Source organism: Cydia strobilella, chromosome 5 (genome assembly GCF_947568885.1).
Source record: "Cydia strobilella chromosome 5, ilCydStro3.1, whole genome shotgun sequence".
NCBI classification, from domain to species: domain Eukaryota; kingdom Metazoa; phylum Arthropoda; class Insecta; order Lepidoptera; family Tortricidae; genus Cydia; species Cydia strobilella.
This window is the reverse complement of record NC_086045.1, coordinates 19,030,925-19,175,103: the sequence shown is the minus strand read 5'-3', so window position 1 is coordinate 19,175,103 and position 144,179 is coordinate 19,030,925. Positions and strand designations below refer to the sequence as shown.

The window sequence follows — 144,179 nt, the reverse complement described above, 5'->3', positions numbered from 1 at the left end:
CAATAATTATTTGTTTTAATTAAAGTTGCTGTTTAACCTCTCGTTGATATCCGAGCAAGAATTCTTTTGCTTCCTAAATTGAAAGATTCTTAAATTCGTAAAATGGAATCGAATCTTGACCGTTGCGACGGTTTTTAAAGCACGAGGGTTAAACAACTTTTGCCACCGAGTGAAACACAAAACTTTTCACTACATCAACACAAGGAAAATACAAACTGTAAACCTTGCTACTTTGTTGGAAGTAGCACGTAGAAAAATCATTAGCTAGATAGCTCCATATATAGTTGCAAACCTAGTCAGACTGAAATAAAACTGTCAATCACGCAAGCTTGCTTTTATAATGCACCTCGCTGAACTACCGCCAAGTCATTATCCAGCGACACTATTTTCATCCAATCCAATTTCGTATAGTGCCATTAGTATTACGTACCTACTAAAAATAGTAGAAATTCAGGCGAAAGGGGCTTTCGAGGCTAAACTACTACTGCCCTGAGAAAATAACGTTATTCACTGACTCAATAATGTAATGAAAATAGAGATTGAAAAGGATGAAACGGGGAATATATCTACGTAATCTATTATTTCGTATTTAAGTAGGTACATTAGCAGTAGCTATGGTAGGTACATTAACGATCTTGTGAACAATTACTGAAGTAACTAGTGCCTTGGCTAGCATTCCTCGATTTGAATTTGATATGTAAGTATTGTACGAGGGTTAAGCCGGCAGAAAAGTGCGCGTCGGATTCTCGTTTCTTGCGTTCCGTATACATCACACATTTTTTTCTTTTTTCCGACGTGTTTTTTAGGGTTTTTAGGGTAAAAACCAGACCCTATTGCTAAGACTCCGCTGTCCGTCTGTCACCAAGCTGTATCTCATGAACCGTGATAGCTAGACAGTTACAATTTTCACAGATGATGTATTTCTGTTATAACCAAAAATACCAAAATGTACGGAACCCTCGGTGGGCGAGTCCGACTCGCCATTGGCCGGTTTTTTTTTGTAATAAGTACCTATTATATTTTTGTTTCTGTTATCGTACCGAGGTTGTTATGTTTAACCATCATAGTATAAAAAAAAAACAAAAAACAAATTTAGTAATTATTTTTATTTTGTTCTACATAATTATAGGTTTTACCTAAAAATACATACTTTTTGTAACTTTCAAATATTGCTTACAGTTCTCGAGTACTATGTAAGTATTGCTTACAGTTCTCGAGTTGCAGCCCTCTGACAAATAGACAGACAGACAGCGGAGGCTTAGAAATAGCAGAAGATGGGCACCCAAGTATTACGAGGGTACGAATCCTGTCATTCTAAAAAAGGTATTTATTTACAACCTAATATTAATATGTTCGATGTCATTTAGCGGACGGGATGTTTTCTTTGTGACTTTCTTTCCAAATTATAAGTATAGTTATATTTTGAGTAAACTCAAAACTGGCTTATGGACAGACAGACTTACGAACGGCAATGACAAAACTGTAAGGGTTACATTATCGCCATTTTGGATTATTAGAAACCCTAAAAATAACGGCTCTTTAAAGTTTCCTGAGCGCAGTTTAAATCTGGCGTTGGCTTTTGGCCCACTCAGAAGATTCCCCGCTCAAAACATTAAGTAAAGAATAATAGATAGAACGAGAAAGCTTTCTAATGTACTGAAAACACTTTTCTTACGTAACACAATTTTTATTTTCTTATGCTAGTCGAGGACCTAGGTAGGACCTATCTACCTAGTTCAGTGTTCAGTCAGGCGTCTCTCACTCCGCGATTTCGTCGCGTCGCTACAAGTACCTGCCGCCGCCTCAATTTTGAGGTTTTGCCATAGTAATTGCCGCACACCGCTATGGAACGGACGCCTGCACGCTGCGCTTGCGCCGCCTTGCGCGTAGTAGTCGCGTTTTGTTAGGGAGTGAATCTTCTGTACCTAGTACTATTATATATTCTTTGGTTCAGTGTGATTTAGTTACATTAGGTAGGTTTCTGAGTAGATATAGTAAGCGCAAGTATCTTTTTGAATAGTCTCACGATTAAGTGTCTGCATAGTAAATTTAGTAGCAGGTACATATATATATATATATATACATATTTATTTATATTTATTGATATTTATATATTTATTGTTTTATATATTTATTTTATCTACATATTACATTTATATTTGTGTCTATTAAAGCATTTAGTTTTAGTGTTCTTTACATACCCCGCACCAACTATGTTTCCCTGTTTGGCCTAAAGGTTGACTGGTAGAGAATGCCGTGTAGCATTAAGTCCGCCTTTTGTTACTGTATATTCTTACTGTGCAATAAAGTTTAAAATAAATAAATAAATAAAAATATAGTATTTAAGTAGGAACTGATTTAATAATAAATTAAAATCATGTTTTCCGATAAAGCTTATTGCTGGCAATAAAACCGGGATATGAATTCAATGAACCAGAGTCGTTCACTTTTATTGTACTCTCCATAGAAGTGACCAGTCAATTACGAAGTTAGACTTTAAATAGAAAACATTCACAATTTAAATCTCATTCTCTGTCTTCCGTAAAAAAATAACGTATGTTGCCTCAAGGGTGAATTGCAAAATATATATATAGCTGAAATATTGTGTTTTTCGTAACCAATACAAGTGTACCGACAATTTTAAAAGGGATTTATAAATTTGTCATCATGCCAATTGAACCACTCTTCCACACTATTTAATTCCCTATCATTACGTAACCATGGGCGATGGGCCTTTGAGACACATTTTATTTAAAAACTAAATAATCAACCTTTAATATATGCGCATACCCTTCTAACTGTAAAAATAAAATAGTTACAGGCGGTTAAAAGTAAAGTGTTTCAATTGTCCCCAGTCTACCCCACGACTGCTACTTTTATTAAACAAAATGCATCCATTTTTTTTAATCTGTCAAATATTTGAAAGGAACGCTAACCTTAAATAAAATAAATTTTACAGGATAGTATAATAACATAATAGTTTGTCAAGTTCAAGTTTTTATTGCAGGATTTCTCGAAATTTCCGTTTTATTTAATGACTCTGTTTTCACCATCATAATCTAACAATGACAACGATTAATTTAATATGTATATTGCAGTATGTATACATTCAATTTGACGAGGGGGGCTTTGCGCTCAAGAAAATCGACGATCTTAAGAAATTAATAAAATAAAAGTATAGTCCTTTACAGGGTCAGTATTTTTAAATTAGTTAAGTATTAACATCGATAAAAATCTCGAAACGTGTACATCACTAGTGTTTGTTCAATTTCATATAAAATATGGAGGGGTAATTTCAACCACCAAATAGTCGAAATTAGTCTGCCATCTCAATTTTAGCGGGATTATTTAAGCTATGCCCAAATTACTATTAAAACATAAAATACATTAGATTTAGTGACATACAAACATAGAATAGGCTATAATATGGGACTCACCTTTGAAAAACTTGTAGACCAGAAGATATATATATGGCACCTCTAGTTAATAATGCAAAACATGGAAGATATTTTGATTAGTTGAAATTTCCCGCAGTCGAAATTGCCCCCCCTGCACCTTACGTAACTATTAGTTAAGTGAAGGAATGACTGAAGAACCTGTAATTAATCTTAAGTTACTTGATTCCATTGTGTTACCAGAATTAACCATGTAAGCTGTATTGTATAGTATTTATTAAATTTAAATTATGCAAATAAAAATTAACAGCATACGCCAGCAAACTTTCATGCAAAATTGAAAGTGATTAATTGTTGTAACAGAACGGAATCAATTGACTTTAGGCTAATTACAGGTCATTTATTACACACAGTCTTTTATGGAGATTCACCTTCAATGATTTCGTTGATATAGACAATAATTGTACCTGTTGTACCTATTACTTTTGTCGGACGCTTTCGGCTGAAATGAACAGCGAAAGATTATTTATCTATCCCTCTCAGCAGAAAGATGGAAGAAAGTGTTGGAATGATATCAAAAAGGTTGTATATTAGATACTATGTTCAATTCAATTCAATATATTCTTTATTCAAATAGGCCTAGCAACAAGCACATGGAGACTATATAAAGGAGCCAAATCTCTATGTATGAAAAGTGTCCGTCAAAAAACAGTAATTAGGCGACGCCACCATACACCGAAATACTATCAAAAACAACCTACGTAATTTGGTCGGGTTATTTGTTGGTTTATGTTATACTCATGTCCCAGAGCTTAACTAGCGCCAACTGAAAGCGGTCACTTTTGCAACAATTCTGCCTTAAGAGATTGGCATCCTTTCTATACCATCCATAAACAAGCACTTTTAAATTGTCAAGTTTTAAGTATTACCTTAATCTAAATATCAGAGCAATTTATTGATGCAGTTATTATTATTCTTAAAAACATTGAATTATTATAGATATGTCAAACTTAATGAATTAATTTTGTTAGACCTCTATGTTAGCTGACTGTCTATAATGTTGTCAAGTTTATAAAAAGAAATATATCTGTCGTAGCCATGTCGTATCCCGTCATCCGTGTTGTTTATTATTATTTCATCTGAAAGTGTCCGACAACAGACGGATAATAAACTGACTGACTAGTACAAAAAAGTGATGATCGCTTAATACGAGATATGATATTCAAGTCCCTTCTCAAGTAAATCGCATTTCCAACTAGGTGCCTCTATAAAGCATAAACTAACATAAATAACTTCAATTGTTTGCTGCCTTATTGTTAACTTTAATTACATTTTGAATTAATTTTGTAATTAAAACGGAAGCTAGAGCGCTCCGCGTGAAGTTTAAGTGGCTGGAAACGGATCGACCCTGGCAGTGGGGAAGGGGGAAGGACAGTGGGGCTTTTCGCGGCGTCTAGATGCAATCTCTGAGTGGATTAATTAATTCTGAGGTGCCGCTTATCTCCTGTTATCATTTAATAAAGTTGTGTAAGGATGTAGAAATTTGGCTATACTGTGCTATGATTCTCAGGGCTTTAATTAAAGCTTCCATGATTAACTGGATAATGACTTATTAACTCCAAGATTGTACAGAACATTGTGACTTCTGCGTGAGCATTTAAATGTTGACGTAGTCCTCAAGCGATATTCAGATTTAAACAATCCCTAACTTGTGAGATTCGTATCATATCAACAATAAATCAAGTTGCGTCTTTTTAAATTTGAATAGTCCGCCTCCAGTACGAGTGAGCGGAACTTTAGGAAAGCGACTCGTCAGAATAACGACATTAATGCACTCTCAAAGATACAAACGGAAGTATTGATGCGGCGTCCATTAAGCGCTTCCTTATCGGAACGGACACTGGATTATAGTTATAACTGACGCTCCAATTTAGTAGATGCTGGTCGAATTCCTATACCTATAGGCCTAAGAATGTCTAGAACGATACCGACCGACGGCTAGTTATTTTTACCTACAAGACTTTTCTTTCTGGTATTTTATCTCGTCTTAGCCAAACCTAACCAAACCTAACTTATTAACTTATTAGGTATTAACCAAATCAAAAAATAATAATGCAAATATTTAATTGAATTGGTTCAATCGTCGGAGGGTCTGGGACCTGGGACAAAAAAAAGGCTTCGATTTGGCACAGAATGATAGGTAAATAGCGATCAGATGCGCCGGCGAGCCAACCACGACCGGATAGGCAGTACACTAGTTTGGATATAGTCGGCGTAGGTTGTGGAGGACGGTGGTTAGCGTCTGTCGGATCGTCTGTTACTCTTCGGGCCGGAGGCGCCCGCGCTCTCAGCGATGCATCGCATCGATACGTCGTTAAATGTTTCATGAGTCGGCCGGGACATCACCTGGTGTGACGAAAATAACAAATTCAGAACGCTCTTGAAAACAACACTCAGCCTGCGCTACATTATGCATGAACCACTCCATTTGCCGATCCGCTCAGGAGGACGCTCGCGGCTCGTTAAGCGCTTACATTAGCTACAAACTCATATTGATTTGGATAAGACTGATGTAATTTGTAAAGGTGTTGTTCGTAAAGTCGTGATAAGACAGGTATCTACATTGTAACCCGACGCCAATGCGCAATCTAATCGCGAGCACAATAAAGCCTTTAAAATACTGCCACATAAATATAAAAAATATACGTTGCAATCGAAATTAGCTTAAGAATCTGTTTCACTAACTAATGAAGCACTACGATCGCCCACGCGAGTGCCGATGCATAGACCATTAGCTTTATGCTTCTCGCAACCTGCCGGACCAACGTTCGTTTAAGAGGGGAGGAATCGAGGAGTTTCCGGAAAGAGGGGAGTTAGAAATGCAATATTAATGCAGTGCCGAGTAGCGGCCTGAGTGCATTTACTTAATGGATCGTAGGCAAAATGTTTACACTGTCGTCGAACATGAAAAATATAACCGAGAAGCCGGATAGAGCGTGCTCTTTGGTAGGATTATTGCCAGCCACCGGGGACGTGCCGACTGGCACAAATAAAAAGTCACCCACCTCTTACTTCATCCACTCTGATAAAAAAAACTTATTCGACACCTCCACTACAGACGCGGGGAAGACTGGATACATTACCGGAGTGGAAAAGTTAAAAAGCTTAAATGTATCTCTGGCGTGGCTAAAAGTGTCTGACAAAAGTTCGACTTCCATTTTAAAAAGCTCCATTACAAAACATCGAGATTCGCTTCTGCCACGCCGCCGCGAGCGCGAACTGGGCTGGAGATGGAATTAAACTCGAAAACTTTTCAATTTATTTTATATGAAATCGAGCATGGTCGGGTTCGTGATGTAGGGAAAGCGGATGTGATGTCGGCCCGATGTGTCGTGTCGGTGGCGCTCGCCGGCCGCGGCGCGGCGCGGGCAGCCGCGCGGGATGCCGCAGTCCGTTGCTGCAGGGACGGAAAGCTTAGCTTCAAGTCGCAGCCATTTGCGACACTAAACTTGAGTTTGTTACACATGTCTTGTACGCTTTGACTGTCTTGATACACGCGGATTTGTTTCTGAAATGTGGGTTGTGATCTTGAATACTCTGCTTTTCAGTAGAGTATAAAATGATTATCATCATCATCAGATTCATCACCATCAGTGGCCTTTTCGTCTATTACATACGTGTAACACTGGAGAGATACCGTTGATTATACAGATTTCTTAATCATAAATCAAATGTGTATTTGTATCTGTACATATTTAAATATATTTATTAAACAAAATGTAGGTAACTACATTAATTATGTGCTAATTAAGTAATTGCTTTCATAAGATTGTTGTTGCAGATTGTGGGTTGAGGAACTTGTGAAACAAGTCACGTAAAAATCACACTAATAAGTATCAAGATGATTCGGGCGGCGGCGATAAGAATATCCATGCGGGCATTTCCACAGAGCAAAGTAAGTTGAATTTGAGAAGACTTGTAAGGCTTTGGCTCTGAGATAGTGCTTTTAGGCCCTAACCCCGGGGGTGATGCAGCGGGTCCGTGGAGCTTCTTAAAATGTTTTCACTTATGTATATGTGGGAATACATTATCCTGCCTCCTTGGCACACACTTACTTTTAACATAAAATTGAAGTGACGTTAAAGTAAAGCTTCACTCAACTCGCGTGAATCCCTTACTTAAATTGAATTCTACGTATTGTAAATCTTCAAATAAAAAAGAGTAATGTGAAACATCTGAAATGCATTTTCAAACATGTTTTATTTATTAAGTGGTTTTTAATACATTAGCGAGCTTTGTGAAACTATTTAGATGAAGTACTGCTTTATTTACGTTCTGCGTCAAGTGAACTTAGTAATAATTAGTGTTATTATAGCTTTTAATTCTATTTCTATTTAATACGCGCATTTCGTACCAGAAGAGAGTAGCATCTCTCACACGAGAAACGTAACAACTCTAGGGATGTCTCTAGTATTTGGCGCGTTTTTCTACGCGCCTAACTAACCTCTTGCGCTCATTACTAACAATCACTTAGCTTAATTGCGGCCGTTAATTACCGCCGATCCGACGGTTCAAATTACGTACTCTAAAACGCATTAGCGGCTGACAGCTGGAGATTATCCATCTAAGTGTCCGCGGCGATGCTGTTATGAAATTTAATGAGCCTTAATTGTTGACGACTTAATGCGGGGACTGTATCTCTGAGTGCCGCCGTGTGCTAAAACAAACAAGAATTGCGGTCCTGTTTTAATAGTGCTCGTCTTTTTATGAGTGCGATTTCAATTACTCGTGCCCTTACAGGGTTCATAGTTAGTTGATCGTTATTCGTATTCGTTATGTGCACGATGACAGTCGCGCCACCTAGCAAGCGAAAATCCAGGGGAATATATTAAAAATAATGACAATATTTTGCAACTTTCACGCTCAGATTTTCATAAGGTGGTGCACTAACAACAAATGTGGTGCCTGCGGCTGTAGTGCATGTAAATACCTCATTTGCAAAATTACACTTAACCCCCACGTTGCACAATGTACTATTAACACTCAAATCACTACCATTTTACAAACACAAATATTATCACGCGTTACAATTGTAAAAAAAATACAGCACTCAGAAAAACCAATACATATATCTCTCTTATTTTAGAAGAGGCGAAGTAACAAATCAATATTTGGAGTGAGTGCTTTTTCGTGCAATGGAGAACCTTTTATCTGGACATGGCCGGATGGCAGCACAAACATCCAAGGAACAGAGACATTCACTTAGACTTTAACAAAACGCAAGCCTTACCCACCTCACTCCCACATTATCTATTTAGGGCAAAATTTACTTGTTTGCGTTTGCCCTCTTCACTAATAAAAACCTTTAAGAATTGTTTGCTTTTAAAATAAGAGCCAAGTTTGGAAGTGAGCGCGGAAATCCGACTCGTCGTTATAACTGGGCAAACAATTTGTTACCCCGGGAATATTATCTAAGTTCGTTAGATGTAGTGTACATGAAATAAGTGTTATAATTACTTATATAAAATTAAAATTGACTTTAAAGTTTTTTTTTTTAATTGAAAGAAAGAATACATGAGGTTCTAAATCAGTCACGTTAATGTGGCAGAATTATGAAGTCAATAACTAATTAGAAATAATGGGAATATAATAACATAATAATAGCATATAATGGGAACTTTTGGGCCAAGCTTGGTGCAGGGTGGGGATGGGCGTTAGTTTATGGTTATTTTTGACGAAGCTTGTTGCAGAAATTATGATTTGTATTAGTGTTAATGTAGAATAAGGTTAGGACGATGCTTGTGCGGATTACGTTTGTGTTTTGATGAAGCATGTGGCGGATTACCTTTTTGTATCATTTGATTATGTTTGAATAAAATAAAATAATTTTACTATTAGAAATTATCGTGCTTACTGGAGTTTAATTACTTTATAAAGCGCCCAATAAACATTCCTATATTTGCTTCTGCAGAGTTCATCCTACATCCTAATGCTAAGAAAGTCGGATAGGTAACGTATGAAAACCATAATATTGTCTTCGATTAAAATCGCGTAGGTAGGTATAATGAATGGCTGGCGACCAAGTGGGAAACAATGGGCATTGACGTCGGCGAAAAAAGGTTGACAATCCTGCGTTTCGTCGACGACATTGTCAAATTTCTCCCACACTGAACCCCATCTAGAGAAAATACTACAAGACCTTAGCACGGCAAGTCTTGAAGTCGGACTCGAAATGAACAGGACAAAAACCCAGTTAATGACCAATGGCGCGAAACGTGGGTCACGGTAGATGGGCACTATGCGCAGGATATACAATATGTTTACGAACACACCTATCTGGGCCAGATAACATCCTTCGATAACAGGCAGTCCAAGGAAATCGATCGACGCATCAAAAACGCCTGAAAGAGCTTCTTTCTGGTCCATGAAGGCGTTAATGAAGGGCAACCTTCCACTGGCACTAAAACGCAAAGTCCATATGTGTATCCTGCCTATCCTAACCTACGGCGGCGCCCCTACTTGGTCATTAACAGAAGCCCAAAAGTCCCGACTCAAGATTTGCCAGCGAGCAATAGAGCGCAGCATACTCGGAGTCCATAGAACCGATCGGATAAGGAACAGAGCTGTGCTATAAAACATCGCAGATGTGGGTGTGAAGGCCGCCAAGCTCAAGTGGGATTGAGCGGGACACGCCTGTCGCATGTAACCGGAATGGGCACCACAGATCATCCGAGGCAGCGGCAGGCCTAAAAGGAGATGGAGAGACGACCTGCCTGCGCAGCATGGTTCCCCTATCACTAAGTCCGTCACTTTCGCACTCACATACTTGTTAGAACGTGACAGGCATGATGATAAGCGTACCGTGCTACGACGCCTGGACTCTTTTTGTGGCGACTGGCGGGAGCATGCACAAAGCCGTGACGAGTGGCGGAAGACAGTGGAGGCCTTTGCTCAGCAGTGGGACACAATATAGGCTATTAAAAAAAAATTAAAAACACCTCGTGACGTTTTGAGTCTTATATAATCCGTCCGTCTCAATATATCCGTCTTGGTATTTTTCTAACGCAAACCAGTATATGCATGCCACGATCGACCTGTCACCGGAGAAACCTTTAATTAACTCCGTCGATTGAATAGTGAGGATCAACCAACACGGACTAAGTGGAACTTTACCGCAAGCGTTAATTATTATCTGCGAGAACGAGAAGTGCTCTTTGTTTAGTTGCCAACTCTAAATTAGTTTTCGAAATGGATCATTCGCACCCCGGTCTCCCCCCTGGAACGTAATTGGAACGTTCCGAGATGACACCACTCAGAGCTCTAATCAGTTAACAAGAAATCCACTGTACGCCATTGTGATTCGCGAACACGCCACATTTCAATTGCGACCTACATGCGAGGGTAGTTCGGAGATTAATTTAAGTTTCGCCTTTCAACAGTAATTAGATACGTTTATGGTAGAAAATAGCGTTGTAACTCGGGCGTAAACTTTATTCATTTATGTCGTGAAATGGATAGGTATTTAGGTACCGTTGTATGAAGAACATTTAGAATATTTAGATAAAGTCAGTGCCATTGTCCGAAATTATCACGTATAAATAGTTAGGTAGGTACGTCTTTATATACCTACTGTGTGTAACATTTTCAGCATGTGTGAGTGTTCAGATTTACGCGCAAATACTTAAAATGATCTGCACACGCAGCTGTACACTCAAAGAATTTAATTTCCGACCCATTTCGTACCTTGTCACAGTGACAATCAATATGAAAGCCGCTAGATACCCCATACTATTGTCAATGTGACAAAGTACAAAATGGGTAGGAAAGTAAATTCATTTTGACTGTACTTACTTACGTACTTACACCGTTGGCGTAGCGCTTCGTGAAGTGGCCTCCGATACGAGTTGGCGCCAACGCGCCCTACCTTGTGCAATTCCCTCATTTCCCTCCCAGTTAGGCCAGTTATCTGCTTTTTGGGTGAGTAGGTCTCTGTCAACCTGGTCCCTCCAGCAGTACTTGTGTCGACCGGATGGTCGTCGACCTTATAGGGCGTCCGATATAACCGCATGTAACTGATATTGAAAGTCGCACGCTTTTACCACTAGGCTACCAGCGCTCTATATTTAATTAAAAATCAAATCAGAAATCTAAATCTAAAATAAACCATGGTTACGGGTTCTCCAGGGTCCTATAAATGCTTAATGTTCATCTATAGGGATTTCATGAAAATTTGTTATTTTGTCCGGCCAAAACGTGCCTATTGTATACGATCTCAGATCAAGCCTTGCTCGACGGATAGGGTTTACGAAGCCGCTTAAAGGATGACTCGCGCTAGCCCGGGCCGGAGCTTCTGGTGCTTCTATTTCCATGGAAAGCACACGATCACCAATCAGCCGTCATAGAAAATGACATGTCGGACGCCTCGGCCCGGGCCCGGCCCGGTCTAGTGTGAGTCATCCTTAAAGCCACAACGCGTCAAAAATCCGAACAGCAAAATCGATTTTAGAAAATAATCGTAAGACGGGTACATAAGGGCACATAATGGCGTTCATCATTATATCGAATTGTGCATTGCTGGAGCGACGATCAATTTCTTTATTTATGGAAGACGGGCTCTTCATCAATTGAATACTAATTGCAGGGTAGGTTACCGCGGGGAGGGCCAGAGGGCCTACCGCGAACCACGTTCGACGTCTTGCCTCCCTGTCACACTTACGTACGAATTTACAAGTGTGACAGAGAGGCAACACGTTAAACGTGGTTCGCGGTAGGCCCTCAGGGACGGACTCAGAAACCAACCCTTCATACGTAAATCAATATTCTGGATATGGGATTTGAAGACAGTAGTAGGCCAGCCGGGCTAGCACATGATTAATTAACATGCCGCGAGATTCTGTCGCACCAATCATGTGCTAGGCCTTCAGCCCCTGCAAAAGAGGAACAACGCTTCGCTTCGCGGTTCACAAAGAACACATACATGTATATGTAATCGATGATTTCTCCGAAATCATTCATTTAGCTGAACACAAATCGGTAGGTCTAAAGGTATTCTATTATTGGCCTTCGTTTGTTCCATAATGAATGCGACGTCATATTCCATTCCACGAAATTTTCTACGTAACGGTAATTTTCTACCATTTTTCCGTATAACCGCGAACAAATGATCAGACAATTGCACAGTAAAAAAACCGGCCAAGTGCGAGTCGGACTCACGCACGAAGGGTTCCGTACCATTACACAAAAAACGGCAATAAAATCACGTTTATTGTACGGGAGGCGCACTTAAATATTTATTTTATTCTGTTTTTAGTACCTATTTGTTGTTATAGCGGCAACAGAAATAAATCATCTGTGAAAATTTCAAGTCTAGCTATCACGGTTCATGAGATACAGCCTGGTGACAGACGGACAGACAAACAGACAGACAGACAGACAGACAGACAGACAGACAGACAGACAGACAGATAGACAGACAGACAGACAGACAGACAGACAGACAGACAGACAGACGGACGGACGGACGGACGGACAGCGGAGTCTTAGTAATAGGGTGCCGTTTTTACCCTTTGGGTACGGAACCCTAATAAATTGTAAAGCTGAAAAAAAAAACTAATACATGAAACAAAAAAATAGTTTCTACGGCACACCCCGTGGAATGCTCCAATAACATACAAAGACATAACCCTTCGCTTTTAGTTTCGCCGCGTCGCAGCAAGAAGCGCTCTAAGGCGGGGCAGGCCCGAGTGCGGCCCTGCGAGGCAATTACCGTATTACTTATTAACTTTCAGCCGCCCTTAATGGTTTCCGTATTACGGCTTAAGCTGATTGCTGCTTTGGAAATTTGCACTTCTTTATAATTACTTCGGTTCTTGTGGGTAGACCCTATACTGCGAAAGTTGCCAAGTGAGGGAATGTTAATTAATACCAAAATATTACTTTGCTAATGCTAATCCGCAAAAAAATAACGTGCTAGTCAATCAGTGCTAACTTGTATATTTTTTACATGCAATTAATATTCCCACCCTCCTACCGCAAAGACAAATACGCAAATAAATATAACGAACCACCACCGAAAAAACAATAAAAATAAAATAAATAAAATAAAAATGTGTTTCGCTTCTCTAGGAGGCATCCTCAGCAGATGTTGACGGTCTGACGCCCCGCAACGAAGGTTTTTTCGTTCGAACTGATTAGCACTGATTGACTATGTTTTCGCAGATTAGCAAAGTAATATTTTGGTATTACTTAATTAAGATGAATTTCCGCAAAGTAACGCCTGATTATATTCATTATTTGAGGGAATGTTACTTAATCAATTCTTTATTTTGTACTTACAACACTTTACCCTCCATAAAAAGTGTTAAGTTTTGTTATTTAAGTGTCGTATATGTTCAAATACACCAAATATCGAGTCTCTTCGATCTCTATCTATCGAGTCTATCGAGTAATTAGACCAATTATGATGTATGGGTGTGAAGCTTGGACTGTGACTCAGAAAGAAGAGAACAACTTGTAGTGGCAGGAGGCAGGAGGTACACGAGGCGGAAGATTCTGAGAAGTTGGAGGCATAATAGAAAGAATAGGGAGCTAAAGGAGGTGATTGCTGCGGTGCCCAATATACCTAAATGGCGAGGTCAGTCACACGAGTTAAGTATTACTTAATTAATTAGTCTTAAGATTTAAGATTCCCCGGCAAGCTCAGTTCTCCATACAAACGTAGTTACCTAGTTACCCTCTCATTTTAAAACGACTAGCTAGATTGCTCTGAAACTTTGTACAGTCGCCATCAGATATATCGGAGCGCCCGAGGTGCTCACAAATATCTGAACACGCCTCTATTGTCTAGGCGATAGAGTGCGTGTACAGATATTTTGAGCACCTCGGGCGCTCTGATATATCTGATGGCGACTGTACTTACAATAGGATAAGGTATAGGTACACCTCATGTCATTGTATGTGCAAAGTTTCATTACAATCCAACACGTAGTTTTAAAATTATAACGAAACTTTGTATGGATTTGCATAATCATGCAGGTACATAACAATACATAGGTGTAAATTCGGCCGAGCTTGCCGGGGACTATTAATTGTGTTACGAAAATTAACCATAAAATATTATATTGTATTGTATTGTACTATTTGTACTGTATTTTATTGTACTTATTTTATACACATCATAAGTTTATAGCATACGCCTATATTTCTGAAACAATGGAATCAATTAACTTAAGTCTTATTATAGGTTTTTACTGCGTAGGTACAGTTTTTTGCCATGCAACCTTTTCTGTTCTCGCTGAACCGTGCTAACCTAACCTTTAACTTGATCCAAGAAGTCGAATCAGGAACAGTGAAAATTGGTCACTTATGAATCATCTGTCATTTACCTTCGTTTGATGCGAACTGAAGGCGACACCAAAAAGCAGTGGAAACAGGTCAATTTGTACGAAATTTTCTGTATTTACATACATTATTGTAATTGGGAAGTAAATAAAGGGTAGCAGTAAATCAGCGCTGCAGGGACGCGAGCGCAGCTCGGCGGTGCCTCGTTACGAGAGACCGCTTATTTATAACAAGTCCGCAGTTAGGGGCGCGCTCGGAGCTCCATTGACTCACGTCATTTTTTTTTATTCCTCATGCTCTGAAAGTAGGTAATTGTTTAATTATCTATGAAGCGGGTTAAATAATAAGATAAGATAAAGGCCCAGTCGGACGCCTCGGCCCGGACCCGTACCGTTCTAGTATGTCCTTAAAAGGTGTCACGTTTCGAGCCTAGGGAGTTTTACTTATAGACTTATACCTACCAAGTAAAGTACATATCACATCAAAAACATTACTTGTAAAAAGATGCAATGTGATGTAATGTAATGTGAAACCAAGTGGGTTATTTTCTATTCTATTCAATCAGGTAAATACACATAATATACAACTTAATTACAAAAGTACCGTTAAACCAGTAAGGTTTGTCTCGGTACACCATCCGCAGTAGATTTGATACAATAATAATATATAACAACAACATAGGAAAGTTCATAACATGCTCAATTTAAGTAATCTATTATTTAAATTACAACAATCCGACACCGATTTTAGTCAGTGCAAGGGATTGTTAAAACCGCATCAATATTACCAGGGCCGGATCTAGGATAGAGCGAGTGGAGCGGCCGCTCAAGGCGCTGGATGGCAAGGGGGGCGCCAAAATGGCAAATTAGAAAAAAAATAGTTTTAAAAGACGCGAGTGTGACGCGGGCTTAAAATACGGTTCGTTTTGCTTTTGGGTAAAAAGCTTCAACGAAGGGCGCAAAAACCCGATTTCGCTCTACCCTGATCAAGGACTCGGGCCGACACTGATTACTTTCAACCCTTGGTTAACAATCTACTATTTTTATTCTTATTTACTGACAATTTGGTTTGACCAACTATAGCATGCATCAAACCATGCACCTAACAGCATGAATAAATCTCTTAATTTGTGGCCTAGACGATCGTTAAAGTGAAATAAGGTGCAGAGTAAAAAAAATTAAGAAAGTGATTATCTAGAAAACTGAAAATTTTACTAAAGCTATAAGTGTGGTTAGAAGCATGTCCATTATTTACAGGAAACTGTGTACATATGTGTACACACAGCCTCATGCATGGCCACTTTACTAATGAGTTCATTTATAATGAGTACATGCAATTTCGCAGCTTGCTGTACAGTGATGGCACCGTGAAGTGAGGAAAGCGTGTTAGAAAATTTTTCAATGATTGTGTCGTACCGAGCCAGTGGAAACGCGCACTAACTCTTGTCCCACAACTCGTTAACGCCCTAACTATTATACCTACCAGCCCCTATTTCAGAGAAAACGTATAGTAAAGCACTCATAGTGTGGAAATAATAGTCTCATTAACATTAACCAAATTGGACTTACAGCGTAGCCCTCAGACGCAGGCCAGGGCAAGTGGGAAGGAAAAGCTTTCGTTATTATCTTTCCTTGCAGGAAAATCTCTTTATTTATAAATATTCTATAGCATAAATTAAGTAGCTACCGAATATCACTTGGTATGCGGGAAGGGAATAGGCTTACTACCTTCGACCGAGAGAGCGCGAATGGCGAGTTAAGCGTCTCTGTGTCAGCATCGAATAATGCTTTCCAATGTCTGGCTGTTCTCCTCTAAACTACAGGTCGCATTTATCAAACTAGCTAAATATTTACATACGCCCATGTATTTTTACCCTACTTCCGACTTAATAATAATAAATAATCTTTATTTCGGATCCAAGTACAATCCATAGCATGTTAGTAAGACTTAAGCTACTTATGTAAGTTTACACACTAAGTTCTAATCCTAAAATAAATGCTAAACTAGTTAAATTACAAATTGTGCTATACCCATGTTCCGCCCAAAACATAAAAAGTGGCAGTCATACCTTCCCGCAATCCTCGCTCTGACCCGACCCATGAAGTACACTTAGTTTACTACAATTTGTTTAGTTTATTTACTTTTCCATATAAATAAATATTCGGTTCTCGGTTTTGGTTTTTGTAAATCCCCACCCTTCTGACCTTAATCTGCGCTTTTTTATTATCAACACACCTTTGACTCAATCGCAACCATTTTAAATAAACGTAAAAAATATTCAGCGTCGGCATAATATAAGTACATCCATTACTCAAAACAAAACTTTAATAAAAAAACTTTCCGCTAAAATGGTAAGCTGTACAAGTCGTTGGTGCAACTCCTAAGTGGCTACAATAAAGCGTTCGCTACATTAAGCTCCTACGCTGTTAGCCAGATAACGAGACCCAGTGCCCGGCGCACATAATTTATACCGTCGGTGCTCGTTAAAAACTTATAAAGACGCACATTGTTAGCGGCCAATATTCGCGGGATATACGACTCGACTCGCCTAACGACCTCTTCCGAATGGACGCAAACGATCCCTCTTCACTCTAACAAACATTGAAACATACATGGTTTTAATGAGATTGGTTTCTTACGCCTCATGGACTTGTCTCTTAATAGGTTCTTTACTTGTAAAAGCTACCTATTTAGGTACAATCGAGATAAAACGAGGGTCTTTTAGATGTTAACCTCTCGAATGCCGAAACACGGATCCACGTTAGTAGGTATTTAACTCTAATTATAAATTGATTAGAATTCAATACTTACTGCCGATCCTCGTTTCGGCATTCGATAGGTTAAAGTAGGAGAAAATAGATGTGTATTGGGTAGTCAATGCAAATAACTAGCCTTATGAACCGATTTTGCATGTACAGCCAGCCTTAAAGTTGTAGTCTATGATGGTTCATTATTTTTAGTATGTGGGTATTTTTGCACTTTGTAGTTTTTCCTCAGTCACACGTTGACCACGAACGCGGTAAAGGGTTCGAAACGTCGGGATGTATTATAAATTCAATATGTACGCGATATAATCCGTTTTCATAGTTTTATTTCATAATATCTGATGATTTACCATGAACTAACAAATTCTTTTCTGGTTTTTATTTCTGACGTCATTTCTCGTTGTAATTAACATTTATTCCAAATAAAACTATGAAACTATGAAACTATTTCATGAGTAACTATCGCGGTAACCGAAGACAATATTTATTCCAAAAATAAAATCTTGCCTCATACAAATTAATATACTTATTCCTACTTTTTTGCACCATATTTTTGTTTATTTTGTGGACAAAAAAATTTGACCTATAACCATAGGCAATGTTAACCTTTTCGACGCCGTGTCAAACACAAAAGCCACGTCACCGAAGTGTAAACTCAAATTGAACTTTATGCATATGCATGTAGGTCTATGTTGCTCTGTGGCCTATGACCGATTAATTGGTCTTTGGCGTTGAACCTACGGTGCGTATATATCGGTCATTGGCGTCCAAAAGGTTCATGTGTCCACTAAGCTACCTCGTCACGCATTACAGTAAAGAACTGTAATGGAAAATCCGTGTGCTGATTCTATCTTCCTGGAACCTTTTAGGCCGCTGACTACGGCTTCGTTTTCAGGTAGTCGTTATACGCGCAATTAGTGGCCTAGATATGCACTGGTAGATAGAGAGCTAGCCCTGGAAAATGGTATATGAAGGGTACACGGAAAGAACATGTCTAGTCACTTTGACAACATTTTGAGTTATCGCGGTTTGAAAGGAACGATGTGGGTAATTAACCATATTATTTTCGTGTATAGGTGTTTTTAAAGTGAGACAAAAACGAGTTATATTTATAATTGCAGCGGTAACAGAAGTTGTAACTAATAGTTCATTAAGGGCTCTACATTTTGAGATTAAAATCTCATTTTCCAAAAAAAGTGACTAGACATGTTCTTTCCGTGTACCTTTCATATGATAATGAGAGCAACAAAAGTACATTATTGTCGAGGCTCGGAAGTAGCTACTTGCTGGCTGAGGATTCGTTTTAAACGGACGACCTTGGGAGTCCGTTTAATTGAATCCGAAGCCAGCAAGTAGCCTTCCAGCCGAGTCATATATAGTGCTTTTCTCAAAAATGGCGCAATAAACACAAATATAATAGAAATATTTTACAGAAGCGACGTTATTATGTATATATTTTCACAGAAAAAAGTAAAAAGATTTGCTTTGCCGCCTTTTTATTTTTTTAATTAAAAATAGAAGTGTATTTTTCTGCTGAAAATACGCCAACCTATTTGAGACACCAAAATAGTCGCGGTACCAACATTGTAATAATAAGTACTGATCATCTGTTTGGCTGTTTAATGGACCAATGCCTTCATTTGATATGGCCACTTCTCACACTCGACAAATAATGGAATTTGTATGCAACATTGCAGTCCCGAAATCGAGACTGCAATGTTTTTTACTTTTTAATTTTTTGACTGACCATAAACTACGCACTTCGCGACCTACTTTTTAACCGGCAACGTCGACTTTGCCGTCCATTTTTGAGAAAAACTATTTCTCGCGCCGAATGATGGCCCCTTAAGTCTCTTTTGGTTTGGCTTTTTTTTTGTTTTAAAGAAATACCGTATTTGTATAACAAAACGTTTCTAAATACCTATAAATGTATGTGCTAACAGCTAAACTCCCTAATAAGATCTAAGGTCAGGTGGGGTAAGAAAAACAAAAATTATTTTGTTTGGGCTGTTGAAACATAGTTTACAGTACATATGGTGCTACTTTCTGCACTTTTTGCGCATATGTCTAAAGTTTAAAGGACCATATGTACTGTAAAACGTTGTTCGATACACGTGCGAATAGGTAATTCGCAACTCGTGTCGATTTAAAACACTCCCTGCGGTCGTGTTTTAATTTATCGCCACTCGTTTCGAATTTCCTCTTTTCCGCACTTGTATCGAAAATAACTATTTTTTTTATTGGGCTTGGACTGCACTCTGTTCAATTGTGATAAGTACATACGCGGGAATCTGTTCGTTTAAGGAGGCATATATACTATATTGCGATGCCCTTTTTCGGAGCTAACTCTTGGTCTATGGCAGTAGGCTTTCAACTAATTTACCGGCGCAAGGTATTGTACGTAAAATTTGTGGAATGTTTAAAAAAGGGCGTTTTAAAAAGTGTGTGTTTGAGTATCGTATTATGTAAACAGTCAGCTACTATTACACAAGAAAATGTATAAGACTAAATAGAAGAATGTTGATGACAAGTCGATTTCTAAGATATTGTGTAACATATTAAATTTGAGTTTTATGTAATGTGACCTTTGAACAAGATTCTGTTATTGATTAGGTACTCAACAACGTGTTTTAGTACTTCATGTCATTGTCATAAGGGTTCATCCATTAATTACGTCACACGAATTTCGTGGTTGTTATTACCCCTCCCCCCTGGTGTGACGTCACATATTTTCAATGAAATCGGCAAATCGAATTAAGTATTATCAATATTTTATCAAAATATTTTTGACAAAAGAAATATTAGTAATTTTATAACCCAAAACACATTAGGAAAGACAATTAAACGATTAAAAACGTTTATCGTTCCAAAAACTTGTTATTTAACTGTACAGCGAATAAAATAATTTAAATAAGTTAATGTGACGTCACAGTTTGTGAATCCCCCCTCTCCCTTGTCACAACATGTCACATTTTCTTGACCCCCTCGCCCCCTAAACGTGTGATGTAAAAGATGTGATTAATAGATGACCCCTCATTGGCGAAGCAGAATTTGAAAATAGCTGTCAAAACACATGTTTCCCTACACAAGTTAAAGTAGAGCTCTAAAGATAAATCAAATTTATTTATTATTTTAAACCGGGTCACTCACGTATTATTAAGTCGATTAGCTCGACATGTGTGCAATTTAATATGTTTGTGTCTCACGGAAGTTTTATACTTAAAAACATAAATTAAAATGTAAAGTAATGTAGTGTCCACAACACGAGATACAGTTGTTGTAAAGGCGCACTCACACAGCCGTCGCGGTCCGGATCATGGACTCGGCTAAACACAAATCAACACCGATTCTCCATTTGTTAGACACGGGAATGTAATTACGGCCGGAACACTTGCCAGGGAGGGACGCCTCGCCTCCGCGTCATTCAGGCTTTTAGTTTGAACCTCGACAACGATTGTTACTTTGGATTCATAACGTATATTGACTCTAATCGGTGATAAAAATAAACGTCTGAAGCAGCTCTAATGGAAGCCGGAGATAATTAATGACACATAAATATTGATTAGGTAAAGTTAGCGTTAAGTGGTTCTTAATTATAGTACTTATAGCAGATTTCTCCTATTGGACGTTCCTATTAGGTATGAATGAATTGAGTTGACTTAATTTTAATATATCTTCGTTAAATATTAAGAATTAATGCAAGTCTAACGACGCATTAATAAAATTTATAGTCTGTGCGGAAAGAGAAGTCGTGAAATGTATAGTACAGCGGCCAGATGCCCTAAAACACCATTCGATGTGACTGGGCAGTATATAACCGACAAGTGGTATCGTTGTGTTCGGTAGACTTTACTGAGTACGAAATAACAACTTGTCACTTTTTAAGAGTGTGGGGCGGATAACTGTGACGTCACAAAATCGGCAGTGCAAAGTTTTTAACTTTTTTCTTTTAAACAAACATACCATGTGGGGTACCAAATGAAAGGGCATTGTGAGTAGATTACAAATATATAACACAGTCTAACATTTTTACTACTTGGTCTAACAAATTATTAGAAAACGCTCAAAAATTTCACAATCCTGAGTTGATTTTGAACTGCTCTAAATTGAAAATGGCTTAATGGATTAGTCCAAAATTTATATAAGTACAATGACTGTGAATATCCTGTATATTATATCTAAAAATAATTAAACAGGTATATCCAAAAATAAGAAAAGTACATGAAGTTGAATATCAGTATAATTTTCTGGTCTAATGTATGTATTTATTTTGGTATAGTATAACAGAAAATTATAGCGTTATTCAACTTGATGTACTTTTCTTATTTTTGGATATATCTGGTTAATTATGTTTAGACATGATATAAAGGACACATATCATATAAAGGACACAGTCATATTGTATAATATTTGGACTCTGAATTGTGAAAATTTTGATCATTTTCTAATAATTTGTTAGACAACTAGTGAAAATGTTAGACTATGTTATAAATTTGTAATCTACTCACAATTCCCTTTCATTTGGTACCCCACATGGTATGTTTAAAAGAAAAAAGTTAAAAAAATTGTACTGGCGATTTTGTGACGTCACAGTTATCCCCCTCACACTCTTAGAAAGTGACAAGTTCTTATTTCGTACTCAGTTGAGTCTACCGAACACAACGATACCACTTGTCGGCAGTATACTGTCCAGTCACATTCGAATGGTGTTTTAGGCCATCTGGCCGCTGTACTAGTATGTGATTCAATACATTTCACGACTCTTTTCTTTCCGCACAAACTATAAATTTTATTAATGCGTCGGACTTGTATTAATTCTTAATATTTAAGATATATTAAACTGCAGTCTAACTCAATTCATTTATATTCATTAAGAAAAGTACGATTGTAGTCTCTAAAATTTCTAATATGGTCCTGAACAAGGGTCATGTGATGATTAACAATTAGCAAGTTCGGTAATTACTACCTACAATAGATTACGATTTACGATTACGATTACGATTACGATTTCCTAATCTGTTTTAGATTATAAAATTACTAATATATCTTTTTAATATATCTTTAAAAATATTTTGATAAAATATTCATAATACCTAATTCGATTTGGCGATTTGAAAAAATGTGACGTCACACCAGGGTTTGCCAAATGTGACCAAGTGTGACAAGGAGGGGTCAAAAAACCTCGAAATTCGCGTATATAATGGATGAACCCTAAGTAGGCAGTAGTAGAGTTCTTTATCTTTCAGATTATAAGTAGTAGAGATGCTTCGAATATTGGTTTGGCCGAATACAGAATACCGAATATTCGGTCCCTCTGTCGTCCGAAGCGCCTATATAATATTATGAAAACGTTTTTCTAAGATATATTTTTGGTTGAACAGAATTAATGAATGTAGTTAGAGTCAATCAAATCAGACCCATGATGAATGAATGAATGAATGAATATTCTTTAATTCAGACCATGTCCATATACAATTAAATTACATGTAAAATTTATATTAAATTATATAATAAATTTCATTTGTTAGTAGCAGTATTAAGCCTTACAGCATTCTATTTTATTTTTTTACATACAGTAAATTGGCTTGCCTGTCAGCACATGATAAAACTAAAGTATTTTGTAATCAACAAATGCTTAAAAAGGGATCTTCGTAATAAATAATTTTCCAAGAATACATTTTACATATTAAATATACCTAGTTTTTGGTTATTTTTATTGTGTAATTTTTCTTTTTAGGTAGGTGCAACAGGTATTCCGTATTCGGGGGAATAGTAGGCAACATTCGGCCAAATACTGAATATTCGGCAAAGTGGCCGAATAGGCCGAATAGGCCGAATACCGAATAGTTGCCGAATATTCGTGGCATCTCTAGTAAGTAAGTAGTGCTAGCTATATCCTAAATAACATGCAGCTTGCTTGGGCGAAGTCTGGGCGGAGTCGTGACACGCGTTAAGCTAAATTAATAAACTTGCTGCATTCCGGCGTTTATTAAAAAACACTCATTAAAGCAGAGGAAAGTAGGTGAAGTCGCCGGTGGGGACAGCGCCGCTAATTGCGCCGCCTTTATTGCTTAAATAAAGTTTTAGTGGGGGAACAAGTTTTAATTAAAAATGTGAGAATAGTTTTTAATAAAGGACTGGCTCGGTGCGCGTATATTGCGAAACTTTGAGCAATACGCTTACAGGAAGTACTGCGTCGCCGCCCGGCGTCGCCTGGGCAGGGCAGGAGGTTACAAGGATTGCTAGGCTGAGCGCACAAGATGGTGACTGCCGGCGTTGAACATTGTAGCACTCTCAAGCACACTTGCACCATCCCACTAACCCGGGGTTAAGCGGTAAAACCGTTAACCCAGTGTTAAATTGTACTGGCAAGTGGGCCTTATTGTGCTATAAATAAGATCGTGTCAGTTTCTTTGCGGCCTTTGTTGTGTAATTGTAAATTTAAGTGGAATTAATTATAATAATAAAATAAATTAAATTATATTACATTAGACCAACAATTAATTTACTTTTAAACGTGAAATATACGAATACCTATGTATGTGGAAGTGGCAGTGGTCAATATAAATAGTAATAAATAATTAGACAAATTCCTTTTTGGTAAATCAATACATTGTGACAAACGACGTAGGCAACAGAAGAAACTAATAATGGTACTGATTTACGCCCGCCCTGGTTATTACGACTCGTGTGAAATGTAATTTCGGCATTGCGCGTAGTCGCACACATGGACGGGGCGAGTGTGCACTACGTTTAATAAAGGAGGGACGAGAGTAAATCCTTCAATTTCGCCGGCACACAGCGGCGTATTCTCGTTAACCGTGGCAATAAGTTAAACGGGCGGGCCGCCCGGGCCCGCTGCCCGCGCCGCGCCGGCCGCTTCAGGAAATTAAAAAGGTTGCTCGTTCTTCACCACGGCGCGGCGTTCCTCGCGCGACTGACGAACTCGCCACCTCACCTCACTAATCATTATTTAACAAGTCACTAAAGTATTATCAAATTCACATATATATATATATATATATATATATATATTATATACTTACGGTCAGCTGCAATAGCATTCGACAAGACTAGCATTCGAAGTTTAGAGCTTGTACAAGTAGCATTTTGTTTGACAGTTTTGATTCAGGCTACATAGATAGGGCCGTGAAAATATTTTTCTGGTTGTTTCTTTGTAAGTAGTAAGTTAAACAAATATTCGCCTATTTGGTGAAAAATGATTGAAATGCCAGCGTAAGTTGCAGTCACCACACATGACTGCCATTGTGCCATTATATGTAGTTACATATTTGTAATAGGTAACATAGTTTAAAGTGGCACTGCAAGCGGTCGATTTTAATCAAAGTTCCTTCATTTCAAACTTAGCTCCGGCAGTGCGCGGTGTAATATGGGGCGAATGTAACTCGAACAAAGAATACATCTCACGTTTCCGCTTTGGCTGTACTCCTAATTAGATGTTCGATGAAAGTGTAATCAGACGGCGGTTGGATCCGGGACGTAATTAAACGGCGCAGGCGAAGAGTGATTTATTAATAGAAAAGCTCGAGCCGTAATGAAATACTGGGCGGACAATGGTGAGGGCGGCCGCTCGGTGGAAATTAAATTCTCAGCGCTGATGCACGGAGCTGGACCGGTCGCCGCACCGGCCGGTCGGCTGCGACTTCTTCGCCACCGCTGACCGACACTTGCTTAATAATTCACGCAGCGGCAGCGGTGACCACCGCGCCCGGCCGACTCCTATTACCGAGAACGTATGGAGGAGAATAAATTTGTCGGCGAGGGAATGTAAAGAAGATTGGTTTCCTAGTGGAGCGGGTGCGGAGAAAAGGGGTGGAATTGAATTTAGGCCCGAATCCACTAGCAGAGTGATATTACTTAACTATGTATGTAGTGTTGCGGGACGTGACGCTTTTACATCCGATCACGCACTCACATTTGATTGCGGCAAAAAGCGGTCGTCGAATCCACAAATTTCACAATGCATACATCATACATTTTAAAACGTTGTTTAATGGATAAATGAGCGCGATAAGTGGGTTGTCTGTGATCATTGATGTAGCCCTGCTGCAACGATTGTTAAGCTGTGTTGTCAGAGTATACTTTTTCAATTAGAGTATTGAAGCGTTCCGACTCCGTCATTATATTTGTGTTGTTCCATCCACCCCGTGCCCGACGCCCGCCCTCGGCGCCGCTCGCCGCCGGCCCGCGGCTCACTCCGCCGCGAACCCTCCTCGAGAGTACACGCGCCTGATCGCGGCCTCTGCTCCGTAAACTTTACACGAGACGCTCGCCGGTATCAACAACCTCCTATCAATCCTATCCCAAATATTAATACATCGCGCCCCATCGATCTCTGTGCGTCGGACATACAACTCCTTTATTCCATTAAGGATTTTCCGAGTTTCATTAGACCGGTATCAATAAATCTTATTGAAAGTGCCAACTGGAGTGGACAAATACAAATAAGTGCTCCATTATCGTGACTGTGAAATTGTTTGTTGTGGATTGTTGAAGCCAGTTCGGAGAGGACCGTTTACTAAAAGTGCTTCACTTATTTCCTTCTCAACGTAATTATAGGAAAAAGCCGTTTTTTAAGGTAAGACGTCAAATCTCCTGAATTTCAGGATGTTACAGCTTGTGGATTAATAATTTATGAAATATTTTTTTACATATTGTTTTATAAGTTTGTATTAAGTAGAACCCAACTGTGGAATTTTTTATAACAACTAGAAGCGCCTTATAATGATTTGGTACAGAACATATTATGGGAGTTTTAATTAAACGTGGCATACAATTTTAGGTATCGGTATTTACTTGTTCGACGTTAAATCATTAATTGTACAACCATGTTCAATTACAATTATAAAGGAAATACATCATTTCGCTTTTTAGATTATTCCCAAGATTTGTTGATTGTGAAAATTTTTCTCGTAACAAGCAAATTTATTTACTATTACCTACTTGGTTATTTACTTGTACCTAATGGTGTAGCTTGGAAATCACACAATAATTAACTCGTAAGACAGGTTTTAAAATAAGGAAAATAATTGGTTGCAATAGAAACCAATAATGGGGTGGGAAAATAAAGTAAACTTTTCCGAAATGGCGCGCGAAAATGAACACGCATGCACACCCGCACTCCGCAGGGCGAGTAACTGGTCTTTGTTGTCAGTCGTTAACTGTCAATTTAGTTATTAAACTAATTAGCGAGAGGAAACTGGGACAACGTGTCACCTCTCGACTTGTGAAAACGATAACAGGGTTCATCACTAGGACAAGAACATTATTAGGTGCATTCCTCCTTAGATATTTATATATTATTGTCACCAACAAGGAGTCTATTGCAGTTAAGTACCTAGTATTTAAATTTATATAGTAGGTAAAATGTAGGTTTAAAACAAGTAATTTAATAGTACGTCGGTACATAAACGGAAAACGTTACGTCTCTTAGGTACTACGTAAATGCCATAGAAGTTAATTAGTAGTTTCCTTCAAGTCCGCAATTAATTTTGTATAATGTTCATGTTCATATTCATACATCTGTTTTTGTGACGTAGGAAATTTATGCAAATGTTATGTGATAATTCAGATAGTATCTAGTTTTGTTTATTGATCCTTTAATCAAAGTAGATATATAAGTACTAGGTTATAAAAGTAAGTAAGTTATATAGTTACTTTCATTAGTAGGTAATAATAAAGTAATAGCTATTACCTGACTTAAATTAGAAGTTATACTTTGATAAAGTTTTGATATGCTGTTTTGATATTATGTAAAATTACCTTACTGGTTACTCCATAAAAAAATGTGAACTTTAAAATATGGGTAAGTACCTACATGTAAATAGTACTTAAATGATAAGCTGTCAGGGATCGAAGCAAAAATGTATGCATCGAATCAATCGCACTTCAATCAGGATCAGGATTGTCAATAACGTTTATCGTAGGTTCTTACGTCTGATAACAATCGCGATTGACCGCGTCGAGGATGTCTTATACCATAACCTTGCTCAACATTGCCTGCTTTGCCAAACATTGCCTGGTTTGGCATTTGGTAGAGAATCCCACTTGTTAAAGCCAATGTTTGGTTATGGTAGGCAATATCGAGGTACTTTATGGTTCTTTTATTTATGTAGAAGTTAAGATGTGTTTAATGCAAACAATGCAAAATGAGGCTGCCGATGTCTTCTTAGTATAGGTACGTACCTACTCCCTGGCTCTGGGAAAGTGGTAAAGTAGCGCACTTGTTTCCCAGACTACGCAACAAAAAGAGAACCGTATTAGATTAGCTCCTCAACACTCTCTTGCTTGATATTAGGCGGCATTGTCAACGCTTGGTGACTATAATGAGAGCTAAATAGATAATGTTCTTATCTGTAACCCCCAAGTAACAACACCTGTAACAAAGTAACTAATTACTGAATCTTGACACCTATTGTTAGAATTACTTGCTTTCGAGTTCAATATTGAATTAATTATTAATTAATATTTTTTATACGAACTTTTAATACAAAACATTGTGTTTTTTGCGCTAAAATTAATTAAGATCAAGGAAGCCACATGTTATACGCAATTACGCATGTGTAGCGCTGATGCCAGTAATTAAAGCAGCGAGATAATATAATTTGCTTTTTAAACAGATGTTTTTAATGAAGTTATCTCATTAACTTTTGATGATGGTACATGTAATTAGTTTTATTATCCAGCGATAATTCTACACAGCGTGGTGCCATACCGTGGTCATTCATAGATACAAATTTAAGTAAACAACTACTTAATTACTACTTACATATTTATGTGTGACTGTAACAGGGAAACCACTTAATATTAATTGTAGGTATACTGCGAAAGAAAACTTGCTTTAAGTACCGATTATATTTATCTACTTATTAACTAATGTTCTTACTTATTATATTTTATTTTATTTACTTAAGCCTTACTTTTGCGACAGAAAATAATTTTCAATTTAAACAGTTTAATAAGTGCACCCTCTTCGAGCGTCTTTTTAATTGAATATATATTTTAAGCGGCTGCATAATGAGGTCTCGTTAATTCTTGGAGTTGTGTTGTCCCGCCATATCATGTTATTCATGTTAATACAAGGGCTTGAGGTTTACGGCAGGGCTAGCACGAGGCGCGACACGTAATGACGGCCGGTTGGATTAGTCGCGCGTATGCAACCCCACGCCCGCTTGTTATTTTAATTATTGTGTCTTAATTAAAGTTGGCTCGGGCACGTTTACCGCGCGACACAATGGGCTAGTTAGTGTGGCGTGATTCGGTAGTTGCGCGAATACCTATTACGAGATTTACATCGGAGCTGGGATGTTTATTAAATTTAACGCATTTTTGACGATGTTGTATGTAGTAATAGTAGTAGTAGTAATCACATCACAGGTTTACATAAAATTTACAGAAAAAGAGGTACAAAGGCGAACTTATCCCTGTAAGGGATAGTCTCTTCCATCTAACCTTCGAGTAGATGAGGGGAGAATCCAAATTAGATAGACTAGACAAATTAGTGTTGTCCTGTGATTGCTTAAAAAGATTTTTGTTGTTATTTCTTTGTAGATTATTTTTATATTTTTAAATAGCAGCTGGCTATTACAATGTCGTTGACATATTTTCTTATATACACCGTGGGCTGGTAAAACCCGACAGATTTTAAAGGTGTATTCTTGACCGCATTTCAGATTAAATGTATACACAGTTTTCTGAAATCGGTCTTAGTTTAGAGATAAATGAGTGACAAATTCTTGTGAAAATTTGTTTCTGTAATAACTTAGTAAAAAACGCCTTTTTGGCTGCGACGTGTGACTTGGTTTAGATATAACCTACTGACATACATTAAAGGAAACTTGCAATATTTATCTGTAAATAAAATAATAACTTTACTTATTCGTTGTAATGTTTTTTTTTTCGCCAAGATGTAAAAAGAAATAACGTGTCGTGTAAAGAAATTTTGAAAAAGCCGAATTTGACCAAAACTCATATACATTTTTTTGCTCCTTATGGCCTCAGGAATACGTGGTTAAAATCTGTCGGGTTTCACCAGCCGGTGTATCTACGAGTATACAAGATTGAACCAGAAACAACAACAATAACAAGCATCGCAATCAAAGTAGCAAATTTAATTGTTGTTATCATGTAAATAACCATCTGCTCTATCATTATCACGCAAAAGAAAACTTAAAGTACCTGCTTATTAAACACAATTATAACTAGAACGAATATTAAATTATTCATAATACCTAGTAAATATGCAATGAAAAATTCAATCAATGCATTAGTTTTTGCTACATGCCATTAAAGATGGAACAGTTGCGATTTGCGATATCTACTCAACAAAAACTGAAACATGATGTGTATTGTTCTTATGTGGAAACTAATAAATAAGCTATTTATTAATTACTGAATTATGATTCAATGAGTAATCGGACTCGAACAATACTGCTATAAATAATTCGGTTTCATTAGCTTATTTATTTTCACATGTTCGCTTGTAGTTGCGCTTTTACAAAATATATGCATTTCTAACCATTCAAATGACAATAACCGTATCATCAAAAATGACGATTCAAAATTTATGCAAGGATTTGTATAAAATTAAATTATAATTTCAATGACAGGTTTAACTTCTCTATATCGTTATCAATTTATGAATTATTATTATTATGGTCATATTTTAATTTGGTAACTTGGGTTTGGGTTATACCAGATAAACCAAATTCTCTGGATATGATGTAAATAGTGGACTTATTAAGTATAAAAACTGTTTATTGCATAGCTCTTATACTTTAGATTTTATTCATATCTAAAAAAAAACCGATTTCGTGACTGGCCCACTCACTGATGATCATCAAAACCTCTAGGGTACTTCCTGAAGACCTAGGAAGCTGACATTTGGTATGTAAGATAGTATAGTACACAAACAATAAAAAAATTCAAAAACTTCAAATGTTTTGCCGCTAAGGGCACCCCCTTAGCGGCAAAACATTTCAAGTTTCAGAAGGGGGGTGGAACTTTGTATGGGATATCAATAACCGCTGAACCGATTTGGTATCTATGTAGATAGTTTTTGTTATGGGGAAGGATATACCTATAGAATAGTTTTCAACCCCAAATGCATCCCGTAAGGGTGAAAAGGGGGTGGAAAAGGGCGTTAGGGGGGAAAAGGGGGTTGAAGTTCATATGGGAAAATCAGTAAAAAGCAGATACAAATTTCAGGATTTTGAATACGTATTTCAGGATTTTTAATAAGTAGTAAATTACCCCCAACCCTTTAAATTAGGAGATGGAAGATTGTCATAACATAGGAACTTACAAAAAGAGGTGAATTCCCACCAAAAACATTTTCATGTAAAATGTTGCCAAAACGAAACCATAAGGCTCGCACTGTCAAAAAGTTATCAGATCTCTTGTAAAGCCAAGCTTTTAACTCTACAAGCCCTCACTTCACAAACTCTACACCTTAGTCAAAATATGTGGCTTGGCCGTTTCGTTAATACAAGAACTATTTTATAATAAAAAATAATGAATAGTGAATACATTTTTCACCTTACGCCCATGTGACAGTGCGAGCCTTATGGTTTCGTCGTGGCAACATTTTACATGAAAACGTTTTTGGTGGGGTGATTAGTTCTTTAAATAATAACTTGTAGGTACATATTAGCTTTCTGGTGCAGCATCTGCATCTGCATGCTGGTGGTGCATATCGGAGCGGCTAAGGCCCTCACAAATATCTGAACACGCCTCTATTGTCTGGGCGTTAAAGTGCGTGTTCAGATATTGTGAACACCTTGGGCGCTCCGATATATCTGATGGCGGCTGTACACTAATTCCTCACCAGTGCACTGGCTTAAATGAGCGCCATGTTCGATTATGTAGGTGGGTAACTGTGTACTTGTCGGGCCCGCGCCCGTGTAGGTACGGCACCCAATTAGTGTAACAACAATAAATTAATTAAGGCATTGTAAAATGATTGTCGGAATGCAAACAGACTTCACATCGTGTCTCAATTATAATTGATTCCATTAACAAAAGCTTCGCCCATAATTGAAAGTAGACAGTTTCAGTAAAAGGGAGGGTAAGGTAATTACAAGATCCAATTTAGAATTGCCAACTCTACACTTTGCTGTTAGTTTCAAACAAAAGCTTAATTAATTAAGTCGAGAACAATTAAGCTCACTGCCGTAATATTCTCAGCAATTACGTGGAATTCGACGTATTTTGTAGCCGTCGGTAATTGCCAACGAGACTCGAATCTGATTCTATCTGACGCTAATACCGCACACACCCATTAATTATCCGCGAATACTTAATTGGAAAATTTACGACCAATAGCTAATACTATTTAGGTAGGTAAGGAGATACTTAACCGCCTAATTAAATATGCCTTTGAAAAGAAATATCATACGTCCTCTGTATCTGTAGGTATTACCTGTACCTACTTTAACTGGAAATTATAAGTAACAACTTTTTTCAATAGCGCTCCATGTCCGTTGCATATGAGTAATTATGTCGCATAGCATGATAGTATTGCTAGTTACGTCCAGTGAGTAGTGTGACTATCACGTTTGATCGGAGGGTGATAATGAGAGTTGTTAGTCGTCGGGCGCGTGTACTCCTAGTTTAGGTTTCGGCTGTCAATTTCGATGTATGGGGTCTAATAAATCAGCGGCGTCGTTAGGCGCGCGGGCCGCTAACTGGCAGGTAGGCGCATGTAACGAGACACATTTCCCAGCGTATCCTTTCAATTAGAGGCGAGCGGGCGCGGAGGCGGGTGCGGGAGCGAGCGCGGAGGCGGGCGCGGGCGTCCCGCCGGCTGGACACCGCCAGACTTGCTCGTTACGCGCCCGCCTCGTTAGGGGAATTGTTTGTTCGAGTATGTAAAAATGTGTTTATTTGCACATACGCTCTGGGGTAAAAATATATGAAAAGACCCTTTTAAGACTTTTAATGATTTCCCGGCAAAGGGAAATTGGGTTAGTTATTTTCCCCGGGGTTGCCCCTCGTTAAGTTTTAATGGGGTAGCTACGACGTAATCAAATGTACTTATTTAAGTTTACGACGTTTACTCCCTAAACGTTCGTGTACTTTGTCGTCAATAGAACTTATTAAACGGGGAGTGGTAGGCGAGTGTGGTCATGTGGTTTCTTTGTTCTTCTCGCATTAAAAGCCGGACTAATTAAGGAGCACGATGTTGTTAAATGACGTACGAGCTATTAGTTAATTAGGAATATGCGTATTTAATGTGTACTTTCTAAGGAACACGGTAACATAACGAGTGAGTGGGCTTCCGGCTCGCCCGGGGCGCAGCGCAGTCGCCGTATACCTGTTAGAACGCCTAATTAATCTCTAGTAAAATGTCGACGTCTCGTTTGTTTTTGCCAGGAACTCGGCTCATTAGACCGACGAGGCATGTTGATTACATTTTGCAGCGCTTATTAGTGCAAACTCTCATTAGGGGCCACTATTGTTGTAATTAAACAAGAAGCAACATCGACGACGGCTAAGCCGGAGCGCGATCGAATGTCGCCCCTGCGTCGTTGCGATAAGCGCGCGAGCGCATCGCACGCTGGCTGGTTATACGTATTGTGTGAATTTAATTAACGACTCAATAGTTACACAGTCGAAGAATGGAGCGAAGGGGGAGTTCTTATGGCGTCTGACACGAATCCATTGTTAGCGCGCAAAAACCGGAGGTTTGTTTAGAAGTGGTTTACGCAATTACGGAGGTGCTCTGTTTCGGTCGGTGTAAGGCGAGCCCGGGCGTCGGGCGTCGGGCGTCAGTTTAATTGGACAGCCGCGAGCGGCGCGGGCCTGCAGCGGCGGGTGCTCCAGCCTAACCCTTATAATTGGCTCGCCGCGTATGTGAGCTTTTGTCTGGAACACCTCGTCGTCGCTACTTGTGCCTCTATGACTTATTACTGCACTGTAAGGCTACCACTCCTAACTACTCAAACTCGCTACTAAAATACCTACAAGTAAATCATCATAAACTAACATGTCGGTAGGTAGTATAGGTACCTACGCACATTCTCAATGATAAACATTGACAGGGTAATCTAACAATATAGTATAAGGCAACTATATTTACTGGCACGAAAAGGAAACCATCGAATTTCGGCCCACTTAGTACTGATTGCGTAGGTACCTTACAGTTCATACTGTTTTAAAAAATAAATACGCATTTTATTACGCAAAATAGACAAAATATATTTTTAAAAGAAACGGAAATTGTAAATACAAAATAGCAAGAATGTTTCCGTCTTCCTCGCAATTCATCAAGATTTTAATTGGCATATGGCGGTAAACAAGGTCAAGAACCCCAATGATACGCTCAACAACACCTTCTAGGCTTTGAACAACAACTATTGTAATAACTAAGAGGGACAGAGATGGAGGACGGAGAAACAGATTGATTTGACAAATGCAATAAAGCTAAAAGTTTGTGACACATTCAATGACTTGGTTACCAGTGTTACGTAAGAGCACATTAGAATGACGCTAACGCTTACATTCTAGACCTGTGCATTGACAGAGGTTGTTAGATTGACAATTACTTGCGCTCTCTGTGTCTCTTTGCCAGAGATTTTAATTGTTTTAGTGATAACTTAAATCACACACAATATAACAACCCAGAGTTCATATTTCATTCCCAAAATCCATTTCTCGCTGATGTATGCCAGAGAGCTTCGGTGAATGTTATCTATTGAGTAGTAGATACACATATGTTTTTTTATTGTTCTCCATTCCCAGACATACTAATTGGTTGCTGTAAAAACAAACCTACGCAATTACTATTCCCTATTGCAGAAGTTTACTCAAACATTGATATTCCACAGCTCATTTAAATGATCATATCGATCATGGTTGTGAATGTTATGATTCGTTGTTTCTGTAGGTTGTTTAAGTTATGTATGTAGGAAGCATTATTAGGGATAATTTAAGGAACAAACAAATTTAATTGCAGATTTAAAAATATAAGTCCTCAGGAAATAATTTATAATTAATAGTAAGTATAGCCATATCAACCGATCACTCATTATAAATAACGTGTATGCTTGTTATGTGGCTAAATATGTGTTCAATGTGTTGTTTCTTGAAACTTGCTATATGTAGATACATATACTAGAAACATTCTAATACGAAAAAGTGGCAAAAATGTGAACAAATTTTCGTACTATTTGACATCTATCGAAACTGTCGAAAATGTGTGTGTCCCATTGACACCAGGCGGGCAAGAATGGTATATACTGTCCGTGCGCGAATTCCGTACACGGCTGAGGAATGTTAGGAATGTTGGGCGTCATGACAGAGTGGTGTCATTTTGTACGTACGGGTGCGGCGCACACCCCCCACTTCCTCGACCTCCGAATGCACGGAATTGGCGCGCGGACAGTATGCATGTAGGTAGGTACAAATCTAATATCCCTATTCAGTGCCTACCCAAAAATACTAAAAAAATACCAACTCCCTGAGGTAACTGGCCCATTAAAGTATTTTTATGTTAATTGATCGTTAAAATGTTTAAGTTATATGGCTGTAAGGTAATAGTGGGCTAATGAGAGTAGGTACACGAACGCTGAATAACATCACGAACGTGAGGCGTTTCCTTGTATTGTGCCTTGTTTTTTACAAGCTACACTGCGGGCAAACCCTGGATTATTAACGAAAAGAGTATTTAAGTCAGTGTTCACACTGGTTCTAATTCCGAATGCGGCGCCAATGTAATAATCGCCTACGATACGATACATCATCGGAATGTCGCTAATTAACGCTACCCTTTTAATACTAACTTCAAAATGCTTCAAGATTCAATTTGCATACACGCGACCCACGTCTTTGGTGAAATACTTCGGCCCTTTCCCCAGAATTGGGATCAAGGAATTGGTGTAATAGTACTGCTGACTAATGGCGAGGTTGCGCCCCACTCCTCATCTCACCTCCAGCTGTCATATCAGGAAATTCAGGAGTCGTGCGGCCGTAGCCAAGATGACATCGACAAAAGCCAATCGAATGTATCGGGACGACAGATGCGACGAAAGGTAAACTCATTATTTCCATACACTATTTTCGTTTGGCATTTTCTATTGGGACCGTGCACGATGGCAGCGCCGCCTAGCGTTCGCAACGCAACGTTGCACAGACGTAGATATGACCGATTTAGGCGGCCAAAAGTCGACAGAAAAAAATACCACGTGGAGGTAGTCTATAGACCCAGGCATATTATATGACCCTCCCCACTCCTTATCATCAAACCTGAACCGCATAACAGGCAGTCGAACTCTGACTATCGCTCAGCGCGCAAGTTTCTGTTCTCGACGCTCCAAAATATTGCAAGTTTTCCCAAGTGTTTAATTGGTTTTTCTGACGTTTTCATAAAGTTTTTTTGATGGATTCCAGTTATTCAGGTAAGAATTTATATATCTCAATAATTTTATACTACTTTTTTGACACATCAAATATTTTGAGCTCGTTAAATATGACCCTTCACAAAATGTTGTTTTTTCATAGATTTTGATTTTCAATGGTATTTTTGTTATACTTTAGGGTGCGTCCCTGTCTTGTATTGTATATGCCTGAACAGATTACTTAGTCGTCTTTATGGTGTCTCAGAAATTAGCCGCCACTAGCCGCCCCTATGTGGTCTTAGAGGCTTTCAAAGATAACCTGAAAGAAGCATTGAAAGTGAAGTGAGTGATGTATAAAGTGAAGTGATATTTAGTTATTTTTATTGTAGTGTAGATTTGTGTGTATTTTAATTTTGTATTAAATAAATTAAAAATATTTTTTTCATAATTTTTTTATATATTTTTTTGTTTTTAATTGACAGAATACAATTGATTTTAGTATAAAACAACGTTTTTACATTTTTTTATCCCATTTTGTACCGAATTATACCCTAAAATAATTTTGGCCGCCTAAATCGGTCATATCTACGTCTGTGCGTTGTAGGCGCTGTCAAATAATGAGCGCAACAAAATAAAGATATTTACTATTTCCTACAAAATATTTACTATGAATGCACTTAACAATGTACGGAATCTTTTAATTTTTTAGGGTTCCGTAGCCAAATGGCAAAAAACGGAACCCTTAAGGATTCGTCATGTCTGTCTGTCCGTCTGTATGTCACAGCCACTTTTTTCCGAAACTATAAGAACTATATAAGTACCTATAGATGTATTCTGTAAACCGCATTAAAATTTTCACAAATGAATAGAAAAAAAAACAATAAATTTTGGGGGTTTCCCATACTTAACCCTACATCAAAAAAAAATTTATCAAACCCATACGTGTTGGATACATCTATGGATAGGTCTTCAAAAATGATATTGAGGTTTCTAATATCATTTTTTTTAAACTGAATATTTTGCGCGAAAGACACTTCCAGTGGTAAAATGTGTGTCCCCCCTGTAACTTCTAAAATAAGAGAATGATAAAACTAAAAAAAATATATGATATACATTACCATGCAAACTTCCACCAAAAATTGGTTTGAACGAGATCTAGTAAGTAGTTTTTTTTAATACGTCATAAATCGTAAACCGCAATTTACCTTTCATTCAATCAACTCGAATATTTAAAAAAAAGTACGGAATCCTCGGTGCGCGAGTCTGACTCGCACTTGGTTTGTTAAATACACTTGATTTTTGCTTTATAAGAATTATCTGTCTATTTTATATTATTCGGTCAATTTTCTTCGTTGTTGTTTCGTTACAAATTCAATGAAAAAATGTATGTTTGATTATGTTCTGATGGCCCACTTTGTGATCCTCTTCCTAGGGATACGTATGATGCTTGCAAGTATAAAGACTAATTTTTGTTTTGTAAGAATTATCTGTCTATTTTATATTATTCGGTCAATTTTCTTCGTTGTTGTTTCGTTACAAATTCAATGAAAAAATGTATGTTTGAATATGTTCTGGCCCACTTTGTGATCCTCTTCCTAGGGATACGTATGATGCTTGCTAGTATAAAAACTGTGCCCTTTTTGCACAGGTTTTAATCAACACGTTTTATGTTTAATTATACGAATTTAATACCGCGATTTAATTTCATTGTTTTTACCTTAAATTCCGACGTTTCAGCTGAATTGCACCAGCTGTGGTCACGGAAAGACTGACGTCCCAGCGAAATGTCAACAGAGATCTAAGTAAAGAACACTAAACTACCCGATATTAGTTTTTTCACATCACCTATTCGAAAAGGGAACTTTTCTTCCCTGCTAGGAGGGATCAAAGTGGCACTTTTCTGTTCAAGGACATTTTGTTGCCAGTATGAAATATTGACACAAAGACATATGAAATTAGTATGCATATAATCGATTACAATTTCTTTATAATCGATTACGTGCATACACTTTTTCTAACTTAAATAATATTTTGTTGTAATTGTAAATAATAAATGTAATTAACGTATTTTAAATTAATTAATAGCATATTTAAATTAAGTAAATTAATTAATTAGCCTAATATTTACAAAGAAACGTAAAAAAACTTGTTTAATAATTTAATTATTATTTTGACATTTTAGGTCTCCTTAAACGCAGCCATACTTGTCTATGCAATTTAAAAAGTTTATATTTAAAAAGTTTTGTACAAATATTTCACAAAGCATTATGCGGGTCTGTATTCTGTATAAATTTGTAAATACTTAGTTTAAATCAATAATAATAGGCCTTTTCATCTGTCAGATGTTTTTAGCAGCATCCCGGTAACGACACTAATAATAATAAGTATAAGTGATATCAGTCTTCATAGTGTTCTTCCGAAGATTTGGTTCAAAGGGGTAAGAGCTAATTTGTTATCAGAAAAATCTACAAAAATAATGTACTTGATTTTCATTGTTAATGTACTTGATTTTTAGTTGTTTGCTGCTGTTTTTGAAAAGATATTAGGTACATAATTATGAGCTGTAGGTACTTTTAATTTGTCAGTACAGTCACGTCTGAAAATATCGATACGGACAAAGTGCCAGAAGTATGTACCTATACTCTACTAAGGTCGTGTACACATATTTTTGGCACTTTGTCCGAATCGATCTTTGCTTAAAATAATAATGTTTTGAAACCTAATATATGTATGTAATTTCCTCATAGGTGATGTGAAAAGCAGTATGTGTCACATGGTAGCAAAATTATTTTCACCTTGGGCGTTAACACTTGAATCCCTCACTACGCTCAGGATTCTATGTTAGAATCCCTCGCTACGCTCAGGATTCTATTATAGAATCCTTCGCTTCGTTTAGGATTCAATTGTACGCCCTCGCCGTAAATATGTCATTTTGCTCCCTTGTGACACAATCTACTAATAAATATGTTCGGGGTAGACACGGAAATTGCCACTAACTACCCGTTAAAGTTTAATGTTTTATTATTAATAAATCGGGGTAGACCCGTTCGAATAATTAAATATGTGTTCATATCGGTAGAGTTTAAAGTGTTATAAACTTTATGTTAAAAATTATGTTCTCCCGCTTAACACAATGACTGTTGTGACACTTGTGACAGAGTAGACGACAGACAATCCTACGTGCCAAAAGTATGCTTTTGACGGGCTTTCAATGACTGTCATTATAACTTATATTACAATCACCTAATGTTGGTACACTGTATTAGCTATACTATTGTATTAACATTCAATCAAAGATCCAAAAATCTTTGTTGACAGACTAGATTAAATGTTTAGCCGTTACGTTGTTAAGCCTGGAATAATACTATATCGTCAATACTGTTTCGTCAAGTATTATTGTAGTTTAACACAAAATAGCTATCGTGACCCATTTTTATCGTATGATTTTAAAGCTAAAAACGTAAACAATATAACTGAGAAGTAGGGGAATTGACAGAAACACTGCTACAAAACTTGGAATTTTTGGGAAACTTGCACGAAGAAATGATAGTCACTTGGCTAGGCAATGTTTCGTAAGACAGTGAGAATCTATTTAATCTATCGTACGCGTATAACCCTAGTCGACACATCGACAATCTATTTGTTACCGTTTCATTTTACTGGATCAAAACAAAATCATCCATTTATAACCCATCTTCGCACCAAATTGATTTTTCTACCTGAAGCACTTTTTGACGAAATCGCTTGCGACAGGCAGCCGAATGCCGTAGCGATCTTGGAGATTTTGTTTCATATTTCAAGTTTATTTATGGTACAAAACGGGAGAAATACACAAGGCAGGGGGAGACCGCGGGGAGACTACTTAGATGGGAGACTTGATGCATTTTGTAAAAAAATAGTGCACATGCATGCCAAAAATAAATAAGTATTAAAATTGGTTAAAGCCTCGCTCCCAGCCAAAGTCTCTTCTCTACTAAAAGCGGAGCGTGCATGTTACTCGATGCCCGCTACTTATCTTACTTAATAAAATTGAGCACCTGCAAGTATTAAATCTGTAAGATACTTGGCCCCAAACGATGCCCGGATGGAAGCTGGATAGTCCTAAGGAACAGCGAAATTGAAGCCCTAGTGGCTGAACCTAACATCATGGGGGAGACTAAAGCTCACAGACTCTGTTGGTTACGCCATCTTGAGAGAATGGATGAAGCGATGAGAGCGTACCTGGGCCGCCTAGCAGGAGGACGTCCTGTTGGACGCCCCAGATATCGCTGGAGCGACATGGAGGTGGCGGACCTGCGTGAGCTTCGAGTCAACAATTGGCGAGAAAAGTGTCTTGTGTCGGAGGTCAAGTCTCATTTTTGGTCATTGAACCAACGAGTAAGTACTTAAGTAAGTACATGTATGTATCAATGAAATAATCATCAATAGAAAAAAAAACCGACTTCTCAAAACAGTTTGAAATGCCATATAAATTATTGGTTGGTATTTAATTGATCACCAGATATAGTATAATTATAATCCATTTCGTCACGGTTTTCTAGTAGCATTTTGTTTCTATAAGGGTCACAGTTCTAACCTAACCCACTTCTCTGATAGCAGTTCGGTTCTGTGAGGACCGCAGTTCAAACCTAACCTAACCCACTTACGTAGTAGCATATCGTTTCTGTAAGAGTCGCAGTTATAACTCCGGGTCCGAACCGGGTCCAGGTCCAAGTCCGGGTCCGTGTCCGGGTCCTAGTCCAAGTCGAAATCGCCAAACGTTGTACTTTGATGCGTCGTTGAAGAGTTCCGTTCTGATCATCATTAGCAGTTCCACTTAATCGAATGCGACAGTTTTTAATGTAAATGCTTCATTTTCTGATGAAAATACAAAAATATCTATCCGTTATGCCTTTAATATTTGAAGACTTTCGTCGATTCCTCATGGATCCCATCATCAGAACTCGAGCTTGAACATGTGTCTTAAAAACTTGCTTAACTTAACATAACGAAGAGGACACATCGCCAAACGTGAACTATTTATGCGGCGTTGAAGAGTTCCATTCTGATCATCATCAGCACCAGCAGTTCCACTTTATCAAATGTCACTTTTTTAAATCTAAATGCTTGATGTGTTGATGAAAATATTCTCATGGATCCCATCCTCAGAACTGCGTTTTGACAAGAACGGGACCAATCTGATATACTTACAATCAAAAAAAATAATTTTCAAAATCTGTCCAAAAATGACGGAGATATGGAGTAACAAACATTAAAAAAAAACAACCGAATTGATAACCTCCTTTTGAGATTTGGAAGTCGGTAAAATTAGCTTCGGCTTGACCAGTAAATATGTGTGTATACCACTGTAGTACATATTTGTATGCCGAGAATTTAAGTTAATAACTGCTGACTGTAGGTACTTAAATTTAATATACCTAATGTGTATAATACTCGTATACCTATTACTTTAATTGACTAAACTTTGCGTAATGCACAGATAACATTATCAAAATTAATGTTTGTATTGCAGCTAATTATGTCACTCAGTAATTGGACTAATTAAGAATTTTAATTAAATTAATTATGTTGACAGTAATTGCGATCATTCATCAATTGTAATTGTGCCCCGTTCCTGTTTGAGTTGAAAGCAGATGCTGAAATTCACACTTTGTGGTTGTGTAAAGTAATAAGTTTTTCATTAATTATTATATTGCGGAATCAGGTTGTGAAAGAACGTCCCGTGTCAATATTTATTAAAAACATTAATTGACAGACTTACAGGTGACGCAAACACAACTGACAATGGCATGCGATATAGCACGCGCTCAGACTCAATGGCACACAATGGCCGACCGCTCGCATAAAATGAACAATGGCTTTTGTTTAACAGATTGCCGTCTTAGGCGTAAACATCATTTGAGAAGATGCAGACTATAACTACGTCCGCCACGAGAGAGAATTTTCTGAATTATCAAAGCAAGAAATGAAAATTTGAAACACGTGGCCTATTTTTCTTTTATAGTTCCACGTACTGAGAACTTAATATCCAAAAATTACATCCTGGAAAACTTCGATGATTGTATCTAGAAAAAAAAAAACATTGAGTTATTTCGTAGAACCTCTACGCTTGAGCACTACACTAGCGTAGAGGCTACACAAAAAAAAACTTGCCAAAATCGGCAGTTTATTTTAATTTCATCAAAAGTATTATAGAGAATGACAATTATTTTTCTGTAAGTCTTAATGCTTGGTCTAGGCCCCTTCAATTTGCAGGTCTACGTAGTATTCAATGAAATAGCGAGAATTAAAAACCTATAGCGTAGAGGGCACCAAAGATAGATATAACTCCGTAATAGATGGATACAGTCTAAGGAAAAAACGTGCCTCGAAAATCATGAAAATTTGATTCTCGATCAGATGGCGCCACTAGTTTTGGCCTACTCTCGTATAGAGGGCGTTGACTGTTTCGTTTGTTATTTATAATTTTAACGCATACCAGTGAAAGAACATGGATTAAAATCATATAAAAATAATTAACGCAAATAAAAAAAACATTTATCATTTTAGTTTTAAAGTATGTCGATAGATGGCAGTGAATTTAAAGTGGTTACAAAATTTACTATGACAGTACCGCTCTATCTTATTATATCCTCATTGAGGTCACACAGTTTAAAACTCGATGACAGGTTAAGATGCCACTCTTTTGAGAATCACTCATACAGAAAAAGATGAAACATGCCTTTTTCTTGTATATTCATGTCACTTCAATAGTTAAATAATACACGGATTCCAGAAAAATCACACGCGCAGGCTATTTATCGGTCAAGTCACTAAATGTATTAAAATGATGACTTGCAGGGTCAAAAACAAAGTGAAAATAAAAACAAATAAATGAAAATTATATATGTTTAGAATTATCTGTTTATCTGTCTTTCAAAAACTGTGATTAGTTATCGTGTATGGAATATTTGCTTTTAGGGGCCTTATGGCCTATGGCGGTCCCACCGTGTCTTCCTGTTTGGAATAACACCTTTTATGAATGCATCTCGTACAAGTCAATATCAGATCAGATCAGGTTGGGATTTTTAGACTGAGACTATTAGTACAGCACGAGCAAAGCTTCTGCATTTCAGCTTGGGCAAAATTTCAATTTCAATCTTTATTTGCAACCAAGTAGATACAGTTTACATAAATACACATGCAACTCAATGCTAGGTAGGTACATACATAACTACTAGGACCCTAATACTAGGAATTACTTTTATATTCAACTGTTCTCTTTTACAGGTCGCATTTCTCAACAAATTCTCATTATTTAGCTCATTTTATTAGCTGATTCTACAAGGATTTTTCACCTCAGCAGCTCGAACAAGCCTTCTTTCGTCACTCCCTGGAGTGAGGAAAGTGCGACTTTCCTCACTCCAGGGAGTGAAGAAAGTGCGATTTTTCTCACTCCAGGGAGTGAAACAAAGTAGCTTTTTAATTTAGTGAAGGCCATGAACAGCCAATTCATACTTTTATTAAAAAAAAATGTTTTTGTATTATTCTGTGTAATTCGAAATACATTTTAACCTTTAATATGTTCTCACTACTGAGGTGAAAAATTATGTGTGCAACACGAGAGTAAAGTTATTTTACGTCTCGTGTTTTTGCGTCCCTCGCTATGATCAAGATTCTAACTTGGAATCACTCGCTTCGCTTGTGATTCAATTATAGAGTCTTTCGCTTTCTCGGGACTCAAAATAAACACTCGCAAGGAAAACCAACTTTCCTCACTTGTTGCACAAATAAATATTTTCCGATTAAGTTTTTTAGTTTCTTTTTTCAAAATGGCGTATTTGGAGTCGCGAGTTTTACAGGAGCTACTAGAATAGTTCGAGTGCGGTTCTTCCCTAGGTGAAAAAGTAATTATTGAGTAATTTAAACCGTTGTTTAGTTACTTTGTGTCACGTTTGCGCCGCGTGCGCAGCGCACAATGCATTTCAAGTCGTCCGGAAACAATAGCCGTTTAACCGCTTATTAAGGCAACCTAATTAAAATCCCTTTTGTTGAGTGTAGTATCAATATACTAAGGAAACATACACAATTGCACGGTTGTGGCGTAATTATTTGTAAAATATGTGTTTTTAACGTAAATATATCCTTAAATCACATTTAAAGCATCTTTATCAATAAAAACTTACAAAATGCTGCATAATATGAACTCGTATAGCATAACGTGATAAAACGCTCGAATATTAACAAGGTAAAAAAAAAACGGAGCTATTAGCATAACAACAGAAGATTGTTACCAAGGGATGATGCTTGGTGCCTTTCACCCGCGTTAAACAATCTACTTTTCATATCGAATACGAGGAAAACAAAAAGACAAGGCAAATTTGCATAATCAGTACTTAGGTAATTAAAGTAATAGACGTATGGCCATGATTTTTTCCTTAGAACTTGCTTTCAATCGAAGACTTATCCACAGCGAAAAATATTAAATTGCAATATTTATGAAAAAACACATACCTATTTTAGGAAACCGCAGTAATTTTAAAATCAGCGGGATTGCCTGGGTGCCGGGATAACGCGAGGAAGATGATGAATTGTTTTTTTCTAAATATTATAGTCCAACTACCTCTACACATTTGTGGTATTTTCTATAAATAGGGACCTTATTGTCGATGGCGCTTACGCCATTATAAACGATGCTCCGATATAAATACAATGCCGCGCGACGCTGTGCGGCGTAAGCGCCATCGACAATAAGGTCCCTTTTCCTAGAAAATGCCCCATTTATGCGAAGTGAAGCGAATAGGGAGCGCGAATGTGTGAATGCCGAAAACCGTCTTTTCGTTCCGTCGTAACTACACGTGCCCGTTTATCAAAAGCTTGTAGCAACAAGCAACAAGTACACAACACAACAACAAGACAAGTGGAAGTCCCTTTTTGACAGCTCTTGTTAGAAAGGGACTTCTGCTTGTATTACAAGCTACAAGCTCTTGATAAACGGGCCCCACGCCTACTATATAATCTGTGCTACAGGTTTGGGTGGAATGGTTGTACATTGTCAATGTGATACTGCAAGTTGAGTTGTGCATTTCAGAAAACTTTGTAAAGAATACAACACCACAAGAATACTCAAAGACCCGAGTTCCCGGAAGCGGAGGCTGGTCTCTTCGACACACTTCTTACCGAGCGGATATGAGAGGCTATTTAATTTCCGCGGGTTCAGTGATCATTCTGTATTCAAATAAATACCTACCGATTCTACCGATTTTTACACGACTGCCCAAAAAAAAGAGTGTAATGTTTTACCATGATTGGTATACGGAGTTGAAACATTAAATATAAACATGTGTAAATGAGTCGTTAATGTTACAAGCAGTTTAGTACCTACCGTATGTAACTGTCCGTGTGAATGTGCCCACCATTATTTGCAAATCTAAATTATGCTAGTTGTAATTTTTATTTTGCTTATGCGTTGCTATTAAACGAAGGAAATTACGTCGTGTAGGTACTTTGTACATGGATTTTTTATTTCCATGGCAAAAGAAGATGTTCGAAATTAAATTATCGTAAGACATTTATCAAAATATACACGGCACAATAAATATAAATGATATTAATATAAATAACATTAGTATAAATGTGCACGGAGTACAGCCGCCGCGGACACTCGTGCCTGAGGGAGGACTCCCGAAGAGTCCGAAACATGTCGCCAAAAGCGACTAAAAATAATAGTGAGTGAAACCGTAGTGATCTAAATATTTTGAAAGATATTGTTAAATAATAATTAATTATGTATTCCATTGGATTAAAAAAGTTTGATATATCAATATATATATAATTGAACCAACTAGGAACAAAAACTTTTTGAAATATTTTTTAATTCTTTAGTGTATGATATCTATTTCAGTTTATTAGTATAATTAAATTATAAAAGATTAAAAATTATACACTTAGGTACTATGTACTTATGAGCATTAGGGACCAATTACACGAGCTTGTAACTTGTAAAATATGTGGAAAACCCTTTCTTATAAAAGGAAACTTCGCTTATTCTAGTATTTACTATAGGAGTTACCACATCTCAGGTCGTTGGTAAAGAAGTTGCGCAGTCATTTTCTAGTAGATGTAGTAGCTGAGTTTTGGGACTAAAACTAGTTTACATGTATTACATTTTTAATTACTTACTTACTTAATACATTGCTTAATACAATACAAATCCGTAGCTGACCATAATAACTTCTTACTCAAGTTTCGCGGTACGAGCCTAGTAAACTGATTCGCTACCTACTGAGCTTTATTCGGCAAATATTTTGGCATTCGGGTTTACCGGCGCCACGTTTACCGCTGTATCAATTACGACGGACGAGGGAGCGGAGCTAATCATGGATGCGGCATTTTGACTATGAATTGTGAAACAGTCTAAACTTTATAACTAAGGATGACTCACGTGAGAAACTGAGAACAGCCCAGGTCCGGGCTAAGGCATCCGACACTTCGTTTTCTATAAACAGCATCACGTGATCACCGGTCACCTGTCATAGCCTCCTGAGACCCAGAAGCATTTGTTTTGTTTTTGAATTTGGAACCCTTAGTTACTCAACAAAAGTTTAAAATAGATTTTGGAATATGTACAAAAATTTGTACGCGGGGTCTTAGGAGGATAGCAAATGAAGTGTCGGTTGCTCCGGCCCGGACCCAGGCTGTTCTCACGTGAGTTATCCTTTATTCCTTAGTTATAAAGTTCCTTAAGTAATTATTTTTAATAAAATATTTTGATTTTATTTAGAGTAGTCACACTACTATAATCAGGTGTGTGTCACTTCGCGTTGCAAGGCCGTCACCAGATCTGGTGTCGCATACAAAGCAACTAAACACTGCATCGCAGCTGGTTGCAGGAGCAATGACAAAAATGCTGACTACACATAAGTATATGCAGTGTGGAAAGAATGAATGGGCCCTGTAGGGTAAGTACCTCAAAACCTTAAATTAGCTCATCCAAAATAAACAAAACTGCATTCAAAGATTTTTCTTTTTATTTTTAATTTTGCTTGTCTAGAAATATTCTTGAATACCAAATATCCGATTTTATGGATATTTTGTACGACAGACGAGGGTAAGGCTTAATGTTTCAGTAACATTAAATGTATCAAATAGTAGAATAATATAGCGTGTTTTTTTTAGTCGGTTCGATTCCCGGGTGAAACAAGCTAATTTCAAAAAATCTTTGAATGCAGTTTTGTTTCTTTTTAAAAATAAAAGAATGTTTTCTTTAAGGGTACATCCATTAATTACGTCACACTAATTTCGAGGTTTTTCGACCCCTCCCGCCCTCCTTGTCACACTTGGTCACATTTAGCAAACCCCTACCCTGGTGTGAGGTCACCTTTTTTAAATGAAATCGGCAAATCGAATTAAGTATTATTAATATTTTATCAAAATATTTTTGACAAAAGCAATATTAGTAATTTTATAACCCAAAACATTAGGATAGGATAGAGAATTAAACGATTATAAACGATTTGTGACTCCCCCTCCCCCTTGTCACAACAAGTCATATTTTCTTGACCCCCTCCCCCCCTAAACGGGTGATGCAATTAATGGATGACCCCTAAGCAAAATGAGCTAACTTAAGGTTTTAAGGCACTTTTCCTCCAGGACCCATTCATTCTTTCCTCACTGTATAATATGTCCAATCGGCAACGTTTAAGCCCGTTTGCTATACCTAAACAGGGGTTTTGTTATACAGTGAGCCTTCTGTATGTAGTACTAATATTTCATTAAATCGTGCAGGACAATGCCGTGTGAACGAAGTCTAACGATGCAGTAATAATAACGCTGCTGCAGCGTCAATCCGGATATAACCTTAACAGTTAACCTAAGAGAAAAGTGAAAAGATTTACTTATACCTAGTAGGTGATCGCACCCGTAGTAGGAATAAGTAGTGTGAATATTATATGCCTTATCCGTGTGATTAGTTCACCTCCGTGGCAGCGTGGCGCTTGTGCTGACTTTAAGCGGTAGCTATAATATAAGTTCATAGCGCTGTCTCGCTCACACACCGGAGCGGCAAGCGGATCCGCTTCAGTGTAAGTAGGTAACCGCGTTAATTGGAGTTGCGTCAACACGCAGTGGATTGACGCTTTTTGTACTCCGGCCCTTTATACGATTTTACGCTATATTGTGACCAACATTTTATAGAAGAATAGAAGAAATAGGTTTGCTTGAGCCTAACTTCAAACGTTAATTTTAGCTTTTTAGCTAATGTATAAAACATCATTAAAGTGACTCAAAATACGCTTTTGTCGAGAGCGTGGCCGTATATAGCTAATAGATACCTATTCGAGAAAAACCACTATTCGTGGCAGTTCAAATATTAAGGGCCCGATGGAACGCTCGTGTGACGTGTGGGCAAGCAAGGGGCGCATTAGGGCAGGTCGGGCAAACTCGCCACGAACGCTTTATACAGCGTTATAGCGACCGGCAAAAGTGTGTACCCACTTTATGAATGAATTCCATCCATAAAGCGTGTATGCGCTTTTGCACGTGTGTGTACAAGTACATGCAACTCGCGTTTCCAAAATAGTTTAATATGTAAGTAGTTTCAGTAGAGTGCTTGCAAAAATATTTTTTTTCGTTCGTCGAAAGCCTTTATTCTAAATCTGATATGTCCATATATGCATGTGTTTGTGTGTGTATGTATGGTATGTGATTCTGATACATGTCACAAAAAATAAAAACTTTAATTTAGAATAACTTGATAACTTGTTTAAAATTACAATACAATACAAATACTCTTTATTGCACACCTCATTACAGAAAACAATACAAAGAATACAGAAAAGAAGAGGTTAAATAACAGGCGGTCTTATCGCGAAAAAGACAACCTTCCAGACAACCTTTAGGTAGCGGAAATAAATAAATTTATATCATGTCAGTAGGTGTTTCAGCTGCAATTAAAGAAATCTAGCACAGAAAATACACAACAATACCATACACATATACATACATATAGGTATAAAAACGTAAAAATGCCAGCTGTAAGGAAAATGAATCAGATAAAAGTATTACGGAGCAGATAAAAAGCAAAGTTTAACATGTCTCTTGAAGGAATTAGGAGATTGAGCGCACCTTAAGTCTACAATTACCTATGTGAGCGAGAATAACTTACAAGTATTTTATAGAATTGAAATCATAGGTGGTTGTACCACTTGCGACTGACAACCGGAAATTGTGCTTTCTTTAAACTATTGTAAAGGAATGTGCAGTTATATCGATGACAACTTTCTTATTCCTATAGGTGAATTCATCATCTTCCTCGCGTTGTCCCGGCATTTAGCCACGGCTAATGGGAGCCTGGGGTCCGCTCGGCAACGAATCCCAAGAATTGGCGTAGGCACTATAGTTTTTACGAAAGCGAATGCATCTAACCTTCTAAGTACTTCCAACCCACATCAGGGGTAAACTAAGGCCTTATTGGGATTAGTCCGGTTTCCTCACGATGTTTTCCTTCACCGAAAAGCGACTGGTAAGTAGTAGGTAAATATCAAATGATAAGTATTTCGTACATAAGTTCCGAAGAACTCATTGGTTCGAGCCGGGGTTTAAACCCGCGACCTCCGGATTGCAAGTCACACGCTCTTACCGCTAGGCCACCAGCACTTCCTTATTCTTAGGTGAATTACCGAGTAATATTTGGTTACTTTTGCCAAGGGTAAATACTAATACTTTATTTTTCTTTATTTCAGATTGTTTAATAACCTTGCTGTATAAATAGTAAAAGGTAAGCCCGTATGATAATTACACACACACAACACAACAAACAACAAACACCGACACACAACAATCGTAACAATTTTAATCTGTTTTACAGTCTTAGCGGAGTTTCCGTATAATATAATTCACAGGTGCTTGAATAATTTGAAACAATTAAAGTACCTTATTATCTAACATCTTAAACACCTGGACCCAAAGCGCCTTCAACGGAAGTCTTGACCTAAGTAGTCCTATGCATACACTTATAACGACCAAGGGCAGCTTTATTGTGCACAGTGCGATCAGATATTTAAGACAAAGTTCGGTTTTGCGAGCCATATTAGCCATACAGGTCGCCGTTGTTGTACACGACATGGAGAACTATTATATCTTACATCTCAAATAAATTAGCTTCAACTTACCTTTGGATTTGTATGAAACTCGCCTCTATTGTGCAACAGACGGTAATATCGTTGATTAAACTACGCCCCATCTCCGTCACGTCCCATTAGTACCGCTGCCACCGGCATCAGTTAAGATAACGCACCCCTAACCCGCAATGATATTTACATTCAATTTAAATGTCGGTATGACGTGTGGCGGGGTCGTATGCGAAGGAAACGCTTCAAATTTAAACTGACGTAAGCACATTTTACGTTATATTGCACATACGACTCGAACAGATAAACTGCAAGGGGACAGGCGAGCGAAAGTTATTATACCATTGCGTCTACACCACAGGGCGGTCTCGCTATACATCAAAAATCACTTGCGTTTCTATGTGTGAACGGCATGTCTGTACACGCGTCATGCGTCATTGTGTAAGTTGCTTAAAAATAGTACTGAGCGGCCGGCAAACGGCCGTCAATCTGCTGTCGCGGGGCGAGGTAATTCGAATCGGGGCGGGGCGGTGCGTGGCCGTTCTGTATGATAATACTATTACTTATTCTGTGTCTACACTATCGGATGCCGCGAATATTCGTGTAGATCTGTTTCACGAATGTTTGTGGGCGTCCGCTAAATGTGTCGCCAGCGTTACTTTGATTCTTAGTAGGGTGATGAAGGATAACAATATTGTGGGGTGTTTCTGGTCGGCGGCGATAGCAATGCCATTAAAGCTATCGTTGGATCAGCTCAGACGCAGCCAACATTGCCGTCGGACTGTCGCCGGGTTCACCCCTTGACGTTGCCATTTCGAAAGGGGATGCAAGGGAACTTTGCATTAAAAACCTGTCCTTATGGTAATAAGGTTTGTGTCGCATAACTAATTAATATCCAGATAGGCTAGAATAGTGGTATATTGGTGAAAGTTCGAGGATGGGGATCTGACTGAGAAGGAACGGTGGACTCAAATTATTACAGGGTGATCAATCCAAATGGGTCAGTATGGAGAAGTCAGAAACTATAGAGATAGCGAAATCTGTTCCTAGGAACCATGGCGTCGATTTTAGATTTAATAATAATGACATTCATTTTCTTAAACTCTCATACATAACCGAGAATCGAACCTGGTCAATATTCTTTATGTAATCGCGTGTAGACGCGTTTGAAGACGTGAGTGGATGAACGTGATATGACGTGACGTGATTTTTCAGATTTTGATTTTAGGCAATAAATATGAATTTGAAGCTATTATGAATAGCAGAAAACGAACGATGCTCTGGATATATTTGTAATCTATAAGAATGCTATTATCCATATTCAATGAAATTGTTAGCAAAAATCAATCAATAAATGTTTTGTTGATTGGATACAAGAAATAGTTAATTCGCCCCTGTATTTTATTGACCGAAGCGTAGCGAAGGTCTACGGTTTGACTCGCGCATTTTGCTTTTGTATGTCCGGATGTTCTCCTCGACAGGTCAATTTTGTGACCAAATTCTATGATTAAATAGAATTTTTTTGTCGACCCGGTTTTTGGAAATTTTTCAAAATGGCGGAGTCGTGATAGCTTGCGCCCAAACAAATAGTCGTATGGATATCATAACAGTATTTTCTTTTAGAGATATGTTTACAGATTAAACGGAAAAAAATGGAGAAATTTTGTATTGCTGGTTTTGGCGGTATTTAGATGTTTAGTTTTTACTCGAGAAAGAGTAGCTGTATTTCGTCAGCTAATATAAGAACTAGCGAGGCGTGTTTTGCAAACAGTCGCTTTTTTCGTTTGCAACGGGTGGTCCCTGGTTCGATCCCCGGTAATTGTATGCTGCTGCATAACTTTTTGTATTTTTTTTTCACTTAAATTTCGTATTGTTTTTTTATTTATTTAATATTTTTCTATTTTCAAAAAATGAAAATAATATTATTGATTGATCAAGCGCGGGCTAAGCGTATTCGTTTCATTTTTACAAGCTTTTATTTAACTAGACCTAAAACATATGTTTTTTTATTATAATTTTCTAGTGTTCTTAACCGCGGAGCCATACATTTATTTAGATTTAAGTGGTTCTCCTTATTCCGAATTTCATATAATTTTATTTACAGTATTTCTCTTAAAATACGTAGATTTTTTGCACTATAAACTTTGAGGTTTAGGTAGTATAGATTCGTTTGTCTGAGCCGGTTTATGGAGCCAATTATTCAATAATATTATTGAAAAATTCAATAAAAATTGAGAAAATTTTGCCCAACGCCTGTCCATGTGAGTGATCATCCATGTTAAACAAGATGGTGAAGTTAAGTTTAATAATAACTAACAAAGATGTCATTTTAACACAGGTGACCTAGCTAAGTAGTGCCTAATTTGCTCGATATGCGGTGACATCGTGAGGTCGAAATGGGCCGATTTTTAGGGTTCCTTATCCAAAGGGTAAAAACGGGACCCTATTACTTACTAAGACTCCTCTGTCTGTTTCTCCATCTGCATGTCACCAGGCTGTGTCTAATGAACCGTGATAGCTAGACAGTTGAAATTTTCATAAATGATGTATTTCTGTTGCCGCTATAGGAACAAATACTAAAACGTACGGAACTCTCGGTGGGCGAGTCCGACCCGCACTTGAGCGGTTTTTAGAGTTTCGAGCGCTTGATTTCGTGTGGCAGGTATACAGGGTGGTTTGGGTCAGTGAGGGCAACTACCAGATCCCGTGCTGCTACGTGAAAATGGTCTTAGAAAACCTTACCTCAATTTCAAATTAATGAAGATTGGGGTTTACCGATTTTGGAAAAAACATAGGTACCTACAGGATGCAAGAAAAAGATCATTTTTGACAAATGCCTGCGGCGCCCTTTTTCTCTTACCTACAAGCTTTTCACTATAGGGTAGGGCAAAGCTCAACATTAAAGTCTTACATACAGGGCGCCTGCTTTACGCTATGAGGTCCCTAAGCGGCCCTATGCGGTCTTCGCAATAACTTTTCCACGCCACGTTTCACGTCAACCACTGCGGCTGTGTCCCTAATAGCCTTTTCCTATGTTTTTTTGATGCCAATCGATCCCATTCCTATCCACGATCAAAAGCTTGTATGGGACCATAAAAAACTTCGCCTAGGAAAGCCACAAATCGAGGAAAACTTTTCCCATACAATTTGTATGAAATGAAAACTTTTATTTTTCACATGCTATTTTTTATCCCAATCGATTTCATTCCTATCCAGTATCAATAGTTTCATAGGGTTCAACTAATGGTATTGTACCTACTAAAAAGCCACAATAATTTTCAAAGCGAAATTTATAAACCTAGAATAGTACATTTCGATGCTAGTGCGGAAAGTATGTCACTACTTCACGAGTACCGAGATAATACCGAGAAGACTCGGGACGAGTGAAGAATGACATATCCGCACGTGTATCAAACGACGTTTTTTAATACAGTTGCGAAAAAATAAGAAAAGCAACAAGTATTAAGGAATGGAATTCGAAACTTTTTATATTATTAATTCTGTGACATCATCATTGACATTGACAATATGAAGAGGTGTTTTTCTAGCTTTTATTCAACTAGAATAGATTTTGTTATTATTATTGAACCCACTTCAATGAAAGTTTTTTTTTTCAAATGCATGTTCTATAAGACAAAAACAATTGTAAATATTAAAACATTGTACTATTATTACCTAAATATCGTTATTTACGATTATTTGTGTATCGTATATTTATAAAAACAATATCGAATGCTGCCTTTGGAAACTTAAAACATTCTTGCAGTAAGAAAATACGCCTCTATAATGATGAAGAGGTAAGTAATAAAATATGCATATATTTCGTATTCTTACATTAACAGTAGGTTTTTATGTTGATTACGACGTTTAAAGGAAACTAATATAAACACTCATCAATAAGTAGTCATGAATTGGAACAAGTATAAATTTAAAAAAATTGGAAAAGTAAAAAGCACTAGTTCGCGAAAACCAACTTTCCGCACGCTAAACAGCCAACTGTATTAAAAAATAATATGCTGAAGCGATTAACATCAAAATCAAAGAGATTTGTTAAGATTTAGTTAGTCGAAACCGTTTTCTCCCGAAATGGAAATTGTATGAAAAAAGTACCCACCCTACCTACCTATTCTACCCTCTTATTTAAACCATCCTAGACACATCCATCTTAAGCTATGCTCGCGAGGTCTACAGCTCACAGAGCCACTAGTTTTAGAAGCTCTATTTAACTTGCCCTGTTAGTATGTAGATAGTACACTTACTATCTAGGAAGCTAAATTTGTCCCACTTCCCGATTTTGCATACATATGTAAATCGGGTGACAATGCAATATTATGCTGACATGGAGCTAATCAGATTATGGAAACAGGAGGTGGCCATGGGAACTCTGTGATAAAACAACGCAAAGTAATTGTGCTTGGGGTTGCTAGAATTGTCTCGACGAGTATTAGTTGCCTGTGGAAAGAAGAGTACAGTAAGCGATAAAAGTTTGTACCAAAAAATGAAATTTTTGCCAAAAACTTATTTTATCAACGCTATGCAGCAATACATTCCCGGGTTGGCCCATTGAATATACTTCACGACTCGAGATAGAGCGCTTTGCACCTCAGTGACCCTAGATAAGAACACCGTCAGACAGCAAATCTGTAAACATAATCTTATATTAAGCTCATGGTAAAGTGAAGGCAGATTGCGTTGCTCTTTAAGAGTCCCCGGCAAGCTCGGCCGAATTGCACCTTCCCCGTAAGTTCCGCTCTCATTTTAAAACTACGTGTTGGATTGTAATTAAACTTTGCACATACATTGACATGAGGTATATTTAGGTCTGAAATTTGTTTATATAGCTCCAGTTTATATAAAACAAACGAAATAGAGCAAAAACAAGTTTTGTATGAAAAACTTAAATTCGCTGTATTTTTGAACTATGGTATCTGAAGCTATCACATTAATAATTACAAATATAGATTATCCTATTGTAAGTACAAAGTTTCAGAGCAATCTAGCCAGTCGTTTTAAAATGAGAGCGGAACTACGTTTGTATGGAGAACCGAGCTTGCCGAAGACCCGTAATAACTTACACCTTATGTATAGATACTGTTCAATAATTATCAATGCCCACTTGAAATTAGGGCATAAGTTTTAGTGCCTTTAATCCCTACTTAATAGCATATATATATGCTAAAGTTACACTCTCTATCTATGTGTTATATGAAATTTGGTATGGAGATCATTTGACTTGCGAAGGGAAATACGACAGTTTTTATCCCGAAATGATCCTTTAGATGGTGAAAAGGGGGGTAAAAATTACTTTGGAATACGTATACGAAAATATTAAATAATATCATATCATAGAGTGTTCACATGATTTGCTATTTCTATTTAACTCCACTTTATATTATAGTACTACGTTAGGTTTTAATAAAAATATAATTTGATGGGCATATTTATAGGTATGTACGTTAAAACAAGATGTATTTATTGAACAGGTGTTAATTCACAAATGTATTCTCTCTAAAAATAGTAAAAATGTATTTATTGCTTCTTTCTTATGAAAGTTAAGGCAGCCTTATGTTTTGAGTGACAAATCCAATTTCATTCTCGACTGCCCCTCTTGGCCCGCGCCCCGCGGACCGATCAGACCTTATCCAAATTGGATCTTGAATAATAAAGAATCGGGGCGATTGGATTTTATTCCTTAAATTCAATTAGCACACGAGGGTCGTGTGTGACTGCAGACGAAAGATAGAGGCATATTATCGTATTAAAAGGGGTCGCATGGGTTTATTTTGGACGGAAAGCGTACTTTAAGCGCTTATAACTAGATCACAACACCCTTTATTTATTGGCTTAATTTTTTTATATCTACTTATTACAGAACTTAAAAATATATGTAAAAATCTGTAAATGTTCTAAAGACTAGATAGGTATTTTTATAATGTTTTTAATCGTTCAAGATATGAAGAATATGTTAATAATATAACCATATTAAAAGATACCAACCAGATACTAACCAGTTTTTCTTATTAGTTTACAGTTACTTTAGTCGAACAGGATAATAATATAGATATTACCATTGACCTAAGCTGACCTGACTAATGTTTCCTAATTCATGCTTTATTCCATTATTCATATCGGTCGTCGTGCTTTGACCACATCAAACGGTTCTTTGCGATCTTGACTAGACTTTCGGTCTTCTTGGGGGATTGCTACAGCTTCTCGCGGCTATCGGTTCTAAGAGCGATTGTGTCCTGCCCACTACCACAAATCTGGGTCTCTTTGAGCTTCCTATGTCAACAACCTTGGGTTCTTATTTATATACTTACTACCTATTATTATGCGCCACCTATTATTAATTAACGCTATTCCAAATAAGTACAAGTCTGGGTGTGTAAACAATAATGAAATAATTTTGGCCTTTTTAAATGTTTTAGAAATGTTAGTATTATTCCACATTTTAGCTCGAACTTTCGGTAGGTACATACGAGTAGGTAATATATTGTTAGTTAGATTTTGCATATTGAATGTTTATCTAAACATCCGTCTGTGTGATTCTGATTAGAGAATCTCGAAGCAACAAGAAGCATTTAAATTAAAAGCTCCGAAAGTAGGCTTTTAATATTTCAAACAAACTCGTAATTTGTTCAAGCATTTTGACAAATTATAGGAAATAATACAAATAACTTTTTATGTATTTTAATTTAATTTAAACCCTGTCTACAATCAGGTACGAATGTTCATGAGTCATACGAGAACGAGATTTCTTGTTGATATTTGTTGCAGTAACTTATGGATACAATTAAATGTAAATAATGGCGTACCTCTACCTATAGCATGTTATATTGGTCTGGGTATAATTTTAGTTTTTTGGTCTCACATTTCAAAGGGCCTTGCCAACCGATCCTGTATTTGTAATTAGTTTTTCTTTTATTTTCGACGTCTCTAAGTAGGTATTATTATTTTATTTTCATTAAGGTCTTAGTGTCCAAGTTACAAAGTCAAGGCTAGTAATTAACTTCGGTCTATTAAACTGGAATAACGGAATAAATTGCGATATTATCGCCCTCGTATGTGACATTACATCGAAATCTACTCAAAGTAATGGAAGCTATTTAAACAGAATCAGAGCGATAAGAGTGTTTTATAAAAGGGTCCGTTGAGATTATAACCGCTACATTTCTAAGGCAATTAAATTATTATTAATGTGTATTAAGCCTATCACGTCACTGCTGGTTTAATTGCTGGGCTGGAGTTTAAAGCCGCTTATCTCGGAGGCCGATTGCACGAACGCTATTTAACTTTCGTTCCGTCGACGATTTTAAATGTTTAAGTAAGTTAAATGCGATCCAGACCATACATTTTTATAACAAACTTACCAGTAGTAGACCCTTGTTTCAACTCCGGTAAGTTATGATAAGGCATATGCAATCAAATGCAAAAGAGCTGGTGGCCTAGCGGTAAGAGCGGTGCGACTTGCAGTCCGGAGGTCGCGGGTTCAAACCCCGGCTCGTACCAATGAGTTTTTCGGAACTTATGTACGAAATATCATTTGTTATTTACCAGTAGCTTTTCGTTGAAGGAAAACTACGTGAGGAAACCGGACTAATCCCAACAAGGCCTAGTTTCCCCTCTGGGTTGGAAGGTCAGATGGCAGTCGCTTTCGAAATAATTAGTGCCTACGCCATTTCTTGGGATTAGTTGCCGAGCGGACCCCAGGCTCCCATGAGCCGTGGCAAAATGTCGGGACAACGGAAGGAAGATGCTCTGAAACTTTGGAGCTATATAAACTAATTTCAGACCTAGATATACCTCATGTCATTGTAAGTAAAAAGTTTCATTATATAGGTACAATCCAACACGTAGTTTTAAAATGAGAGCGGAACTACGTTTGTATGGGAATGTGCAATTCGGCCGAGCTTGCCGGGGACTCTTAAGACAATCGATTCCTTAATTTTATAGAAATGAACGTACATGAAGGTGGGGTACATATGCCGAGGCCGACATGATACATTTTAGAGTTGATTTTGATATTTCGGTTTTAGCGCACTTAACAAAGTCGCATAATGTGGCGCTAATTGAAACAGCATGCTCCGTAGGTTTACACTTCGTATAACACTGGACTATTCATGAAGAGAACCGTAAGTCAATGCACTAAGAGCTACATATTTGGTTGACTGGCTCATTATAAGCATTATAACAGACAGTTTAAGCGTTTTTTGTCCATTAATATAACGCTGTAACGTAACGAAGCATAAATAATATGCTAATTATTAATTTTTATAACATAACACTAGATTATGTTGCGATATTAGACGATTATCATGTGAAAGAGTCGTTGTCAGCTCAACTATTTATTAGATTAAAGAGCAGAATAAATAAATACTCTTATTCTCTTAATAATAATGTCGTGTTAAAAACTGAAATAGTTGCCATATAGGTAGGTAGGTACCTACCTACTAAACAAAAAGTGATCAAGCCTTCCAGTGGCTGATACCGGAATATATAGCAGTGTGACTACTTAAAAAACCTAATCATTTGTTCCCTAATATTGTATGTTGTGTTAAGTTCATTTTGAACACCTCGGCTGATTAGAAACTTCTACAGTCTGGCAAAAAAGAGTAGAAATTAAAAAGTTACTACACTATAGTGTCGTCCCTTTCAAATCAATCTAAGGAAAACTGGACGACACTACAGTGTTGCCACTTTTTAATTTCATACTTTTTTTGCCAGACTGTACTGCTGGCTGTATTAACTACGACTCGCTCCCGCGAATGAATAGCCAGACTATTCCGCTCAACACTGGTCACTGTGCAGTCGCGTGATGTTAGTTAATTAAACTTTAAGCTTAACGGAAAATTTAATTTCCGGAGCGCACTAAGGGATCGTGTTTCTCTTATTTTGTTTATTGTAAACTTGCTCATTCAACTTTATGGACATTCTTTTTCTTTATTGGTTTTTCATACTTTAACTTTACTAAGGTCATCTGGAGTTTACCATCGAGCCTATTTGCATCGCATTTATGTAACACCTGTCAATATGCTTTATTTTTTTAAGGTCGGTAATAACAATCCTTGTTAACAAATCTTATTAATTTTCGCTCAATATAGAACTTATTTTATAGCAAGTATAATTAAATTGACTCATGATAGATAGGTGGCACCAAAAAGCTAAATGAGGTTTCCGGGTACCATCATTTTATTTTATTTTTTATTCATTACATTTCACAGCATAACAGTAATCCAAAGCATTGTGAAACCAATAGACATTTCATACACATAGTACACAAGTCAAAATTATAGGGCATAGGGCTAAAACTTTGGGTACCACCAGTTTGTTCCTCGACCAGTGGATGCAATCCAAGGGGCCACCTTACCTAAACCCGTTTGTAGAAGGCGATCTCATATATCCCCCTACTAGAATCTATAGGCCTGGCAAAAAATGTGTACTTCATTGTCAGCGGAATAAAATGTAGTTATGCACTTGTTAAGGTTTTCATAGATTTTTGACAAATTTGGAATCGTATCTCATACTCTTGCACTACATATAGAATTAAAAGACAAACGGCTATCGATTCTTCAATCTTTTATCTCCATTTTTGTCTACCGGATTTTGAAAGAAATGAACACATATTTATTTATGTTTTTTTTACATTGTCTAAAAACACTTTTGTCGTATCTCTGTCGTGAAAGATCTTACATATTCGAAATCTACTTATTTGGGTTTGTCTTTGACGTCTCTAAAAATTCGTCTAAGGTTTTAATTTTAAATTAATTAACACAAAAGTTATGGCCAGAAACCCAGGTTTTTGGCCTAAAATTGTTCAACCTTGATGACAAATATCTTGAAAGCAATGAACTTTGAAATAAATATGGGATACTATATGCTTAAAGTCGTTGCTGTTAATATGTTAAGCTACAAAACACATTAGAAAACTAAGGGATTCAGATCGAAGATCATTGGGCCATGGGATCCCCTAATTACATTACTACACCGTATTTGCAACGTATTGCAGGATTGTAAATTGCGTTAGACGCGTGTGATCAGAGCTCCAGCGTGGCGTGGCGTGCGGCTGGGCTGGCGGATGATGCGAGTATAGCAGCGGGCGATGGCGTGCAGCACCACCTTAAAGGCAATATCCGGCGCCGGGCGCGCCGCGCGGAAATGAACCGGAAACGGCGGTGTATTAAGCCGCAGGTACAGCCCTTCAATTTATAAACGCTTGCGGCTCCAGCCTTCTCCTGAGCTCAGATATCCGGCGCTGTTAATTTGTAACTTGCACTATGATAAACAAGCAGCTGTTATTGGCTCGAGCTTTCTAAGAAGCGAAATTAGCTGCGCTTTTGTTGAACAGTAACTACATATAAGTGCTTGTTTTTAAAAGGAAGTGTAAGCTTTTACACGATTAAATTAATTTTGTATCAAACAGAAACGTCTGCGAATGATGCTATTAAGCTTAGAAACAAATTAAAAGTGGAAAAATTCATTGTCTTGGGTGGGACTTGAACCCAAGACCACCGGATCGCTAGCCCGGTGCTCTTTCATCTGAGCTACAAATACCTTATCCAATACAGTGAATATTTCCACCATATATGAGCCCTAGGGAGGCCCTAGCGACATCTACCGTAAGTGTTATACCTATACTTCTTAAACGGCTACCGGAGTTCCTTATTGGAAATTTACCGGTAACGATGCGCTATCCCATACTAAATTATTCCGGCTAGCAAACCGGTAGTCGTGGGTTCAAGTCCCACCCAAGACAATGAATTTATCTACTTTTGCTTGATACAAAATTGACTAGATACCTATATCTACCCTATCACGCCCGACTCTCCCTTAATAACACTCAACCGGATAGACTATTATGAAGTAATTTAGATAAGCGCAGCTGATAGTACAATAACCAAAATTGCATTAATTCTCTCGGCGTGAGCTAACAGCGAAATGAAATATAAAGTCCGCAAACAAAAGTTTGCAAATCCAATATGATTTGGTGCGACGGTAAACATCGGCGGCATCCCGGTGATATCGCGAACGAATAACATTAAACTTTGTATGGATTGAATGTAGAAAACCAATTTCGGTGTTCGGCGAGTGCGAGCCGACGGGATGAGGGTGTCAGAACGCTTTGACAGGTCCCTGATTGAAAAATACGGAAGCCTGTTTATGGAGCAAGTGCGCAGACTGCCGGCGCGGGCGGCGCGGCGCGGGTAAGACCGATGTTCATTTGACTCCTTGAATCGATTTTCAACTTTAAAAAATTATATATTTGAAATTTGACATTAGGGATTTCCTTTACACATTTGTAACCACGTACCTATGGACGGTATAGAAAGGACGACAATCTCTTATGGCAGAACTATTACAAAAGTGACCAGCTTTCAGCTGTAAATAATAGTTCCTAATCTCTCCGGTGGCGCTAGTTAGGCTCTGGGACATGAGTATAACATGAACCATATAAGGCAACAAATAACCCGACCAAATTACGTAGGTTGTTTTTGGTCACTGGTAGTATTTCGGTGTATGGTGGCGCCGCCTAATTACTGTGTTTTGATGGACACTTTTCATACACAGAGATTTGGCTCCCTTATATAGTCTCCATGCACGTACCTCCAAAAACAAAATATCCACGTCTAAGTAAAAACTGGTACGATATATACAACTCTCCCCTATTATTATAAGTACATGACGAAAGGGGGTGATTTGTGATGTCCTAAGTAGATGCCATAGATAAATAGATAAAAAAATATTAATGCAAACTTAAGGATATAAGAAACTTTAAGTTAAACTTATGTACCTAATTAAATTACGTTATTCACGAGATAAACGATACATTTAACGACTTATTCTTATTCAGCCTAACATATCACATGGGTCCACAGGTGTTTGTACTATGAATACTGCAAAATTATCGTTAACAATATATGTATACCGACGCCACTTTAACAAATTTTCACCTATATGTGAAATGCCAGTAACAATGTCGGCCAGAAGCTAAAATATTTTCATTAGCGCCATGCCATTTTGGTATGAACCATTAGCGTACTACATACAAAAAATGTGTTAGTTGGAGACACGGCCATTTTAGAAGCTGTGGTTTTGAAGGTAAAACATTTAAATACACTGTTTTTGTTGCACTATGAGGGGGAGGTCCCGAACGTTTTTGTATACTTATTTTTTTGTATTTAAATGTTTAGTTTTTAATAGATCGATTAATATTTACTTTGCCCAAATACACACTTATACCTTAGAAATACGAATTGATTGGTAATAAAATGGTTACACACATTAGTTGCTTTTGACCACAAAGTTAAAACGCAGATTTTTTAAATTGATAAAAATTAATCGGATTTATTTTTTGTACTTTTCATTAACTGAAATAAAAAAAATCCTGGATTTCTGAATTAATACGCCTTAAGTTACCCTTAGTTTACGTTTTTATCTGATTAAAAGAAATACATATTTTAAAACACCTTCACGACTCAAGTATAAAATTTACAAAGTTATGTTTTACGGCGGTTCCCTGAGCCAGAAGGCGAAAAATTTCCTTATAAGATCATGTTTTTCTAAGAGGCGTTGATATTAGTAGACGTTGAAAAAATATAATATATTTAGTTCTCGACTATATTAGCTTTAATAACATAGGTTCCGATACACGAATTATGACACTTCGCTCGATACAATTAATTCCCAAATTAACCTCTAACTCGGACTTTTATAAACTTTACCTACTCGGTTATTTATTATGTGATACTATAAACAAAAAACGAAGAAAAAACAATCTTAACTTAAATAGTAATTTCATAGCTTTCGAATTTCCATATTGTAAGGTAACGTTTTTAAAAGAAATAAAAATCTACAAAATTCGATCAAAATTGGCACTTGGCGCGCATGATCTTTCCCGTTCTTTCTTGCAAAATGTGACAGTGACAGGGGCAAACCGATGGAACGGCCTTAATAAATTATCTTTTTTTGTAATTCTTTAAATTATAGAGGGGATTGGCCTGTAAAATAAAGTGCTTCTTGGCGTCAATATCGCGTCAAGTGATAAATGGATTGTGAATTATGCAAGTTATGAAATATCTCATAAACAGCCGAGACGAGGCGATCACGATCCGATATATCACGATTTTGGACATCGACGCCCCTATTGGAATTCTGCCGAAGATATTCCTTCGGAATTTATACGACTGCGAACCAAGGCTATATTGTGGAGTTCTGAAGAAATGGCAAATAATGTAAACAAATACGACAGATTCTGTTAGCATTTGACATGATAAATAACCTTACATTTTTATGAAGATTGTTTTCACTGAAATATTAAAAATTAACATGTTATTAATTAGAAATTGATTTAAATAAAAATAAAAAACTTTGCTAAGATTTAACTTTTGTTGCTCAGAACTGGTGAATGTAGTAAGAGTTAATCTAATTAGACCCATGATAAAAATAAAATTTGTAATCAACAAATGCTCAAAAACAGGGTTTTCGTATTTAACAACTGTCCAAGAAAATAGTATTAGTATAGTGGTTTGCGGTTATTCTAGTTGCGAATAGTAGGCAACATTCGGCCGAATACCGAATATTCGGCAAAATGACCGAATAGGTCGAATACCGAATAGTTGCCGAATATTCGTTGCATCTCTACTTTACATATTCCATAAAGGTTGTAACAAGATATATTTGTTCCCCTCATTAATTATTAAAGAATCTGTTAAAACGGAAATATGATATACTATGAACGTAAAATTCCATTTCAGCAATAAAAATTTTTACGACAAATTTCGTTATTTCGCCGGCCATGAGTACGCAAGTAATGTGTATGCATTTAAATTACACTCAAATGCGGCATATGTGGCTCTTCCGCGCGCCTGATGTGCACTCGCGATAAATTAGCTTATAATGTAAAGTAATGACATGAAAAGCTTCATTCTTTTCGATCTCATCGATTTAAATTAAGAAATATTAATGATTCGAGACTTACGTCTTACAGCTGACATAAAATGTTATTGAATATCTGCAGCAATAACGCTACTGCAGTCGCCATATGAATTTAATGTAACACCTATACCTTTGCTCTAACACAGCAGCCTACAAACTACGACCTGCGGGCCGGTTCGGGCCAGTCCCGTGACCCTGGAAATTGGGCCTGCTAAGAGCGCCGAATTCTATACGATCCTGTCGCGAATAGGCGGCGAAAGCCTGTCTGTAGCCCTCAGGTCTAAAAAAGTGGCCAAAACCACAATTTACTGTCATTCTGCTCTAACTCTGACTTTCAGCTCGAATATAATTGTTTGAGACCACATTCAAAAAATTTAATTACCGCGTATCGCCCGTCGATCCCCATTGTCGTTAAGGTTATTGAAAACGTTAAAGCTGTCTCCGATTTCTTTCGAAAGCGCCTCACGAAACTCTATTGTGCTCAGTTGAATCGCGTCTTAATTACAAAACGGTTGAATATTTAATTAAAAACTTTCCGCACGCGAGTAATTCCTTATTCCATGTATACGAGATTGAGTCAGCGGCGATTCCGCTTTTCTGCGAAGCCGTCGACATTCGACAAGGGTTTTTAATTGAACGTCGACCCATTGTGCTCGTTAAAGCGATTCAGACTTAATCACCACGTTTTTCGTCCGGCGTAATGGAAGAAAGTAATTATCAATTAACTGCTCGATAATGGATCGCGGCCGCTTATCCGAGCTTATCTCGACGTATCTATCTAGCTGTGTAACGACCGTTCCCTCTCGGTTTATCTTATTAATAATGAATTTAAATTTGTCATCGATCATTACCGCGGCTTATGTCAACATCCGGACTCGGGAGTCGGGATCGGTCGGCCTACTCTAGATGCGTTTTCCAGATTAGTTCACTTTATTTCGTATTACATTTTCAGATTATATGCATTAGTGTCGAATGGTTTCGTTGCTTTATACATGTGAAACGATATATTTATTTAAATTTTTATTTTTATCAGGCTAGTTGGAAAATTTTGATAGGGCATTAGTAAAGGGGTTAGGATGCGTGACATCGGGTGGGTGCGAAAACGAGAAGCGGCGGTTGGCGAAGCTGCGCCGTGAATTAGCATTGTAAATGCAATCACAGGTGTCAGACGGCACTCGCTCATCGAATTTATACGCCTTCCGCTCACCCGCCATCCATACCACAATTTACCATTATTGTCTTTAAATGAATGCCAACAGAACACACCTTGACTACAATGACGCGATAAGTTTCTCTTATGATATAAACTTTAGACCGGACATATTATATTCTGAGACTTATGTCATATTTGTTTTCTTATTTCGTAAGCTTGAATAATGTCTATTGACAATAAAAACTTATAAAAATCTGTCATCAATCAGCGTTATTGATGTCGGGACCGGATTCGTGATTGTGTATTGCCTGATAAAAACAACCATTAAGCGGATTAAAACATGCTCGGAACCAATTAAGGTCTTAGGAGCCGACAATGTTACTCGCGGGACGAGTTGACGCACCGCTATTAAATCTCATTAAAATAGCTAGTCGAGTACGATCACGAATGCTTATTTACTGCGTCAGGTCGAAGTTATTGCAGTTTAAGTGAACGTTTAATCGTTCATCTGAGCGTTAATTAAGCTGCATTATCGCTAAATCTGACGCAGCGCCGGCAATAACAAGATGCGGCTTTATGCGACGCCAAGATGGTTGCGTTTTCAATAATGTCAATTATTTTCTATTCTTATCTCCTGCCTAACAAGCAACTTATAAATATATAATGTATTTCTTATTTTCGTAGTAACTGAAAATATCTTAAGAGATAGCTGAAAATGAGGGCGATTAACATAGTGCGGCGGTTTTAGGTCTAGAAGTCTAAATCGATTTTCGCTCATGTCGTCGCAGACATGGACATATTTGGTATCAGTGCATTCAGTGTGATGTCCTGAAAGCCCTTTCATTTGATACCCCACATGGTATGATTACAAAAAAAGTAAAAAACTTTGTACTGCCGACTTTTTGACGTCACAGCAACTACCCCCACCACTTTCGCGTTTGTCATCTCATATATTTGTGTTCAGGACATCACACTGAATGCACTGATACCAAAAATGTCCATGTCTGCGACGACATGAGCGAAAAGTAACCTAAAGCCTGTTCCGCCAAGCCACTAACAGTAAAGGCAATGGCCATACCATTTTATAATCTTTACATAATACTGCAAATCAAGACTCCAATACCCAATATGGCGGTAGCAATTATCACCTTTCTAAAATTAACGCAGCAATTACATTCTAATATGTATATTTTAACCGCAAAACTTAATTGGTGTGGTGTCGGGGTGTATTTATACAACGTTTAATTTAGTGATTCATTACATGTTAGTCATTAGTGTACCGGCTGCGATTTCATTACGCGATCGTGTCCTGTCGGTGCGCTATTTTGCAACATTTCGAAAACGACAGTCTGTTATAAAACCAATATGGATATAGATCGTTTTTGACAGTATGGGTTCATTTGTAATTAAAACTGCATGTAAATTAAAATAAATTATTTGACACCATGCACGAAATAAAGCACTAGATAATTATTAGAAAAACATAGATAGCAGTTACTTTTAAACACAATTTCTATTTAATCAATCGGATAGAAATACCTATAAAAAGTAGGTGAGTTGACCGTGACGTCACTATATTAGTTTGCATATTTTTTTATGTGATAGTCAGTAAACGAGCAGACAAGCCGCCTGATGGTAAGCGTTCATCGTCGCCCATGGACATAATACCTTATATAAAATACATTCTTCATCCTTTCTCTGTTTTTAAATATTTTTGTAATCTCTTGTTTCGACTTAGTTATTGCATGTTAGCTGTATTTTTGTGGACATGTGGGCTTTGTTTTCTGTTCATTGTGCGATGTAATACTTTTTAGGGTTCCGTGCCCAAAGGGTAAAAACGGGACCCTATTACTAAGACTCCGCTGTCCGTCTGTCACCAGGCGGTATCTCATGAACCGTGATAGCTAGACAGTTGAAATTTTCACAGATGATGTATTTCTGTTGCCGCTATAACAACAAGTACTAAAAACAGAATAATATAAATATTTAAATGGGGCTCCCATACAACAAACGTGATTTTTTTGCTGTTTTTTTTTTTTCGTAATGGTACGAAACCCTTCGTGCGCGAGTCCGACTCGCACTTGGCCGGTTTTTTCTATTACTGTTGATGCTCCAAATAAATAAACTAATAAATAATAAAATTAAATTACTCTTGGACCTCTCGGTTTTGAGTTTATTGGTAAACTTAAGTTATATCAAAGATAGATATAACTCCGTAATAGATGGATACAGTCTAAGGAAAAAACGTGCCTCGAAAATCAAGAAAATTTGATTCTCGTTCAGAGGGCGCTACTAGTTTTGGCCAACTGTCGTATAGATGGCGTTGACGGTTTCGTTTGTTATTTAACAATTTTAACGCATATCAGTGACAGAACATGGGTCAAAATCATAAAAATAATTAATGCAAATAAAAAAATAATTAATCTATATTTAAATACATTTTATCGTATTTTTATAAATCTTCATTTTTAGTTTTAAAGTGTGTCGACAGATGGCAGTGAATTTACTGGGGTTACAAATTTTACTATGACAGTGCCGCTCTAGTATAAGTTACTCTATGGTTATATAGTTTATCTGGATCATGCTTTAAGATACTAGAACCCCTTTTAAAATTACCTAAGACCAACACAAAAGTTTGGTCTTAACTACACTCTACACAGTAAAGTTCACTTCCTATATTAAAAACGCAAAAGCTTAATTAACAGAAATAATGACTTTTTTTTTTTTTTTCATTTATTTTTCAAAGGCACATATACATAATTAATTTCAAAATTACTCGCCAAACTGCGTATGCAGTTTGTTGGCGAGAAAGCGCTCTTTTTTACAATTTTATGCACCTACTTAAGTTGCTATCTTACTATGCTTACCCTAAGTTTGACATTAAAGTTAGTCTTAGAAAAAATATACCTATATAATTTTGTGTAATGATGTTATCTAAATTCGAGCGAATAAACTTTCTATTTCATTAGGAACGTCCAGTTTATTAGCATCAAATTATTTGCTATTAAAAACGGAATTAAATACTTGACATTCAATTTATTATTGCTGTGAGATTATGCATATTGTAATACCTAAATAAAATATGGCAATAATTGCGTTTAAGACAACATTAACCTTTCGTATGCGCATGTCAAAAAACTGCCATATAAATAGCAATCGTGACAACTTCATGTTTAAGTTGAATTTAGTTGAATATATATGGAGCAGATCTGCTCCTAAGCATAAGAAAGGTTAATACCAAGAATGTCGAATGTCGATGTGCTTAATCATACCGAGTCGATTAAAGGATCGATGCGTGAATTGCGTGATAAATGTCTGGTCTTTTACGTACAAAAATTATACCTATCGGCTGTAATTAGGCGCTTTACATCCAAGTGTCACCTTCCTAACGCTCCTTTTTTTACTTCTTTGTGTTGTTAGGAAGCTGATTTTTAAATTATACCATGAAATCTGCCCTACCACGCATAACAACCGTAAACCGTATGTTACTCTGGAAAACCGTTTCGAATTCGAACCTGTGCTTTATCGCGTGAGAATACTTTGTACAAATTACTACAAATGAGTTGTTCAATGTTACATACGGTTGTTATACCTACTTTATGAAGTAGATGTGTCATCGGAACCAAAATCGACATTCTAACATTTATAGCAAATAAAAAAAAGCATTGATAAGTAGCGTTCATTCGATTCGAACATTTCGAACATTCAGGTCGATGCTAAACTTTTGATTCGGATAACCTACTCTCGCTAAATGGCTAATTTTATGCAACATTCGGCTGTAATAATTGCTAGATATAATTATAAAGTTACTAAATATCCGTCCGTGATAATTGATTTTGTATATGCAGACATACCTATCATAAAATTATAGTGTAAAAAGTAGTAACAAATAAGTTTAAAAATTTGGTTGCATAAATATGTTTTTTTTAATACGACGTTGGTGGCAGACAAGCATACGGCGGGCCGCCCGCCTGATAGTAAGCAGTCACCGTAGCCTATGGACGCCTGCAACACCAGAGATATTACATGCGCGTTGCCGACCCTCTAAAAACCTGTACATTCCGTTTTTGAAGAACCCCATACTGTAGCCCCTCGGCAGGGAGCTCATTACACGGCCGAAGCGTCCGCGGGAGGAAAATCCTCTTTAACCGCAACCATTTAGGTTCTAGGGTGTGAGGATGAACACCCTGCCGACGGCGTGTATGTACCTATATCAAATATTATCAACGACAATTCTTTCACTGTACTATACCAAACATAAAAACCAGAAATGCCATTGGAAAACCATTAATTTCCTACATATTGCGTGAGAATAACGCAACAAATTTTTATTTCAAACTGTTTTTCAATGGCTGTTGCGGCTGTTATGCGGACTTATCTATATACAGAGTGATTTTGTTATTAAAAACGCAACATAAAAATCAGCTGGCTCATACTCTTCGGCGAATCAAATGACCTACATAGTCCCCCTCAGAGTATGGTCAGACATAACAACATCACTCTGTAGGTGACTGCATGTTTCATTTGATGTAGTAATTGCGCATTTTATGCAAGTTAGAAATGCAGATGTTATTATAATAACGAAAACCAGTTAGAGAGTTATAATCCTATAAATAAAGCCGTCTCAAGAACAAGTTTAACAAAATTTTATCGACGTGATTATAGCACACATATCGATTCAGCTTACGGTACATATCAAATTAATGGTAATTGCTAATTATCCTGGCTGTTTATGGCGAGACTGGTTGCACGACGCGTCGTAACACGGCGACGCGCCGCCGTAGGGGGCGGTTGGGCGATTCTCTCGCGGTAACGAAACAGGAGGCTAATTCGAACTAATATTCCAATATTAAAATGGTGTCACTTTGTTATCATGATTCACGCGTGCATTTCGCTTGTTTAGCGCGATGTATTGGCGCGAGCGAGATGCATATGCGAACGATAACAAAATGATATCATTTTGACATCGGAACGTAAGTTCGAATTGACTTCCAAAATAGGTATTATGATTTTATAATCTGTTAGTAGGGCAGTTTCAGGTGATAAATGATAATGCGGACACGCCGTTGTCAAAAGTTGATAATGTGATATCGTTTAGATTAGACCATAGATTTTAGGATTTCACAGCTTGACCCTAATGGTTGTCCAGTATTTAAAATTGCATAATTTAATTAACATAATTTATAATAAACATTTTGAATGCAAATCATGTTAAACAATATGTTGATTAATGAACACGACCGGAAATATCGAAGCATGGACGCTGGGCCGCAAATACTTATAGAAACTTTCCATCGAATTACTTATTTGTCTATATTGTGAGTATTGAATAATTCCCGAGTAATCGCTGATAGAATCAAACCAGGCACGCGAAGTTGCGACGCAATAAAGGTAATGTAGGCAAGGTATTTGCCAATATCCTCGTGGAGTGGTCCTCCTGAATATCTTGAGATTGTATTCCCCCTACATAAAAATTGTTCCCGAATAGAGATACTACCCGGATAAATATTCAATTTCACTACGGACGAAAAAGATTTGATACCTTTTGTACCTGCCTACTAGCTTTATTGGATGATAGCCTTTGGAATGGAGTGGATAATCGTATTCATAGTTTTATGCCAAATAAGATACATTGTAAATAAATAATGAGATTTTGAAATGCAGCACGATTTCTATCGTAGAAATATATTTACGCATAAATTTATAATGAAGCGATTCTTGATTTAATAATCAATTTATTAATATTGGATAGCGTGTTGGCGTATCTCATTTGTTTGCGTAAATGATTGGGTGAGTGTTATACAGGATGATTATTGCGGTGTCGTGACAGTGAGCGATGTGGAAATAATCGGCGGCGTATCCACGATTCGCGACTAGCGCCGCGCCGGTAAGAAAACGACATGTAGATGAAAAGGGCAGCTGAATCTAATACAATCGGGGAAAGCGATACTCCGTTCTTTACTAGGGCTGTCGACTTCGATATTTTTTAAATAAACTATTAGAGAATAGATACCTAAGGTCGAAACTATTATTGTCGTTATTTTGTTTTCTACGAGTATATTGAGTACCTATATAAATTCCAAAAAAAACCGCTTCTAATATTTTTTTTATGTGTGATTTTTTGAGTGTACTTGTTTCGTATAATAGGGATGTTGACATGAATCGCGAATATATAAAATGTTATGTTTTCACCATACCAGGGAATATTAGAATGCTGAAAATCATACTTTGTAAGTGTAAATATGCGTAATAAATAAAAAAAAAAAATTAAAAGTATTTAAAATAATGCCCAGCATCACGTGACTGCAAACGCAAATCGGAGCACGTGACGTCACGGTGTGAGAAACACGCACAGGTAAGTTGTCAAACCTGGTAGTCCTCTGGCACTGACAGCAGTTTGTTTGTTCGTTACGTCATCCAGATCACGTGATAGCTTGGAGCGTTTTTGCGCGAAATTACTAAACTGAAAAAGTAATTAGTCGATTTTTTATTAAAAATTAATGAATATTTCTTTTTGCAATAATTACATGTCTCTATAAAATGAAAACAGTTCTAAAAAATTGTCAACATCCCTATTAATTACCATTAATCCGAAACAGCCAATTACATGTTTACCCCCATATAATATCTATTCAAACACCGCTTCCATGAAACTCAAATAAGGGCAATACATTTTAATTAACGTACGGTTTTCCCATTAGTATACATTTTTCCTCATTTCTTACTTAATTAAATATTAAAATGACGGCGCGCAGACATTCATTTGGTATGCTGAGCGATATTGCTTCTGTATTTCATTTAATATCCTATTCAACGGTTACACAATAAAAGCAGCGGTATTGTTATACGGTGACTATAAAATGAAACAACTAGCAATTCTATATTTATGCCCCATTTCCTATCACACGCTGATAACTATGGGGAAGTAGTTAAAGAGTAATGTAAAGTTTTATTGCGTTCCGTAATACTGGGCGCACAAAGTATAGCATTGTTAGCAATCCTACGCGGGCTTCTAGGGTTGCCAAATACAAATTTTCAGGAGTCCTGATTTGTAAAAGTAATTCCTGATATGCACTTAAATCTCTTCTCTGTCTTGATATCTGGCCGCAGTTTCAACAATGAAAATTTCTGAAAAGCGCAATATTTCTGACGGCTGGTAACCCTAAGTGGGACGCCGGGGTATTGAATGAGATTGCTTCTTACTTCGGCAAATGGATCACGTAGTGGATGAGATGTCACAGTGTTTTAACTTATCCCAATTCGACTGATCTCCAGCCCGATAGGTAGACCTTTTAGATTCGATATTAGTTTTATTGTTCGATAAAATCTAATGTCTCTTTTGTTCCTTCTACTGAAATGTTATGTTTTATACTTAATAGCATCTGTAAAATATAGACTGATGTCAACTTACAGAGTGCATCAAAGCAAAGATTCATTATATTGTGTATGCTTAACTGCGCGTGGCTTGGCGGTCATACAGGCCAATTCGAACGCGCACATGACATCAAACCGATATTGATTCCAATATTATATCAGTTAGCTGACATGCGCGCGTTCATTTCGCTCTAATTTATCCGTAAATGTTCGAGCGAGATGATGCCATTATATGTCAAATATCGGTTTGATATCAGATGCACGTTCGAATTGGCCTGATAGGCCGCATTAGCTATTTAAACATTTGACTCATTCGCAAAAGCTAGAGCAAGATGTTGCTGTTTTCATAGCCCTTGAAATGGTACTCGTACGTAGATGTAAAACAGTCTTTGATTACAAAAAGGCATCTTCATTGATTTAGGTGATAAAAATGACCATTAATAGCTTCGGGTTGAGGGATACGTCGTATAATCAAATACGTTCACACCCTGTAATTGGGAAATTCCCGGGCCCGGGCGTAGTCGGCGGGTGGGCGCTGAAAAACAATTTCACGCCAAATCTTAGCCTGTGTTTTCCTATTTCGTTTTTATTTATCTTTTCGTCTTTTCTTTTCTGGAGAATCAATTTCACGGATGAGTGTGGCGATGATCGCAGTTCAAAAAGCGAGGGAGCGCACGTACCTATACAGTGGACCTGTGCTGAGTGAGTCCGGTCACGGGATAAGTAACAGTACTAAACTGGAGAAGATTATCTCAATTGTTGAAATTTAGCTGACGTAGTTAGTCGTTTGTTACGTTATTAGAGAATTGTTGAAATAAATAATATGATTGAAATAGATCGATAGAATTAAGAAGTTTCGTGACACTATAAAATATATTTTGTATGACAGATTTGACAGTAGAAAGCGGAGGTGGCCGAGTGGATCTGACGTCCGACTTTCAATCCGGAGGTCGCGGGTTCTAATCCTGGCTCGTACCAATGAGTTTTTCGGAATATCATTTGATATTTACCACTAGCTTTTCGGTGAAGGAAAACATCGTGAGGAAACCTGCATAATACCTATACAATTCATTCATAATTTCTCCATGCAATTTCGAACCTCACTGTACATCCGCGAATAAATTCAAAGGTGTACGTGAAGTCCCCCAACCCGTATTGGGCTAGCGTGGGGACTATAGCCCAATCCCTCTCGTGCATGAGAGGAGGCCTGTGCCCAGCAGTGGGACGTGTATAGGCTAAAATATTATTTGTATGTCGTTCCCATCACGGAACAATGGTGTTCCGGACCTTTGGGAGGCGTGCGCGAAGCCGAAGCCAACACGTAGAGGCCCCTTTTGATACTTTAGTGAAATGTAAGGGGTACACCGGGAGGATGCTGCCCTTGCCCGTGTCATGGGACGCACGCAGAGGCAGCACCCGCCAGGGTGTAAGGACTATTGAGACATTGAGAGTCGATGGGATCTAAAATGAACTAGGTTATTGGGTGAAAGCGATGGACTAAGTATAAGTACTGAGCTATGGGATAAAAAACCGGACGCCTGCCTAATAAAACGGTATGCAATTTTGAAATATTATTATTATTATGACAGATTGTAGCAATACTGTAAAAAAAAATTCAGAACGCCAGTTTAAACGTAAATAAATCTGCCGCGCACGCACTTGTACCTACGTCAAAAATTCTCACTACTTCTGACTGCTTGGAGCAGTCGCGAGCCAAGCGCGCGATCAATTGATGAAATACCACCGCTTGTAGCGACACAGTAAAAATCGGAGTAAGCCGCTGGTGGGGTCCGGTCCGGAGCCCGTCCGGGACGTCCGTCGTCCTCATTACCGGCGCGTCGGTACCACGGCGGGCCGCGTCCCGATAATAAGCTTTCTGCTCGCTGCTCCTTGTGATTGGATGGGCGATGCGTGTGTTATCAGCAATTGCCGCGTGTGATATACTCGACCCAATTTTCTTTAGGACTTGTTAAGTCTACTCAATTTACTGTATAATGTAAGTATGGAAATGTATTTAAATAGAATGTTGGGCGTGTAATGCGCTGTATGGGTTAAGTAGTGAATAACAGTGATTGTTTTGGCGCCCACCCAGTTGGAATCGGCTCTGCTGACACGCAATAGAAAAAAGTATCCGTATCGTTGTACTGCATTTGTAGTTGTTGGTCTTAAATCATGTTTCTAAAATAAGTACATTAGTATTTTTCCAAAACATATCATACGTACACAACTTTGGGAACAAATCAAATTATTTTATTAAATATTTTTGGTTTGTGTTTTTTAAGTAGTCACACTACTAAATATAAATTATAAACTGAAATAGATGTCATATATTAAAGAAAAAGTGACGTAGCCCGCCAGTGTCCGGCCTTCAAGTGGTGATCACCACTTGCTTCGTCACTTTTTCTTTATTATATGACATCTACTATTTCAGTTTATGTCATACGTATTTTGGTAAAACCTATACTTTTAAACGGTGACACAGATAGGCCGTTTTCAGGGAAGCCGTTCAAATCGTCCGGCTCAAAATTGTCAAGCCCAGGCGCCGGCTTGCCCTCGGAATTGACAATTTTACGGGCGGTTTATTTCCGGACACCGAACTTCCTTGGTCAGATCTCACCCACCTCCCAGCTACCGCCCCTTCCCCTCTGATTGTTAACGGCAAACCCATTCATCACTTACAAATATTGACACTTCGTCACTTTTTAATCAAGTTTAGTGTAATTAAACTTATCGTGAAGTACCTATGGCACGCTTGAATACATACAATAGCATGTACAGCCAGCCAAACTATTAGCTTAGCACCCCTGCATACATATTTGTATGCAGTGCAGTATTTGTGTGCGATGTACAACTGTACATTGTACATCGCAGCCGCTCTGCGTACCATTTGTTTAATAATTGATACCTACTACACCACTACTCCGAGCTACATAAAATTTACATTGTATGTAAGTGTCTTAAGCGAAAGCTTCCCACTTAAAAGCTCTACAAATGCACTGAAAGCTCTTTCGCGCACTAATCCCAAACCTTTTAGCTGCAATCAAAAGCCCCGAGCGCTGGCGTGGGCCGACGCGGCGACGTGATGCTTGTGGAGGCGCCTAGGAATTTAATTTACATTTTTAATTAAGTTAAATTTTGTTCGGAGAGCTTTCACGGAATAGGAGTTTTCTTGATTAGAGTTCAGCTCCGGCTGAAGTTTGAGATTGATTAGTGGAGCTTTAATTGCTCTCTGCCGGTGAATAATGAATACGATCAGTGCGGAGTCAGAAGGGAGTGTTTAACAGATTAAGACGTTAATGGATCAAATTGTTCAGCTTCACTTTGCACGTGTATGTTATTAGCCGCATTAAATAATACACTTATCAGTAGCAACAATTATGGATTACCTTACTTTCAGGTTAGTGACAACGGATCTACAAAGGCATGTCCATGATTTGCTTGCGGAGCGACTGTAGCCAGCCGGTAACCGGCGGTCGGGGTGAATTTTAACGTAATGTTATTTAATTGATGGCGTTGATAACGCAATCATAATGGAGATACGGATAGTCGCCGCGGCGGCCCCACCTCAATAATACCCAAATGTGTTTCCGCCGCGCACCCCAAATTACTGGAAGTGCCTGTAATGGCTTCTTCTCGCTCTCCGCTGCCCACTGGGACGGGCCAGGACGTAACATTGATAATGCTTTCCGTACACGAGAGCCCATCAGCACATTTACTAAAGAACACAAAACTTTTAAACTACTACTTAATATCTCAGTAAAAATAGTTAAAGCGAACTACCTAAAATACGTCTGGTTATAAAAGCGTCTGGTAGGGCACAAAAGAGCCGTACTGAGGTAAAAGCGAATAAATAAGAGACTTGTGCCAAGCACTTTCTTAGAGTCGAGTCGAGAGCCAGTGACGTACGATTTGACATAGAATATTTTATCCGGGCCTGCGATGTCGCCATCCATTCCACTTATCCCGGCTCTCTGTTGAGTTTTTGACACGTCGACCGAGGATGCCCTTTTCTGTGGCTGGTTTAGTGTGACAGCGCCCTTTAAATTTGTATTATACGGGCGTGAAGCGAGCTACAATTACTCCTTTGTCGGCGTCGCTGAGTCGCGGCGACGGATTATTGTAGGGACTCGCGCTCTGACTGATTGTTGCTCAACGGCGATGACATCACGTAAGTATTGTGTGGATACGCTGTTTGACTTCTTTTATGACCGCACAATGGGAGTTAAGTGTCTTCAGCGCTGCTCCTTTTATTGCCATCAATTTTGGATTACAGAGAGCGGGCCTGTGCGGTTCTCGAGTCATTCTTTCGTGTGCGATTAAATTTGTATTCTGAAATGAAGTGTGGAGTGGATCACAGAGCCCATTACCGTGATCCGCGGCGGGGGCGCAGATGGCCGCCCCCACCCGCCAATCGGACCGAATCCGGCGCACAGCAATCCATATTAGATTTGCCCGCTCTCTCATATCCATTCTGAGATGTTCATATTTTATTGGGGCCAATAAAACGGATTCATGAATATGAGAAATGCATAACGAATACCGTATTTATGGTTGGAGGCGCGCTCGCTCGCGGATATGTCGCGGGTAATTTGATAGCCGCCTTTGTAACAGGTGCTGATGGGAATTTAGATGCGGTTATAAAAAAATTGTATTCACCCGATTCGTTTAAGTGTGATAGAGACGTTGGATTTTTTATTGAACATGTAGCCAAATTTATTGGCGATTTACGATATTGTAAAATTTTATGAAATGAGATTTTTGTATTTAAAATTAATTATTTTAATGACCATTATTTTAAACTTTATTTTACTCGGCGGATTAAGTTAGAGGTTATTAATGTCTAAAGTTTCAATTTCCAGCTTTGCATGGACTTCTAAACCTTCACGAAGAAATACCGTTTGAATGTGCGTCTATTTTCTCTCTTGCTTTGAGAATAAACTCTATGTCCTGGACACAGAATAGAAAATTATAAAGAGGCGGTTGATGTTTGTGGAACTCGAGAAAAGGAGCCTTATTGTGTGGTGAATAAAGTTTATTTTAGAGAGTGGGTCTAGAACTTGGCTGGTGCCGTTTGACAGCAGTTTGTCGGAGTAATAAGGTCTCGCGCGGAGTGGACGTAAGGAGAGAATATCGTTTATTCTAATGAGGTTTCACTGAGACGCGTGCGCCGTCCGCTCTTAGCGATCCCCACATGTATTGCATCTCAGTGAAAATGCTTTGTGTATAAAAATACAAGCACCCGTCTCAGGGAAGCAGCTACTAGCATATTTATTTAAAGAAATAAGCATCTAATGCAAAGGTCGGCTTTAGTTGCAGGGTTCACTACAACTGTTAGTAACTGCTATATGAATAACGAGGTCTTACAGTAAAGGACTTAATGTTGCCAGTTTTAGATAGAGTTTTAAACGTTGCGTTTTTGTTTCAGATCGAATATAGTTGTGTGATGCAGAAGTGACGGCCTCGCCATGATTCGCGACCCCCCGGCCATGCACAAGCCTGACAGTGCTCCCAGTGAGTATTCAAGCTATCTTTTACGTAGTTTTGCACGCTACTAATTAGTTGGCTCAAGAACAGACTTAAGAACCGGTTGCACCAACTTCAATTACTGGACTGATCAACGTCACTCAGCAGCGACTAATAGGTTCCTATCTATGTACGAAATTATTATACCATAATATAGAAACAGATCATTAATTAAAATAAAACACTGAAGAACATAACTATAACATAGCAAATTAAATTGATCGATACACTGACAAAAAACAAATTGTGTGTTAAATAAAATGAGTACATAAGCAAAACGACAATTCCGTTTTGCTGACGTCAATTCTTCATATTAGGACAAACAGGTCGCGAATAAAACGCGGGAAGGGTTGTGCCATAAACCGCCCGGCAGCGTCCGCGCGATATTAAAAAGGGGACGAATGATATTGCAATATCACATTTATGCGAAATGTATGTCGGACACATACAGATTGTATTGATAAAAATAAGCGTTTTTTTATTGTGCTCCACAATGTAATCACAGGGAACACTTTAATAGCTGTAAGTTAATGTCACAATTTCGCTTTATTAGCGACTTGTGTAGTTTTCTAGCGTTACGGCTACGGCTATCTCCGAGCAGTGCGTTGAATTTACTCGCAGCTCTAAACAAGTAGAGCGCGCAGTCGCGCGAGTCCTTATCGTAATCAAATCGTATTTTACGCTGCTCGCTACGTGGTGAACCAATATTCTACGATATTGAGCTTGAGAGTGAATTACAGCGTCATAGATAGTGAAAAAGTATTAAGCTTTCGTGGAAGTGAACAATCTTTTGATTACTCTTTTACATTGTACGTTTATTATCTAGGTGTGCTGATTTTTCAAATACTTTCGGGTGGGGGTTTAACAGCTTGCATATTATCCGGTTGGTCGATTTCACTCAATTTCTAGACGCATGACATTCGGAATCCACATGGGCACGCCGTAGTATAAGCACAAGCAGTGGCGGAAAATTGTTTAGACTCGTCGCAGACGGCGCGGCGGCGACGCGGCGGAAGCGGGGCGGAAGAGTGCGCGGAGGCGGCCGGCGCTCCGCGCTGCTCTGGGCGGCCCTGATAAAATTTATGGCCACTTCCCCTTTAAAACAATATTGAGGGCTCAGTTGGGATTTATGTCTCGCCGCCGCTGCAGCGACTCAATTTATTCTTCAATTTTTCATACAATAACTCACACACGTATTACAAGTGATGGATGAAAAGGACTAACTTTCGGGCTTTAATAAGAGCCTCCAGATGCGAATCTCCAAATTGGATGAAGTTTATTGCCCACTTATGTCAGGCTTAAGTTTCTCTCCGAGTCTTCGGAGAGAAAATAATTTATAGCACAGATTGTCTCGACTTTCTACAAGTTTGACAGCCGTTAAGAAACAATGAAGTGCTTTACTGCCGCTACAATAATTCTAAAGGAGAAATGACACTAAGCAACTCATTTAAACCGAAAACTTCTGTAGCAGTTGGTATAGACATTCAGTGGCAATGTAGGCTAAGTGGTTCTACTTACCTACATAATTTAGACTTGAATACGGTGATAACTACAAATGTGCGTAATTATGCGAAATCTATTTAAATTTGAATACCTATACCTGCAATCAAATTAGTTACACAAATTAAACATATATGTACTATAGGTAGTACCAAACTACCAAAGATTATATAACTCCGTATTAGATGGATACAGTCTAAGGAAAAAACGTGCCTCGCGAAATCAAGAGAATTTTACCGAACAGATGGCGCCACTACGTTTTACCACCTTTGGCCTACTCTCGAATAGATATGGCGTTGACGGTTTCGTTTGTTATTTAACAATTTTAACGCATATCAGTGAAAGAAGATGGGTCAACATCATATAAAAATTATTAATGCAAATAAAACAAATATTTAACCACATATATGTGACGTTTTCAATCAAAAGGTACCACATTGTCGCTAGTCCATAAGGTTGATTTCTAATTGAAGCTATATGGAAATAGCGCCTTACTGACAAGCGACAATAAGTACCCTTTTGGTTGAAAATGGCACATATATACATTTTTTGATATTATTATTTTTAGTTTTAATCGTGTGTCGATAGATGGCAGTGAATTTACTGTGGCTACAAAATTTACTATGACAGTACCGCTCTATCCTATTATATCGTCTTTGGTAGTACCTAACTAACTAACATAATACTGCTCAATATCAGAAAACACTAACTTTATACCTACTTTACGATAGCTAAGCTTACATACCTACTAACAATATCGCAATTTGGAAAGCTAGACGAATCAATTGATTCTGGAGTCATAAAAATCCTGGCAGTTACGAGTTATGAGTATGACTCCATAACTACAGTTTACTCAATTGATGTCAGTTTAGTTCGGCTCGCTATTTTTTAAGTAATATAATTAAAGTTCAGGAAATTTGTGGAAATAACATAAATTATTATGTTATTTATACTATTTTATTTTATTATATTTATAACATTAAATAGTGACAATGAATTTGTTGATATTTTACGTAAATTCATCATTCTCATAAATAATTAAATATTTTTTATGAAGCATTGTCAGATTTTACCTAAGTTTTAGTGTTGGAATCACCTCCACAGAAAAAGGGAATAGGTATTTTATCGGGCAGTATTTTTATTTATCGATAGATGCGTATTTTCATTGGTTTCTTACCTGTTGAGATAAGGTACGTAGTTATTATTTGCAGCGTAAGTAATTAGTTCTTTGTGACGCCGTGGCACAGCATCCCGGCGATAATCTTATTAAATCTTATTAATAGCCACAATTAATAACGATCGTCGTCATTTCGGATATCAAAACCAATTACAGTACCGTTTGCGCCATCCGATAAATTAAATTTTATATTTGCTCAAACAGAAAACTTTTTCTTGTGGAAATCGTTTACCACTGCTATTAGGTTTAATTCAAAAATTAATTTAAACTTTTACAAGGTTCGCAAACGAGCTCCGCCATAAAGGCAATATCAATTTCATAATTTTAATTAAAAAAAACTAACTTCTCTGATGACAAAGTCTCGTACTTTTTTAATAACGGAAATGTTAACGGTGGGCCGCGCGGGGGCGCGGGCGGAGGTACGGACGTACCGGATTCTGTTGCAGATTTACGCCAATTAAGCTAGAAACACACTATTGAAATCTGCCATACAATGAATACACATTGCCAAAACGCGATGCCAGGGACATGCTTGCAATTTCACTGCGTTTCAATAGTGTTTGCGCCGTGGCAGTGGTCTGGAGGTAAATTCAAACTTACACTTTGATATCAATATGATGTCATTTTGTTATCATTCGCTCGCTCCAATACTTGTACGAACAAGTACGAGCGAAATACACGCAGGATGACAGCAAACAGACATTCAAAATATTTATCAGTACGGTTTTTACTCACTATTATTTTTAGTCACTTTTGGCGACATGTTTCGGATTCTTTGGGAATCCATCCTCAGGCACGAGTGTCCGCGGCGGTTGTACGTCGTGCACTGCCCGCGCCGCCCGCCTCGTCGCTCCTTGCGCACGCGCTGATGGACATGTCGCCAAAAGCGACTAAAAATAATAGTGAGTAAAAACCGTACTGATAAATATTTTGAAATATGTCTCACGATAGTTTAAGTGCAAACAGACATTATTTAGATATCAAAATGTACTTTCGAATGGGCCTATAATCAACGTGCAACGTGTGGGAACATTATTTTCAGACGCATGAAGCCTTTTTTTACAATTTAATGTTCTTGCTAACGTGTGGCATTACGTAAACGTCAAAGAACCCGCACTGCCCCTGTGCTACATATGTAATTTGCTTTATGACGCCCTGTTAATGGCCTTATCTTGTAGTTCCCCAATTAATGAAGAATGGAGTGATACATTGCAGTTGCAAAATAATTAGTTGAAACATAGTAAATGCAAATGTTAATTAGCCTCATGCATGAAGTTTATATTTGAACGAAATATGTTTTATTCGGATGTTTTTTACCGTTATATCATGTTACAAATGCATTTCCGTTTTTAAATTACTATTTAATTACTTAAAATTATAAATAAAAAGTACAAAAATTTGCCCGCGAAAAGCTACTGAGCGAAACGGTCGAAACGCCACGTGACGTCACGCGTTCGACAGATTAGTGTCATTAGTAGCAAACGTCAGTTGGGCCGCCCAACGTGTGACGTCATCACGCTTTGTCGAATTCGCGCCAAAAATTATGAGCGTTTCAACCGCTCAAAAATTTTCAACATTTTAAATATTTTTTAATAAAATAATGTTAAGGTTTACAAAAGTATTTTTATCATTTCCGGTGTTCCAACGATATAAATTATGAATCCAAAAATAAAAATAAATTCATGCATGGAGCTAATTAAGCCCGCAATTAAATACATTTTCAAGTCTCAATAAAACAAATAATGAAATGATAGGTACGCATTAATTATTAATGTTTATCGGCATAGGATGAAACTAGTTACGAAATAATTAGCCAAAACTTAGTGAATGCAAATGTTTTGTGTGTAGGCAATTAAATTACATTAGCAGCAGGCTTGCTCGTTAAGTTTTTACATGCGTTATTAATGCAAAGCCCGCATTTGGTTAAATCTAATTAGTGCCCGCATAATGGAATATCGCAACAGTGCAATCAGCCCCGTTGTTTAATAAGTGACCGACGACTAAAACTAAATAATTTATAATTTTTTTTTTTTTTTTTATGTGATGTTCAGCAAACGAGCAGACGAGCCGCCTGATGGGAAGCAGAGATATATTTTATTTTTATTTTTTTAGAGAGATATTTATCAGGCGTCGTGCTAAAGAGGCTTATGTCGGAAATGCGATTTTTAGGTTTTAAGGTCACTTCACTGTATTTATTCACTGTATTTCAATATACATAATAGATGACGTATAATTTACACAGATATTTTGAACAACTTGTATTGCGAATAGGTGCAAATTAAGTACATTTCCTCAATATACAGGGTGATTGGAAATTCATCGTATTCCTTGAAAGGGGTAATTCTATGGGTCATTTGCTCATTTGCAATTATTTAAGTTTCGTCAACCACGGGTCAAAACTCATTGGTTCAAAACTATTTGACTTTTTAGTTTTTTATTTAAAAAAACCCGCCTCTCGGCTTAAAACTGGAGAATGTTGAAAAACCACTAAGAAATTTTCAGGAGTAGGCGGAAATGGAAAATGAATGACAAGGACACACAACAATAGTGCTTTATCTGCTACTCCTACTGAAAATTCCACATTGTCGCCTCTATAGTCAGGCCAATTCAAACCTCACTGTACCTACGTACGTGAACGAATCAGTGATAAGTATCAGAATGACATCTAAATGATGATGATGTCTTCCAGTTATCGTGCATTTCGCTCTTACTTGTCCGTACATATATCAGCCCGACCGGAACGCACGGTAACTACATTGACATAATTCAAATATGATTCTGATGTCCGTGTATGTTCGGTATACGTTCAAATTGGCCAGAGTAAGTATTGTTGCTCAAAGCGAAAACTTGAAAAGTTATAAGTTTGCGCATACGCCTATTTAGCATGCAGCCCGTCGATATGTAGATGTAGAGCAGCTGCAACCGCAATCATTATACGAATCCATTAGTATCGCACTTTAGTACTCGCCGCGAAATAACGTTTTTGTAATTAATTTGGACACGGATTCCGTTTTTAATTTGCGTTCATCGCGGTGTTCTTTCGTGAGAATAGTATAATTAAATTTGAAAATGCTGTCATAAGCGACTAATATAATGTCTTGATTGCGATTATATAAGATTGCATTTGGATAATTAATCTGGATTAGGTCAATGTGGAGAAGAGAGGTAATATTAAGTATGGATTATAAATAAACAATATATATATATATATAATATAACTACCTACCTACTTGATAAGACCTACATTAACAGACGGCGCGATTCGGGAAATGAATTAGAGATTCACTAGATATGAAATAGTAAAGATATGTGACGTCCCACAGGTAAAGGTACCTTATGGCGGTTGGAGCTTACGCTATTATTAACGCCGTTTCAATGAATATTGGATGGCGCTTACGTCGCTAGCGCCGGAATAATTTGCGACGCTATGCGACGTAAGCGCCAGCCGCCATGAGGTACCTTTTACCGTGAAATGTCACATATCTTTACTGTTTCATATATAGTGAATCTCTAATTCATTTCTCGAATCGCGCCGCTAGTCATTAGTATGCACCATACTGGACGCCTTAAAACTAAAATACTTTTTACTCAGAAAATTATTAAGCCATTAAGACTAACGACGACGAAAAATCCAAAACTATTTAAAAATACACATTTAGCACGCCTTTCGCTGTATATCTCTATCATGTGGTAATTGGCGTGACATTTACAAGAATAGCGAGATGCAGGTACGGAGATGTCGGAGATTGTGAGTTAATTGCAGTACGCAATGAACGATTGTAAATTGCACAGAACGATTGCGGCCGTCACACCGGTTCATTACAATAATGGGCGGCATGCAGAAACGATTTGATTCAAATACTAATACCAATTTAATAACAGCCATTAAATGCTATACCTCTCGCTTCTCGCGTCTCCTTCAAGGCTCTTTGGGATTGGCTTAATTTAGGAAATAATTGAAGAAATGTCTTTATATCGTATTTTTATTACTTGAATCAAAGATATATGTATTTAACTCCGTATAAGATAAGCAGGCGAAGGAAAAAACGTGCCTCGGAATATTAAGAAAAATGGCGTCACACCTTTGGCCTATACTCGGCTAGATGGCGTTGACGATACCGTTTGATATTTAACAATTTCAACACATATCAGTGAAAGAACATGGGTCAAAGTCATATGGCATTCTAAAAAAAAAAACATTTATCCATGTCGCAGGCATTTTGCCGCAGAATTCGCCGTTTACAAACGGCGCCATCCGTCATTATATAAACGCGAAGAGGTTTGCAAATTGCCGAAGGCAATTTCTTAGTGCGCTTAATATCGTCAACGTCAAAGGTTGTGGGTTTCGTAGGGTGACCATGGCTTAAAAAACAACTCCATAACATAACTACACTTGATTTAGTGTGACGTCCGTGAAAACCTTTGGGGAAAAAAGCGTAGGTAGTTAAGTAGGTTAGATAATTTCACGGACGTCACACTAAATCAATAGGTCCCGTTTCTACCCTTTGGATACGGAACCCTAAAAATTGTCATGTCCTATTCAATTTTAAACATTTTTATGATTCTAGATTTTATAGGATACTTTTTGCATTCTAAGTTCCGAAGCAATTATAACGGAGGGTGCTATTGTTGAAGTTTAAATAAACAACGTTCAGCCATTTTAAATGACAGATTAGCGGTAGGTGTAGTCTAAGAAATTGTATGTGTACCGTTGGCTCTAATTAATGGACTTTAAAACTTAGGAGTTTTAAAGGTTTAGTAATCCGAAACTTACACAAATTATGCAGTTTTTAACTACCAGGTGTACATGCTTTCATTTTCCTCAAAATTTATAAGTAGGCTTAAAGGTCAAGATTAATTAACACTGTAAGTAACCTAAAAGAGCAAAGCAAGAGCAAAGGTCATCGCAAGCAGCCTCCGCAAACAGTTTCAGCAAGAATGAACCAGAACAAAAGGGCATTACAGATTCCATTTAGATCTCATGTTTAGAAGCCAATTCGCCGGGAAATTAGAAAATTAATTTACAGTTGGTAGAGTAGTGCGGCGCGAGAAATCGCGGAATGTATCCCAGTCAACAATTGTTTAATTGTATCTGCCAGGCTAAACTAGCTTTTGATATATATTTTGTACCTACTATGAAAATTGTAATTCAAAATCTATTAATCTGAATAATCGGAAACTTCTCATAATTTTGTATGGGAAATGAAACTTTCCATTTCAAAATTTTCCATTTTGTTGTTTCTTGTGAAATATTAATAAAGTTTCCGAGAGCGTTTTTACCTTTCTGGAAACTTTCCGCACATCTGGATCAGTTCTGGATCTAATCTGTCAGGGTCAAAAGTGACATTTCTCCAACCTAAAACGTCACTTTTGACACTGACAGAAAGATCTAATTCGTGCCTCGTGGCTTGATATTAAGATCAGAATACGCCTGGTGGTCACCGCCCTGACTGGCATATATAAGCCGCGGCGCCGCGCCGAAATAGCAATACATATTATTCTCACGATATTGTCGCTCCTCTCACGCCAAAATAAATTACTTTTCATCCATTTCCGGGTTTCTTTTCATTTCGCCGCCTTAATACGGCGCCGGCCGGCTGTGTTGGCTGAATTAGTACTGCCCGGGCAGTTCGGTAGCCAAGACTCTATCAAATTCCCGGGCTCGCGGTAATAAAACGAAAATAATACGAAGCGGCTTCCACCAGCCGATATTTTATGTGCCGACCACATATTAACTCGCCTTTTATTGGTTTACCGTATGAAGGTAATTGGTTCTTCGCTATTGCGAATAAAATTACAAGGTAAAATGGAAATTACATGATGTCTTTATTCGATTGAAATATAAACTATTGTGCTGAAGGACGTGGCATTGAGGCGTCTCTGAATAAGAGCTCTTAGTACTTACTTCCCTGATATTACTTAGATATGGATGGAAAATGCACAGCCTGAACCGTTGAAGGTAAGCCCTAAAGATTTAAAACATATATTCTTCAGATATTGCCGAGCTCAACAACTAAGAATTGTATTTATTGATGAAGGGGATGAAAATGTAGTTGAAATTTTACTACTTCTACACGAACTATACTCTAACGCAGCTCGATATATATGCCACTAAGGCCATCAGTTACACGGTAGGTCGTAGCTTCGTAACTATAAGGGTCAATTCAAAACTGTTAAAATTGACTTCTTAACTTATAGCGACTATATAGTGTTAAAGGGGCCCACTGACTGTCAGTCCGCCGGACGATATCGGCCTGTCAGTTGTTCGGAACTGTCAAATTTTTGTTGTAACTGACAGACTGATATCGTCCGGCGGACTGATAGTCAGTGGGCCCCTTAATGACTGTTATGAGTAGTATACGTAGGAGTTAGTGTATGTTCACTCTGACATGCAATCCGGTAACCCTGAAGCTGGTCAGTGTAACTACCACGTAACCACATTACAAAGGTATATACCTAAGTGACACCTGTAAAAACCTTTGCATGCCCTCACAATCTGGCTTTCCAGCAGGCCAGCCGTTTGCTTGCTTGTGGTCCATATATAATAATATTAATAATGCAACTAATGATAAGAAACGCGTGCTGAGTGTTTCTTTCCTGAGAATAAGAAAAACTTGCATTAAACGCAACGCGAACTGGCGCATTATAATATTAGACGCGCCCGCGCACTCGGCGCGTCTGCATTACAGATACCTACGTACGCATAGACAAGATTGCTTGTCAACAATCAAAAACCCGACGAAAATCGGAATGGTGTCTGTGAATTGGTGTGAATTCGGAATTTTTGTGTGCGAAGTATATTCTTTTGTAACAGTAGATATATTCGAAGATATAAGTAACCACCAATTCAGCTTTTCGTATTTTATAGCCCACTGACCTTATATGTATTTTGGTAAATTTAAGCGGGACACTAGGACGCTACAAAAATCCAAAATTGGTCACGTTTTTAGGGTTCCGTACCCAAAGGGTAAAAACGGGACCCTATTACTAAGACTCCGCCGTCCTTCTGTCCGTCTGTCTGTCACCAGGCTGTATCTCACGAACCGTGATAGCTAGACAGTTAAAATTTTCACAGATGATGTATTTCTGTTGCCGCTATAACAACAAATATTAAAAACAAAATAAAATAAATATTTAAGTGGGGCTCCCATACAACAAACGTGATTTTTTTGCCGTTTTTTGCGTAATGGTACGGAACCCTTCGTGCGTGAGTCCGACTCGCACTTGGCCGGTTTTTTTGTATTTGTTGTCTGGCTCTTCATTAGCACTATATGAGATCTGTGGTCTTCTGCATCGATAATATCGATCCAACCATTAGAACGGGCTCCATAATTACGCCATTACACCTGGAATGGGCATAACAACCGCGAACCGTCGCAACATTCTTCGGCGAAGTGTGTGGTTTAACGATGCTAAGGATGTTGTGTGAAAAAGTGTATTTTATGAAATTAAAGGCTCCGTCACACACGCGCGTTTTGCGGGCGAGGCGTGAGCGGACGCCGGCGCGACGGGAGCGCTTTCATCGCGCTCCGTTCACGCTCCGCCCGCAAAACCCGCGTGTGTGACGGAGCATTTAGTCTCCCGTTGACTATAGTCAGGGCGTTATAACGCCTTACTCGCTGCGTGCATTAAACGGCAGTTTAGTGACAAGTCTAATATTGTACCTCGGGTACCGCATCTGAAACAATTCAAGTCTTTGTGTTCACTTGACGACTGGATTATAAATTTCTGACACATTGTCTTTGAAATTTTCATTCATGATGATAAAATACGGTAAAATACAGGGTGGCCAAATAACAGGTACACACTAGTTTTGTAATTTTATATAAAATATAAAAAGTATTAAGTATTCCTTGTTAAATATAGTATTTAGGTAGGGCCGTCAGTTAAATATGGAAAACAATGTCAGACAAATGTCTACCTCTAGCAGCATGGCAGATGTGAACCCTTTTCATCGCGTTTTTCATCACATTTTCTGCGTTATCTCAGTGTCTCAGGGACACACAGTATGACATTAGTGTTTTGTATACCCTGCAATGCTTCTCGTACTTGAACTTGAACTATCATATTCGTTGTAAGAAAGTCTTCTTCGCCGACGAGGATGATATAAAAGTCGGTTATTGAGAGATCGGCTGTCTTCTCTGATATATTTTCAACCAGTCCTGCTGCTCCACGATAAGGAAGTAGGTAGTGGCAAGGAAGTAGGTGTTCCGTTGTAAAATGCTCCATAACAAATTTGCCGTATTTACACAAAGTAATTTTCATACAACAACTGTCATATTTACCGCCAAAACAAGTTGGCCACCAGGGTGTGGTGGTGGTACTAGAAAATTTAAGCTGTGTTACCTCAATATTACCTAAGTGTTATGGTTTTCAGTAGGTACATGGCCCGTCGTGATGTTTTTTACTGGAAACAGATGCGCGCGTTCTGAGAATGTTGAGGGAAACCGCAGCTTGTCAAGACAAAAAAATGTCCATGTAACGCGATAACTATTATTATAACACTTCGTTCGCATCATTATAATATTTATGATTCATAACTAATTAATACTAGGTATAGTAGGCATCACTTAGTCAAGTCTTCTTAGAAAGCTGTACATGCATAAAATATCCGGCGTTAGGTCCTCGAATCCTCGAAATACCTTACATTTTATTGTATTAGAAACAAAAAAATTATACAAAGATGCATGTTCTAAGAGCTGTTTAATTAATTATAGGTATATCTTCATATAATCGAGTCCAGTTTATTGATCAGCCTGTAGACCTTCGACCTATGCCACATTTTTCCTCAAACACATTAGCGTTGGTTATGCGGCAATTAAGCGCGCAATGTTTTCTTTTTATCGACGAAGCGGGTTTTATCGCATGCATTTTCCAAGTACAAGTAGTTAGATGAGGTAAGAAGGGCTATTATTGATTTGCTTAAGGCATGGCATTCAAATTCCTAACCGTCTTGGGAACCAAGAATCCTCATAATTGAATAATAAACTGATAAATTGGGCATAAAGCGAATTGTCACAGTTAATATAATGTCACGGGTAATATTTGTGGTATTTTCTATAAAAAGGGACCTTATTGTCGATGGCGCTTAGGTGCGCCATTATAAATGATGCTCTGATATAAATACAATGCCGCGCGACGCTGTGCGGCGTAAACGCCATTGACAATAAGGTCCCTTTTCATAGAAAATGCCCCATTTTAGTTAATCGATTATAAAACAATACTGACAGTGAATTTTTTAAACAATTAAGTCATTAAGTAAAAGATGACACCCAAATACAGCAACGAAAAAAATAAATCAATCAACACAATCTCATCCACGAAGCCTGTTTTGTAGTGAAATCAGCGGTAAGTATTTAAGTAGGTATAAAAGAGCATAGGTAGGTAAGTGACGTAGCTGTTTTTAAGCGGGAAAAATAATGGAAATGAAAGCTCCGGCTTGTTCCGAATGATCTACAGCTAACAATAACACAAGAAAATTTAAATCAAAAAGAAATCAAACTGAATGGTGTCTGAGCAATTTAATACCGTATGAAGGAAAGTAAGTAAGTAAGTAATTTCGTGTGCCCCTCTGATTTAATAAAAAGGATATTGCGATAACAAAGTACGCTAGCTTCGAAGTTTGTTATATATATATCAAAAAATATATTGAGATTTCATGTGTCTGTTGAGACCTTTCTTTAGGTAGCTAAAGAAAGGTCTCAACAGACACAAGAAATCTCAATATATTTTTTGAGTATGCAAAACTTACATACGTACAAGCCAATCAATAACCGTCAAAAAATGTATGTTGTCCGTAAACAAAACGTGTAGCGTAACTGAAACCCCCAGTAACAGCATCCTGCCCCTCCGGGCGATCCCGGGCCCTAATTACAACACGGGGGGGCCGTGCGTCATCTTTATTATTTTATTATTAACGACGTCATTAATATTGTCCAATTAACTTTATTGTCGCGACGTCGGCTTTAATAAACGAGACGTATCGAGGCACGTGATAGATTGAGATGAGTAATGTCCACCTAGTTACCCCCTTCAATTGGGTCGTTGATTGGTTTGACGTGCGCACTATTATGTGGACAGCGTACCGATAAATTGGATCTGATTGTTTGCTATAGGCGACACATTGATTTATTTACTATATCACTTACATTACGGAGCGAATTTGCAACCTCCTTATATGCTACGTAATTGAATTTAATAATTCTAGATAAGCAAGTACTAATAAGTCATAACAAAGATAGATATAACTCCGTAATAGATGGATACAGTCTAAGGAAAAAACGTGCCTCGAAAATCAAGAAAATTTGATTCTCGTTCAGAGGGCGCTACTAGTTTTGGCCTACAGTCGTATAGATGGCGTTGACGGTTTCGTTTGTTATTTAACAATTTTAACGCATATCAGTGAAAGAACATGGGTCAAAATCATAAAAATAATTAATGCAAATAAAAAAATCATTTATCTATATTTAAATACATTCTATCGTATTTTTATAAATCTTCATTTTTAATTTTAAAGTGTGTCGACAGATGGCAGTGAATTTACTGGGGTTACAAAATTTACTATGACAGTACCGCTCTAGTATAAGTTACTCTATGGTCATAATTAAGGACTTATACTAAACGGGTACCTACCTACTTTTTACTTACCTTCTTCTTGTTTTAAAGCAGTATATTGCTAATTAAACTCTTTTAAAGCAACGCAAGAATAATCTTCTCGCCAATTATTGTAGCATGCAACCCTCTTATTCAGAGCCGTTGAGCCCGCCATCAGTCTGGCTGGCACAAAGGATAACAACATAATTAAGTCTAAGGACGATTGAAATTAAAGCTGGGACCTAATGAATTCTCTTTCGCTGCACACGGATGGGTAATTGTGCGTAATACGCTACTCATTATGTCTGCACATAGTACGATTATGATCAGTATTTTGACTAACCAACGGGCCATGGAAGTCATGGAACGCACGCCGTTTTGTTGCCGAGGCGTAAGAATCTTAAACGTAGATTCGTAAAAATTTGATTCATTAAAAAATTCCACACACTCCGTAAATAATGAAATCAACATTTTTCGTCGGTTAATACTAATACTAATCTATTCTATTGGTTACCGTTTTATCTGCCCAGCCGGGCTAGCACATGATTGGCGCGAGAGTATCTCGCCGCGACAGACTACCCGTCCCTCTTTAATTCATACAGTTAGTAAAAGACGGGTAGTCTATCTCGCGGCGAGATACTGTCGCGCCAATCATGTGCTCGGCCTACAGGTCGCGTAGCCAACGTGACAATCGTTAACGATCCGTAGCGTATCGTAGTCATCCCTCTCTATCACTCTTCCACACTAGTGCGACCTCAGAGGATATAACCAAACGGAGTAGCCATTACCACGCATTCCCCTCTGTCGAAAATAGTCGGCCAATGGTCATACACAATGTATGAAATTATGGACTGACGTTTTTCTAAAATGTCTATTTTTACGTTACGTGTACATTTGACGTTCCCCTCCCTCGCAAAAATCGGCAGACTTTTTTGTACAGAAAATTACAGGCAAGGCCGTTTGGTTATAGGTATCCTCTAAGAGTGCGACAGTGACAGTTGCGTATCGTTCGCTACAGAGCGTTAACGATTGCGCTTTGGCTACGCACGCGCACCCTGAACAAACAATAGAAGGAAAGGGCTTACTTAAAAGCGATGATATCCAGGATTGGGACACAACTATGTGTTAACCTATTTGACTGCTATCTGGTGCTGCTGGTTATTCAAATTAATTGAGCAGTTTGTGTTCAATTCTGTACATAGGTAGCAAAATACACTTTTATTTTAATTCTAGAACTATGCATTTCACCTATGTGTGAGAATAACTAGAGATCACACAAAATGACTGAACGGGTCAACAATTGGTGATACGAACAATATTCTCAAGAAAAATCCCATTTTACGTGGGTAAGTTGATACATGGTTGTCATGATACTGACAATAAAACCTACACTGTCAGTAAGCAGAGCCCCTACCATGAGTCACTGACAGTGTCAAAACTGACATATACGCTAACGTCAACGTAATTTACTTTCTATACATCTCGCTTGCGCTAATATGCGAGAATAAGCAAGATGCATAGAAAGTTACGTTCTCGATAGCGTTTATGTCAGTGCCAAACTGGTGGTAGCGACACATGTCTTGATTGTTTTCTACTGTCTAATTGGCCCAATTAATTCAGGCATCGCCGCGCCGCGTGACACGCAGCTATTGACGTCATTACGCACACACGCACACAAGAATAATATAAATGTAATAGAAATATTAGAAATAAGACCATACTTAGCGTACAATCTATTAGAGTGTAGATTAGGCTAAGTCTGAGAGTAGATTTTGTAATATTTTTTTTATAAACAGTTGTTTTTTTTTTTTACGAAATGCAATTAATATAGCACTTTTATGACAGAAAAATACATCCAGCAAAAACATCATTGTGTATAATCTGACATGAGCGCAAGCGCCATTGAAAAAAAACAATGATTTAGCCAGCGTAGCGCATTATTTTATTATATGCGTGTTTTTAATAATGGATGGTGTTTAATAATGAATAAAAATTACGAAATCCAATAAGTAGTTAAGAAAATGTCAACAATATGTTTGTACTTATAGAAAAAAAATAGGCAGTCTAGTATTTTATTTGTGTTAATGCTTTTTTGTATAACATTATCGGATTAATAAATTTGTCTAGCGTTAATTAACTACCTATCTTTTATTCAACATTCATTAATTTGGAAGTGATATTAGTAAAAATGTAAACTCAATTGCACCTCCTAATACCTCCTGTTAATTTAACAAGTTGTAAATAGACAACTAAAGTAAAAGTAGTTAATAACGTAACGTAATTACCTACTTCGCGTTGAACTTAGCTTTCTGCCTTAAATATAAATCGCGTGACAACTCCGGTTTGACACTTTTTAAAGTAAATTACCTTCTATAACTTGTTCTCAACGAAATGCCCGAAAGGCCGAAAGGGAATTACGGAATTCTTAGAACTGATCGATAATTTGACTGTAAAGTAATTGCATAAATAAAGCAATTAATCATTTCTTGAGTTTAGCATGCAGCATAGTAATATACATTTATAATATTTAACGTGTAACCATAGAGTAACTTATACTAGAGCGGTATACTGTCATAGTAAATTTTGTAACCCCAGTAAATTCACTCCATCTGTTGACACACTTTAAAACTAAAAATAAATATTTATAAAAATACGATAAAATGTATTTAAATATTGATAAATTTTTTTTTTTAATTGCATTAATTATTTTTATGATTTTGACCCATGTTCTTTCTCTGATATGCGTTAAAATTGTTAAATAACAAACGAAACCGTCAACGCCATCTATACGACAGTTGGCCAAAGCTAGTAGCGGCCTCTGAACGAGAATCAAATTTTCTTGATTTTCGAGGCACGTTTTTTCCTTAGACTGTATCCATCTATCACGGAGTTATATCTATCTTTGGTGTAACTTAAAAACATGACTGGATATTCACCGAGCTGGTGCCGATACTGCGGTGTTTCATAGTTCAAATAGAAATTTGTACTCGCAGGTGACTTACCCCGTTAATCCGTCGTCCTCGTCTATATTTCGTAATTCAATTTTCTTGTTAGGGCGGCGGGCGGAGATATATAACTTTAGCGGGAACACAAACGGCGGAAACAATATGATAATAAACAGAAATATATAATTTGCGGTAGTTCTCCTAGCGAAGATTAGTTTTCAAGTGGTCTGTTGTCAGTTTGTCAATATGTCAGTGCCCTGTGTCTTGGTGGCCAGTCACCTTAGAGTTTCTATGTAAAAGAGGTTATGCAGAAAACGAATTTGACGCAGTAGCGCCACCAATGACCTTTTAAAATAACTACATTAATTATTATTTGCTTTCCTTTTAATTCATTGTTTTTTTTCTCTAATAAATCGGGAAACATTATATAATTTCATTCAAATATGCCCAGACCTATTTAAGTTAAATATTATAAAGCTTTTATTTCTTACAACATATCACAGACTACATACTACTTTATGAACCATACTGTATCCTTTTTTGTTTAAAACGTGGTCTACTCTCGGAGAGCACCATTTATAACTGTTTAGTAATGTACCGACATTAGTTAAAAATTGTACCTGTTCACCTATGATGGTCATAATTTTATTGTCTACGTGAGAGCGTGATAATGACGGTGTCTGCCTCTTTCACTCGCGAGGCGTTAAGAAGTGCCATCTGCTTTGTCAAGCGGATAACAGCGCCCCTCGTATGTCTACACCTTTAAATGAAAACCTCTTGCCCGCAGGCCAACAGGATGAGAAGTACACGCTCAGCAGCAGCGTGGCGAACACGGGCGGTGCGCGTCTGTGCGCTCAGTGCGGCAAGGTCATCACGGAGCGGTTCCTCCTCAAAGCCATGGAGCGGTTCTGGCACGAGGATTGCCTGAAGTGCGGCTGCTGCGACTGCCGGCTTGGCGAAGTTGGCTCCAAACTTTACTACAAGGCGGATCTCATGCTCTGCAAAAGGGACTATCTTAGGTAGATTGTTTAAGTTGTTAAGAGCAAGAACTATACGTTATCAGAATATACGTAGAACAAGAACAAATTATGAAAACGAAGTTACGTAAAACGAGGTGGCTTTGAAATGCCGGGGCGACTTTGAAATTTAGTCATAATATAATTTTTATGCGGGATTTTTTAAATACAGTAGGTGAATATCAATATTAAGTAATCTAACTAGTTTCATGAACAGTGTCAGTAAATAATGAATAAAGATAAAGATAAAAAAATGTTTTATTGCACAGAAAAAATACAAATGTAGTACATAATACAAGTTACTGAAAAGAGTTGTTGCATAACTAACTTGACATTCGGAGATTCCAGGAGCTAGCTAGGCTAGGCCTGTATCGCGGGAGACCAGATGTACATTTTTATGTCATGCGAGTTAACTAGAATGATATTTTTACAATTGAGGACAAAAATGAGATTCAGGTACCTGGATCAAGATAAATGCAATTTTTAGTATTACGACTATATAGGTAATTATTTCTATCTGTTATTAGTTATTACATTGTTGCTATTAAATTTGTTTTTAGGTTCAACTTTAGTTTCAATTATATATTATATTACTATGATATTTTAGTCTAATTTAGTTAGTTTTATATCTATTATAGTTTATATCTATTACAGTTTTGTGTTAAACAATTTTATAAAGTTACAATATTTTAATCTAACAATTTTTAAAAGTAATGTCTGAGTCTCATCATAATCAAGTGTGGATAACCAGCTAAAAAGTAACCTTTTAGCCACATGCACAGTGCAACCAATTAATTCGCTCTGGAGATTTACGGCCGTATTATAAATCGAAGAGCAAAGGACGTCGCCAAATCGTCTCCCAAAAGCAATGTTATAACCCACGGGATAGGTAGCTTAAACATGCGTTAAGCAAGTAATTTCTCATAATTTTCGGACTTAACGGCTTTTTTGCGAATTGAAAGACAAACTTTATGTATGTAGAGCTCATTTTGTGGCCATTTTTAAACTATCAAAGTAACCCCAAATTTTCCTAAAGCCACCCCGTTTTACCGTATTTAGAGTTCGTCTAAATCAACAAAAGAACAAAAGTTTGACATAAATTATAGATACCCAATCTAATAGCTGTAGCTTCTTATATTTTGCATTGTCAGAGTCTATCTATACCCAATACAAACTCCAATTTAATGGGGTCCTTATTTATAGTATTTTGCTAGGTATGCTGCCTTTTTCGCAGTTTGTTTCGTGGTGACAATTTTTTATTTTATTTTTGCCATGACTAAAAGTAGTTTTTAAAATTAATAACAATAATAACCCTTAAAATGTATTTCGTGCATGGCAAGTGCTTTTAATATGTTTACTCGTATTTTAAAGTTTATAACCAATGATAATTTTTTATAGGTTATTTGGAGCCACAGGCAACTGTGTAGCGTGCAACAAAGTCATTCCGGCCTTCGAAATGGTTATGCGAGCCAAGAGTTTCGTTTACCACTTAGAATGTTTTGCCTGTCAGCAGTGCAATCACAGGTAAGAATTTCATGTTGAACTTTAACTAGAACCTCTTTAACGCTTTTATTTATTTCTTGTTAACATTCCTGCCATGTCCTGAAATCTCGTAAATTTTGTTTTCATCGTAGTAAATAATAATTATTGTATTTTGCGTGTTTTTCTAGGCGAACGGTACCCCGCGCGTATCAATTATCACTTTAAATCAATATAGATAAAATAAAATTGCAGTTTTTCAAGATAAAAATATAATATGTCACTAAGTTAATAGTTTATCAAATTTCATTAATTTCTGTGGTACCTTAATTGCATTTTTGTAAAGTTTTTCGTAAAAAGACAATATGTCTTAAATACTTTTAGTATAGGTACCTAGTATTAACTAAAAATTAACTGTGAAACATGTTCGGTACAGGTTCTGCGTAGGTGATAGATTCTACCTGTGCGACAATAAAATCCTATGCGAATACGACTACGAGGAGAGGCTGGTGTTCGCCAGCATGGCGGCCAACCCCAGCGGCCTCGCGCACATCCGCCGCCAAGTCAGCGGCTTACAGGTATTTATCAGGTGTTCACATGGAAACCGAAAGATTTTAACCACGCCTTTCTGAGGCTAAAAGAAGGAAAAAATGTAATAATTTTAGGTCAAATTCGCAAAAAAAAAAATTTTTTTTGTTTTTTTTTTTTTAGATTTTTTAAATGTATTTGTACATAAAAAGTAAATGTTATTGGTAAACTTGTCACTTAAAATGGACTTTTAGTATTTTTTTCGTAAAACCTAGTTTTTACAGTGTTACGACCTGTCATTTTTTGACATCTATCAATAAGGACACTTAGACTACGTCCCATAGTGGCAACATCGCCATCAAAAATGCGTTTTGCACTATGTAACAATAAAAACTTGTTTTTTTTTTTAAATTGGTATTAACTGAAACTAGGAGAATTACAGAAAAGTTTATAGGACATTTTAGTGTTTAAATATGATCAGGAATATGCTGTTAAAATTATTCGGTTTCCTCATGTTACACCTCATGTACTCATATTTAGCCTACACTGAACTAGTTGCCGTCGCAATCTGGAATTCTATGAATAACGACATCGATTGCCCTCCTTATGTCTCTATTTCCGTTATGGCCTTCGGATTTTCAATATTTTAAAATATGCATGTGTAATTATAGACGTGCGGTGTATTCCCACGTCGGGACACGGAAAGAACATGTATTTTGTCTGACGTGGGCCAATGCGGTCTGTGAGACCGCGAACCTGTTCCAGTCGTCTTTGTAACAAATTATGGTTAAGTTAATAGCTTCAAACCGGCATTACCACAACACCAACTACCCCCGTCTTTATCGATTTAATACGCGCTCGGCCATTATGCACGCTTGTTTGCAGTCTATAAAACAGCGCATTAAAGTCAGAAAAGCCATGATGATTATGGTAATTCGTAATTACACGCGCCCACTTACGATTTTCATCTCGTTATAAGGAAAAGGTTTGTTTTTCAAATGGCCCCATCACGAATAAAGGGCACGTGAAAAAGTCGGCCCGGCGAAGTAAATAACTCCCACAAGGACACTGTTAGTGGGAGATTCTATCTCCACTTTATTATGTTTCTTTTGTATAAGATCATTAATCTTTCTCGTATGAACGCTTGTCGGAATGCGAATGTGGGGGAATCTATTTCATTTTATGAGTCGCGCGAGTAGAGGGCCCATTCAGCTGCGCGACATTTCTAATCGACTTTTTGATTGCGTGCACGGTCTATCTTGAGTCTTGAGTAGTGAATGGTGCACGGGGGATTAAAATTTAGGATTTCATATAAAAATTAAGTCATTAAATGCCTGCACGATGACACGCGTACATCTCAGTTTGGATCCTGAAACTCCAAAATATTTACAGAATAATGTGTACCGTATTTTTATTTATTTAATTATGTAAATCATTGTCCTTTTTTTTTGATTAGTACTATAAATATTTTTTTTATTTACTGTTTTTTTTTAATCATTGAGATATGCCTATATTTATCCTCCCGAGAAAACTATAGGAGGTAGCTGGCATAGCTTCATGTTATGATAAGTGGAAATATCAGAGGCAACTATTATCTTTTGCAATGCAACAGTACAATGACAAACACGTTGAAGTGGAACGAGGCTGATAAATACGAGTAAAACGTTCGATTCAGTTTCCTGTCAAGTGAATTTTATTAATCGGCTAAATCATGTAAACACTGATAGAACACTAGTTAAATTTCCATACTTTTGACATTGTGTATCTTATAGTTACACGATTAAATAAAGCTCTCACGGTATAAAATTCAACAGGCCCTTTCCTCAAGGCCCCCCAACAATAGCTTTTCGTAAGCGTCGGCGTCTAGTCAGCGCTATAACTGCTGCTTGACGCATCGCTACGTCCTTAGCTAAGACCGCTTACCGCCAGTCACCGCTTGTTAGCTTGAATGTCAGTTGTCGTTGCAGTCGCCCAGCGCAGGCTACATCGGCGGCGCGGGCTGCGGCGCCGGCGCGGCCGCCGCGGACAAGGAAGGCGGGAACTGCGCGGGAGCAGACGACGCGTCCAGCGGGTACGGCAGCCCGCCCGACCCCGACGTCTGCGACGCCGCGCGATGACCGACGATGCCGCGCCGACTTCTCGCCTCGGTTGGTATCAGTAGTACCTATTAGAACAGAAATTGGGTAGTTTTTATCAATCATCATCATTACACGAAGTCACTGGAAGAAGCTAATACTCTATAGGTATAGTCGACGTCTATAAGGCGAGGTGACTTTTGGGATAGGATGAGTAGGATGACGCTAGTGTAGGTAGTCCCTTGTTTTGACTTTGGTTTGCAAGTAGCAGATTACCCTAATTGCCTACCTACTTAATTCACCTACGTATGAATCTAACTAATTATGACTTATTATTGCTATTATCATTGTAATATTCTATTGGTTCTTAATACCTAAGTACTTTCATATTAAAGAATACTTGTCTGTTATCCTACTCAAAACGTACTTGAAATAAGCTGACTTAAATAGGAATTTGAGAGCGTCTAGACTCTAGATGTAGGCGTAGGTATATCTACTTCATATGTATACTTACTAATGAAAATTAGATCGTCACTACTTATTTATTAAGTACTTAAACATACTTGATTGTTGTTTTTCCAATAAAGTAAAACATGGTGAACTTGGTCACTTTTTCTTTAATGTATGATATCTATTTAAGTTTATAATTTATATATAGAAGTTAAAAAAAACACAAATAGTCAAATAAGTACTTATAGAAAAGAACTCAAGGCTGTCTTTGAGTTACTTATAATATTTGACCTCGTCCGATTGTGTTTAAAGGTTGGGTAAAGATAACTGACTGACTGTTTTTACGAAAGAGCTTCATTGAGAACTGAAAGGGACAATCTCGACAATATTCCAATTTCGAACATAGATTATTGTTTAAAACTTACTTAGCTTAACTTATTAAACCTTGTGTACGGGTAGGTTCTTTATAAACTTAATCATATCTTGCGTAATGAATAACTTGGAACTTAATAATTAAGTATTAACTAAAAATTTTTTGTTTTCTTAGGTGAAACCCCACTAGTGTCGGCGGGACGCATTGGCCGTCGGAGCTTCGTCCCTGAGGCGGACGTTTTAGACTCTGCAAGCACTCGACAATTCTCGAAAACACCGCAAATAGATTTAACGTGACAAACCAGATTCTTCTTTTTCATTGTAAAGTAACCATCACCAAAACGAATGCATTATTTTATTTTGTTTGAGTTGTAATCTTAAAGTTGTTTAAATTCCGAATCGCAAAGCAAAGGCGCCGACGTGTGGATTTACTTCGCGACACCAGCGAGCATATTTTATTAATGCACGGGTACATTAGTCTAGAAGGCAACTATGGAAATGTGGCGTTGTCAGAACACGATATTTCCATTATGTATACGATTTGAGCACTTGTTTACATGTTAAGATAGCAGAGCGCCGCGCTCTGCGTGGGTAGCATTCTCAACCGAACCGGATTACACTCAGAAGCAATAACAAGGGCACATTTTACGTCTCAAAAATATATAATCATTGCCTGGCTATGTGAATTTGAGATATACACAAATAAAGTCGCAAAACTGAAAAATTTGACACCTATTATTGCTTGTGACAGTAACTGATTCATACTTATCAACTTTTTTGGTACAGAGCGCTGATGCAAATCTGATGTATCGTACAATAGTTATAAAATATAAAACAATCAATTTTAACAGACACTGTCGCATAATGTTAAAATAATGTTAAACCACGATAGTTATAACAATCGCATGCAACGATTCAGGTCCAGACACTTCTAAGATGTATTAAAATAATTGTTGATCGATCTCATTGTTATGGAAATGTTTGTACTTTAGTAAACGTAAATATTGTTATCATACAAGGTATGAACTTCTAATTTGATTATTTTTTATATTTCCCTGATTTGGTTAAGTAGGTGTACTGATGTTATTTTACCAAAGACAAGTTTCTGTTCATAGAATTTAAATATCTCCAGAACGATTACGAGCTGTTTTTAAATCGAATAATAGTGATATAAATTATACTCTGAAGTGGTGCAATGGTTAGTTAAGTACTTTCTGTATAAATATTAGAAAACTAACTGTTTAAGGCTTTCATCCTTTGTGTTATCTCCTGCCATGGCTTCAGTGACTGTTCTTCGCGTGTCAAATGTTCCAAGTTCCAACATCATTCCATAAATTGCTTTTGTGTTACGCAAATTTTAAAAGAAATATTTAAAAGTCTAAAGATTTCTAAAATTGAAGTATCGTAATAAAAATTACGACGACAGAATATATTGTATGTATGTAAATATTAAACTGTCATTAGTTAGCAAATATTGGCTAGAATAAATGTTTCGATCTTTCGTCGACATCGACAGAATACGGTAAACGTCCTAGTGTATGACAGACCGTTTGTCATTGTCTATTGCTTGGAATTAAGATTGAAAGTGGTAAATATTGGGACAGTATCCAGCACTGGGACATTTATTTACGCTAAGTGCTTCATTTCACAGTTACTATGTAAATAAATATATTTATTTAATGATTCAACAAAAGTGTTTTAATTCTTAACGCCACTTGCACCATTCCAGTAACCCGGGGTTAACAGGTTAAACCTGGAGTTACCATGGTTACCAGTACAATTTTGACAAAGGGTTAACGGTTTAACTGCTTAACCCCGGGTTAGTGGGATGGTGCAGGTGGCCCTTACAGACCCGCCCTTAATCCATAGATTTTTAGGGTTCCGTACCCAAAGGGTAAAAACGGGACCCTATTACTAAGACTCCGCTGTCCGTCTGTCCGTCTGTTACCAGGCTGTATCTCATGAACCGTGATAGCTAAACAGTTGAAATTTTCACAGGTGATGTATTTCTGTTGCCGCTGTAACAACAAATACTAAAAACAGAATAATATAAATATTTAAATGGGGCTCCCATACAACAAACGTGATTTTTTTGCTGTTTTTTTCCGTAATGATACGGAACCCTTCGTGCGCGAGTCCGACTCGCACTTGGCCGGTTTTTAATAATTGTCTAGGACTCTAGTTGCTATGCCAGTTTAATGTGAATTTATACATGTTTAAAGTAACTTTTTTTATTAATTATATATTTATTCATTAACTTTACGTTTCATGACAAAAACAAAACACGGACATGATGTATATATCTAATTCGTGCAACTTTGCATAGTACGTTAATGTTTTTTTAAGTAGTTTTAATGTTGGAGAATCGGAATGTCCATAAAATGTCATCGGACAACGCATTAACACCGACCGCCCGTATACCCGTAGTTGTTTGCTGTTTAAATAAGAGCTGTAAGTAATGTAATTTTAATGAGTTCCCCAGGCATGCCAGCCACCGCACCATGCTGTTAAAGCAATTTCGGTGTTACGGGTTATGGTTCTCTTATTCGTAAGCGTCCATTCCGGCTGTCCCTTTCAGGATACGGACCATTATAGAGTCGTTAAAGATAGTCTATCGCTTTTGCTGCTATACCTAACAACAAGTAATATGTATATACTTTTATGAATAGATCAAAAGGAATGAGATTTTTGAATTTATCACCAGCCCTGCAGAGCGAGCTCGTCTTCTTGCTGGAACCAAATGGGAATCCGGCGCATGGCTGCAGGCATACCCTTCCAGTAACCTCGTCACTCTCCTAAGCACTAGTACTTTCAGGCTCGCGGTATCGCTGCGCTTGGGGGCAGCATGCGTGGCCCCACACCGTTGCCACTGTGGCGCCGACGTGACGAAGTTTGGCATCCACGGTCTCTCTTGCACCAAGATCGCCGGCCGCACGGCACGCTACGCCAGTCTTAATGACATTCTGCGAATGGCCCTCGTCACCGCAGGAGCGCCGTCGGTTCTGGAACCCGTCGGTCGGTAGCGCGTGACGATGGGATAAGGCCATATGGCACGACCCTAGTTCCCTGGAAGCTGGGTCGACCCCTCGTTTGGGACGCCACGTGCGTTGGGATACTCTCGCGCCGTCCCATCTTTCGGGGACCTCAGCTAGGGCTGGCGCTGCTGCCGATGCGGCTGAGCATCTTAAGCGGCGCAAATATGCAGCCATTGACACCGGCTGCATGTTTGAGCCGTTTAAAACTGGTATGTTTAAAGAGCTTATTTTGGGCGGAATAAACACGAAATACCAATTTGGGACAAAAAAAACTAATGTAATTTATATTTTTTATTTCATAACTCAGAGAAAGAAATTATAGGACATACGGTGAAATTGCGCTTAAATTCTCAATCTATATATTATTCATCAAATTGAAATCTGACGAAAAATTAACAAGAAAATAAAAATCGGACCAAATAACAAAACCACTAGGTTCAGGCTTAATAATTACTTACTGGAAACTGGAAAGTGTACCTATTCAGCTACCTACGTCAAATATGATACAAACTTTTAATCTCAGTTAACTACATCATGAGTGTGGACAAAATGTAGAGCTGTATTAATAAAGACCTAATGGAAATATAACGAACATATTAACTACAGCAAGTTACTCAATCGATTATTTAATTATTCCGAGCAACACAAATCTTTAATAGACCCGGTTACTTTAAGCGTGCATCAAGTTAATTAACCTTCAAAATTGATTTGAGAATAACCGCGCGTGTCCCGAATTTATTAAATTAAAAATATAGGGAATTACGTACCTGTGGATAATTTTCTTGCATGGGTAAAGAATTCGGTAACATTAAAGGAAGGAATCAGCCTGAGTTATTGGGAGACACGGCACGCTCGCCCGTGAAAACTCACTTAAACTTTTTTAATTAAATTTCTGATTTTTCTTGCGCTCTGAGCTTTATTCAAAACGTTGTATTAATTAGTCTGCTACTGGGAACTAATGACCACCGTAATCGGATTTCACGCTGTCACGCCCGCAACTCACGATTAAACTTTTAATGTGTTAGCAAAGAGGATATAATAAGATATAGTGGTACTGTCATAGTAAATTTTGTAACCACAGTAAAATCACTGCCATCTATCGACACACTTTAAAACTAAAAATGAAGATTTATAAAAATACGATAAAATGTATTTAAATATGGATAAATGTTTTTTTTTTTATTTGCATTAATTATTTTTATGATGTTGAACCATGTTCTTTCACTGATATGCGTTAAAATCGTTAAATAACAAACGAAACCGTCAGCGCCCTCTATACGAGAGTAGGCCAAAGGTGGTGGCGCCATCTGATCGAGAATCAAATTTTCGTGATTTTCGAGGCACGTTTTTTCTTAAACTGTATCCATCTATTACGGAGATAGATATATCTCCTCCTCCAGATCTTTGGTGTTAGGCATAACATGTTGCTGTTGTACAATCAGCCGCAGACACAGATTTAATATATATTGATTTCTGTGGCCGCAGAGATAACTGCCCCCCCCCCTGCATTGAAATTTGTTTGCAGGGGGGGGGGGGTCAACTGTCTCTGCAGCTATTAACACATATGGACATGAATGTTAACGTTAGATTGTTTTACATATTTGGGTTTGGTCTATATGTAAACTGTAGTTTACTTTTTATAGTTAAACTACTATCTACAAGAGAACAATAAATATTAACGTGTTTCTTAAGTATTAATTCAGTGGTAAATATGTAAGGTCAACCTTTTAAACAAGACTTAGAGCGCATTTATGCACGCGAGAAATTCTCGTTTAAGACGTCAAGAGGAGCGGAGAGAAGAGAGGAACAAAACATCAAGTAGTTAGGTCACCTCTAATTTAATCTGCAGTTCTAAATAACAAAAGAATAATAATATTTTATATATGGGGTTTTAAGGGGCCCACTGACTATCAGTCCGCCGGACGATATCGGCCTGTCAGTTAGAACAAAAATTTGACAGTTCCGAACAACAGACAGGCCGATATCGTCCGGCGGACTGATAGTCAGTGGGCCCCTTTAGGAAACCACGATGCAAGTGAAACTTTTTTCCGGATTGTAGGCATTTAACTGAATTTTTTTGAAAAATTATATGTCTTAGTAAATATTTAGCGGAATCAAATCGCACAATTTTTTGCAGAGTGTCATCGGACATGGTTGTCGGGAACAAAATTGAAATTGCCTTGAGCACTACTAAAATTTTAAGCCTCCAGGTGTTCTAATATTGGAGGCTAATTTCCCTGTTTGAATCATTCTCGTGTTTAAAGCTTGCTCCATTTTTATTCACACCATAGACATAGTATATACAAGTAGTTATAGACATAAAACCGAGCGACAAGGGGTAAGAGAAAGACATATTGTATGATTGACAGTTTCATGTATGGCAGCATAATCCTATTGCGGGATTTTTTCTCTTTCACTCTTATAAATTTCGGTATTTTGCCATCGCCTCCTTGCTATGATGCCATAACCCGACCATGAAAAAATGCCCGGTCGGTGATAAAGACAAAGCATGGCACTATTTTCTCTTTCCTCTTATAGGAATCGCAATAAGACTATATTTCTCTATCAAAGAGTGTCAGGCCCTTGGGTAACACTTTAAAATTAATAGAGACAAAAAAAACTTATATTATTGCTAAGTTACAACTGCCAGGATGACTGGCAAATTCCAGTACAATAGAATCTAAGTAGTGAATGTTCTTTCAAAGAATAATGAATATTCTAGATAAACGAGAGCTAAACATAAAGAATCATGACAAAAGACTATGAACTTTAACTACTACAATTAAAGTATAAGTTTACTAACGTACATAGGTACCCATTATTCTTTGTATTTTGACAGATTCTATTTGAATTTGACAGGCCACCGTATTTAAGGTTAATAAGGTCTTAAAATTTTGTATGAAATTACAAGCAAATAATTAAGTATTGTAACCGTGATGCTCGAAAACAAAAAGTCGTATGCTTATTTTACAGACTATGAACTCTAAGTACTAGAATTAAAGTAGAATTTTACTAATGCTGAATTATGTAATGCGATATGCTAGACAGCCAAAAAAATTTGGGGCGATAGAAAAACGTTTCACTTTAAAAATGATTTCAATCAAGTATACAATAACACGTCCACGAGTTTCGGTTTAAGCACTTAAACAATGACCCATTTAAACAAAATACTTTTCCTATTTAATTAATACACATGAACACTGACAAGACATATTACACAAATACCATTACGAGGATCCAGGTCTAGTGTTGGCTGGAACTCGATTTTATGAGTCTAAATTCAAACGATTTGAGTTATTTTTTAAGAATTCTTTTAATAAGATTTCGTCATTTTATGATGATTCTACAAACTCAAAGAGTATAATAGAATTGCTATAGGCATTAGTACCAAAACCTACACACAATTTACACTATACAAAATGTACGCGTCTTGAAAAATGTTGAGTGTTCTCGAGCAATAGTCTATTTCATTCGGATCTTCAAAACATGAACTAAAAACACGTCACTCGATCGTTCGGCCGATGATATACTTAATTCAGTAGATACAAAATATTTTACCTAATCTGACGAATGTCCGAGTCTCATGATTTTTTTGTTAAGATAATTAAATTGTATGATCAAGACAGAATAGATTATAAATATTGCTCAAGTTTCTAAAACAAAATTAAAAGAACTCGTTCCTTGACTGTAGATAAATAGTCTAAAAAAAAACTAAAAGCTCAATCGAGTCCTCTATCAAGCTCGAGAACAGACTCGAGATTTTTTGCCATCACTATTTGCAGAGTAAATGCTTGCAAGATCAGTGGCGGCGGCAAATAGCAGTAAGTGCTAGCGAATCCCTGCTAATGTGTTTAATCATAACGAAGTGGAGGCTTTGTTTGCCTTTAATTAACGAAAACGACGTCGCAGTCGGTCATTAAGACGACCGATGGGGTTAGAATTGTGTCGTTGGGTCTGGGCTTAGTTTCAGGTGATTTTTAATGAAATTTTTAAATGTTGGTGTTTGTAGCAAGCAGCTACCTATTGACATTAAGTGTCTGAATCCAACTTTAGAACTACCACTAAATATCAAAATTTCCAACCACCACTAATAGTAAATATGAACCTCCAGGTCTTTTTTATTGTATATTTCTTTTGTTGCGGTACCTTTTGTATCGAATTTTTGATTTATTTATATGACTGTTTGGTTCTTGAATAAACGAAAAAAAAAATATTTTTTTTAAAATACCAGCACATAAATACCTACCTATATAAGAAATAAAACTATGAAAACGGATTATATCGCGTATATTGAATTTATAATACATCCCGACGTTTCGAACTCTTTACAGCGTTCGTGGTCAACGGGTGACTGAGGAAAACTTACAAAATGCAAAAATACCCACATACTAAAATAATGAACAATCATAGACTACAAACTTTAAGGCTGGTTGTACATGCAAAATCGGTTCATAAGGCTAGTTATACACTATAATTATTTTTCAAGTAAAGATATATATATATACGCGATAAAAAACTATGCCGGCTCCAACCCTACACCACGGACCCGAGAAGATTTAATTCCCTCCTAAATTGTAGGAGGGTATCCCAATATGGGACCGGCAACAAACTCGGCGGGACACATCTTTTCAAAACATCAGAATGTCCAGCATGATTGTTCATTATTTTAGTATGTGGGTATTTTTGCATTTTGTAATTTTTCCTCAGTCACCCGTTGACCACGAACGCTGTAAAGAGTTCGAAACGTCGGGATGTATTATAAATTCAATATACGCGATATAATCCGTTTTCATAGTTTTATTTCATGAGTAACTATCGCGGTAACCGAAGACACTACCTATATAAGTTTACAAAACCGCATTGCTTTTAATTATGCCACGTTGCCCCTAGGTTTTGTATGAAAAAATGTGCATTTTCTCTTGCGTTACCGTTTTTTTAAAGAATGGTGGAATATTTGATGAGTAGGTGAGATAGGTTAATTTGAAGGTCTAATTATAACACTTACCTAATAATCATTATGTACCAAAACTTGTTTGGTAAGTTTTGATATCGTAAAAGAAAATAAGTGTTTTAAAATTTGATTCACCCAACCCAAGTACATATAACATATACATATTACCTAGTTAAAATACTGATTTGTAAATCTTTGTGGCTAGCGGCTACCACCAGTTTGGCACTGTCATAAACGCTAGCGTGAACGTAACTTACTTTCTATGCATCTCGCTCGTACTAACTAAGTGTGAGCGAGATGTATAGAAAGTAAATTACGTAGACGTTGGCTTATAGGTACTTATGTCAGTGTTGACCTGACACAGTTATTATTACTATAGAGACGACATACCAAACAATGAAATTGTCGCAATCAGAACCTGTACTACGCGACCAAAACGTCGTAAGCGCCGTAAAATTCATGGCGCTTACGCGTTTAGGTCGCGAGGTTCACGCTCCGCTCCTATGATTTGATGCCAAAACGGCAGCAACTCATGGCGCAAAATACTGGTTCTCTGTGCCGGTTCTATACGTTAGTAATTATAGTTCAATGACACTGCCAGTGATTCAAAGAGTAAAGTAAGTATAATAGGTACAGTGACTCATGGTACGGGTATGTGATTTGTTTATATCAACTCCCTGAGACAGGCCGTCATATTTTTTATTATTATTTGACTATGTAAAAATTATTCGCTAACCAAAAGTAGACAAACACAAATCATTATGGGCAGACATGTGTGATGTAACTGATGTATCAGTCTTATCTAATTTAATTGAGCATTTATCGTCGAGCAATCGATCACGGTAATGAATTGCCTTCAAGCTGCGACGCGAGACGGAAATTTTAACTTATGTCAACACAATTTACATGATGTAAACAAGTTATCGAATTTAATTACGAATATTTATAATTAAAAATAAATATTCATCAGCTCGGACGTGATATTTACCTTAAAAAGTCATTAGCCTTGTTTAAAGGCAATGGGGAAGGTATCTGTCAAAATGACATTTCCAATGATCGATGGTTCTTGCAAAAGCTAAATTTACATGACGGGTAGTATAAAGTTTTATTAAGCTTTGAACCGTTATTTGAAGCCTAACATAAATAAATAATTTGAGAGTAGCGAACTTGATTTCCTGTAACAGATCGGTCAAACCACGAATACTCCCCACTTCATCCCTACCTTGTGACGTCAGGTTTTGTGCACCAGGTGGGGCAACGAGGCAGGTGGCGCTCGGAGCCTTCGTCATTGGCGTTTTGTTTGCCGTAGCAATCGGTCATTTTATAAAACCTTTAAATTATTAAGTGGTTTTTAAATTGCAAACGGTGATACCGTTCGGATTTTAATTAGATTATTTCCAAAATGGACGATACGGGTGAGTCCTCTGATTCATCAAATTCAACCAGTGGTTCTTCCACGGATACTGCCCCTATGCAAAGGCTGCCTGCGGAGGCACAGGAGCCCAGCCCTTCGCAAGTGGGAAGCAAGAGGAGGGCTGCGAAACACACAAAGCGACGCAAGAATAAACGCCGTCGCATGGAATCTACAATAAGGTATTTAAGTGAACAAGTAAGTGGAATATCAAATTTCATCGCGAATAACACTGCCTTTCAGCCTACCCTCCAACCTGTTTTTCACTCCGCACCTGTTGTACAGGAAGATTATGATTCTGACCGCGTTAGTGGAAATGTTAGCGGAGATCTTTTTGATGATGAGACTACGGGCACAGCGCCCGCGCCCCCGCCCCCGGCTCGCGCCGAGCAGCCTGCACCCGGATGCTCATTTCAATTACCGCTTAATACTGTTTTAAAAGAACCGACTATTCCTAAATCGAGGCCAGACTTAGTTAGCTTGATTAATAACATCCAGCGATTTAATTCAGAGGACTGGGATAGTGTGCGCTATGCAGACGTACAAAAACAATACTGTTCTTCGCCAGGTTTCACGTATTTAGAAACGAATGATGAGCTCAAGCCATTTGATAAGGTTAATTCGTTAGCACTTATAGAACGCGGGTTTGCTACTATTACACAGGCCCTTATTAAACAAAATGAGGCGGCTCAGAGCGGTTTTAAAGATTTAGTTGGTTGGTCAAATTCAGTGGCCCAGGTTACACCCAAATTGCTAGAGGAGAAATTAAATGAGATTTTTGTACAGGGTAGCTTTCAGAAAATTAGTAATGACGCTTTGCAAATAGCTTGTGGCCATAGGGCCGAATTAATACAGCAAAGGCGCGATAATATGTTACGATCAGTCAAGGACAATTTTCTGAAAGCTAGCGTGAAGAAAATTCCACCCACTTGTGAGAATTTATTTAATAAAGAACAGTTTGCCAATGCAATTGAAAAGGCCGGTGGATCCTCTAAAACATTTTGGCCGCCCAGGGCGCCGTCTAGTCACAAAGCTGCTGCGCAAGCTCAGCCACAACAGCAAGCTCAGGCCATGCCTAGTTATGCTAATACCTATGCAAACAAAGCACCTCCTTTGTTTAATACTAATTACATATATCCTGATTACACAAATCGGATGCCATTGCCCAACCCGTTTGTGAATTATCAGTCACAACCTCGCGACTACCCTCGCTTTAACCAAAAATATAGTCAACAGACAAAGCCGCCTCGACAAAGGGCTAATAAAGGTTTTCAAAGCAACGACACTTTTGCAAATAGCTACCGCGGAGGTAGGTTCTCGGGCCCATCCTCAACACGAGGGCAGGGTAGGCGGAAGTTGTGACTCGAGCAATTTTCTGGCTGGCCGTTTAATAGATTTTGTGCAGCAGTGGAAGGATTTACAGGCTCCAACAACCTTAATTCAAATAATTCAAAATTTTCGGATCCCTTTTATAGCCAAACCCCCTTTGATGGTACCAAATGTAGTAAATCATCCATTGATGACTCCCAAGAGTTGCGAAATGGATCGCATTATAAATCAAATGTTGCAAATGAGGGTGTTGGAACCTGTGGATCCCAGCCCCAGCTTCGTATCCCCAATGTTCATAATACCGAAAAGCGACGGATCGGCCCGCCCGATATTCAATTTAAAAAGCCTAAACGAGTACGTTTTAGTGAAACCTTTTCGCTTAATGAACATGCACAGAATACCCACTTTCTTGCAACCGCACGACTGGCTCGTAAAAATCGATTTATCAAATGCATATTTCCATCTTCCAATTGCCGAAGCACATCGATGTTTCCTGCGATTAGTTTACGACAATCAATTAATGCAAATGACCTGTTTACCTTTCGGCATAGCCTGTGCCCCAAAAGTCTTTGCATCCCTAACAAATTGGGTGGCTCAGTTACTCAGAGAAAAGGGATTTCGGATAGTTGTTTATTTGGACGACTTCTTAATGGCCAACCAGGACCCCCAAATTAAGCCAACCAGGCTTTAGAAGCAATCCGCCTATTAGAATACCTAGGCTGGCAAGTCAACTATGCCAAATCGATATTGACCCCCCAAAAGAGCCTACAGTACTTGGGCGTGATTTGGGACCCACACATAAACGAAAAGTCTCTGCCGCTTCAAAAAATGCAAAGCTTTCGACAAAAAGCACAAATCTTACTAAATCGAAGAACGGGCAATGTAAACGAAATTCAGAGTCTAGTAGGAATGGTAAATTTTGCCAGCTTTATGGTACCCAGGGGTCGTCTGAATCACAGAGCGCTATTAAATCATTGCCAAAATCTATTGCTGAAAAATCCACGCCACCTCTATCCGATACCAACACATGCGTTAAGCGAGTTAAAGTGGTGGTGCACAAATCTAGTGAAAACTTCCCCAATTCATTACCCACCTACAACCAACTATCTAGTGACGGACGCATCGGGGCAAGCCTGGGGGGGCCAGTTAGACAATCTCAAGCTGTGGGGCCTCTGGACTCCAGAGGAAGCAAAACTTCACTCCAATCAGCGCGAGATGTTGGCAATCTACTACGCCCTAGAAGGTCACGGTCGGCACCTAGCCGGTGCCTCTCTGTTAATTCAATCGGACAACAGAACGGTAGTTGCCTATTTAAGAAACGAAGGGGGCACAAAGTCACCCCGTCTGATGGAAACCTCACATCAAATATTCCGAATCCTAGACCAGTTCAAGATTCACATACAAATTCATTATTTGCCAGGCCGGTACAACGGCGAAGCCGATCACTTGTCTCGCCTTACGAGGTCTCCCGAGTGGCACCTGTCCCCCAGCATAATGAATCAGATTTTTGCCAAATTTGGCCGTCCATCAATAGACCTATTTGCGTCGTCAGTAGCCCATGTCCTCCCAATATACGGCACTCTGGACCTCACGGACAGACAGGCCAGCCTTTACGATGCCTTCAGCCAAACGTGGGATTACCCCCTAGCGTGGGTATTTCCACCCCCCTTTCTGGTACCCCGCGTGCTGCAACACCTCAACACTGCGAGAGGGATATATTTGATTGTAGCCCCACGTTGGTTGAAAGTGTTCTGGAGACCAGACCTCAAGAACAGGGCTCTGAGTCCCCCGTTCACAATTTACAACCTAGACCAAGTTTTGGTGGACGCGACAACCGGCCTTCCTCCTGCCATGGTACAGGACATGACTCTGGAGGTCTGGAGATGTGGGGGTGGTCAGCCAGCTTAAATGGATGGTCACAAGATCATATAAATTTTTTGCAAAAAAGTTGGCGGGATTCTTCCATCAAAACTTACAAAAATGCGTGGCAAAAATGGTGCCTTTGGGCTAATCAAAATTCTGTTAGTATGTCGAAACCACAGGGGGCTGATTTGGCTAAATTCTTAATTGACCTTCATCTTAAGCAGAGTCTGGCCTATAATACCATATTAGTATACAAATCCGCAGTTTCAACTCTATGTGACCCAAGCTTAAATATCCCTCTTAGCTCACATACATATATTGGTACGTCAAGCATTAAAATCTATACGAAATTCAAGTATAAAAAATAAAAAAGCTCCTATATGGGATACAGACGTCCTTGTAAATTGGCTAAAGAGTAATAATAGCAATGAGAGTAGTTTATACGAATGTTCTGCTCGCGCTGCTATTTTATTATTATTATGCTCTGGTCGGCGGGTACACGACTTGACATTATTGGCTGTAGGTGATAATAGCTGTATTGAGGCCGATAATTCTATAATTTTCTGGCCCAAATATGGATCTAAAACTGACACAGTACTAAATCGTCAATCTGGATGGCAAATCTTTCAAAATAAAGATAGCAAAGTCTTAGATCCATTATTTTGGGTAAAAAGAGTCATTTTACTATCGCAACCTAGACGTATAGCTTGCGGTGTTGACAACTTATTTTTGACAACATGCGGACAGCCGAAGGCTGCTTCACGTACAAATATAGCTGGATGGATGAGAAAGATTCTACTGCAAGCCGGCATTAAAGCTAGTGCTGGCAGCGTCCGACCTGCAGTAGCATCCAAAAGCTGGGTGGAGAATATCCCATTAGATGAGATTCTGGCCAGAGGAAATTGGAGGTCAGAAAATACATTTCTGAAATACTATTGTCGACCAGTTCAACCTGCTAATTTGCCGTCACAATCATGTGCTAATTTATTTATACCAGTAGGTGAATAATGAATAAGATGTTTATATGATCAAATAGATTTATTTAAAAATATACGCTTAAAATGTAAGTAGAAATTAAACTGTGTTTCTTGATAGTAAACGTACTAGTAAATGTGTTAATTAACTTGCGCATTCGTGAACTGTTGGGTCTATACCTACTTATTATTTCTTAAAGTAATAATATTATGATTACAAATTACCTAATTTAAATGTGATTCTCTTAATGTATATTCTCTTAAATATCTAGATTATACTAGGCATAAGCAATGATACTTATGTAGTGTGAGGCGTGTGATGCAATTTCATAGAGGTAATTAGCCATAGTTTTGATTCATATACATGTGTTATTATTCTATGTAATTATTGCAAACGAATATCATTTGAATAAAAGATTGATATACATAATGCCTTTTAAAATTCTAATGTTCCCTATCTTCCTAATCACATTGGCGTCCTGTGCACCAGGCGATATCAAACAGATCTCAAATTATTTATTTATGTTAGGCTTCAAATAACGGTTCAAAGCTTAATAGCAGCGTTTTACCTACCATTAAAACGCTTATTAAGCGATAACCTTATTTGAAGCCTAACATTTAAATTCTGCCTGGTACATTCTTATTTGAGAGCCAATGACGAAGGCTCCGAGCGCCACCTGCCTCGGTGCCCCACCTGGTGCACAAAACCTGACGTCACAAGGTAGGGATGAAGTGGGGAGTATTCGTGGTTTGACCGATCTGTTACAGGAAATCAAGTTCGCTACTCTCAAATTATTTATTTATGTTAGGCTTCAAATAAGGTTATCGCTTAATAAGCGTTTTAATGGTAGGTAAAACGCTGCTATTGTTTCGCGAAAATAACTCAATATTTTGACGACCTGTCCAGCCTAGTGGGTAGTATATTTCGTGTGATAAGCACGGATTTGTTCTTGAGTCATGGGTGTTTTCTATGTATTTAAGTATTTATAAATATTTATATATTAATATATTTGCCTTAGTACCGACAACACAATCCTTATTGATTAAATATGAGCTTACTGTGCGTGTGGGACTTAGTCAATTTGTGTTATAATGTTCTATAACATTTATTTCGTCTGATGATGATCCTTCCGGCCGATTTTGAGCATAGCGACCACTAACCTAAGAGCTAACGTTAATGTTAGCACGGCGCTCGTGCGCCCGAATATGGCTGACGTAGCCGATCTTCGAGGCGAACCCCCACGCACATTGAGAGCACGTGAGGACACCAGCCACATAGTGGTAGTGGATAGAAGCAGGCTGGCGTGCTTTCAGCTCGTCGCGTTTAGCGTTGAGGTCAACTTTACGTTGCTCCTCGAAATCGCGCACTTTGTCCTACACGAGCCTGCGCCACTCAGGACGCCTGTGCTGACAAACCTTCCCACTGAGAGGGCTCGATGTTGCATCTTTTCATTTGCCGTTTCTGAACATCTTTGTATCGGAGGAGTTGTCAGCCAGGTTTCCGCTTAACCTCCTCTAGTTCAGAAAAAAAGATGCGCTTCGCCACTCTCTCCTCCGCCATACGACCTTGGCTCGTCGCAGAACTTCGGTATTTCGCACTCGGTGAGACCATGTGATGTTCATGATCTTACGGAAGCATTTGAGGTGGAACCGGTCTAAGCTACGAATGTGATGACCTAAATTTCTGTATACATGGCGATCGTGCTGTCATACCTTTTATACTCTTCCGAAACGTGGTGCATGTACCGTCATTTCATCTAAATCGCTTCGAAATGGGTATCGTAACCAAGGTTTTCCGAAAAGCACTAAGGGCCACTTGCACCATTCACTAACCCGGAGTTAACCAGTTAAACCTGGAGTTACCATGGTTACCAGTAGAATTTGACACTGGGTTAACGGTTTAACCGGTTAACCCCGGGTTAGTGGGATGGTGCAAGTGGCGCTAAATGAAATAAATGTTCCGTGATCAGAGTTATGTATGGAACACTAAATATTGTGGATTAAAATCTATAGGGAGGATAGTCGATTTATGATTGTATACAGTTTCCATACATAGTTAACAACCTTCTGTATCCTAGGCATAAAATCTAAAAGACTGCCATCTACAGTTTGCTTTTACCGGCCTTTCCCATTCTTATATAAAACGCTTTCAGCCTTGGGTTGTGTCGCTCTTAACCCTTTATTTGAAAACCGTCGCACGAGGCGCAAGTTTCCGTCGAATCATTTAAATAAACGAACTCGCATCATTATATCAGATCTAAGGATCGAACAAATTGGCAATTAGCGGCGCCGGCGCTGCGCTGGGCGCCGCAGCCGGCTGGGGCGCGTGCACGGTTTATACAACAATCAGTATATCGTCTTTACTGTAGCGTCGCGCGGCATTGTATTTATATCGGAGCATCGTTAATAATGGCGTAAGCGCCATCGACAATAAGGTCCCTTTTTATAGAAAATACCACATATTGAAAACCTGATTATTTCAAATCTGGATATTCGTGGGCTCGTACTCAGAATCGACAGCATTCTCCATTGCCATTTAAAAAAAATGTCCCAAAATGTCCATTCCATTACGTCACGTTTTAGTGTGAATTTTTTTTTCACTTGTATGTGACGTAGTGGTTGTACAATTTTCATACAAATTTTTGGGACATTTTTTTATCATCAGGATTGAATATGCTAGTGATTCTGAGTTGAAAGAACCCAAAAACACCAAAATTTAGAAAACGCCCTGATACGGGTGGTGTCACTGCCAATTTGACAAATTAACGCAATTTAATAATATTGCGTTGCTGCCCTTGGGACGTTACTGTCGCGATTAAAACGTTCAATTGGTCACTCATTTTATTAAGGAATTTAACAGTGACACCGCCCGCGTCAACGCTGCAACAGTAATGCCGCAGTTGCCAGCCTAATAACACAGTTGTTTTGGCATCGGTTTTTGAGGTAATAAGCCGTATGGCAAAATTATTTCATGTAAACAAAGTTTTGCACGGAACACTAAAAATCATGGAGAATGGAAAATGTTTAGAAGTGGAAAAACGTTTTCTCTTTTTGTACGGATGGACGAGTACGAGCTATGAGCTATTCCCTGTTAATTAAGTCAGAGTACTGTTTTACATTTAACTGCGAAGACGGCCCATCGAAAGTAACGAGCCTCTCCGCACCACTGCTGCTCTAAGCTTTTACAAAAGACTATTCTCTAATAAAAGTAATAAATAAAACAAATATTTCCTACTGAGGCTTAGAGGATATAACCAAACGGAGACGCCTTATCTGTAATTTTCTGTACTAAAAAGTCTGCCGATTTTTGCGGGGGAGAGGAACGTCAAATGTATAAGTAACGTAAAAACCGGCCAAGTGCGAGTCGTATTCGCGCACGAAGGGTTCCGTACCATTACGCAAAAAACGGCAAAATAATTACGTTTGTTGTATGGGAGCCCCACTTAAATATTTATTTTATTCTGTTTTAGGACATAAGTGATAGTTGGACTCGCCCACCGAGGGCTCCGTACTTTTTAGTATTTGTTGTTATAGCGGCAACAGAAATACATCATCTGTGAAAATTTCAACTGTCTAGCTCTCACGGCTCATGAGATACAGCCTGGTGACAGACAGACGGACAGCGGAGTTTTAGTAATAGGGTCCCATGGTTATGGTATTAATGGTTTTACCCTTTGGGTACGGAACCCTAAAAATGGCCACTTCAGATAAACGTCAGTCCATACATTGTGTATGACCATTGGCCGACTATTTTTGACAGAGGGGAACGCATTAACAGGCGTTACTAATCGCGTTTGGTTATATCCTCTAAGTAAGGTGTCAAAGCAGTATTAGTAGGTACCTTTCGTATTTTTAGGTAGGTAGATTAGGTAGGTACCTAGCTTAGGTACGATGACAGCTCGTCATCTCAATGAATTTCGTGCTCACCAGTTGGCGCCACAGTAGCCTACATCTACAGTCCAGAAAAATAGATCTCAAAATTCTCCTATACTTATTTTTATAAAATCAATACTTTCTAATATACACAACGGTATTTTAACGTCTAAATGTGTCATTTTTAGCTTTTGTCATTTGTCATTTGCAGGAGAGAGGTCTCGCCCCCACTCCGGGTCGTTCCTGGCGCAGAGGTCGTCCATCGCGGTTCAACGCGGAAACGCGGCTAGCGTGATGGGCACCTTTTCGCCGGGAACGATGCGGGGTGAGTTATTCGATTAGTTTTTAAAGATTAGTTTAGTTTTAGTTTTATTAATAGTACCTAAATTTCTTAGTTCTTAGCATTTTTAGTGATTGTTTTTTTATGTCTGTGTAAATTTAATTATTGTTTACCATAATAAACTTTATTATTTTAGTATCAAATCGAATAAACAATCGAATCCATAGCTAAAGAGAGCCCTCATGAAGCATTTTGTGGAAACTCATTTCAAAGCACCATCTCTGATTTGCACCCGAAACTAACTATGTATGTGTGCGTGCACATCTACATATGCATCCGTACGTGTACTTTCGTCCTACATAATATTAGGTCTTCTTGGGTGGTTTACAAGTAATTTTTTTGTTTTTGTTACAAGATATCAAACAAAAAAATGACTCGTAAACCGTCCAAGTAGACCTAATATTATGTAGAAAAGGTTTAAAGAGTGGAATTAATTTAACAAAAACATAATAATAAAGTATTTTTATTGCTTTCAATTTGGTACGTGAAGCAATTGAAATCAGAAAACATCGAAATTTCAATCAAAATGAGGGACAGGGGATTTCGTCTTCGTGGAATCCAGTGATCAGCAAATGTAAGGGGGAAAAAACATCCCACCACATACCATCGGATATCGTGAGTGTTGTGTGTAGGCAAAGTGACAACCCTAGCGTACAAGTTAATAATCAAGATCAAGTGCGGGTAGTTTGCAAAACCCGCGCCGCAAGAAGATGTTGATACAATTCCTCGCCAGTCTGCCTGTGACCACGAACGAAAGGGGCCCACTGACTATCAGTCCGCCGGACGATATCGGCCTGTCAGTTAGAACAAAAATTTGACAGTTCCGAACAACTGACAGGCCGATATCGTCCGGCGGACTGACAGTCAGTGGGCCCCTACGTCACGTTCGAAACGCCAGGACATAAATAAACGTAAGTTTGTACGCGATAAGGTCCCGTGTTAGTTTTCAAATTATAGTTGTAAATGTATATAATACTTTAAAAAATGTTTATTCGTTTTAAGTATTACTTTTACAATGGCAAGTGTTGCTCTTATAAAGCAATAAATATTCCTTAGTAGATAATTTAACATCAATTATTTGTTGTAGGTACATTAAAATAGTGAAAATAAATTTATTTTGTAAAAAAAATAAAGTTTGAGATTTAAACTATTTGCTAAGCCCCACTTGCATTGCACCATACCACTAACCCGGGTTTAAGCGGCTAAACCATTAACCCAGTGTCAAATTGTACTGGTAACCACGGTAACTCCAGGTTTAACTGGTTAACCCCGGGTTAGTGGAATGGTGAAGTGGCGCTAAGTAAAATTCAATTTTTTTTATTTTTTATTTACGTAATAAAAGTAGCTAAATAATACGGTATTGTTAAACTGGCACGAGATTTGTACTGAACTGTCCAAATTCTCATATAAAATCTGCAACGTCTTTCGTCATCAATCAATCTATAAGCAAAATACCGAAACATTTTGTGCGGAATTTTGCCAGTAAAATTCCAAACATACGATATCAATAGTTATTTGTTTTACAAGGGGAAAAGTTGTTGACTAACTCCTCGTGCTTATATATTGATACCCGAGCAAGCAAAAGACACCCAAATTGAAGAAAGAACCGGACAAGTGCGAGTCGGACTCGCGTTCCAAGGGTTCCGTACGTTACACAATTTTAAATAATGTACTTGCCTATTTTTTATGTGAAACGTGAGATGTCTTTAAAAAATCCGTAGGGGTCGGATCAAAAACTAAGTAATCAAGTCCGACTCACGCTTGACTGCACATTTCTAATAGATTTTTCTGTGATAGGTAAAGAGCTAGTTTGTATAATTTTTAAAAAAATTTTAGACCCAGTAGTTTCGGAGATAAAGAGGGGCAGGGGAATGGTCATTTTTGGGCTATTTTCTTAAATAACTTCTAAATTATTTATTTTAAAATTACAAAAAAAAAATTGAGATTCTCATAATACGAGCTCTTTCATTTGATATGTAACACGATATAGTTTGAAAACTTAATTTTTTAATATTCTCATTTCCCCCCAAAAGTGGCCCCCATGTTTAAAATTCATTAAATGAATAAATTTTCTTTACGTTACATTACATGTCCGTCTTTGGGTCACAAAATTACATATGCGTACCAAATTTCAACTTAATTGATCCAGTAGTTTCGGAGAAAATAGGCTGTGACAGACGGACAGACAGACATACAGACAGAAAGACGCACGAGTGATCCTATAAGGGTTCCGTTTTTAGGGTTCCGTAGCCAAATGGCAATAAAACGGAACCCTTATAGATTCGTCATGTCTGTCTATCTGTCCGTCCGTATGTCACAGCCACTTTTTTTCGAAACTATAAGAGCTATACTGTTGAAACTTGGTAAGTAGATGTATTCTGTGAACCGCATTAAGATTTTTTTTCATCAAACCCATACGTGTGGGGTATCTATGGATAGGTCTACAAAAATGATATTGAGGTTTCTAATACCATTTTTTTCTAAACTGAATAGTTTGCGCGAGAGACACTTCCAAAGTGGTAAAATATGTGTGTTCCCCCCGCCCCCCTGTAACTTCTAAAATAAGAGAATGATAAAACTAAAAAAATATATGATGTACATTACCATGCAAACTTCCACCGAAAATTGGTTTGAACGAGATCTAGTAAGTAGTTTTTTTTTTAATACGTCATAAATCGTAAACCGCTATTTACCTTTCACTTACGTTTCCCATAAAAAATACATTGTTTAAATTGTGTAATGTACGGAACCCTCGGTGCGCGAGTCCGACTCGCACTTGGCCGGTTTTTTCCTTTTGAGGTACGGAACCCTCATGTTGTCATGTTTTTTTTTTAATACACATGTATGTTTCCGTCCTTGTATTCGAAATGAAAATTATTTTAAATTGGAAATGAGTGCCTTTTATCCCTTGGTTAACAATCTACTATTGCTACCGAAACACGAAATTTTTGTCCATATCACTAACTTGAGGAAAATACCAAAGAGGATATAATAGGATAGAGCGGTAAAATTTGCTATGACAGCATAGTAAATTTTGTAACCACAGTAAATTCACTGCCATCTATCGACACACTTTAAAACTAAAAATGAAGATTTATAAAAATACGATAAAATGTAATTAAATATGGATAAATGATTTTTATTATTTGCATTACTTATTTTTATATGATTTGACCCATGTTCTCACTTTCACTGATATGCGTTAAAATTGTTAAATAACAAACGAAACCGTCAACGCCCTCTATACGAGAGTAGGCCAAAGGTAGTGACGCCATCTGATCGAGAATCAAATTTTCGTGATTTTCGAGTCACGTATTTTTCTTAGACTGTATCCATCTATTACGGAGTTATATCTATCTTTGCTTTGAACATACTGACTAATAACTGACATTACAAATCAAATCCAAATTAATAGGCACTATTAAAAATGTATCATTTAAAATTATTAGGTGCTTAAAAGTCAATTCCACCAGCCAACACGAGGAAACAACTCAAAATTTCGATCTAATTAGTTTGCCACTCTCATGGAAAAAAAAAACCTGGAGCTGATGTGGTGAAAAATAATAAAAGAGCGTTTTCCGAAATAAAAGTACCTCCACAAGACTCCACGAATCGTGAGCCGACGTGGCGGGGGGCGCTCAGTATTCAGAGTATCGCAAATGTAACTTTCGGTTCTTTTCATGGCTAAAGTATGTTGGCGGCAATCCATAATGGGATCGCCATTATTCTTGCCATTAATTCGCGTGGCCCGGCTTCCGTGCATTAGCGGGCAGCGGCGACGCTGCCAATCCTCGAGAAAGGGTCGCCGAACAATATACTCAGACTCACACTACCGTACGTTTTACACGAATGTGAACGTGGGTAAGTGGAACACCGATTAATTGAATTACAATGGGACCAAATATAGGAGACCTAAAGTTTTGACCACTTTATTAAGTTTTAGTTTGATTTTTAATAAGTTACTAACGGCGTGATTTGTTTGATTGTTATGTATTTTTTTAATTGCTTAATTTGATATATTTCGATCATCGAACGAGCGAGCGAAGCGAAGTTCTTACATTCAACTTGGAACACGCGGCTGGCTAGGGGCACGTCCCGGTATTTAGATGTTTTTAAGCCGAACTATCCGATGATAGTTTGATGGACAATAACTAAGGTAAATTTGTTTTAATTTAAATGAAATTGAGTAAACGTGAAATTGAGGGCATTATATTTTAGTCATTAAATTATGAGCGGGCTCGATCAAGGGGCTATTGAGCTACAAGCTACAAGAGCTTAGAAGGTTAAAAAGCTATGTGTGAGAGGTCTTGCTGTTCTGGTTATCGTATTTGCAAGAAAGTATGGTCGAGTTTGGTATCAAATGAAAGTGCTCGGCTTACACATTACACGAAATACTTAAGAGTACGCCCCTTTATAACTGAACTAGCGACCCGCCCCGGCTTTTCATGGGTAGTTCAACGAATCTACACGAAACCTTTACAAATTATACTCTTGAATCAGTCTATTAAAAAAACCGCATCAAAATCCGTTGCCTAGTTTTAAAGATCTAAGCATAAATAGGGATAGACATACATACAGAGCGGAAAGTGACTTTGTTTTATACTATGTAGTGATAATAAAATAAATATTAGGGGACATCTTACACGAAATCAAACCTGGCCCCAAACTTAGCAAAGCAAAGCCATTCATGTTAAAATCATTCACTTGTTTATTTATGTTTTTTAAGTAGGTAAATGAAACAGGTGAAAACTTCGTTAAATTAATAAATAAAAAACCAGATGGTGTAAATGAATCCTCCATTTTCCCGCGCAGATTGCATAAAAATAATCAAATAAGTGGCCTGAACATTATTCAAGCGCGCTGCATGTGAAAATAGGATGCAAGCATGCCCTCTCACTCGCGCCCCCACTCTCCCCCTTCCTGAAAGAAAAACTCTCGAAAAACTAATTACAAGTTGTAATTGAAATTTTGCGTGTTACATAATCGGATACTTGAGCCATGAGTAATGTCCATTTAGGACGGTGCGGCCGGACGAGATAGCGCATCAATTTCTGGATTAACTTCAGTTTTGTACAATAATTTTTAACTAGAATATTGTGTAGCTAAATAATACCTATGTATTTACAATTGTTTCATGTAATAATTAAATATGTAAGCGGTCTTTGCTATCCATTTTCATAATAATTTTTAAAGCTTTAGAAAACTCGGCAACGAAATGTATGGACAAGGGCACATGATCGTATATATTATGTAGGTACTAGTTAGTATAGTTCTATGGCAAAACAGCAAAACCATCAATATATTATATGCATTTCGAACATATTTACCTTCTAGCGAGGGTCCCACGAAGTATAACATAGTTACTTAGGTACTAGTCACAAATTTAGTTTTTTTTTTAGGTTAGAACAGCTTTTGTTAACAATCCGGATGTACTCGTAATGTCTCAAACGAGAACGACAGAACTTTCACTCTATGTATTTTAGAAAAACACTAAAAGACGCCAACAAAGTCCATGAAAGTGCATGCGAATCGTTTATCGCTCTAAACAAGCATTTTTAATTAAAACCCCACCCAACGAATAACACTATCACAATAGCACCAATCTAGGAAGCGATCTAACTGTATAAATGCGAATAATGCGCAATCAAAAGGGCAGCGGCCAACCACTCGAGGGCTGCAATGAGTTCCATCAACACCCATTGACTAGTATCCTATAGACACCGCGTTGGATTTTATTTTATAGTCTGGCAATCCATTTCCATCGGTAGAAATAATTTGAAAAATGTAGGCGCAAAGGGTTATTCCCCTAGCCTTGTTTTTATATAATTTAAATATCGCCTGATTTTCTACTGATATTGGTTTGCCATAATTATTATAATTCTCCGATCCTGGATCCTGACACTGACAATTTCCTTGATAAAATGAATGGCATTTGTTGCCGCATTACTGCCACGATTAGAACGTTCAATCCGTCACTCATTTTATCAAAGGAATTGGCAGTGAAAACGCCTGAGGCAACGCCGCTGCAGTAATGCCGCAACAGTAACTGCAGTTGTCATCCAAATGTCACCTTTATATGCTCTAGTCGGTAAAGTGATCTGTGTCACCACCCTAACCCCACTTTGTTGGTTTTTTTGCGAATCACAGTTTTGATTGGTTCGCTATACAACCTTTCGTTTTATAGCCTTAATTACAGCCACTTGTTTTGTAAAGCACGTTAGAAATTATATTAATGTATTTGTTAGGTCCTTGACTTGAAATATTTCCTTGTTTCTCTTGGTTTTAATATGAATAGGGCAAGTATTATATTATTATTTACCTACTGTGCTGGCCCACCATAGGCAATCATCATACATAATTTATTTTTATAACAATTGTTTACCGTTTTCATGCTCAATAAATTCAAACTGATTAAATTTTAAGAGCTTCGGTAATCAATAATCAAATTGAATTATCAGTATGTTTTATTTATGCGTTTTTATTACATTAGTTCGTGTACCCTGCTTGTTCCTAACCCTCCATGTAAGTACTCGTTGTACTCTCTAAGTACCCTACTAACTTTTATTAAGACACGCTTTCCGAGAAATTGGGCCCTGATGCCTTAGATAATTACCTATATATGTAGTCTTAAACGCGTTTTAAGGGGGTTCCAGAAAAAAAGTGTACAATCTATTTTTATTTATTTATTTATTAGGGGACATCTTACACAGATCAACCTAGCCCCAAACTAAGCAAACCCTGTACTATGGGTGCTAGGGTGGTGCTAGGCGACGATATACATACTTAGGTATATACATAGAAACCACTCATGACTTCAGGAACAAATATTTGTGTTCATCACACAATTAAATAGACATCTTTTAGACAAGCACGATACATCCTAGACTGCATCGGCACTTACCATCAGGTGATTGCGGTCTAAATTCTTGCCTTTTTGTAATAAAAAAAATGCCCTTACCGGGATTCGAACTCAGGACCATCGGCTTCACAGGCAGGGTCACTATCCACGAGGCCAGACCCGGTCGTCTTTATTTGACTACCAATTTTACATATTAAGACAAAAAGTCTCCCGGCTTTTCATTCAAAATTCATGAGTCAGTTTTGTCCGTACGAAATGTATGTGAAAATGAGTCAAATAGCTTACAAAACTTTTGAACAAGTTTTCATTTTCTTAAATGAACTTTCCTAGTGACATAGAGTACCTTATACTAGAGCGGTACTGTCAATTTTGTAACCCCAGTAAATTCACTGCCATCTGTCGACACACTTTAAAACTAAAAATAAATATTAATAAAAATACGATAAAATGTATTTAAATATGGATAAATAATTTTTTTATTTGCATTAATTATTTTTATATGAATTTGACCCATGTTCTTTCACTGGTATGCGTTAAAATTATAAATAACAAACGAAACAGTCAACGCCCTCTATACGAGTGTAGGCCAAAACTAGTGGCGCCATCTGATCGAGAATCAAATTTTCGTGATTTTCGAGGCACGTTTTTTCCTTAGACTGTATCCATCTATTACGGAGTTATATCAATCTTTGCTAGTGATTTTGGGTAGAAATAACCCAAAAGTTGTTAGTTTTTCTAAAAAAAATAAGAATATAGTACTCGTTGTTGTGAAAATTTCCTTTAACTAATGAGAATACTCGAAATTTACTGGTGTGCCGTCGGAAAGTTTCTAAAATTTCTACTTGGAAAAACTTCAAAACTTCTCATATTTTTATAAAGAAGTCGATATGTTCCATTTGCAAAATGAAATTTTTCTTTGTTTTCTATAAAATTTTCCTGAAAATATTGTCAACTTTCCGCAACTTGCATATTTGTACCTGTTTCGTATAGTACATATTACAAATCAAAGTCACAGATAAAATGATCACAAACATTCCCGGTCAAGCTGAGAGAGGGGACAGAGCCTGTAGAGGCAGGGAAATGGAAAAAGCATTAACGGATATGTCAGCGCCGCATCAACAGAGAGTGCCTGCTTTGTAATGCTGAATAAATACCATCTACCTCCCTACTTAGGGCCGGTTACGTTATATGTTAACGGGGGGTTAGTACATAAATGAGACCTTAAAAGAGAACGAAGTTAATTGAAAACTGTCGTTAGTATGAGTTCATATAGGGTTCAGGTACCTGATCTTATTTTACTGAAGCAAAATAGGCTCTTAGATAACTTCTTAACTTTTTTTTTCCAGGTCTGTAATCAATAATTTTTATTTCTATTTGCACACTACATTAAAAATAAAATACAGAATTTGAGAAAATCTTAAAAAATAATATACTTACATGTAAAAAATCCGCAACTTCTTAACTATTTATATGTGAAAAATATTTAGATCAGTACGGTTTTACTCACTATTATTTTTAGTCGCTTTTGGCAGTGCACGACGTACAACCGCCGCGGACACTCGTGCCTGAGGAAGGATTCCCAAAGAATCCGAAACATGTCGCCAAAAGCCACTAAAAATAATAGTGAGTAAAAACCGTACTGATCTAAATATTTTGAAATATGTCTCAGGATAGTTTAAGTTCGATTATTTATATGTGGCAAAATAGTGACATTATTTTGGTTTAAATAAACTAATGCAGTATTTTTGCAATGCAGAATAAACTTACGTATATTTGTAGTTTTGTAATATGTAATTAAAGGAATTACTGCAAATGATGTTAATTTAAATAGTTATATTGGTAAGACATTTCACTAGCAGAACTGAGAGTTACCTAATAGTGTTGCTAGATAGGAAATTCACCGACATTAAGTACTAAATGGTTACAAGATTATATTCATAAGTGTATTAATAACATCAAAAAATAGTATGTAAGTATTATAATTCGATCTAGGTTTTAATATAGGTAACCACGGATTTAACGAATAGCGGTGTGAAAGTGTAGGGGGTAGTGCATACCAGCATTTAGTCAACAGATAGGAAGAGCAGCCATCAATGACTAAGTAAGTATAAATCAGATCCAAAAGTAAATAGTGGTGTTTATTTAAATTTATGCTTTAATATAACCAAAAATTAAACGAAAGTTAAACCTCAAATTAGCAGCGAGAGTGGCACCAGTCTCGTCATAAGTGGGCGAGACGTCCCATTTCCGCGCGGGCATGGATCGGGAATGTTTTAGCTAAATCGACTCTGAGATTAGATGGATATTTTTAATGTAGCAAAAGCATCGCCTCGCCTCATCCATTAGCAAGATTTCACGAGCTACTACAGTACTGCGAGGGTTTTACGTTAATGCCGAGATCATAAAGTTGATGATGAATACGTAGGTACTATAAAAACTTTTATATAGATTTAGGACTTAGCCAAGTACTTAGCACTTACTTAGAACTTTGAATATACTCTATTTTTGACATGTTACTTAACGTGATTGGGAGTGTAGTCATGTCGGTTAATGATAAAGCACTTAGTTACTATATTTATGTGGATAGTCAAAAATAGAAGATGTTTTATTTCTTAATATTCCTTCACATACCTACCTAAATAACTTCTGAAGGTAACCTTTAGTTTGATAAATATCTTCTCACTCAAAAATAAAGCACTTAAGTACCTTTTCGATAGCTATCGAACATTAGAAATATTATTTATATACGAGGTTAATAGAAAAAGAAACAAGATTCCTCTTGTAACAGTTGTAACCCAAGACAAGGTTATTTACTTGACTGCTGAAGGTGAGGCATATGGTCACACATATGTCTAATAATACCTAGGCACGGCCGGCCTGTAGCCGTTTTATGAACCTCAACGTATGAGTTGTAGATACTTCTCAGTTATATAATACAATTATAAAAAAATCTAAATGGGTGATTTTTGCGACAAGATCAGTCTTATTTTTATTGTTAATTCGGTTTGTTTAAATAGCTTGTATAATCTATTATAGCCATATAACGGTACAATTAGGTACGGATACTAACGGAAATTAACGTAACAGTAGGTACAGGGTTGATGCCTACCGCACCACCTACATGGTTGTACAAAGTGCAAGCGTCGGTATTTGGTGTAATTACTCCGAGCGAGTCCGTCGGAATTTTAACTCGCACCCCCTTCGGCAAACTTGTGTTATTAAGCCACTAGTTTCGCGCCTATCCTGCCATCGCCGTATCACACACTAATACGAATTCTTTGGGTAACACATTGTCACCATAATTACCGTTAATGATTAGAAAAGTTTATAATTATTAGCGCATTATACCAAGAGTAAAATAAGGCAGGTACCGGTAAGGGCGTATGCTGTAAAAACGTACAGGGCTAAATTATTAGCGTAGACACTTACGAGGTTGGAATCTAGTTACAACCTCTCTGGATCACGCTTTCTATTACTATTGAGCGAGACGTGGAAATATTATTCCAAGACGGTACTGGTATATAGCCTGCGGCTGTCGTGAATCTAAAGACCTTGCACAATGTACTATTTAAATTACATTTATTTTATGATGACCACAGGAAACCGCATAAAGGATGACTCACGTTAGACCGGGCCATGTCCGGGCCGGAGCTTCCGGCGCTTACTTTTCTATGACATGACAGGTGATCACGTGGTGCTTTCCATAGAAAACGAAGCGCCAGAAGCTCCGGCCCGGACACGGCCCGGTCTAACGTGAGTGATCCTATAGTCGGCATAACCAACTAATTATATAAAAGTTTTTAAGCCAGATACTAGAACTAAGTACTAGTAATATACTCGCTAAAACCATAATGATAAGGTGAAGTAAATTGGATCAAAAGAAAAAAAATAAACCTACTTTGACATACAATCTATTTAAAAAAAAGTCAGTAAACGTCCAAGTTAAATGTAGACATCGCTTAAACGAGGCGGATGCTGGCCTAAGAAGGCTAGTTGGTACCGATTTGTGCAGATCGGTGACAGATGCCCCGGCGCACGTCATTATCAAGGCGCGTCTAGCTTCGCTTAATCCCAACCCAACCGACAACTTTGTAAATTAAATTGGCTCTGCGCTTCGTCAACCCCGCAGAATTGCACTTCTTATGGCCCGCGGTAATCACCTACTCCGTATAAAAGCTCCATTAAAACTGGTGTCAATTACATTAATTCCTTATACGTATCCAGTTAAATATATAATATACAGCAACGTTCTCTAATTAAATGTCATGTGAATAACGTTTTCCGTATAAATAATCTAGTAGAATGCGAGCTATGGCGACAAGAACAATAATGGCGGCCGGTGTTAATACTCGGGAAGATTAATTATCGTCAATCGACACACATCGGGATGCCTTTAGAAGACGTTAATTATACACAATGAGTTTTATCTAACGTTAAAACAGGAGGTGATAATTACACCAACAAGAAGTGGCCGTAACTTCTACTGTACCATTCTTGGTATTTTTAATTACTGAAACAAGCCCAGCGTGCGGGATTCACGGAGGTTGTATTAACGATCTCCATACAACGTTGCTTTTACTAAGAAATGTTGCTTTTAATAAGAACAGGTTACCTATAGACCACAAGGAAGGAGAAACGTATGTAGAATACATATTAGTGATAGAATCACTATTTATGCGTAATATGAGTTCATTAAGATGGGCATAAATTAAACTAAAAAGTAGTTTAAAAAAAAAACAGTTTCTTATGCTAGGCCTCCTGCGCGTCAGTCTAGTGGTGAAACGTGCCCAGTAATAAAGACTAGGTTATTCATTAGTGTTTTGAGAAAAACTTATTAGTGCCGGCAAGTCATGCGAGGCGGTGCGCGCATGCATTCGCATATTTCTTACACATTTTCTGGGTCATAGCGACAACAACACTTCTAGACTAAATAATATTTTAATACATAAATACTTAAAAATAAGTACTTAAATATACCAAATGTAAAATATTCTCATTAATAATAAATTTCATTTCATTTAATGAGTTTAGATTTTTTCTTAACTTTTCAGTTCAGGACATTTATTTGCTGTGCAAAGAATTACCAGTCCCAACATTCAAATAAATCAAAGTTACATATAAAACTATTTCTAAGGATTTCTAGGGATTGGACACAGGAATTGAGAAGGAAGTTGTTGCTCATAGTACACTACTATCAGCTTCTTAATTATGGAGTTGGCAATCCGAGTGTCTTAGGGCAGATAGGACTGATCGTCCCCGTTCTGAGGCGCGGAGGTGGCACTGCATTGGAGCCGTGGCGACGCCCGCACCCGTTCGCGCGGTGATAATCAGGGCTTGGAACCGGTAATATATGATTTATTATATAAAAAAAATATACAAAAAATATAAATTAAAAAAAAAAAACATTTCTTTCGGACCACAGAAATCCATAACAAGCCATCCATAACATATAATATGATTTATTGTAATATGTAAGTGCTTTGGTTTAGAACTGTAAACTTGCATATTTGGAAAATAAAATATATATGTACATACATATAATATAAGTAATTTCATCTTTCATTTCGTCTAGAAAAGTTGCTTGTGCATTTGCAGTAAACTTTAAAAGTAAATAAGTAAAGATATGCCTTGCCATATTAGTGATGAATCAACTGACAGGTTTTAGGTCGGTGTACGTAACATAATGCATCATTACGATTCATTACTAAGGCTTAACCCCTTCAACAAAAACTACGGTAAAACGTAATAAAATTTCAATTTTAAAGTAATAAGGCACCATTACCGAGTATGACTGTTGAAATAAGCAAACGAAGTTTATGAGCGTTCAGCCGCATCATTCCCATACGTAAGAATGAATTTACAATGTTCACTAATGAGAGAAATTGCACACCCTGGGACTGCTATGAGGTACGTACTTAATGAGTTTCATTTTAAAGCGAGTGAATGGGATGCTTTTATACATTGTTTATATGGCTCTATTTCTTTCATTCGAAATATTTCAAGCTACATATATGTATAGAAGTCTATAGTATGTACCTGCTTTGTGATGGTTCTTAAGGGGCCCACTGACTATCAGTCCGCCGGACGATATCGACCTGTCAGTTGTTTGGGACCGTCAAATTTTTGTTTTAACTGATAGGCCGATATCGTCCGGCGGACTGATAGTCAGTGGGCCCCTTTATTAAAGATAATAAAGTACTATTTCGTGCAGTAGCAGTGAATAGCGCAAATAGTTACTGGAGAAAGCACGTCTTCTGCTTTATGAATAATGCGTAAAGCATTTAATAAATAATGTAATGTATCAAACTTAATAATTTATTTGAATAATTGTTATTGTAAGTAACGGAACCCTTATCACTCGTGCGTCTGTCTGTCTGTCTGTCCGTCTGTCACAGCCTATTTTCTCCGAAACTACTGGAAGTTGAAATTTGGCATACGTATGTAAGTTTGTGACCCAAAGACGGACATGTAACGTAAACAAATGAGTTTTAAACATGGGGGCCACTCTTGGGGGGTAAATGAGAAAAATAAAAAATAAAGTTTTTCAAACTATATCGTGTTATATATCAAATGAAAGAGCTCATTATGAGAATCTCAAATATATTTTTTTTATAATTTTTGGATAAACAATTTAGAAGTTATTCAAGCAAATAGGCAAAAAATGACCACCCCCCCCTTTATCTCAGTAACTACTGGGTCTAAAATTTTGAAAAAAATACACAAAATAGATTTTTACCTATAGATTACAGGAAAACCTATTAGAAATTGCAGTCAAGCGTGAGTTGGACTTAATTACTTAGTTTTTGATCCGACCCCTACGGGTTTTTTTAAAGACATTTCACTCACGTTTCACATAAAAAATACATTGTCTAAATTGTGTAATGTACGGAACCCTTGGAATACGAGTCCGACTCGCACTTGGCCGGTTTTTTTTGTAACAACTGAATAATGCCTTGAATGTAGTAATTAAAATATTATAAAGAAATTACTATTTGACTAATGAGCGCCGCTTTGAATAGGTACTGTCAATATAATAAGAATATTGTAAGTGATGATTAAGTTCAGATAAAACTGCGCGAGAAAATGCACACCTACCCAGGTAGCAAAGTGACGTCAGTGACGTCATAATGATGTAATTATGGCATCATAATGACGTCGCTGACGTCATACTGACGTATAAATGCTGTAAGGGTACTTGATGAAATACATAAGAGCCAGAGTTAGGGCCGGTACAGACAGACTGCAAATGGACTGCAACTTGTATGGGAACTGTACGCCGACGTTGCAGTTGGCGTGCAGTCGGGTTGCAGTTCCCATACAAATTGCAGTCCGTCTGTACCGGCCTTAAGAGATATATTCACACTTTCCAAAGTTATTGGTTTTCTGATTGTCTAATTAAAGCTCACTGAGTTTTCTTACAGATATTGATAGAGTTAGACAAAGAAAAGGCTGCAACGATTTTGATAGCATACGCACTATACGCAGTGCAAGTGTTATTTGTGACGTTTTCAAGCAAAAGGTACCACATTGTCGCTTGTCGATCAGGTTGATTTTGAATTGAAGCTATATGGAAATAGCGCCTTATTGATAACCGACAATAAGACCATTTTGGTTGAAAATGGCACATTTATACGTCATAATTTCATAGAACACTTGCACTGCAAACCGGCCAAGTGCGAGTCGGACTCGCGCACGAAGGGTTCCGTACCATTACGGAAAAAAACAGCAAAAAAATCACGTTTGTTGTATGGGAGCCCCATTTAAATAATTATATTATTCTGTTTTTAGTATTTGTTGTTATAGCGGCAACAGAAATACATCATCCGTGAAAATTTCAACTGTCTAGCTATCACGGTTCATGAGATACAGCCTGGTGACAGACGGACAGACGGACAGCGGAGTCTTAGTAAAATCGGCCCCCTGCCGCATTAAAAAAAATCTCGTCAAAAAAATTCTTCTACTTTTTCCTAATCAGAACATGCCATGCTCTGATTAGGAAAAAGTAGAAGAATTTTTTTGACTTACCGAATAAGCCCTTAAACGGATCTCCACAATTTTTGATTTACATACCTTGTATAGTAAGAATAACTACAAAGCCGATTCGCCACCGGATACTATTAATTGTAACGAACCTGGAACCCCCACGTTCCCGGGCGTTAATTGGGCCCCCGTAGACAATACTAATAAGGCGCGGACGAGCTCTATCTGTCTAATTAAACGCGAAACTCGAGAGTAGCACCCTCGCGACGAGAGGCTGTTTGCCGACGGTGTTGCCATGTTAGATTTTGGGAAATCTGTACGTCGAGAAATCCGTAATTATTCTACAATTTTTTATTTTCAATGCTTTTCTCCACTATTCTTTTCCACTAGGTTTTCCTAAGCATTATTACTACAACATATGAACGACAATAATAGTACATTGTGCAACGTGGGGGGTAAGTGAAATATTGCACGAGAGTCTAATATATTCACGACAGCCGCAGGCTGGAGTGAATTAAAGACTCGAGTAACAATATTCTTACCCCCGGAGTTACACACAATGTTTTTCATCACACTTGCGAAGAAAAAACTAAATTTTAAACGAAATAATTCTTAAATACGGTGAAAATTCAAACATTCGTCCGCCATTTTGAACTTTTTGGCAGTTTAGGCATCGGAGGCACAACGGCTATAAAATTAATCAAATTAAATATTTTAAAGCATAAATAAAAAATGAAAAATTTGTAAAAGTCAGTATTTTCAAAGTAAACCTCTTTTATACCTACTTGGTTCGTATGAATTAGTGACATAATAATAAAAAAAGCTTTTTTTTTTTCAGAATCCATAACTCACGCGGGAACAATATAGGCCTTTGTCCTTCAGTACACCTGCATGAAATAAGATCTTTTTCGAGCAAGTGTGATGAAAACGAAATTACTTAGCAAACCAATTGAAGTTTATAGACCGCGAGCTAGGGACAGATTTTCATGACCCGTCTCTCGGGCGATAACTGCTGCCGTTACGTTGGTGGGTTGAGGAATGGCAGCCACCGAAACACGTAAAAAAAGTCATCGCCTCTCGTTTGATACTTTGTTAGATGATATTGTGAATTAAAAAAATCGGCAGCCGGTTGTATCGCGGTGGAAAGACCGTCAGCTGGTCGCATGAACATGGAAAAAAATAAGCGCTTTACCTTTTTATGATAGTGATAACATAATCATGAAACTTTGCATGTAGCATTCCATCAAGCGTTTCAATACAGTATCAATCGGAAGGCGATGACTGTTTTTTTTTTGTGATTAACTTTTTTTTAAACGAAATGGTCGTATCAAAACGAGATGAAAGTCGTGTTATCAGGCATCTCACACGTACCAATAAGCGCGAGCTAAATAAATGCCTTATACACCCACTCCTGAATTGCATTGCATTGCGTCGCTAACGGTGATTTGCTCTCACGGTCAAAGTCGTATCAAAACAAGATGAACACCACATCAAATTGTAAAATAGAATCGATATATTGGACTAAATACCGTAAATAAATGTGCAGATTTCTCCGTAAATATGGCAACGCTGTTTGCCGACGCTTAGGAATACACTGTAATAATACCGGCTAAGCGTGTTTGAGTGGCTCTCTTTCGGATCTTTGTAAACCCCCGTTTAATTAGCAGTATTATGCGTCTGAGTGTCGACTCGAGCTTGTTTAATTAAGCTAAGTCAGTAACAACAATCCATTAGCGCTATTCTTGTACTGTGTTTATAATTATGAAGTGGCTCTGAGTAGCGATGCCTATGTAAAGGTAGTCCTACACCACAGGGGCGGAATACCGGTGTAAGTTCCTCAGGGCAGCCAGTAGAAAATATTTTGACTAAACCATGGCATAAGAAACAGTTTGTTACAATTGATAAGCTATCGTACTTATTCTGTGCCTATACCTACGTTATTCAGGATTCAAGCTGGTAGGTACATGGTGTTAAGTAACACTTTTTTTCTGGTTGGCATCAATTCAGCTTTTTAGGGTTCCGTACCCAAAGGGTAAAAACGGGACCCTATTATTAAGACTCCGCTGTCCGTCTGCCCGTCTGTCTGTCACCAGGCTGTATATCATGAACCGTGATAGCTAGGCAGTTGTAATTTTCACAGATGATGTAATGTGATGTATGTCTGTTGCCGCTATAACAACAAATACTAAAAAGTACGGAGCCCTCGGTGGGAGAGTCTAACTAGCACTTGTCCGGTTTTTTCTATCAAACCAACGTTAACCTTTTAATGTTTTGGTCTGCCCTTCCAAATATCTAGTCTAGTTTCCGTGTGATTGTTTCCATGGCGTTTGTCTTTGAAGAAAACGTGTAAAACTCCAATATAAAAACTAAAATTCTGCGTTAGCCCACTCTTAACAGATCTACTTCAAGGACTAAACTAAATAGGTTTCCAGGCTTTTAAGATTTTTTGTTCACTTTTTTGTTGCGTATTTCTAACTGGAATCGCACTCAAGCAAGCTTAATTAGATTTAACCCTTGGGCTAGTGCCCATAGTTCCAAGTATATGCTATGGCATTCGCTTTAGATAAAACATCATTATTTCAGATAAGATTATAAGATCTATATATAGATATACCTAAATCTTATTTTATCAGGTATATCTATATATACCTGACTATTATTATAATATTTAAAGCCACTTTCCACGAAATCCAGTGAAACGTACCTCTATTCTAAAGGGGCCCACTGACTATCAGTCCGCCGGACGATATCGGCCTGACAAACAACTGACAGGACGATATCGTCCGGCGGACTGATAGTCAGTGGGCCCCTTAAGATCAGGCAAAAGGTGTTCTAGATTTAGCTTATTCCTATAAATATGAATAGAGTTACGTTTCACTGGATTTCGTGGAAAGTGGCTTTAAATATTATAATAATAGTCTGTTTACGGTTCTCAAAACCTTTTCACGTGCCTATTATGAACTAAAACTCCTTGTGCAAGTATGATTATTTCGTTTCGTTTAAATTTCTAATAAAGCTCTAATAAGTGAAAAGGTTTTGAGAACCGTAAACAGACTATTATTATAATATTTAAAGCCACTTTCCACGAAATCCAGTGAAACGTACCTCTATTCATATTTATAGGAATAAGCTAAATCTAGAACACCTTTTGCCTGCTCTTAATAATTTGTAAACTAAAATGACATATACCTACTAAAAAAAATGACCAAGCTCCCCACAGTGGCCGAGACCGAAATCAAACCGGCGTCGTCTTCAGCTTACGCGGCTAACACCCAGGGGGCTAGCCAAGATGACAAACGTACATAACGCCAAACGAAAAAAAAACAATCGGTATGACATATGGTACAAAAAAGTCACGTGACTATTTCCATAGATTATTTTTTTGATTGGCGTTTTCTATCAAAAGTTGTCACCTTGGCTAGGCCGCCTGGTTCTCTAGGCCACCCGGCCACGACGGTGTCCCCAAATTCTCGATTTCCTTTAGCACATGACATAAGTATATTTCAGTTTATATGTCAGTGTATATTTATTTACTGTAATTATATTGTGACGACTACTTAAAAACACAAATGAAAATATTTAATAAAAATATTAATAACCCAAATACCAAGGAATAAGTAAGTGTAGAGAATCGATAATACGAGAAAAATATGTCCAGAAAGTTGTATGAAATTTGCAAGAGCACATCCACCTTAAAGCTTATTCTATAATATTTTATAATTTGGGATGACATAGCATAGTCAATGTAAGTTAATTAAAAGTGTATTCTTATTGTTATTAGCAGGGGTGTCGCGGGGAGGTATACCTACTCGATCCTAATTACAGATAGCGGCTGGAGCGACTTGCCCGTCCCGTCTCGCTCGGTGTTCCCCTCGCCTAGCGACCGCGGCCGTGTTTGAAGGGCGTACTATACGCTGACCTCCAAGATTGGTATTTCCTTGATCGAAGCGGCCAATCACCTACTTTTGGGCACATGGTCGGAAATTAGAAAGATGACATTGTAGGCGCAAAAAGGTGGCCAACCAAGCTTCCGGCGGTTTAAAAATCCCTCGTTGGGGGGCAATACAACCACCTGTGACACGGTCGCAAACTAGCAAAGTTAAATCACCAACCAATCGACCAAATTGTCGGACGCCTTGTTTTCGACATACCAACCTTATAGTAGGCGCTTAAAGAGATGGCCAACCAAGCCTTCCACAATCGTAGAACTTAATCAATAGTTCTAAGCAATTTGGTGGCAAACCAACTTGTACACGATTGGAAACCGACTTACCTTGGTCGGATGATTTGTTGGCGTTCTTTATAAAAAATATCAAAAATTAACAATTGTTTCGAATTAGATACCGATCCCTAGATCCACATCATCACGAAAGTCGATAGATATGTTGTTCTTTCCTCACTCTGCTCACTAGGCACTGCACAAACCGGTGGGAATAACAAGCATCTCGTTCACAACGCGTTCTGTCGCGTCATGTTTGTATTATAACGGCACTAATCGAAACTCCTTAATTAAGCCACCCATAAATAATGGATACGTTAATAAGGATTGATATTTCCCCTATAACAGTTATTAATATAAGCTTTTAATTACGAACGGCTAGTTACTAAACTTAAAATGTAATTAGGTAAGTAGGTAGTTGTTTCTTTTTATAATATAATTGTAACCCGGAATACACGCCCGATTTTCGTGATATTCTATTGAATATTTTGTAAACTTCAAATCCCGATCACGTTTGGGCGGTGATGTTGATTCATCAATCGAATCCCTTTAATTGAACGACACAAATTTAAGTGACATGCTTTAATTGATCATTGATCAATCATCTCAAGATATCTTAACTAAACCACATAGCAGTGTGTCTTAACTTAAGACATTTATAATAAAATACATAAATACCTAATACTTAGTCGTTATCAAAACTATAAATGATAATCTAAAAATTTGATAATTTTTATATCTTATATCTGTTTAATTAATAAAATCAACAGGAACGGGAGTGTAAACCTGTCGGGCAATGTCGAGTTCGAGCCGCGGGCGCGACTGGCCGATTGCAGCCGACTACACTACTCGTATAATTCCAATCAGTATTCAAATCAATGCAAATCGAGAGATTAATCGACGTTTGCGAGCCAGCGCGTAACTGCGTTAATTACAATATTTTATGGCTGTTTAAGACCCATCAACCCATCATCTTCTAAGTAGTGTTTAAGCATCACGTTTTTTAAAACTAGAAATAATGTTTTCATGTTCGAATTTAAACTGTTGTAAGACATACTAATATATAACTATACTATATATTAGTATAATATATACTACATATTAGTGCTTGAGAAAGGAGACCTAGGCTCTCCGAAACATGTCGCGCGAGTGACTAAAACAAGTGAGTCTAAACCGTAAAATGATTTAATGCTTTCATGTTGATATGAATATAAATGGTCTTACAATAATAGAAATACACGTCAAAACTTAAAATCTAAACGTATGCACAATCTCAACGTATACGAAAGGTAACCTCTCGTATGCGTAATCTTACAATTAGGTGCAGTTAAGAACAACATTTTTCATTGAGACTCTACATTTCTCAGAAAGCAAATTTAACATACCTACTTAAAAATACAATGTGTAACAAAAATAGTAGAGATCCGTCTAAGGGCATATTCGGTACCGTAAAATGAGGTGAGTAGGGTTCGCGGGGAGAGTTGGGTTATGAATGGGGAGAGAAGGTTTGAAAGGGGGGTGAGATGGATTTTTAGGGCTACTGCTACAAAAATAATGTATTCCAATAAAAAATGGATTTTTATTATGAATAGTAATTAATACTCATAATTTAAAAAAAACGGTCCAACAATCTTCCAAAATCACCTTTGTATGAAAACCCATCTCACTCCAATTACGAGGGACTACAGGGTGAGGTGGTTATTCGTCAAAGTTATGAAATGGAACTACCCAAAATAAAATAAAAACTAAAATACAAACGTCCGGAACACTTATTATATACACCATTCAGTTTGCATATGTAAAAATAAAATGTTATCGAGGGTTGAATGTCAGTTTTGCTCCTACTCACCCCATTTTACGATACCTATCTTATTCTGATTAAGAAAAAGTACCTAGAAGAAGTAAATTTTTACGTGAATTTTTTTTGGCCTTTGCATGCAGGGTTAGCAGATTTGGGCGCCCGGCCTCATAGAAAAAAAAAGGTAAAAGATTCTTCTACTTTTTCTAATCAAGACACGATATCCAATATGGCCTTAAACAGATACCCACTATTTTTGTTACACCTTGTACATATAGTTTTTATTAATGGCATACAATTAATGTTCGCACTTCGCACCCAAAACCAAGTTCAAAATCTTTGTTTCCTAGATTTAACTATCACTACAGTAATTTAATAGTAAATTTTCAGTACATTCATCCTCCTCAGATACTTGTAATCAAATGTATTAATTTATATTTGTTCTCTCCAGTAGAACCACTATTGTTTTGGTTAAAAGAAAAAAAAAACAAGTTTAGAATTTGTCCAAAAATTAGTTATTTAGTAAACGTAGTAGTAGTTACGTAGTAAAATAATTATTTACTTCTCACTGTGACTTCGCATTTAAAAATAGAGCTGACAGTGAAGTAGTAATGCTATGCCTGAGTGATTTATCACTTGTTTCGTTAAGCTGAGATTTGACATTAACGACGCACGATGATAATGAGGTAGCGCGACACTTTTGACGATATTAAAACATTGTAGGTTTTTGGAACATTGTATTGACATGCGTAGACTTAACTCATGAACAATGCTGTAATACTTAAGATTATTGCAAAGCTAATAAATAAGCAAAAAAGGCAGGTTAAGTAATGAGGTAAATTTGTATCTTGTATCTTTAGGAAAAGCGTCCCTTCCCCGCTGGCCGGTTTTACCACCCACGCGGCAACTAGATGTATATTCCCATCGCCTGTCTTATGGTCAACAGAACTAGTACTAGTGGATCTGTAAGCTTAAAACCATACACCCCGCCTTATTGAGAAAAAACCTGAATCAACAAAAAATAATAATATAAAAAAGTGTGTGCGTGTAATCTTTACGCGCGATTGAAGTAAAACTTTTTTGACGATAATGATTATCGGTATGTTGGCACTGACGTGTGTCCTATTGTGCGTGTGTCACCGTCACTACTGAGCGTTACTTCCGTCAGAAAAAAATCTGAGTTACCATCTAGTCGCGCCTAAATAAGTTTTACTACAATAAAAAAATATCGAACCTGCTGCTGCGAAGCTGCTCTTAATTGCCACCTGTAGAGGAGAACAGCCGGTCAGCCAAACAGCCACACGAAAGCATTTTTTCCTAAGCGTAACAAAGACGTTTCGTGTTCGCTCGGTCAGCTGCCAGACTCCTGGATATAAAAATATTCGAATTTAAAATCATACATTTTTAACATATATTTTTTTATTGCCATTTATTTTCGCAATTTGGAAGTTTCTAGGGTACATTAGATTAGATAGCAGTAGTATCAGAATCATTTGAATCTCACTGGAAGTAGAATCAATTGACATCTTCCAAAAAGTTCATGAATGTAGCTATGGAGATTCGATTAGTAATAGGCTTAAAAACTAGGTTTATAACTTAAACGAATTATTAGAATCTCAATACCACACGTTTTCCCTGAACATTATTTAATTAAACCGCATGCAATCGTTAAGCGTTTGAAATAACACCCCTGATTCCAGTCAACGCAATCCTACGATTGATTCTAATTACTGATACCACTATTTATTGGAGCAGTTTGCAAACGAACCTAATTGATTTCGCTGTGAGTTGGCGCTAATAAATAGACCTCGTCAATAAATGTTATTTGTGTGACGTTGAAAGACTTTAGGCTATAGCTTAATAATGTTTTTAACATTTGTTTTGGTAATGAGTTATATAGTATCTTGTGGCACGACATTAACAGACACAGAGGAGGTACCACACATATTTACCTACTCTAGTACGATAATGCTACTTTAAATTCGGGACTTTTAAATAAAACTTAGAAGGTATTTCCTATAAATTTTAATTTTTTTAAATTACCGCAACTCGACGTCATATTATTGTGCCTATTTTGCGTGATGGGTTGTCGGCACTACTGTTGCCAACCCAACTCTTCCAAGAAGCCAAGCAGACCCTTGATGTAGAAGCGGGTCTGCGTAGCTTCAAGCCGATAATTGGCAGGAAACGGCGCAGGATCGGGAAAAGTGGACTGCTCTCATTTCGGAGGCCAAGACCCTCTTTGGGTCGCTGAGCGATATTAGTTAGTTAGTTAGTTACAGGCCTACAGCATAGTTCCATCTATAGTGCAATACATTGCCGGTTTTACCCTAAAATATTATTAACACGTGTAGCACTGTACCTGAAGTACCAGATGAATGAATCAATTGTGTTCAGATGCAAATGGCATAGGTAATAAATATTTTGATATTGTACAAAGTTAGATAGGTACATATAGTTTGTCAAAGGTCTGTCTCATTTCAAACATAGACAGAGGGAATCATACTATCATTGTCTTACACTAGTACTAGCACTCAAAAGAAAAGGATGAGTATAATTTTTTTGTTCTTATTTACTGCCCATTTGATTTGAAAAACTATTAGCATTTGGTATTTAACATACAAGTTGTCTGTCCTGAATAGTTAGGGGCCCACTGACTATCAGTCCCACAGACGATATCGGCCTGTCAGAACAAAAATTTGACAGTTCCGAACAACTGAAATGCCGATATCGTCCGACGCCGGACTGATAGTTAGTCCCTTTAGTGGGTTTTAGTAGTTACACCCAATAAGTATTAAATACTTAAGGTAAAAAGTTATATAAAATTACTGAGTAAAATTAGTTTCCATAAATATAATTGCATCCCACTTATAATCCCATAAAAAAGGGAACGTGCGAACCTCTGTTGCAAAATTTTAAGTACAAAAGGAAAGTAATATTAGGTGGAAGCTACCCCAGGCGTGTGTCGGTGACTGGGAGGGCTTTCAGATAAATTATTTATCAACTGTATGGCAATTTTCTTTATGACTCCTCCGACGGAGCAGAGCAATTTACTCGTGAAAGAGATGCGTAAAGTTGCAAGGTCGCACAAATTGGGAATGGAACAATGAGCCCAGTAAAGATTTCAATATGGATACTGGAGGCTGTTAAACATTGAGTATGTATCTCCTGGGCGAATTATAATGTGATCAATATTGCTGATCGTTTTTGTTGATTGCTTTATTGATATTGCCGATACGTGAAGCCATTTCTATGATGAACTTTCAAATGCAATTATGGCGCAGAAACCTTCGAATTTGTGAGTTTCGTGGAAGTTAATGAAAGCGTGGAAAAGCCAAGTGTGCGCCGGCGGCATATCCAATTTCCGTAATTGTGCGTTCATCAAGGAAATTGAGTGGCAGACAACGGGGGTGGACGCATCATGGCTAACCCACCCAAAACTAGGCTATTTAGATCACTGGGGAAATTTAATGAAACGAGCATTTTGATAAGAAATTTGAAATTGCTGGCTAGGGCTAACGATGAAGCGTCCTGCGTTGGCTCTGTTCTACTCGCAATCCGTGACAGTAACTGATATTGGCTGAGACTCATGTGATAAATAGGTTTGACAAAACTGTTCATTGAGTAGTTCTTTCGATAATTATATCGAGTAACCTATCAAGTACTCGATAAAAAGAAACAGTAAGAAAATAAATAAAAATCTTTGCGTTGCAAAATAGCAGAATTAGAGAAAGTTTGAAAATGTATGTCAATGTGGGATATACAATGTATTGCTAAGTAGACTGTCATTTTAACGGACCGATTATTTGGCTAAAATTACAGTAAGCCGCTTAAAATTAAATAAATAATGATATGTAAACCATTTCGTCGAATGTAAAAAGTTTAAGTAAAATAATGTAGGACCGGAGCGGGCGCGTCGCCGACCCACAAAAGCTCTGCGCGGGTAGCTTTCAGCCGATTACCCGCGACGCGGAGCCTAATTTGATTGCCACTGCCATCAATTACCTCGACCACCGCAGCTTTTATTTACTCCGCTTTCGCGCGGCTGCGACCTTTCGCTTATTTATTAAACGATTTATCGAAGGCTTTATTGGCATTGTTCTTCGCTGGTTCATTTTGAAGTCTCCGAGTCATTAAAATCTGCATATTATGGTGGTCCCACATTGGCTGTTATAAAATGTTATATAACATCGTGTGACTGGGACAGCAGGATAGTATTAATAGTGTTTTATTATGTTGTCCCTGTCACACGATGTTATTGTATAACACTTTATAACAACCAGTGCGGGAGCACCATTAGACTGACAATAATTATTTTTTTGTTATATGATATCGATTTTGAGTTTTTGCGGGTTAATTGATAATGACGGTACACAATATGCGGACCAGACACTATTAGTAAAAATCACATTACTTTTGACATTGTCGTATTGATTGGAATGAATCCTTACTCGTATAATGTATGATAATATGTAGGTATAGGTATTCTTTATTCTTTATTCAAACAAACACAAGTATAAGTTTACAGCGACCTACGCCAAGACACTTATACTGTTAATACATAGTCAGTATCATAAACATGTATACATTTTTCGAACTACGAGTATCTCTAGGAACTTAAATTAAACATACATACTACAAAGTTACATAGGTAGAGTTTAAAAAAATCCTGACACAACTTTGTAAGGACGGCCACTTGTCTGCGAATATGTCTGCGTTTTGGATTGAAGCTAAGAAGTTATTTAGTAATTCTATTGCTCGGTACGTGGGTGCGTTTGAACCGTGATAGGTGCGGACATTTGGATATGCGAAAAGGTTTCTGGCTCTACGTGCGCTACGCCCTACTGCAGCTATGTAGTTGTCTGGGGTAAAAATACGCATACGCTCCAGAACAGATGGGTTGTCAATTTGTATTTGTATTACTACCACACGGCCGGCATTGAAGTGTGAATCATATTTTTCACCACACCCGCTAGTTAGGTTAGGATTTCTTTATTCAATCAATCAATCAATCAATCTTTTATTGATAAAATATAAGTAAATATTTTACATGTCAATACAATACTTACAGCTAATGGGAACAGCATTTTATTATATTTTGAATTAATATTACATAATTATCTAGGGTACATCATAATTTTTGGGTCAAAATTTATTTTATACTACATATTTTAATTCGAATTATACAGGATAATTTAAATATACTTTTATATTCTCAATTGAAGAAATAATTTAAAGTAACTTATTCTATAACATACAATCAGAGAATTTTTTGAAGATATATAATATCTGTTTTGTGATACTTGTGATCGTAAATTGATTGTAATTGTATTTAATATTGCGCATGGCAGATTTTATTTAAATGTAAAATAATTAATTAATTATTTGGCACATATGTAAATAATAATATGTATTATTTTAGATTAAATAAGTATGTTTCCCTATGTGGAATTATGTTGCCGTGCC

General features: G+C 37.6%; 1 protein-coding gene across 1 annotated transcript; it reads left to right on the top strand.

Annotated features, from left to right (window-relative positions):
• Positions 1–49,593: 49,593 nt before the first annotated feature.
• LOC134741544 (LIM domain only protein 3-like) lies at positions 49,594–101,774 on the top strand. Its single transcript, XM_063674367.1, has 7 exons — positions 49,594–49,612; positions 77,849–77,934; positions 94,949–95,180; positions 96,576–96,701; positions 97,093–97,234; positions 99,152–99,331; positions 100,257–101,774. Exons 2-6 carry the CDS (start codon positions 77,889–77,891, stop codon positions 99,299–99,301), a joined length of 696 nt encoding a protein of 231 aa, XP_063530437.1. The 5' UTR covers positions 49,594–49,612; positions 77,849–77,888; the 3' UTR covers positions 99,302–99,331; positions 100,257–101,774.
• Positions 101,775–144,179: the final 42,405 nt, after the last annotated feature.

What these genes read in the sequence shown, in the direction of transcription:
- LOC134741544 (XM_063674367.1), top strand. Translation starts at nt 77,889, where the DNA reads ATGATTCGCGACCCCCCGGCCATGCACAAGCCTGACAGTGCTCCCA. An exon ending in CAAGCCTGACAGTGCTCCCA is followed by an intron (nt 77,935 to 94,948) that starts GTGAGTATTCAA and finishes TCTTGCCCGCAG; the next exon opens with GCCAACAGGATGAGAAGTAC. An exon ending in GCCAAGTCAGCGGCTTACAG is followed by an intron (nt 97,235 to 99,151) that starts GTATTTATCAGG and finishes TTGTCGTTGCAG; the next exon opens with TCGCCCAGCGCAGGCTACAT.